The sequence below is a fragment of the Ascidiella aspersa genome, chromosome 3 (genome assembly GCF_963924565.1).
Source record: "Ascidiella aspersa chromosome 3, kaAscAspe10.2, whole genome shotgun sequence".
Lineage (NCBI taxonomy): Eukaryota > Metazoa > Chordata > Ascidiacea > Phlebobranchia > Ascidiidae > Ascidiella > Ascidiella aspersa.
This window is the reverse complement of record NC_139449.1, coordinates 19,194,850-19,305,477: the sequence shown is the minus strand read 5'-3', so window position 1 is coordinate 19,305,477 and position 110,628 is coordinate 19,194,850. Positions and strand designations below refer to the sequence as shown.

Genomic DNA, 110,628 nt, shown 5'->3' with positions numbered 1-110,628 from the left:
TTTAAATAAAACAATTATTCATTCTTATTACTTAAAGTTAATATAATACATTGCTTTCCAATCTGGTTAAAGAATCTAGTAAAATAAATAAGTTAAACAATGGATGAAGTGCTGCTTAGCCAAAAAGACCAAACAATTAAAAAATATTTTTAGAAATAAAACAAAAGCAAATTAAGCACACAATTTAAAAATATGCATGTTTCTTACAAATAATCACATCAGGGTTTTATAAGACAGCGTACTTAAAGTTTGAAAACCCTGTATATAGCCCATCGTCATATTACATTTACAACAAAAATGTTTTCTAGAGACGTCAGATTTTATTGCATATGTAGTGGTGGAAAAAACAATGGAACAAATTGTAATTTGAATTGGCCGTTATTTTGTTGGGGTTGTGTTTAGCGATTAAGATAGTTGCTACGGTTAAGTAGGCTCTGGCTCTTAAGTTAAGAGACAATGGCTACCTAAATCACTTAAACGATCCTTGTGTTGTAGGTATCTGACTTCAAGGAGCAGGCTGTTAAAATACCTGTCCTTACCTTTTTGAACTCTAAATAGAGTCACTTCACTCGGTTGATATTGCTCGTTGAGTATATATAGTCACAAATCTCAGAACCAACGATATAATAGCACAGTGATTCAAGCCGCTGGTTTATAAGGCGTATATAGTAGAATAAATTGCGAAACGCCAATAGCACTCAGATCGACACAAGGTCATGCATCAGTGGACAACTATCATGTGCATCGTGACATCAAATTAAGCAATACAGAGTAATAATGTTTAATAAATGTTACATGTGTTTATATTATAATCGGTAAAAATTAACTGGAAGCATTAAAAAGAAGGTGTACTGAATAGATTCTAAACAATGTGGTTTTGTCAATTTGTGGTTGTATAACTACTAAACTAAACAACTAAAATTTTTGAATGACAACAACATAAAAATTAATAAAGCATTTTGTGGAACTCTGCATTAAAACAGACACGGTAAGAAATGGAAAACACACTAACACAGTTAGATAACAGCTAAAATTCATATTGAACAACAGAAAAAACGCTAGCCAGGTTTTCCAAGCTTTTTCTGCCATGTAAACCAGTAAGCTCCACCACAACTTGACACTCAAGCACATTTGCATTAACCTGTTTGACAAGTTTGGCTGCTGCAAGCATTGTGCCTCCAGTAGCAAGTAAGTCATCAACTATCACAACATTCTCTCCAGCTTTTATGGCATGTTTTTGAATTTCCAAGGTATCCTGACCATACTCCAAAGTGTATGTTATGCTGTGAACCTCTCCAGGAAGTTTGCCTTTCTTTCTAATTGGAACAAATGAAACACCAAGTTTTGCGGCCAACTGTGGTGCAAACAAAAAGCCCCTTGAGTCCAAACCAACAACCGTGTCAACTTTCTGTTTATTACTTGTAAGTTGCTGGAAAAAGAGTTCAACTACATCATTGCAAAGACTTGGATGTTCAAACAAAGGAAATATGTCTTTAAAAATAACTCCTTTTTTGGGAAAATCATAGTACAGTTTGATCCTTTGCTTTATTAAATCAACTTTAACTTCTTTTTCAGTCATACTCTTATACTGTACAAATGGGTCCTTTATTACCTATATGATATTAATGCAGTAAAAGCAAAACAGCTTGTGCTTGTCATGGCAACTATAGTATATAAAGTCCAATGTTAAAAAATTATATGTTTGCTGGTTAATAGCCACTGAACAGATTTTTTGGCCAAAGAATCCTTCACCTGAAGGTGGTTAAGGTAAAGTAGCAAAATTGATCTTGAAAATGAATAGAGATATTTAAAATGTTTAAAACGATACCTACTTTAACATTCTTACTACACCTTGACCTTACTGTACAATCTCTAACCATTATACTCTAAATATTTAAAAATTGAAATAGCAATGTAATAACATCTTGTCTCCATGACCATTTTATTTCTAAAAGTTACATTGGTTAACAATTGACTGTCTGTCTCAGCCGTAAAAAAATAGTCAGCTAAGTATCTGATCTACAACAACACATGCTTTCATCAGAAGGACAATATTTTCACTTTTCAGCACTTGTTAGATAAAGTGGTATATGTGAGACCATGCGTTATGTGACATGTGTTTGCTTAAATAACTCAAAAATGGTTAGAAATATTGGCGCTGGTCTAGAATCCTACCACTTTTTATTGAAGGTTCACGGTCATTTATGTTTGCATTTTGCCCGAATTTAGAATTGTGTAGTTGCCCTTGTGCTGGGTCTACCCTAATGATAAACACACCGTCAGAAAGAGCCAACCCTCTTCTGTACAGCGAGAGCAAAAATAAACCCCTATATGCATGTTGCGACGCCTAGCGGAACTCTTAGCGTACCCTATATTATAAAATACTTGTCACTAGGTGGCAGCACAGAAACTCTGGTCGAGTCTTGGGGTAGCCTTATTCTATTCCTAAAACGTACCTATAAGTGCTTAGTGCATTAGCCTTTCTTTACAGAGTCCATTCTTTGAGGGTAATTTTGCTGGAATATCTATGGCCGCCTAGCATACGAAGTTGCATCGACGCGTGGGCAAGTCTAGAATCCTACCATGGATACCATTCTACGTCATGTCTTAAATATTGAAAGTACGGCGATGTCTACTATTTCTATAAAGCTTCGGACAAAACTCGGTCTGAAACAAGGGATAGCAAGCCAAAAAGGAATAGCGACAAAAACAAGATATGTTCCAAAAATAAATTTTCGGCCTAAATAACAAAGCAAAGTAAAGTTCATAAATTTGCATTACACAGTCGTACGTAGCCTAACGTAATCTTAACGGAAATCCCTAGTCCCAAGTCCAATATTAAATCAGCAGCCTTGGTTTATTGTTTTTATTATGCAGATTTAGAGAATTTGGATATGGAAAGGGACGCCTAAATACAACATATTTTCTATTTTGTGAAGCTTAAACGTCTTTTCAATAAAAGAAATAAAATGTAGTTTTCTTGTAACACCCGTATTACAAACTATGCTAAAACGTGTTGATTAGTAATTCTCCTGCTTATTTTGTCGTTTTACACTTCAATGTTTTAAAAAGGACTGACGAAAAATAAAAATGCCTTCCGCCAGGATTGAACGTTTTTGGTGGAAAACCTACAGAAATACACGGCGATACGTAATCGTGCTAATATTACAACCAGCCGAGAGCACAGCGATGTTTTATAATTCAATGCAAAAAAATATGTTTTGTATTGTACTAAGTTGTTTTGTATTCTTGCGCTTAATGTTCATCTGAAAAAAAAACGCTTAAAGTTAACCCCTCTTGAGGGGTCACTAAACGTTTTTTTTTTATAAAAGGCTGTTTTAGTATAATAATGGAAAACATTGCGTAATATTTAAAATTTGTGTCGTATTTTATTGACTTGATGGCGCATCGGTCAACTTGTCTTCGCCTATTCGGCTAAGAGCGTCTGCATTTTTATATTTGACACCCGGGCGATGCATTAGATTAAAATCGTATTGTGACAGGTGCTCGACACACTGGCCATAGAGGTTCTTAGACTGATATAGCCACTTAAGAGAAGCGTGGTCAGTGCGCAAAGTGAAAGCTTGGCCTAGGACAGAGGTTTTCAACCTATGGGCCATGGCCCAGTAGTGGGCCATGACGCTGTTTTCAGTGGGCCACAGAACTTTGCATACAGCAAAAAAATCATGTAATTATGAACACATAAGAGTCCGACAGACAACCTAATATTATGTTTGTGACATTATTTATTTTTACAATGTGTTAGGTTTTGTTTGCGAGCAGTAATTCTGCTGGTTTAGGACAGTGCTCCGCAACCGGTGTGCCGCGACATTCCCGTAATTGTGTTAGTTGTGTTCCAGGGTACTTTTTAATCAGTCGCATTGTCGCGAAAAATGTATATCTTAGAAAGGTAGGTATTTTGACCTTATGCAATATTCCAGGTGTAAGAGATTAATCATGCGCTCGAAGCCCATAAAGTATCATTGTAAATATACTATTGGCATTTTGTGATAGTACAATTAGTCTTGGGAGTTGTTTCGAAAAATATCTGAAGCTACAAAATACAGTACAAAGCACCAATGTCCGGTTTTATTTAACAAATGCTATTAAAAGCCCTCTATTTACCGTTTTCCGTCAGCTATTGCAAGGGAGTACAATTTTTAGGACTTCGACTGAATTCAGAAATTTTTCAGAAAGTCTGTAAAACCGCAAAATCAGAAGATAAAGGAATGTAATAATTTTCGGCGCCTTCGGCGCATTTTATTATCAACTGCTCCTTTTTCTATTAGCTGCCCATCATATTTGCTGATGCTGTCGATCAACATATATTTCGTAGGTGTGCTGCTTATTGAATGTCGTGTTACGTTGCTATAGAGTGCGCAAATATGGCTTATTTTTGCTGTAGTGATTCTTAACTTATCTGCATCAATTGAACAGCCACATGTTGCTTGGCTTGGACAGATCATAGTTGGTGTGTATATGCGTTACTTGTTATGTGTTGATCTTGCGTTGACACCCCTTCGTTTTCCTAATATAAAACAGAAAGGTGTGCATCTTTCACGCGCCTGTATATATATTGAGCTACCTGCCTGGGCGGTCCCAAGCCACGCCATTAAGTATCGGGCGACATAACACATCTGAAACAATGTACAAGCTTTATTAATTTATTGTCTTGTTGAAACTTAGTGTTTTATATTAAACGTTGATGGGCCACTGCCATTTTTTACTAGGGCCATGAGCAAAAAAAGGTTGAAAATCCCTGGCCTAGGAGGTAACAGCGAAATAACTTGGCGGCATGAACGGCCACTAATAATTCTTTGCGAGTGGTGGAATAATTTCGTTCTGTCTTAGTTAAAGTCCTGCTGCCATAAGCTATAACGTGTTCCTTTCCCTCGTGCCACTGCGCTCGTCCGACCATGCGAATGGCTTCGACTTTTCTGTTAGACGGTGAAGCGGCGCAGCTATTTTGGCATAATCACGTATGAACTTGCGGTAATAAGAAGTTAAACCCACGAATTGTCGTACATGCTTCGTATTCTTCGGGGCCTGCAATGATTTTACTGCAGCGATTTTTTCGGGGTCACACAAAACACTTTCGGCAGAAATAATGTGGCCCAAAAAATGTATACCTCTTTCTTGAAAAGAGCGCACTTGGGCTTGAGTGTCAGGCCCGCGTCGGCAAGTCGTTGTAGCACGCCCTCCAATCGTTCCAGATGCTCCTGAAAGGTGCGCCCATAGCGGTTTGCGCTCCATATTGCTACCGGGTTGAAACTCCGGTCATTTAATTGAAACAGTCTGTTGGATTGTGACTCGTCACACCAGCCTGTGTAAATGCATCAAACTGTCATATTGTTATACTCGTGTTTCGTAAATTGCTTAGAATTTCCTGTTTTTCTTTGCGTGGCAGAACCGCATTTGTTATGAAATTTAATTAACGCCATCTGGTATAAAGTATAAGGGATTTCATTTTATACCAAAAACGAGCAGTCTTACTGTTTAATTGAGGATTCCAGATCGCGTACGTACTGAGGTAAATTGATGTATCGTAAGTTACCTGAAAGTACGGTTTGACCGTTGTCGCAATAAATACTCTTTCATTGTGGTCAAAGCCCACAATACTATGGTTTTATAGATTTTTCTGCTTTAGGTATTGTTGATTTTTAGGTCTTATTGTGTGTTCCCACAGAGAGGTGTACAGTTGTACACTGCCTCCAGATTTCGGATTTAAACTTGCGGCGGTAAAATATGTTTTGTTGTAAGAGCAATAAGCTATTTGACTAAGAGAAGCTATTTTCCAAAAGGCAAGTCGCACGCGCGGCTTATTTCAATAAAACACGCAGCAGGGTGCCAAGTCGCTTCGTCGCTTCGCAAGCTGTACTAAGCAAGCAAATAAGGACGAATTCTGTATTCAAGTTTTTCAACCGCTTGTCAATCAATAGCTACAGCGAACTAAAACGATGACGTCACATTAGAGTTTTTGTCCCCCAATCAAAGGCCCCTAGGGGTGCAGGCGCTCATTATAGTTTTGTTGTCCCCCAATCAAAGGCCCCTAGGGGTGCAGGCGCCGCCTAAAAGATTTAACCCCTTGAACACTTTTGAGCTTCTTCTGACTTATGGTCCAATCTGGCGACACAGTTCACGAACGCCATATAAATGAATTCTACAAAGTATACTTTTTCTATAAAGCTTAATTCGGACAAAGATCGGTCTGAAACATTTAACGGCAAAAACAATATATGCTCCGAAAATAAATTTTCGGCCTATATTATAACTGCAATAACAAGATATGTCCCGAGAATAAATTTTCGACCCATGTAATTCAGTCTACAATCAGGGAATGGAGTACGGCGCAAAGTACAAGCATATATTACCAGGGCCCTTGAAGACTTGAAAAATCAATAATCACATACTTGTCTTTGCACTAACATTAAAATAATGTTGTAGATGACGTCATAAAAAAGTAGTCTTACGTTAAGAACACAACGCAGGGAGTATACGTTGTTAAAGATTAAAATTTGACACACAGTGGCAATGTCCCCCCAAATTGTTAAACGTTTTACCTAATTTTTTTTGTAGCATTTATGATTTATGAGCAGTAACGCAACAGTCGATCACAGATATGCCACACCTTCAATTGTCAAGTACTGTTACGTCACAAACAATTTATTTACTATTATTGTTTGCTATACATTAATAGATTAATCTAGTTTTATTACTTTTAGTCCGTTTTTGCTCTTTGAATGGTTTTGGTATTGCGTTAACAATCAGTCAGTTGCTACTCGAACGGTTTGCTATAGCATTGCTATTTGTGTTCGTTAGTCGTTACGGCAGTTAATACAATGGCATAAGCTAAACAAAAAAGTTCGAATTTTCGGTGCATAGCATGCTCTGTCCTTTAACTGAGAACAAGGTAGTAATGGGCCCTGCTCAATTTACTATTTTTTAACCTATAATTAGATGTTAAAAAGCATTGTAGGGCTCTCATGGAAATACAACCAAGAATATTTGGCATTTATGGCTCCCTTAGCTAAAAAGGTTTCCGATCCCTGATTTAGAATATCATATTCTGTCGTGGATTTTTTATTTATATTTGGTTTATGTCGTTGGTTTTAATACTATGGTAGTATAGATTACTCTGCTAGATTTTGTTCACCAGTATAGACAACATCAACCAAAGAGTAAAATGAGCGAATAATGATCAAACGTACCGTAGTTGCCCAAATTTTTAAGTATTCCATTCCCTAATCTTGTGATTTTTATGATCTTGTGATATGTTCTTTCCAAAAAAAACTAAAATTGCCCCCTGCAATTCGGATCACAGAACAGGGAGAGTATATAGCATATTCAAAAATCGATGACTGATAAATGTGCTATTTATTTTTGGCTTAATTTATTTTTGGTAACAGCAGCCAAGGTTACTTTAAACAATCACAAACTGCCTTTAATACATTTAAACTGATATTTCATGGGTTTAAAGCGCTTAAAAAGTTTTTTTTTACTTTGGTATTGTTTTTGGCAAACACTGCTCTTTTTGATGCTGAACCTTACAATTAGGCAAAAATCTTGAACATCATATAAGGAAGTATGGCAGATCTTGACGTGATCCTGCTGGTGCACGCCAGAAATAAATGGGTTTTCGTTTGTTGAAAAAAACTTAGGAGTTGCACTTTCAATATTTTACACACTGGCATATAAGTTGTTGCTATGTTTGTTTAGCTGTAATTTATATTCACATAAGGGATTTATAAACATTTCTTCCCAATTATTCATATTTACTTATTTTATAGTTAAACCAGCCACTAGAATGAATTTAGGGACGGTTTCTTATACTGTGTGGATTGCCAAAAGACTACTATTGTCGATGTTGTATTTTACTCAATTATTCTTATGCCCTCCAGCTTATATCTTTTGGTACATTATGTTACAGGTTTGAAAAATATGTTTTCTAAAATGAGGCTAGTATTTTCTAATGTCTTTTATATTTTGTTATTGTTTTAGTGTTAAAGTATTATTTTAGTGTTTTCCTAGTTTATGTAGTTTTATTGCTCATTTGTAATAATCATTCAATTACCAGTACAATGTTTGCACGAGGCATAAGGTTTTGTTTCATGATACAATAAATGTTATCATTATTTTGAAATATTTCGGCTTTGTTGTAAACATTTTAATTTATTTAGCCCCTTCGTATTTTGAAGCCACCTTTATTTTGGAAGTTGGAAAGCTTTGTCTATGATAGCTACCTTGGAATTATTGGAACTTGTATTGATTTAAATGAGCACACAGGTAACAACATATTTATGTTGATGTCTAGCAAACTAAACAAGGTAATGAACAAAATTCTACCCTCAATGTTCGATATTTCACATTTTACCCAATATTTTAAACAAATGTATGGTGTTCCAATCTGATCCAATACTAAATAACATCATTACTATGCTCAAACCAGCAAAATAGATAACGTAAGAAAAACCTTTTCTAGCTATCAGGCCAAAATTTGCTTTAGCGCAAAGAAGCTTAGTCTCCAGTCATTAACCTACTATTTTTTAATAAATTTACCCTCCAAAGAAATGAATTACTGCATTGGATTGCAAATCATGGTTGAAAATGCTGAATTAATTCTGTATCAGATCGGCACCCCACACTGGTATCGGACAAGTACCAATTCAAACACTTGGCATCAGGTATTGGATTTGATCCTATATTGTCCGATATTCCTAATTAATAGCCAATGGACCATTTTTTGAGGATGAATTAATTTTGGTATAATTCATTGACAATTAAAATTAGGTTCTAGATCTTTTAAAGCCCAAGTTGTTTATAATTAATATTTAAAAAAATGATCTAAGAACATTCTTTTTTATGAAAAATATAGTGTATGAAACGGGAGCAGATATCGATACCATAAAAGAAGACAAAGTACTACTAATAGCAAATCACCAAAGCCTTTCGGACATTTTTCTGCTGATGAGATGTCTTCATGTAAGTGGTTGCAAGATTTGTTTTACAGATTGATGTGGTTTAAGTTAGATATTTGGTGTAACACTATATTAAACAATATTAAAGTAACATCCACAAAAAAATAAAGACTTGTTAAGCACAGACATTTCCAAATATTTTTATATGCATGAAAAGAAAGTCCTAATCTTAAATTGCACAAAATGTAATCCACATATGGATTTCCTTCTGTAACTCTTATAAAAATGTAGTGGTAATAGGTGGTAGCTGTGCAAGCAGAGTCATCCGTTTGAACTCACAATATTTTTTTTTACATAATATGTTACATTTAAACAAAATATAACATGAATCATACAATACCTTATTGTAGTCTATTAAATAACCGTTTATTCAAACGTGGTAATTTAGACCATGTAGCTGTCAAAGATATATATGTGATAATATAATAAATGTATATACAATTTAGTCACGCAAAGTATTGCATCAATCTATCTGGATTATGGATTGGGTGCTACAATTCTTAAACTTTGGCTGGGTGTCCAAATGCCACGGTGACTTTTTCCTTTTACAGGTAGTTTTCTCTTTTTCTTGGTTTTGTGAACAATGTTTAACTTGCTAAACTGAGAAACTTCTACTATAAGCACACATCTCTATGCAAAACCCTAACAATTCTGAGAAATTCTTATTGTTTATAAATTGTAAAAAGTTGTGTGTCCCACTTGACAAACTTTGCAGAAAGTATCATTTAGCTATTTTATTTAAATCTTATGCAGCCTGTCGATGCCAAACGTCTTAGTTATGTTAAAAGTTTTGACATTGAAAAGTCAAATACACAACAGTTCATTAACTTGGAAGCAAATTTGAAGGAAAATATGTTGGTTAGAGGGCACAAGTGGGTTATTCTTTTTCCAGAGGGTGGTTTGCTATACAAACGGAGGTCAGCGAGCCAGAGGTATATAACACAGAAAGTAGACAAGTCCCCCTTTTGGCATAACTTTTAATATTGGTAACGATTGCTCTGTATCACGTTTTTTTCTGTTTTTATTAAAGTTTGGATTAATTGCTAAATTGATAATAATTTTTTTTATTAAATATGTTTATTTTTATTAAAAATTTTAGTTAGGTGGTTATCCCTATGATAATATGAACTAATTTTTAGAACAATGGACCAAACATTTTTTGACAAATCCAGGTTTTTATGTGCTATGCTATTTAAAGTAAATTTGAATCATAATGTTTTTGATTACAGTACAATCCTATTCACAATGGATGCAACCTATGTTTTCAGTGTAAAATACACTAATTTTTTTAACAAAATTATAAAACCAAAAATGTGTGCATTACACACTCTTGTTACACTGTAATATTTGACATTGTTGAGTAACTTTTATGTCCACTTATCCTCCTAATTTGTATATACAAAACAAAATATCTATAATAAAATATATTTAATATATCAATAGACAGTGAAGAATTTGAAAAACAATTATATTTTAAGAACGATTATAATATCAGTATCCTTAGGTATGCTGAAAAACAAAAGCTCCGCCGTTTGAATCATATCACATATCCAAGAACTGGAGCAATGGAATGCGTTGTAAACACATTAACGTCCTCTGAGCAATTTAAATTCGGGATTCACTCAAAAGGTCAGTTGTGTACAAATTTAGGCATCTTGGTCGGGCTCGGAACTTTTAAGACTACAAAACATTACCAGAGTCCCAAGTTTGTTGTGCACAGTACAAAATTTTGAAATAATAACCTAATTAAGGTGGAATAGCGTATTGTGGAACTTGTCCAACCATCTACTGTGGGTGGATGACTTGCATGACACCCTTCATGGATTTTTGTATATCCACCTAAATTTAATTACGTAAATTGGTACAAGCTTCAGAAGTGCAGCCAGACTTGGAGAATCAACAAAATTGCTCATTGAGTCTGACTCTGGATTCGGCCTGGGTTCATTTCTTTGGCAAGATTCGGACCCGGGGTAGTTTCAACCAAATGTTGTCATTGTTTATCATAATATTAAATACTTTTTATTATGTGCAATCTTTTTTTAAATTTGTTTTTGTAGGCTGTAAGCAATGATGTAAAAAATTGGCTAGTTGTCATGATATATTATTTCAACCTATTAAATAAAATCGTGTTCCCAAAGTATGATTGAATTCGCTTCATGCATTCAAGCCAAATTTAATTTAATACAACACAAATCTTTTAATGTTGGCAGTTGCATTATTGTTCTATTAAAAAAACAGCTTACCTGTCACAATGCAAGACATGTTTATTATGTTTTGGGGTTAAACAAATGTGTTCAGGTTTATCACATAATCATAATGAGATATATTTTTTTAAATAGACAGCCATCCTCTCAAATGGATTTTAGATGTTACAATTGCCTACAAAACACCAATGCAGTCTTTTTTGCAATACTTCCTTGGTTTCAGTGGTAAACAGGAAGCAACATTATTATTTAGGTTAGTCTTTCCACTAACGACTATATTGTTTTTATAAATTTTATTTTTATTAGAATAATTAATAGTAAAATGCTTTTGCTAGTATGGTAAAAAATTAAGTTAATTTGCTGTATTTTTTATATATATAACTTAAAGCTCGTATTACTATGTAAATCAACTGCACAACATAGACTTGTGTGGCCCTGCATTACCTTTTGATGCAACTCACATTTGGCCCACAATGTAAAGATAGTCACTAGGCTAATGTCCACTAAACTATATTTTTGTTAAGTTTTACTCTTTACATACAATTGTTTCATGGATTTTGTTGTTTTTCTGTTTTAAGGAAATGTATTCGGTCCAAAAGTGCTATGCATATGACATGTTGTGCCATGTGACTCATAAATTTAACAAAAAAAAAGTGTCACAAACTCCAACAATTTCTGTTAAATTACACTATGGGTTATTTTTTTATCTTTTCAAGATTAATTGATTTATGACGTCATGTTTTGACATAGCTTTAGGTCTATTTCTAAAAAAACTTCAGTTTGCGGCCTGCTGAGTGTTTTTTGCCTGTTTGCGGCCCTTCTATCATTTTGAGTTGTGCAAATCTGATTTAATTTGTAACTTTAAATTTTTTATTCACTGTAAATAAAATGAAACCGTGTATTCTTGTATTTATTTTAACCAATTTTGTTTTTAGAATTTTTCCAATCAACTCTGCCTGTGGGTCTGCAGGCGATTCTAATGCTTTACAAAAGGTTTCTTCAGAATGGTTATACAAGCGATATCAGGAAAAAGAAGAACTTTTGGAGTATTTCAAAGAACATGGGTCATTTCCAACAAGTTTTACCAGGGCTCCCTGTAAACCTGTAAATCACCTACAAGTTTATGGAATTCAGGTGTTTGTTGGTTTGACAATGTATGGGCTGTATTGCTTAACGTTATTAGTTTTGTAGATTTTTTTTTCAAATTAGGCTACCCAACTTTTTTCAAGGTGGTATTATTTAAAAGAGCGACCTGTAGGAACGCCTTTTCAATACTGACAAAAAACCATAATTGAATGTTGAAATAATGAAATCAACATGATTTGTTGCTATATAGGCATACAACTAGCTGTTAAAGTTGCACTGTTTAGTGTTTATAAACCAAACTATTTTTATGTATTTTTTCAAATATTTTTGTGTGTCTAACAAATTTGTGTTAGATATTACAAAAGTGTTTGCTATTAAATTGTTTCTAATAATATCAGAATTTTGCTTTAGGCTACCTATAACTACAGCCCGCAATCCATTGCTTTGCTCTAAAATTAAAAAAGGCTCCGATTTCAGCTTAGACTCCACAAAAAATTTAAATTGTCTTTGGCTTCACAATAATTATAAAAATGCCTTCGGCTCTGGCTCCAGAGCAAATGCTTGGTTCCGTTTCCTGGTAACAGTTAAGTTCCACTGTGGGTCACAGTTCAGTGACCATCTACTTATATTATTATGCAAAATGTTTTTAAGAACACAATGTTTTAAACTTTAGATTCACATTACAAAACCATACTTCTTAATTTATCTTGTCGACCACTACTTGCATTAACACCAATAGTACACAACAGCTTGGTGCTGTAGTGTTGTCACACTGTTGCCCTTTCCCTAGAATTCTACCCATCCGTTTTCTTGTGTGTTTTGTGCTATTTTAATATTTTGTTTTAGTTGCCTTACATGACCCATGCGTATAAATTATTAAATATCTCAATTTTTATTCTTTACTTTTTAATGTTTTAAGTTATTGACCGTTGTAATCCGCTGTTGAGCCGTTGTTTGTCCACGACCTTGATTATACTTCAGCCTCATTTTTGAATCAACTTTACAACTTTTTTTAATAGTACTCTTTTTTAATGTTATTATCGCCAATCGCAACACTAGTTGGAGAACTAATTTGTTTTATTACGACAAAACGAAAACTCTTCGATCAAGATTTTTGACAAAATTTAGTTTGTTTGTTTTGGAGAATCATGAGTTTGTCCTCTATTATCATTTAGCTACCTTAACCAAATGATTGTGTACTCTATGCATTTAGCTATAATTTAAAACTCAAAAAAACTTCATTTTAAGTAGACGCACTAAATTTTTAGACAGATAAAGTACTAAAAGGTATGCCCGCGAGAGATTGTTTTGGGATTTGACTTGCTGCGCTAGTTCTATACAGCTGCTTTGTCGCCGAGTTTGCTGAAAATAAAAAGCACATTTTTAAACGCTATGAATCAGTGTTTCATAAGTTAAGTGATGTCGATATTTTGTTTGTGGAAGCACAATGATTTAGTATTAGTCAGTGATTTTCGAGGGTCTGACTGAAGAAGCACAAACCTGATATGCAGCAACCGCTCTTTCTAGTTTCAGTAAAACAGAAGGCTATGTCCATTGTGTTAAACCAGTGATTTTTGGCCGGGGTTTCATCGAACATTTAATCAAATAATATACTTTTAGCAAAATATCTGACAATTTTTTACGGAACTATGCCATTGCTTCTGCATTAAGGTAGGCCTACCATGTCCTCTTTTCTCAAGAAAAGGTAATGGTCTTTCGAGGACGCTAAAAATTGCCCCGATATCTTCTTTTTTTCGCATTTCGAGTTAGTTGCTTCTGCTTGCAACAAAACTTTTCGGCAAGACGTTGTATTTCTTTCGGATAAATTACTGTAGCCATTAAACATGCTGAATTGCTGGTTTAAAGGTTTTCCAACAAATTGCCCGCCAGCCTTATCTTCTTGGTTATTGCAAACATTGCGCCAGAAAAATGGCAACTAAACCTCACATGTAAAAAGGCCCATTAATAAAGCAAAGGTTTGAGTTTTGTAGGCCTGGCCTATCATTAGTGTTACGCGATGTTCTTATTTCTTACAGAAGCTTGTATAGTTAGTCTATGGTCTATAGTACTACCTATAGCATTCAGGTATGTCACGGATGCTTTCATTTTTCTTTATCATCTTTAAATTTAGACAACCACAAAACAAATTAAGCTAAAAATTATAATGCCAAAGAGGAAAAATCTGTTTACTGATGGGCTACGCCAGAAGTATCCTTGTTTCAGAAAAGGACGTATTAGCCTAATTTCGTAGCTGAATGCCTTGCTTGTGGACATGGCACGTTTATTTCTGTGGCAAACATAGGCCTCGATGACCATCTAAAAATCACGAAGCATGAGCAGGCTATTAGAGGTGAAAAAGAAGCCTCATCTTCATCCAAAGCAGCGGTTCTTAACCAGGGGCGCTAAGCAATTCTTGGGGGGGGGGGGGGCGCGAGCTCTACTTCAATACCGGCGCGACTGAAAAAAGGGTCAGAACCACTGATCTAAAATGACACACTATTTTTGTAAAGTCAGGAGATGAAGTTGCAGCTGCCGAAGTCATGATGGCATTTCATCAGTGAAGCACCGTTGTCCATTATAGCTATAAATTTAACGACTGCACCTCTTTTACTTGTCGGCAAAAAATGTCCTCCTTTTGCGTGTTGAAAATATGGTAGCCTAAAGTAACCAATTTCATTCCGTAAAGTTGCCTCGGAAAAAAATAGTTAAGGGATGGCCTGCCGCAATTTTTCCCGATGTATTAGCAAAAAGTGCATCAAATAAACGCAATTTTTCAAATAATGATAACTTTTATTCACTCATTCACTGCTTGGCATTTAAATATCATATGTTTTTCTAAGTTAGCATTCTATATTACATGGGTTTTATAATAGGGTAATTCCCTATTGTTAACATTAATCTATTTATGGATAATACCGGTTTGATATTTTGGGAGGTTGTTTTAACGTAGGTGTCATGCATTTGATGCACATATATCAATGTAATTTGATAATTCTATGATTAAAAATTTCAATGTAAATTATTTCTAGATAAAATTTCACAGTAAGATGAAATTAATATATATATATATATATGTATATATATATAATTCCCGCCAAAAGTGAAGCAATGCGAAAAATAATCAAATCGCCCAATATTATGATTGATTAAATAAAATTTGTCTTTGACCACTTTCACAGATTGGAAACTTTGGATTTTGCGCGGGTGAGACGATTTTACAGCTTGAAATTGCGCGACTGTTATAACGGTTTTGTTAAGTTTGCACGGCTAAAAATGGAGTACTATACTTAAAACCGTTTGCGCGACGAAGGTTTGGCGCGTTTGAGAGATTTTTCGCGACTGACCGCATTTTACGCTGATTTTACATGAAATGCGCGGCTATGACCGCGGCCAAGCGGAAAACTGCGCTGGACTTAGTACCTTATTATTGCTTCATTTGGTATGACTTGAATCGAATCAGCTCACACCTATTAACAAATTACAAGGTTGCTGAAAGTCTACCTCGTTTATTCCCTTTTTTTAAATGGTGCTGCTGCTAAACACTGCATTAAAGTTTTGTTCATGACCAAAATTACTTTATGTCTTTGATTGCTGCATAGCTCATGGCACCTTATGCTGAGTTCTTGGGTTTGCAGCTCCAAATTTTGATGTGTGTTATGATTTTTTTGTACACCTTCGGTTGAAAATCCTATTTAGCCTTTTTAATGAAATTTAAATGTCGTGCTAACATGGTAATAAAGTGATGAATTAATAAAAACTCTATTAACAAAAGTAAGCTTTTCATTTTTTGTGTGGTTTTAGAGGCATTTAAGGGTTATAGGGTAGAAATATGTGAAAAGATTACCAAGCTTAAGTAATAAACCACGCTACCTTTTCAATAATCTATAGTTTTTTTCAAACAGCAATAATATAAGAAAGCACAAACAGCAATAATATAATGGGGCTGACAAGTGACCATTGTCATATAGAGAAGAGTTCAATCTCGTGCACTTTTAGTTTTAAACAACTGTAAAAAAAAAGTCGTTATACCCATTTCACTACCTAGGGCTAGGCTATTGCCACACAGCATTTTAAGGTATAACACATAGTGTTGTTAACAAGTCAAGTTATTATTAGAGCAAATCATCCCTAAGTCAAATCACAGAAATAAAACACTAAACTATAAAATTGATAAACTCACCCCATTATCGGTCAACTAAAATATAACAAAAAACAACAGTTGTAATTTAATTTGGCCATTTTATACTCCATGCTAAGTTAATAGAACAGGCGTAAAACCCTTGCAGCAATTCATTTATAAAGGGTTTTTGGATGTAAAGATTTAAATGGTTAGAAACATATGACCAAAAAATGTGTAAACTTTTGAGTTAAGAAACCGGTTACAAATTACAGAACTAATTCCCCTCCCCCCCCAAAAAAAAAAACAGAACAAACGTTGTTTATTGTATTTTTGTTTTATTGACCTCGCAGATATTAAATGTATTAAAAATGTTTGATTTGTTACTGACTTCCATTTGTGCTAAACACAATTGGGAGTTTGGTAAGACATTTATTTAAAATTCTTAAAAGCACATGATAAATATGTTTTAAATTTAAACTATAATAAAATATGTTTAATATATAGACTTGAAACTATTTAGTTAATAGGTATGTGAACAAATTAACCCCCTCGATCATATGCTGAATGGAAATGATGGATGAAGCACCACAAATAGATCTAACAATAGGGGGTGTCAAGGTGAAATTTCCATTCAAACCTTATCCATCGCAATTATCTCTGATGAGCATGATCATTCGAGGACTTCAAAATGAAAAGCATTGCCTGCTAGAAAGTCCAACTGGCAGTGGAAAAAGTCTTGCTCTACTTTGCTCAGCTTTAGCATGGCAAAAGGACTATAGAGAAAAACTAAATGCAACTCTTTCAAGTGAAAGTATATCAAATCTTGAAACTGATTGCTGTGGGAACAGTGGTGAAGAAAATGAGAGTGAGGAAAAGGATACCTACCCGAAAATTTGGTTTGGGACTAGAACACATAAGCAAGTTGCACAAATAACCCATGAACTTGGCCGTACAGCATACAAATCAGTTGAAATGACAATTTTATCTAGCCGCGAACATTCTTGTATTCATCCAGTCAACAAGAATTCAAAAACCAAAAATGATGGGTGTAGAGATTTGTTGAAGGGTACACATCCAGAACTGCCTGGAACACACTGTGGCTTTTATCAAAATGTTCATAGAATGAAGACACATCATAGCCTAAATATGTGTGGTTTGACATCAGCATGGGATTTAGAGGACCTTGTTAAACTAGGAAACCGACTAAATGCATGCCCATATTATTCAACAAGAGAGTTGCTAAGCACAGCATCCATTATATTTTGTCCATACAATTACCTTATAGACCCTGCAATACGGTCACAAATGCAAATTAATCTATCTAATCAAATAGTTATACTAGATGAAGCACACAATGTAGAAGACAGCGCCCGTGAAGCTGCCAGTTTTACTGTTAATGAAATTGAACTTGCTAATACAATTGCTGATCTAGATCATTTAATTGCAGATGATATCAAAGTGGATGATCACAAGTGCTTGCATTTACTATGCACTAAAATGGGACAATGGATTCACAACCACTTGGATGAACTTACTGAATCAGGATTTGAAACATGGTCAAAAATTTGGACTGGGCCAGAATTTTCATCACACTTGGAGCTATGGGGTATAACTGCGGACACATTACCACTTTTAAAAACAAGCTTTGGGAAAGCTATGGACAACAAAGAAAGTGAAGAAGAATCACCACCGATGCTTCACACAGCCAGTCAATCATTGCTTGGTGGTCTATTCCAAGTCTTGGCAAACCTTTTTGTACTTTCTCAAAAGTATGCACCTGATTATAGGATAAGTGTGGTTCGATCAGCAAACTTTGGTGTTCCTCCACCTAAACGAACAAGAGAAGGTTGGATATCAGTTAACAAGCGTAAATCAAAGTTCTTTAGTGTCAATCTTCACTTTTGGTGCCTTAATCCAGCTGTTGCCTTCAGTCATTTAGATTGTACAAGAAGTGTCATTTTAACCTCAGGAACGCTATCTCCGATGTCTTCATTTTCATCTGAACTTGGTCTTAGTTTTCCAATTCAACTAGAAGCACCGCATGTTATCCCGGACTCCCAGGTATGGGTTGGTTCAATTGGTTTTGGACCAGGTGGTCGCCAGTTGCAAGCTACATATCAAAACACAAACAGTTTTGACTTTCAAGATGAGCTAGGATCTTTACTTTTAAATATTTGCTGCATTATTCCAAATGGAGTCCTTTGTTTTTTTTCAAGCTATAAAATGCTTGAAAAGATGGTTGAGAGATGGAAAAACACTGGAATTTGGCATGAAATTGAAAATAAAAAGCACATATTTTCTGAACCACATGGAAAAAACAAGATTGCATTTGATGATGTTTTGCAATCATTTTATGAATCAGTGTCTCCAAATGTGGAATATGCTGTTACAGGGGCATTACTTTTGGCTGTGTGTCGTGGAAAAGTAAGTGAAGGTTTGGATTTTTCTGACAACAATGCAAGAGCTGTTATTACAGTTGGCATTCCATTTCCAAACTTCAAAGACAAACAAGTTGAACTAAAACGTAAATATAATGATACCTATGCCAAACAAAGGGGTTTATTGACAGGTAGTGATTGGTATGAAATTCAAGCCTACAGAGCATTGAATCAAGCATTGGGGCGCTGCATTCGACACAGAAATGACTGGGGTGCACTTATTATTGTTGATAACCGCTTTTGTACTAACCCAAAAAAGTATTGTAAAGGGCTCTCGAAATGGGTGAGGCAAAAAGTGAACAAATATAGCAAGTTTTCTGAAGTAACATCCTCACTGGAAATTTTTTGTCAAGCACAAAATGACAGAATCAACAACAGCAGAAATCCTTCAGTTTTAGATACAACCCCAATTACTGTGACAAAAGCTGAGTCAAGTACCAATGTCAGAAAATCAAAATTTAGTGAAACAAATGATCTGGTTGATTGGTTTTCACCATCCAACAAAGCAAGACAGGCATCTCAAATATTACACAATGGTAAAACAAAACAAAAAAACAGTAATAGCTTTTTAGCGTCAAATGTACCTTTAAAAAATATTACCCCAGAAAAGAAACATATTGTGATTGTTCCCGAATCACCTGAAATAATTATTAGTGATGAGGAAGATTTTCAACCAAAGATAACTAGCACTCTAGTGTCAAGAAATCTGTCCAGAAAGTTTCGAGGAAAGCCTTCAATTCTGGAGCAACAGGCCAAGAAATGCAAAATATCACAGTTTCCAACAACACAACCGGAAGAGGGGAACACTATAACAGACCATAAATCAGATAACGAACAAGACCCAGACTCCTTTGAACTTCTTAATAAAGGAAGAAATATGAGGAAAAAGAGCTTCAGCTATGACAAAAAAATTGTCAAAGATCATTGTTGGCATTGTACAGTGTGTAATGAAAACTTGTTTTCTTTAAATTACACATTAAAGCCTATAGCAAACACCTACAAGTTTGTTTTAAAAAAATTTCCTAAATCAAAACTGATATATTCGTTAAGTATTTCTTTGGACCATGTATTACTAAAACCAGTGGCATCTCGAGTATGTGATATTTCATTAAACACTGCTTGGTGTGAGGATGAAAAGCTGTGCTATATGTTTTACCAATGCCTAGATTGTGATACTGTAGTGGCATTCACTCCTATGTCACAACATAAGCCCAATAATTTGTTTGTATTTACATGCAGTGTTACTGTAGACTAACTTGTACCTTTTCTTGTACACTGTCATGCGGTTAGGCTATAACACCTTTTTTTCAAAGTTCCTGTTTTTCACTTTATAAATAACTTAACTGATCAATGTGATTTTAAATACATTTATTTCTCCATACTGCATTTTTGTTGCTTTTTAAGTACAATAACAAGCAAGAATAAATTATGCAACTAAACACATAGTGACATATGTAGTACAATCAAAAGTATTACGACTTGCGTGTACATAGTAGCAAATTATAAAATCATCGCCATACTTTGTGCAATATATAAATGTTTAATTTAGATTTTGGCATTCAGTTTAGCGTCAGAAAGAACTTGCAAAACAGATACCATGGCATATTCAAAATAATCTGCTAATTTGCGAGCACTTGTTTCTGGACAGGAATTAAAAGCTGTCAAAGTAAAAATGATTTTATTATCATTTATTCTGTAGAAAAATCCATAGCCATCTTCAGTCATTGGTGGTACTCCTCCTTGTGCATGGAAGTATCCAACACAGCTAGTAGACAAAATAAATTTACCATTGCCACCAGTTGCTTCAAATGCTTTGTCTGTATAGATTTCAGGGATTTCATATCCATTTTCTAAACAGGTATATAGGAGACCAAGAAGGTGTCGGTCACAACCTTGGTTAGCAGTACAATCTCCCATTAGTGACAAAAACTTATTTTGTGCAGAGATAAGCAACTTATGTAAATTTAGACACTGAGATGAGTCCTGTGGGGGTTTCAATATCATGTTGTTACAAAATTGTACCACCTCTGGTGTACAGGTTCTGCAAGTTTCTGTGCGACCATGGTAAAATTGTCTAGTCATAGCAGTTTCATAAGTTGGTGCTGGTTTTCCATGCATTTTCATGTAGGCCAGTTGAAGGCACAGTTGCACCATGAAATCTGGATGTATTTTGTGCTGTTTTAAGGCAATTTTGCCAAACTTATCAAAAACCAATTGCAAAACCTCTAAATTTTTTCTTAAAGATTGGTGGAATAGTTCAGCTTCTCTGATGCTTTGTACAACTGTTGTATCTAAGTGAAATTTTAGTTCTTGCGGGCAAACAAAGTCATTGACACCCTTCTCTGCAGGCAGTTTACCTTTGAACTCTTTAATTGCAAAGGTAATGAATTCAACAACGGCAACCATCACCATTGCATCATAAGGAGTATGATCACAGTTACAAAGGGATGCACCATTGTTGGTTACGGCAGAGGTGTAGGACTTGTCATACCATCGACTAGAAGGGTCTTCTGCTGTCATAGCAATGTGGCTAATCTCTGAGTAGTTTTGGGGTGAACAGTCATCAATTGATGAAACAATTAGAGATGTTTCAATATCATGTAGGATTTTTTCATTTTCAGGATCAATTGAGATTAGATGACTTCGTGCCTCTGCCCACTGGTCACGCTCCAAACATGTTAAAGCAGCCACACCCGGCCCTGCTGGCCTTGAACTGCATTTTTCATAGATGTGTTTATACATCAGGTGAAATTCACCTGGGGTGCAGATCTCTCCTGTTGTGGGGTTGGTGCCTGGCATTTTAAAAATGTAACCCTTGAACAAAACAATAATATGGGTTGGTGAATAACCTTCTGCTTCAGTTTTGAAACTGTGATGTAGAACATCAGTGCCTCTTTTTGGGATTCTGCATGTGTTGAAAAGATATCTAAATTGGTGCATGGTGAGAGGCTTGCCATCTGATGTTTTATGGGCAGTGATCATCTCTTTGCGAACCAACTTCCAAAACTGCATAAAAATGTACATCCCTAATGCTGACCGGTGTATTAGCGACCCCTCCTCCAACGGCCAGTAATGTTCCATGTAAGTTCCAGGCCCTGAAAAATTCCCTAAAGGAAGAGCCCATCGTCCATCTAAGTAAACTTTATTTAACCACCATTCCTCAAGCCAGTTCTTTTTCACTTTTGCTCTTTCAGAAAGTTTCTTATGTAATGTTTTACCTTCACCTTCTAGAAACGCAGAGCATATCGCCTCAGTTGTTTTAAGATCCTCTTCTGACAATACTGCCTTGCACGATTCGAGGTATTTTTTAATTGTTTGTTCTAAACTCGGCAAGGGCAAAGACGGCAAAGTCTCATCATGATAAAATGTTTTAGTTTTTGGATTGTTTGGGTCGTGAACAAGTAGAACTGACGCCATTTTTCTTGTTTTTCACAAGCTTGTAGTGGAACTATAACCTAGGTGAAAACAGCTACGGAAGTTATTAAAACGTATTTGCTGCATCATCTCAACACTGATTTTGTGGTCACGCCTTTCTAGTTAATGTTTAACAGACGTAAATATGCGGAACCATGCAAAGTCATAAAACGAAAATCGACCTTTAGACCCAACGTGACGAGCTATTTCGTTGAAACTTGCACCAATTAACTTACAGAACAGCAAAATCTGATTAATACCAATGCAGCAGCATGTGTGTGATAGTTGCCTTTGTCTGATCAAAATAAATCCGGCTTATTGTGCATTCCAACCAGAGGCGCCCGCAGAAAATTTTCCAAGGGGGGGGGGGCAATTAGGGGCGTATCCAGAAAATCAAAAAGGCGGGTCCTGAATTTTTAACTTAGGGAATTCCCCTATTTTCCGTCTGACGTTAATGAATAATGACGTCATAAAACAGCGACGGTATGACGTCATAGAATGGTGATTGCAAGACGTCATAAAAAAATTATAACAGAAACAGCCAAATAACGTCCAGCAAAAGCGAATCTTTAGACGCAAAACGAGCACGTACGTCGTGGACAATCCTGCAAGGCGCCAGCTGCGAAACCACAGTGTGCAATCGTTAAATTCAGGCGAAAAAATTGTGATAGAATGATACATAATTCGACTATCAGCAGCGCAGTTTTCTAAATTCCATGAACGGAACTAGCGCTAAATTACAAGCACGCATTTCAATACTAAACAAAGAACGTTTTTCCCCGGGTGTTATTATGCCACGATTAGCGCAACATCTGCGCCGAGCTGTGTGCCAAGTCAGCTAAATTACAAGCTGCGGTTGAGGAAAAATCAGTTGTATCAATTGCACACTAAACACGTGGTCTTAGATTTAGAATATGCTTAAAGAGCATAGTTTCGCGTTAACTATCATTACATAAAAATGGAGGCTTTGAAACGCGCACGATAGTCATCATTATACCTCCTTTTCAAAATCCGCTTCAGTTAAACAAATGCCGATGTTACACCAACATCGGATATTAGCGAGGAACATTAATTGCGTCTATAGTTCAATCTGCAGTGCTCAGGTCACAAATTAGTTTCTTAACTGTTGTATTTAACATAATTTTTTGTGAGCATGAAACTTGTTGTTCACGACTAACCGTGCCCCAAAAGTGGAGTGATGTTACTGCGTCAAATCAGGGCAATCAACGTTAAAAGTAAGCACGTGTGTTTTTGTGCGACTGAAAAACCAAGCTAAAAGCGAAACTGATAGTTAACACTTCGAAGTATAATCGAAAATAGCGGTCACAGTATTGTGTTTGTGACAGTTCGTTGTAGTTCTAATGATCCCCATTAGTGGATTGCCGAATATTCCTCTTATTTAATTACGTGAATGGGTGAAATACAGGCTGTAGAGTCGGACGCAGATTAGGGACTCGACAAAATCGCACATTTGGCCGAACTCGGGTTGTTTTTAACCGACTCGGCAGTTTTGGTTCCAAGTGCAATACCAAATATAGAAAAAAAAAAACGTTTGGCACGCGAGTTGTCAATATTTGACATTATTCATAAAATGCCACATACGAAAGGTTGCCGACCCCTGACCTAACCGGATAACGAAAACTATCCGGCGTTTACGGCAGACCAAACAAAATACGAAAAACGGCGATTTGCGCTCGATTTTGGTTTCGAATTAGCTTAAGACGCGTAACCCAATTACTTGTCAAGCACGCCGCTTCTAGCAGTTTGTGAAACCGTGACAAAACGAACAAAAAACAATAATATCACTTACGAAAAGGGGGGTAAGACCCCCACCCCCCTGGATACGCCACTGGGGACAATAATTTATAATATTTTTAACCTCCATCATAAGTAATACATATTACACTTACAAATAATACTGATAATGGCATTTTGAAATTCCAGCGAGGGCCCCAATGATTCCAACGGAAATAGTTCGGTCTGACATGAAAGTATATATTTAACTGGGAAGTTTACAACTTATAACAGACGTTCTAATCGGAGATTCAAAGTGTTTTACTGCAAATCAGGCGCGGATTTTCGTTTGGGCGGCATGAATATTATTTTCGACATGAAGTTTCAAGTTGCGTCATAATGTGACGACACAAAGTTACGTCAAAAGGTGACGTTACGAAGTCACATATAAACGTGAAGTCATAAAAAATAATTTTAAGAACACTAAATAGTTCATTTATTTTAAGGGGGTTACTCTTTTTTCAAGAGAGGCGTTACCTTTAATACAAAAGCTATATTACAAATATGTTATCGATTCACACAGAGCGAAACAAACGCCTTTTTATTGTTTAAGTTGCCACAACTCTCATTTTCGATGATGGGATGCAACACACGACGGCTTTGGTCTAAAACAAATTTATCAAAATACGATTAGATAGGCTCACCAATACCATACGTCACAATTTATGGTCAAGGATACGTCCCGTCTTTTTTCCAGCGCGAAGTATTTGATTCGTCAATTCGTCGTAGTCAGCCGGATTACATTTAGTTCTATTTTTTACTAGCACATTCGCGCGAGAATTGACTGCCCACAAATAGTGACAAATGCCCTCTTTAGGTTACATGTTGGGTGACGTCACGTGGTGACGTATATTTGTGACGTCATACTTGAACTTGAAAATGCTATTTCTGGCGATTGTTTAAAAGCGTCCCGATTTTAGGTCAAAAAAATTGGTAACCCTACATAAGACATACTTAAAACGCATTTAGATTAATATTACAAAACCTCTCGCGAGGGAAGGTATTCCCTGGTGTGCCGCTGCTTACAGTTTTCCAAGGTTCGAAATTATAGTGAAGTATGTTTTGTCGTTAATTAATTCAAGTTCTAGCTGTTTTGCAGCTGGCGCCTTACAGGAGTGTCGACGACGCACGTGTTTGCTTGGCGTAATTTCACGATTATGTTACACCATTAACGTGCGACGGAAAATAGGGGAATTACCTAGTTGAAAATTCGGGACATCTCTTTTTTATTTTCTGAATACGCCCCTGCCTTAAACACACTGTTTTTTAAATATAACACACATTTGTGCCAAATTTTGAAACATCAAATTGTTCATGATTGTAATCTAAATTAGATACACCAAAATTAGGGGGTGGCGACCGTGGCGTAAGTTTTCGAAAACTGGAAAAGGTCTCGGCAACTAAAAGGTTGAGAACAACTGCTATACAGTATGACCTGCACGGCTTTAGATCGTTTAAGATGCCAAAACTTTCATTGTTGACTGTAGAGTGTTGGATGAGACACATTGCCACTTTGGCCAAAAACGATTTAGGCCCAATCAAAATTGGCTGAAACATAACACACATTCGTCTGAAAGCACAAAAGGATTACCGTAGTTAAAGTAGACAAAAAAATCAGTGATTAAAGTATAAGAAATAACGGCCCGGAACGGCGTTCGGGGAAAAAACAAAGGAATTTAGGTACGCCGTACCGGTAAAAAATGTTTACAGAAACATTTCAGTTTTTCACCATGCTATCCCACTATATCTTTAAATGTATTTCAACTAAGATTTTAGCTATTTTAAACTGTGTACTACATCGAACGATAGCCTCAGGATCTTAAAACAACTACGGTAGATGTCCTGTTATGAAGTTACTTTGGTCGCCATCTTAAAATTTTCATGCGTTGCGGTAAAATTATTCTAACTTCATCCTCGCAAAAAATACATTTTTGTGGAGAAGGGCACGTAAACTCCTGGATTTGTCACTGCGAGGGGTGTGTGATAATATTAGATCGAGCCGATATCAAGCAAAGTGTTCGTATCGGTACCTGTCCGATGCTATTGTGGTATCGGTGCCGATCCGGTCAGAAATTAATATACGAATTTAGGCCTAGGTTTGTTAAATAACGCAGGGATTTCTACTCTAAAGGGTATTTTTTGAAAACTATATGGGTAGGCCCATGTTCACAACTGTATAACATTAAACTTTTTTTTTTTGCGCTAAATCAAATTTTAGCCTAATAACCTGGAAAAACTTAGCTTTAGACATTTCAATTTCATTAATTGGCTTATTTACGCATAGAAATGACGTATTTTTGTAGCGAATCGCGTTACTTTTTCTCCAAAATATCGGGTAATGTATCGGTTTCGAAATAAAATATTTAGTATCGGACATTTTTTGAATATTACGCAAGTCTAAACAATTCTGTTACAACTTGAAGTTTAACATTTGTTAGTAATTTTGGATCGTTAAGATCGCGGGTTTTCAGCATTACAAATCAAATTAAAGTCATAACATACTGATTGCCTTAATAGAAATAAGTTTTTATGTTTCAAACTTAAGACTTATGTTTAAAAACTTTTTAATGTCTGTTACCGCGCAAAATTTAGGCAGAGTTCGCAAAATTTCGCATTTAATGCGGCGGTTTTAATAGTAACAAATTTTCAGTTTTAAACGAGATTTTACTTACGTTGGACGCAGTATGATACCAGGAGGATTACTTATTTGCTGAATATCACGCAATGTGAACAATGGCTGGTATACCAGTGGTCGGCATCCGCGAGGAGTTTGCTACCGGTCCGTAGCAGGGTTGCCAAAATAAAATTTTGATTTAAACCCGAATTAGTATCAAGCTCTCGTGAGGTTTAAAACAACTGTTGTGCTGTGGCCATATAAGTTACATAAATGCATATACACCCTTGCATATTAATTGAAACAAAACGAGATTTTTTATTAAGTATAAGCTAAATCACATTTCAATTCCAGAAAACAGTACGTATCCATATGGCGTACTTGTCATTTTTATTGAATGTTTTAGTGTTATAGCAGATGTTATTCGCATATAAAAAATTGGTCATGCGCCATGGATCAGGATGATGCAATCATTAGGCTACATCAGCTAATATTGCATCAGGTTTCAGAACGTGGTTATTGTTTTAACTGTGAATAATTTGAGTTCCAACCGTCGTCCCCGATGGACGTGACACCAAGGAAACGTACGAAAATCGTTAAGCTGCCCAAACACACAATTAAAACGTATCCAGAGATAGCACAAGTGCGATGGTTAAGTTCGCATGTAACAGTTACACATGATGTTAATTTTTACAGTTTTAGAAATTTTCCTTTTGTGATTGTTTGTCTGAAATTTGAATTGTTGCGTAATGAGACGACTGCTGTTTATTTTGCTATTGCACTGCCTTCTATTTATCTTCATAAAACGAAGTTCTGTCGTATATATAAAAAAATAATCAGTTTATTTGCATAATAATATGACTTTTTATAACAGAACCAGCTGAAAAATATGACATTTGTAATAGAACCGGATGACAAAATTTGAATCCCACCACTGTATACAAATGTAAAATGGTATATATACGATAAAGCAGTGGTTCTCAACCGGGTGTTACAATGTGATTTTATGGTAAGTGTTAAAATCACATTGTAACATGTTGTAAATCGAATCGAGTGTGACAGACAATTTCCATTGTGATGTAACACAATAGATTGTAAAATGGAAGGCAGAATTACAACAGTACATATGTACTGGATTTTGATTTATGCTATCATTCTCAAAGATGACGTCTAGCAGTGTCAAAAACACCACCACGCATTTTAAGACTTGCTTCGGCGATGCAGCAGCAGAAATCACTTAAACGTGTCATAAAGTAAATTGGTGTTGTGCGTCACTTTACTCAACACAAGGTGCACCAGGCAGACATACCGATTTACTAAAAAGAACTAAACGCAGATATCATGAACCAGAAATATGTTAAGGGTCCGCGACCATTTGAAAGCACCAAAAAGGGGTCACCGGTACAAAAAAGTTGAGAACCACTGCTATAAAGTGTAATTAGGAAAACGCCCGCGGGTTTCATTAAGTTTAATAATTTCCAGACGGAAACATCTCTTTGCGCAAAACAAGCTTAAACTTCGGATTGAAATTTTCTTTACTAAACATTTGTTTTTTTAAGGCCGGCCTGCCACAAAAATTTCAGTTTTAAACCGGTCCGCATTGCAAAAAAGGTTGCCAATCCCTGTGGTATTCAACTTAAGGTTTGACGTTAGTGAATGGTTCCCTATTGATATATGTCACTGGTTTTTGTTGCGTAAAAGATGTTTGACGTGCTTAGCCGTTGGACATTTAGCCTAGTCGTTTCATTTCAAATAAGCATGCGTTATTTGCAATTTTGTTTCAACAAAATGTATAATTTTAGTTTGCGAAGACGAACGATTAGATGTTTCACAGTCACGCAGATAAATGCGTTAATTTATAACACGCCATCCGATTAAATGCTGCTTCCACGCAGTCTAAAGAATGTGACTCCATTGGTGGGAAAGCATTTAGTTAACCCATTTCAGGCACAATAAGAAAAAAAATAGTCAAGGGCGACCAACATATATGCTGTATAACAATTAACGATTAGAGAAATTAAAATGTTTTATTTAGAAAAAAAATAACATGTTTACCACTATTCACACTATTTAGCTTTAAAGCTAGGATATTACGCTATTCGTAACGCTTTTTAGTAACATATGGTAAATTACCTTTTTAAATCATCGGCAATAACACGCGGCTCAAGAAAATGACGCAAAGTACAACCTAATATGTAATAGTTTTAAGATGGCATCTTACATTTTGTTTAATGCTTGAGAATGATTTGGTCCGGGGAATGAGAATTAGTTATGGACACAACAGTGCCTTTGCCAACACGTACGGCCTAATATTGTTGCTGCTTTCACGAGGGCCACATCCTACTTTAATTGTAGAAAGTATTTACCCGACTCAATTTTTTTTTTAATACAAAACATTACTTTCGGTTACAGTTCAAATTACTTAGACAAACCACTCTTAAAAATAGGGCCCTGAAAAATAGCCCCTGACAAAATATAAAACAACCGCAACCCCGTTAGGTTAATTAGTTGCATTAAATTCTTTTGTATGTGGTCTACAGTAAGTATATATGCAGTTTTCAATATGCGTCCCGGATTTACGTTCTTAAAATATGGCAAGCCTAAGTATACCCAGAAAAAAAAAAAACTGTTTTCAAGGTCAACTTATTTAGAGGTTAAAGGTTAAACGAAACTGATTTGGATACGCGCTACGCGTTGGCGTTACTTCAGCAATGGCGGTACAAAATAACCGTTTGTTTGAGTTTTAAGGTTTTTTTTGTCTAAAGCAGTGGTAAAAGTAACCCAAAACGGTGCGGAATGCCATTCCTGTAAAATGCTTTTCTCCGGTTCGCCTTACCCGTACGCCGTGGCCGTACCGGTGATACTAGGCTGTCATCTCCTTCCTTGGATGTATTTGCACGGCGCTGGTCCAGAATCCTACCAAAACGCATATTATTTCGGTTAGGGCGCGGGTTAGTGTTAGGGTGGGTTAAGCATTATTATTAAATAAAAATGCTTGAACCACCTCACCCCAAACGTTAACTTTCACCCTAACGCAAAAATGAACGTTGCTTTAATGGTTGTTTGAACGCTGTGGTAGGATTCTAGACCAGGTCCATTTAAACCAATATTTAAGTTGCATCTTTGTGCACTACATTAAACCCAGTCTTTGCACGCCCATATCTCAGGTGTGCAGTGCCAAATTGTGCAGGTGTGCAATCAAAGTTTTATGCACACCTGATTTTTTCAAATCTAGCACAACCTAGGTTTGTAAATTACTAACTCCAGTCTGCCACACAAGGTTTGCGCCTGCCACAGGATGCAGACTGGCATTTTAGGTATATATCGTGGGATTTTTAGTCTAGCGCCAAGTATTTTTGGTTTGTTTGCTTTGAAGTTTTGTTTTTCCATTAAAAACCACCTTTATGCTAATGAATGCTTAGCCCACTTTAAATGGTATACATTTGTACCCACAAGTTTTTTTCACAGAAGGGACTTTTTCATGGCTTTCCTTTTTTCCAACTTCACAATTTCGTACTACTGAACAGGTCTTTAGCAATAAATCATCTTCCAATTTATCAGATCTATGTACAGTAGTGTGTATTGTGCTGTTCAGTTGTTAGTTAAAAGTAACTTAAAAGCAATGACTCATTTACTGATTTGACGGCTCTCACCTTTAACAGTATTTCTCCGCACCACCGTAAAGTACAACTGTTTCTCTTATTTTTACATTTCACACATCTATACCAACATTCTAAAATAAAATTAAATCTATCATAAAAACAAACAAAAACTGAGATCTGCCCCTGCCTTCAGTAGGTTTCAGTCTGAAATAAAGTTTAACATATGCCAATAATACATTTCGGCTTGATTACAGTTGAATTAAGTTTTAGTCTAAGAACAGAATTGAAAAATGTTGATTACAAGGCTGTTTGCCACAGGAACAAGAAGATTTTCAACTTTAAGAAAACCGGTTTCAAATGGTAATTATATTGAATAATTTTAAGTCTGTTTGAACTTTCATTCTCTGTTATAAGCAGTACTCAACTTATTAAGCATATGTAGCTCAGTTGGTAGGAGATCATCTGCTAAGACTAGGGTCATGCATTTTAACGTTGCTAAATTTCTGGCATTTTATTGCTTGCACGTCACATCCATAGTCAAGAGCCCAGGGATTGACAATAAATTATGATTTGAACTCACCAACAGTTGGCAAGCATTTACCCATAATTGCACTACCCTAGAATGCCTGGACTTTTTACCATGCTTGATGTTTTTGTTTAATTATTGTTTTAGTAGTTGCATAATTGGTATCATCTTTGTTGTTTAACATAACACCAATCAACCAAAAAAAATTCCGCTCAACTTAATACACCAACAATTATTTACTTAGGGCACTCACCAGTTGCACACAATGGCAAGTACAAAATGTCCACTTCCCCCTACTAAATGATTATGGTACATTATTTTTCTCAGCCATTCTCAACCAATATAAACCAACATTGCAGCGGAGAATGATGTCTGGTGGTGTTGACCTGTCCTTAACACAAGCATTGGTTTGGTTTGCAGGATGTTCATTGCCTATCATTACTGTTGTAAGCTTACTTTTATATTTGTTTGTTGGATTGATAGGCTCTGACTTCTGCTGAATATGACATTACAACATAGATAGTGATAAGGTGTTTTATACAGGGATGGATCTAGGATGTTTGTATTTTGAAACTATAAAATAATTTCATATTTGACTTCACAGGTTAAGTTTATAAAGGGATGTCATTGTTTAGTAATTATAAAAGCTAGCTGTTCTTTTCATGCAGTTTTTGTTTCTAAAAGTACGCCTCCCTATATCAAAAAAATAGAGAAAACCCAGTGAAGTTTTAATCAATGCTACTCTTGAACTCATGGATACTAATTCTTTGATTTTGTTGATTATGTCTTCCATTTCTATCAGTATATCTACATTTGCAATCAAATTTCTGAGGATACCCTTAATGCACTACTATTTCCAAAAGTATATATATATATTTATGGAAAAAGTTAACCTTTAAACTACAATCCATATAACTTTGTATAAATTAGGATTATTTACTGCAAATAATGTTAACAAAACCCATTAACTAATGGGTCTTTAAACATGGCAAATATTTTTTATATTATAAATATTGTTTAAACTACATCTGGTGGATAACTATAACTATATGTCAGTTTAAAGAATAGAATTTATTTTAAACAACAATTAATAAAGTAAACGTTGGAAAAAACAAAACAAATGATTACATTGCTCCACAGTTTTACGAATGCCAAATAATCGCGCTGAGCTCACTTACTTTATCTATTGTAAGGCACATAGAAACATCAGCACCAGTGTTCCGTTTAATTTTTTTCCACATGTGCAGGTGCCCAAATTTTTACATGCCAAAAAATCTGCAAATTGCCTAAATGCGCTTCACAGAAGACTTTTTTGGCTGTCACTTTTTTATGTCATGGTCCTCGGCAGTCCTAGCAAGCACTATTGTTTTTTTAGACATCTTTTTTTATAAACCATAATTTATCTGTCTTTCATTTGCTTGACCTCATCAGATTTATGGGAATCCACAGAGCTGCCGATTTTCTTTTAAGTTGGCAGACACATTAAATAACTCCCAAATAAACTAACATATAAATTAAAACACATCTCATCTTTGAGGATGTTGGAGGCCAACTATGCTTTTTTGTGTTTTTTTTTAGCAAACCATTTTGTGTATTTTTTCATCGCATGTAGCTTAAATACAAATTTAAACTATTGCAGGCTATATAACCACATGGCAAGCTATAGGTAAATACATTTTTTTTTACATTATCTCATTGCTATTCATTTTTGTACCTTAAAACTAGTTTTTAGGATTATAGGGTGTAAAATATGTCAACACCTTTTCGGACAAAATTATGTTATAAAGATTTAAACTAGTCTTTTTTTTGGTTGGTTGTTTGATTATCCTGGTCATTTATTGTTTATTTTTAAGTAAACCTTTATATATGTAGGGTTATATTGCTGTTTCCGACATGACAAAACTTTTCGAGAACTATGAAACTGGAAAAGCTATCCCAATTCCTCAAATCAGCAATGATAAATGGTTGGAAATGAAAGAAAAGGTTTATTTTGTTTATTATTTAAACAGAGGCAAAATAAAAGTTTGTTAATGATGTACTGCTATTTTTAGCATAAATCTTATATTGCCTACAATTCTATTGATAATAATTTATGGTTTGTTAGTCTTTATTTCCCCAAATCCTCTTTTTCTAAAACAGTTCTCTGAACAGGTAAAAAGCATGGCTGAAGATGAAGATGGTAAGTTGATGTTTTTTTTTATATTTTATTATTCAAAGTATCATGAGTTGTACAGTTATAAATTGATGAAGGCCCTACCCTTATAGAAAATTCTTTATATAAGTGGAATTACCATATGTAGAAAACAATGTTGGATAAACCTATTTGACAAATGGTGTTATAATTCTATCTGTGATTTTTTTTAAAGTTCATCTAGGATATTTTAAGACTAAAAGTATAAATATGCTGCTTGTTTCTTACAATTTTGTTCTCATAGAAATAAAAAATATTTTTTTAATATAAAAAAACAAGATTGTAAAAGCAAGCCGTCGAAATATAAATGAGTGATTAATCAAGTGGAAAATTTTAATAAGTTACCAAATCATAATAGGGCTAAATCAAAACATAGAATAAAATAATTGAACGGTTTAGTCGCTAAAAACTTCTGTGAGTGACTATTTAGATTCATTTTAAAATCAGTAGTTTAGTGTGGAGTTAACTGCCACAAGCGCTGCCAAAAGCAGCATTGGGCTGGAAGCTTTTAATTTTGTGTTACAATTTTGTATTTTGTGGATTTCTAATAAAATAAATCTGTTTACACGGCAATGGCTGTAATTAGGTCTATTTTTCATGGATCCTATAAATCTTTTTCATGGATCCTAAAATCGCCATACTCACTGTTCAGTATGTATATATCTAGCAAGTCACAGTAACTAAATATAAGCAGGAAAACCAGATTTTAATCACCATTAATAATTTGTTAGTGTTTGACATTCACCAATGTGTTACAAACTTACAGTCTCCTCGCAAAACCAGTTAAAAATGTCTACATAAATAGCAAACATACTACTAAATAAATTTATGTTAAATTTATGTAATGTATTGACCTGTAAGTCGCTAGTCAGTTGTTGTATAAGAGCCCTTCGTCAATTTCATATATTTTTCTTAGTGTTTTAAATTGAACAGTAATCTTTAAAACAAGCATAACATTTCTTTGTTTTCCCCAAATGTGGCTTGTAAAATGGGGGTAATAAAAAACAAGTGTACATTAGGACCATTTATAATAATTTATAGAAGCAGGTTCGACTTTATTTAAAATAAATAGACTAAAAATGCTGTTTCAAAGCCACAACAATACGCAAATTTCATGAATACCTTTAATGGAAAGAGAATTTGAGTAAAAAAAAACATTTTTGATGATTACATTATGGTACCCCGAATTTGCACCTGTTTAAAATATTTTAAGCAACTAATTTCTCCCTGGTAAATTAAAACTGTGCTTTTCAACAGTTAGCACTAGTCATCAGTGGTATTTTCTAAGTAAATTACCTCAACAACATGAGTTTTTAGATTTGTGGGCCAGTCCGAGGACAACCTGGAATTATTAGCTTTTTCTTATTTTTAAATTGCTAAGTTGCCTTTATTTCATCCTCATCATTACAAAAAACATTCATATCTTTCCCCTATGTTATGGGACAAGTCTAAAATAATTGCTCAAGTCTACCTCTGTGATCTGCACTTGTTTAGGTTCTGGGCCACTTGTTATGTTTACTAAAAATAAATTTTCTACTTTTTCTACTAAGGTAAATTTATAGAAGTTTAACATCTCAAGCTAATTACTTACCTACTGTTAAGGCAAATTTTGATCAATTAACCTGAAGAGAATAACCCTAGAAGTTTCAATTTAATCTATTTTGCCTTTTTGAGCATAATATTACCTTCATGTGGTATTGATTTGGATCGCAATACACTTTGTTGAAAATATCGGGTATCGGTATCAGAATAAAAGTCCCTTTTCATGACTGATTAATTTCTTTAAATGTTTCACTTTCTTTTGGCACCAATGTTACCTGGTATTCATTCATTTTGGTGTATAGCTTTAAATTTTCTGAATAAAACGCTTTAAATTTTCTGAATAAAATCTAAAAAACTAAAACAGCCAGGAAAGTAAGGTATTTTTTGTTTAATAGATCAATGTTATGACACAACACAGAATAAAGGCCATTGCCACAAACTTGGTTGTATAGGAATTACACAAACGTTTCTAATGGTCTTACAAACCTTTTTAAGACACAAATTTAACAACTGTTGTTTTACTCAGAGAAAAAAAATTAAAATGGTTGAGGGCTTATTGGTTAGGCCAAGAATGTAATTTTCACCTGAAAAAGAAATTAAAAAAAAATTATATATACTTTAGGTGTGATGACATTGTTTTTGTTTACCCCAACTTTACCAAATTTTTTTTTACCCCAAGTGACTATATTGCTTTTAATACATGTTAGGCTTGCACAATAACTTTTGATTGACGCTTAATGATTAGGCGAACGTTGGTAATTGCTTGCCTGAAAAAAAAAACGATGACACTGCACTACCTAGGCATATTTAAAGCAAGCACAGTAATTGCTTCCCCACCCCCCATGTTTGTGTTATGCACAATTAGGCGCAACCTCCCGTGGAAAAACGAACAATTAGATTGGTTCCAATTACCTGATATAAACAGTAAAATTGTACTTGAATTTAATTTAGATTCAAATCTAATGATCCAATATTCTACTTTGAACATCTCTAACATTGTTGAAATAAAACCTAATTTACAATAATATATAGTATTGAACAAGACCTACATTTGACAAAAAAGTTTTTAAACCCATCAGAATGGGTCATAAATCTCTCAAAACATCTACAAAGTTAGTGGTGGGGTTTCTGGTTTAATATTTGAGAAGTGTCAGAGGTTGTTTAAATCCTAGGCGGTTTATTGTACTCCGGTCTTGGCCATTTGACGACATAGATGTTGTCTAAATTTGGTCTTGTATTGAATTTGGTTTTATATAACTCTTGATATTATTCCAATTTTAAATGTTTTTGCTAAGATTCCGTTTATTTTAATACCAAATAGAAATATGATATCAGTTAAAGATTGACATTTTTTTATGTTAATTGATTACTATTTTACATATTAAAAGTGATGTTTTGTTTAACAAATAGGTTTGCTGGTATATCCTATTTTGCAGTATTTTTTGTAATTTTTTTTTAAGAATATGGTAATGAATATTATCAGGGTTGGATGCATAACATATATTGATGCATTATTTGCTTTATTTGCATGATTAATATTTAATTTGAAGTTTTCAAGATTTAGCTAGATGCACATGACAGAGTAACAAAGAACCTTGTGACAAAGTTGTAATTTTATTTAGTAAGAAATTGTAATTTGTAATCTGGATCAGGCAGGCTCTGTAATTTAAAAAGCCTACGGTTCAAGATGACCAGGCCTCTGCAGTGTTTATAGAATATTGCAGGTGAGGATATTTTTAATTTACAACTAACTGATTAAGTCTTTTAATTTTACAAATATTGCATTTTGCTGTTAATTCTGTCATGTGCATGTAGTGTGTTTTAATTATTATAAACTAAAGTGGTCAGACAATTATTAAGGTGATTGTTAAATCATTTAATGTCCATGTGACATTATTTGTTCGAGATAGTTAATGCAAACCATACGCTGTCAAATTCAGATATACTCTTCTCATTAATCTGTACTTATACAAGTTTGTTCTCAACAATAAGGCACACTTAAGATTTTACATTTTTCAATGTTTATTTTATCATGTTTTCCTGGCAACACAGAAAAGCTTTAAAATAGTTCAATAACAATTGTGTTAACCCTTTTTCTGTGTTTTTTATTGAATTTTCCGTTTTATCCAGAAGATGATGAGGAAGATGGTGCCGAACTAACAGCAGCTGATGCTGATAATGACATCAGTGATCATGAAACTGCGACAGAGGTTAACTTTTTTTTAACTAAAATTTACAATAATATGTGTTTTAAAATGGATTTTGGAAAGCTAGTGTACACATTGCACACTTTTGTAATATAGTTTCCCTAGTTCATGGTTACCATATTTTGTGTACTGCGTATCTGTGGAAGTTTTATGTATATGAATTGTCATATTTTGGAACACTATAAACGGATCTGTTCATAAGTTTAATGGTGAAAATAACGGCCCAAATAGACGTTAAAAGCGACATGCTTTATTTTCAAACGTTTCGGCAATTTCTAATGCCATCATCAGTGATATGAAGGCCACATCGTGATCATAAGAATCATTCTTATCATTTCTTGGTGCGACCAAAGTGTGTATAAACGGGTGCAACCGATGTGGCCTTCATATCACTGATGATGGCATTAGAAATTGCCGAGACGTTTAAAAATAAAGCATGTCGCTTTTAACGTCTATTTGGGCCGTTATTTTCACCATTAAATTGTTATATTGGTGTTTAGATTTCCTATGTGTAGCTAACTTATAGGTTATTGAAGCTTAACCTGACAAATTGATAACAGATGCAGAATTAGCCAACTCTAGAATACTCCCAAAATAGCGTATAGTGCAGGCGGGACAGATCTAGGATGTTTGTTTTGGACAGGAAGGCCTAATCAAATTACAATTTTTGTCATGTTAGTAAAACGATAAAAGGTATCCCGCTTTTCAAAAACTTTTCTTTTTCAACTTTTCAATGAGATATTAAACTAGTGCCCTAAATAAAATATAAACCTAAACCATACAAACGCAATTTTTTATAAAGATTTTTGTTGATATTTTGTTTGCTCACTTGTATGTAATCGGTAAATAGAGAAATAGGCAAATACTATTTTGGTATGATACTCATTAAATACCTAAGGCGGCGCAAGGCACACAACAATTACAAGTGATTTGGCAATAAAGTGATAACGGCCATTCCCTCCACTGGCTGCACAGAAACAGTGTAAAAAGTTCACACGCACTGCAAAATAAAATACATTGCGTTTTCCTTGATTACGAAGGTTACCTCACGGCGCCATGGCCATATTGCAAAAACGATATAGATTCGCGTAAGGTGCTAAAATATTGCATTAACTAGATAACTGTGTCTGGAATTTAAATTCATGTGTAGTGAAAAAGCAACACAGCGCCTAAAACTGCAGTTTTGTTTTTAGATAACCACCGAATCGGATGAGCACATAACTGGTAATTATAGTAATATTAGATATTTCCTGTTTAGAGTTAGTTAACCCAATGTTTTTGATTCAGCTCCTATTTCACAAGAAGTTGAAAAAGACACCATAATTTTTGTTGGTAAGCTAACCCATTATTTTTCAATTCAATGTTTTTAAATCAAACCGAAAATGCTTTGCTATTTAAAAAATATTAAAATAGTTAATGCTTTTTACAGGATTTATCTGTTAGAATTACTCCTGTAACTTGGACCAATATTTATAAAAGTTCGCTGAATGCGTGATATTAATTTGCGTTATTGTTTTGCATGTATCAATTATATACCGTGTATTAACAATACACTTCTAACGTATTTTATCTCTCTCCATATTTGCAGAAGCACCACAAAAAGACTAACATCGCATGGACACTATCGCTAAAGATTATTGTTCCTTCCAGTGACAAAGTTCTCACAGCCAAATTTACTTTTCGTTGTTGCTATCGTATTATTCGTAACCATCGTGCTCCTAATAAAAGTCTATTGGAAACTTGTACTGCCTGTTAATGCTTTTTGAAGTTAACTAAACCAATACGACAGTAGTCTTAAAATTATTTTTTTGTTTTACAGAAGAGTGAGTCCTTGGACATTTTACCAAGATTTTTGTTCCATCTCGCCTCATTCTCTTTTTATTTTTGACCAACTCTCTTCGAATTTTGGACGTTTTGCTCTGTTCTACTTTTGGCAACAATAAACGGATTACTTTTGCCTTGCCACTATGCTGTCGTTCTTTTTTAGGAGAGGAGTCAGAGCTGAGTTAAAGTTCGACAAAGGTGTATATTGCAATAAGTTTGGTACTGCTCCACTCTTTTCCATTAGTCTTTTTATCCGTAAGCAATGGTTTGACGAAGAAACAGCCTTCAGTGGCTTAAATGCTGGTTAGCCTATAAGGACCTGTGAAGCCCTTACTGTTGCTGTAATTAACGAACGTTATAGCCACGATTCGATCGTATACATGTAACACTTAGTACGTTTTTTAGCGGAAACGAAAGAAGAATGGAAGAAATAGAAAATATACACTCAGGGTCAAATATACCCTATCTATGAAGTCTATACGTCCATTTTTTTCGAAAATTCCATAAATACGTCTTCGTAATTTAATTAAATGTCGCGGTGAATAAATAAAGAGCCAAGGTCATTCAATCGAGGATCACCCATAACAGAACGCAGGTAAATTTTAATGTACTGAATGAACGCTCACTTGATGCAGTTGTGACTGAAAAAGTCGCAAATATTTGCAGCAATGATATGGTACTGTGGATCCCCTTAAATGAGGTTGATTGTAGGCTACTAACAGATTGAAGCATTGGCGTATGGTTGTTTCTCGACTCGTTCCCTTCTGAGCCTGCAGAGCGACGGTCCCGGCTTGACCGGAGGTCGTGAGTTCGAACCTCACTGCAGGCTAGTTGTTTTCCTAGTCTGCCCTGCTTGCATCATAGATCAACAGATTCGGTGAGTCTGCGATGGCTTTCGGTGTACATATTTGCAGCAATTTCGAAATTCAGGGAAATGTCTGCAGTTCACTTGCTGCTTTCAATACATCAATCATATTTGTTGGTTTGACTTCTTGGCGCTTCCAGTGGTTTTTCCATCGCAAAAACTCAACTTCTACTACATCTTTCGGTCCTGGAAGGAAGCAGACTTGGACAACTAGATTTATTTTAGTTTTTTAAAATTAGATTAGAATTAAAATTAGAGCATTTTAGTTTTTCCAAATTAGATTAGAATTAGAATTAGATCGTTTTGAGTTTTTTTCAAATTAGATTAGAATTAGAATTACCGAATTCCTAAAAAATCAAATTTGAACTAGAATCACGTTTAGTTTTTACAACCAATTTAATTTAATCACAATTTTTTGTTATAAGAACGTGAATGGTAAATATGTGTGTGCTAATTTGTATGCTTTTTAGCCTGTATAAATTACATCCAAGTCGTTCCAACCAGAAAATTTAAATTTAAATTCTGTGTTTGAACTGAAAGACTAAAAATGCCGTTGGACAAAGTAGCATTTTTGGTAAAATCCAAATTAGATTAGAACTAGAATTAGAGCAAACAAGCAATTCACAAATTAGATTAGAAGTAGAATTAGCCGCATTTTGCTCTAATTCAATGAATTAGAAAACTAGAATTATCTAGTTGTCCAAGTCTGGAAGGAAGCGACCAAACTCTTCAACAACAGCTTTGATCAGCCCGAACGGTTCGTTTATACAGAACTTCGAAAGAAGAGACTGCATGGACAGTGCCTTGGCAGAGTGTTCATTAAACCGTTCACGAAGCTCTCATATGGCAGTATCAATAAAGGGGTAAAAACATTTCGCCGGAGGATAGGCCGGGGCGTTTCCTCTTTGAACTTGGCGTCGAATAATTCGGGGCGGCGTTATAGGCCGACTTAGACAACTAGATAATTCTAGTTTCAATTGAATAAATTACAGCAAAATGCGGCTAATTTTAGTTCTAATCTAATTTGTGAATTGCTTGTGAGCTCTAATTCTAGTTCTAATCCAATTCGGATTTTACAAAAAAAATGCTAAATTTTTTCAACGGCTTTTTTAGTCTCTCAATTAAATCGAAGAATTTCATTTAAAACTCTTTGGCTGGAATGACTTGTATGTCATTTTTACAATCTAAACATCATCAAACGACGAAAAATTAGTACACACACATTTACCATTCAAGTTCTTATTAGAATAATTTTGCGAGTTAAAATTTGATTTTTTAGGAATTCGGTAATTCTAATCTAATTTGAGAAAACTTAACACGGTCTAATTCTAGTTCTAATCTAATTTGGAAAAACTAAAATGCTCAAATTTTAATTTTAATCCAATTTTAAAAAGCTAAAATAAATCTTGTTGTAGGCTACAAGTCTGGTTATAGGACCGCCATGGCGTGCCTTGGCCTTCGAAATAACATTGGAAAGTTGTCATCTTCTCGCATCTGCTTCACTATGCCAACGCAGTTATTTACAGATGCTGCAGCCTTATCCAAATCCAAAGAGACAGTTTGGGGGAGCATTGCTAACGGTTTAGTAACTTCCAATACTCTTGCAGTAACCTCCAGAGCAACTAACAATGATTGCTCACTGATAGCTTTCATTAACATCAGCGCTTTACCTCCGTTGCGAGGACACGAAGTCGAAGAATCTAATGCTGCGACAACAGCAGGGTAAAGGTCTCTGAATGTCAAAACCATAGTCTGCTTTTCGATCCATCGTGTTGCTACAATCTTGTGTGAGCGTTTTTTGGACAACAGATCGTATAAACCAGGGGTTTTCAACCTTTTTTTGCTCATGGCCCACTAAATTAGTAAAAAAATGGCGGTGGCCCATTTAACGTTTAACGAAAAACATAAAGTTTCAACAACACAATAAATTAATAAAGCTTGTACATTATTTCAAATGTGTTACGTCGCCCCATACTTAATGGCGTGGATGGGGACCGCCCAGGCGAGTAGTTCAATATATAAAGCAGTGCAGTAAATATCATGAGCAGCCAATATAAAAATAAGTAGTTTATAATAAAATGCGCGAAATTTTACATATTACATTCCTTTATCTTCTTGCGGTTTTACAGACTTAATTCTGAAACCAGTTAAGAGTCCTAAAAATTGTACTTCCTTGCAACAGCTAACGGAAAACAGAGGGCTTTTGATAGCATTTGGAAAATGAAACCAGACATTGGTGCTTTATATTTTGCAACTCAAGATATTTTTCGAAACAACTCCCAAGACTAACAAGACTAATTATAAAATGCCAATAATATTTTTACAATTTTTTTTTTGTATGATATTTTTTGGGTTTCGAGCGCATGGTTAATCTCCCTTTTCACGTTGGTGTAAAATTTGAAAACAATATAACAACATTAGGTCGAGGCTTTTGTTATTTATCTGTCGGACTCTTATGTGTTCATAATGACACGCTGTTTGACATCACTGTACACAAAACTCTGTGGCCTACTGAAAACAGCGTCATGGTCCACTACTGGGCCATGGCCCATAGGTTGAAAACCTCTGGTATAAACGATTGCAGAGAGGCCATCCTTTTATTAGAATCAGAAAATAATACTGCTGTAGATTGAATAGTGGCTAGTGCCGCAGATATTGGTGGCACATTTAAAGCTTTGGCCAGACAGAGATCCAGGTCGTGTGCCGCACAATGTACGTAAACAGAATTTGGACATTTGTCTCAGACATACTTTTGCACGCCATTATGTTGCCCAGACATAGCTGCTGTGCCGTCATAACCCCGGGCCACCATAAAAGAAATATCCACTCCGGAGTCTAGAAGTATACCAATAATTTGTTTAAATTTGGTGCCACGGCAAAACATAGGAATCTGTCGCAAATGCGGAAGTCGGGAACGTAGCGGAGACACAAGCTCAGTTGTTCCTGCTTCGAGAAGTCGGCGGTTTCGTCCGCTAAAATTGCAAAAAAGTTGGACTCGTAACCTCCCTCACTACAACTTTACGCATTGTGACATCGATGGCTTCAATCAGCTCATTTTGACCAATGGGGGAATATACTGCGCATTACGAAAAGCTTCATTTATATGGCGTTCGAGAACAGTGTCGCCAGATTGGACCATAAGCTGAAGGAGAGATCGAAAGTTTCCTCGAGAGTAAAGGTTTTAGAGCAGACCTGGGCAACATACGGCCCGCGGGCCGGATCCGGCCCGCCAAGCAGTTTAATCCGGCCCGCGGCTTATTTTCCTTAAAATACATAGGCTAAGTCAAGACGGCACGGATCTTTTTTGTTTTTCTCGTTTGTTTCACACGATTTTTGACAATTTTACAGACAAATAGCGACCTTTGCACTGTGGCACTCTCTCCAACGAAAATTTAGTAAACTTAGCCTAATATTTATATATTTTTTGCGCGTCAAAAGTATTTTGTCTTTAAAATATGAACGCTAAACTCTGAAATATACCGATTTACATTTTGTCAACCTATTTTAGTTAATACCATGTTGTGTGTTTCTCCCGATTTATATCGTCTTTGCAATAAGGCCGTTGTACCGCAGGTAACACACCGGTATCTTAAAGCTTTAAAAACAAGAAAAAAACATTGTAGTTTTTTTTGTACGTAATTTTTATGTATTTTAATCCTAACTTTTGGGTCAACGCACCCTATATCTTGATAAACGCCAATACATCAAGCAATGTACTGTACATTTTTTTGTCTGTGCTAAATATAAAGTAAAGTTTGCATTTTAAAACATATATATATATAGTCGCAATTTTTTCGCGCTTCGCGCGTATTGCATGTATTTTATATCATATTTTTGATCCGGCCCGCTATAACATTTTAGAATTCTCATCCGGCCCGCGGCTAAAAATAATTGCCCACCCCTGTTTTAGAGTCAAGTGCCAATTTGCCGCTGTCTGTCGCTGCGTTTCAAAAGCCGAATTCGCTTGTTGCCCATTTTTTATGCGCAGGCCTAGTTCTGTTGCTTGTCGTAGACATTCACTGTGAAAGCCATGCACAAGATGAGACGTCAAATGACCATTTTTTTCTGTTAAATGTGTATATTTTCGCACAAGAGTTTTGACTAATCGATTTAATTTGACTTCGCGAATCTCCTAAGAAGCAAATATAACGCAATACTTGCAGAAAAATCCTTTCTTTAAGAAAATGCAAAGCCAACAGATGTACATTAGCATGGAAAAAACTTCACAGATTAATCCACTCTAGGCGACTATTTAATAAAGTAGTGAATTGGAAATGTGACTCGCGACTTGAAAAGTTTTCTCGCCCCTGAATCGGTCTATTGCTAACTGATCGAGCCCCTGAGGGGTTAGATGGCCGTAGAAAAAATCTTCATGAATGGCACTAAAGTATAATCTCTTTTGTTCGTGGAACAAAGTATAGGCCTGTGGCAGGGGCGCCCGCAGAAAATTTTCCAGGGGGGGAAATCAGGGGAGTAACCAGAAAATCAAAAAGGGGGGTCCTGAATTTTCAACTTAAGGAATTCCCCTATTTTCGTCTGACGTTTATGAATAATGAAGTCATAAAACAGTGACAGCATGACGTCATAGAATGGTGATCGCAAGACGTGATGAAAAAACTAATCAGAAACAGCCAAATACGTCCAGCAAAAGCGACCACGTGCGTCGTCGAGAATCCTGTCAGGCGCCAGCTGCAAAATCACGGTGAACCAAGACCGTGAAGATTCACATATTTCGACTATCAGCAGCGCAGTTTTTCAAGTGCCATGAACGGAACAAGCGCAATTACAAGCACGTCTTTCACCACCTGCAATACTAAAACAAAGATCGTTTTTTCCGGGTGTTATTATGCCACGATTAGCGCAACATCTGCGCCGTCAGCTAAATTACAAGCTGCGGTTGAGGGGAAATAAGTTGTGTCCATTGCACACTTAGCACGTGGTCTTAGGGTACGGTATGCAATAAAGAGCATAATTTTGCGTTAACCATCATTACTTAAAAATGGAGACTTTGTAACGCGCACGACAGTCACCATTATACCTCCTTTTAAGAATCTGCTTCAGTTAAACAAATGTCGATGTTACACCCACATAGACCGAACAGCGACTCAGCGACGAACATACTGCGTATAACTCTACGTTTTTTAGCGACAAAAAAAGGAAGAAGGTTTGACTTAGCGTTGTCAATTGTCTAATACACACTTGCTAATCAGATCAGTCAAGCTAAACAAATAACGAAAGAGAAAAACTTCCATCGTTTACGGTCGACCAAACAAAAGACGAAAAACGGCGTTTTGCGCTCGATTTTGGTTTCGCATCAGATTAAGACGCGTGGCCCAATTACTTAAAAAGCACGCCGCTTCGAACAGTTTGTTAAACCATGACAAAAACGAACAAAAAACGACAATATCACTTACAAAAAGGGGGTAAGAACTCCCGCTCCCCTGGATACACCAATAGGGGCAATCGCATTTTGAAATTCCAGGGGGGGGAGGGGCAAGTGCCCCCCTTGCCTCCCCGTGCGGGCGCTCATCGCCTGTGGTTAATCATTCACACCCTACAATTTTATTTTTTCACTGTTGTTAATGAAATATATTTCTGTAGCGGTTTTTGGACTTAGCCGCATTGGACGCATAATGTTCGCAGTGTTATACTCTGGGTCGTAAATAAAAACTGCGAGGGCTTTGCAAACGACCTATAAAAGCCTATAGGGCTAAGGCGCTTGCCTGGAAATGTGTAGAGAAAGTTTATTTAATATGACTTGAACAATGTCTAAAACGTAGGAGTTTTTCAGTAGTCTGTCTGGCAAAACTAAGCATTTCTCCCGATATGAAGCAATATATAAAAACAAATCGTAAAAATAGATGTTCTGTGATCTATTTACTTCTAATGTTAGCTTATACATTTTTTGGCTTTTCGATATTTCTAGTCAAGATTCACATGTAACCTACGCGATTAACCGAAACACAATAATCTTTATGCGAAATTCAGAGTGTTTTTATTGTCTAGTAACAGGTGGATTGTTTAGAATTGTCCAACGTTCCCTTGGAGCCTATTGTTTACCCTGTTCGCGGCCACACGAACTGGTGTTTAATTTACAGGGATAACATAGGAAAATTTAAAGCCTCGTGAATAATTTAAAACAATATGGCGTAAAGTTTCACTTCGATAATGGATTACCTGTATGCTGGTGTTATGTAGATATTAATCCAATGGCACTGCAAACAAACCAAATAAGCTTTCTAGATAAGTTGTACGTTGCGCGTTAACAAAACAACGGCAAGTGTTTTTTATTACTTTTTTCATTAAACTGGCATTCTGCTTTAGCCGTGTACGGATGAAAACAACAGCGAAATTAAATTGCAACCGCAATAATTGAGCGGTCGGTTTTAAATAATTCAAATGGTTGGCGAGAAGAGAGTTGAGACGACAGGTTCGCGGCGCAATGTTTGGAAACAGACAGACTAAGAGGTGCAATAACCGAAGCTGGACAAAGAAGGTCGGTCAGGGCCAGGAAAGCTTCCTAGTAATCGGCGTTGCCCTGGACACCAAACAAACATTCAAGGCAAAAAAAGAAACAAAAATTACAAGAAAAAATCGGCATCGTTTTGAACAACTGGGCAAGTACGACTCAGCCCAGAACGAGGAATGTGTCAAGAGTGGGGAGGACCAACCTCCGACATCTAATGAACAGAACTGTCGCGCACTATCGAGGCAAACGAGCAATTTTAACGCAGGCATTTTCGCAAAGCCGTTTTCGGAAAAAGAAAATATAAGCTGGCAGGAGAGAATTGCTCTTTTGGGAAGCTATGCGGGCCTAGGTTCTGTCGATCATTTGGCCCGCGCTACCCGCGAAGTGACAGCTGTTGATCGAGCAAAAGTTAACGCAATAAGTTGTTCAGTTGACAAAAAATCACGCGAATGGACAAAGGTTTGCAAACCGCTGACAATCCAGCCTCGCTATCCTATTGCGAGTTCCAGTAAATCCAGTGACACTGCGTTTTCTAGGAGAGTGAGTTCATTAGGAGAACGCTTTACAAAAAATAAATTAGCGCGAGAAGATGAACATCTGCTGATTAGAGTTAGAATTACATCTGCATCCAAGTGTCTCGTTACCGAAAGCTCTGAGAAATCCTCCGAAATGAGCGCCAATATCCAAGACATCCGCTTGCAAGTCGTAAGCCCGGAAATAAACAAGACCTTTAATGTGAAAAATATCCGAAGCGCGTCAAACCCTTCGTTGCTGGCGCCTCGCACACTGAACAGCGTTTCGCCGCAGAACAGAGGTCGTGCTTCCATGCAAAACAACCGCTTGTCACCGTATCTACTTGCCCCTCAAGAGGACGACCATTTTCACTTGCCCGTGATAGGGACCACCGCGTCGCCCACTTTAGGGAAGGGTGGACCAGCGGCTGGTAAGTTCAACGATATTAAGACACGACAGAAGAAATCCAAGGGCGCGATGCCCAGGGTCGGGCGAAAGATTGGCCAACAGACCCGCCTTCTCAATTCCGCCTCGCGAAAGCAACTTGTTGGAGTTATGCCCGATGACCGAACCAGGCTTGCCAACAGGGACGAGAAAACAAAAGCACCATTGTTTCCGCCAACAAAAAGCAACCAGAATTTCAAAGCAGAAGTTTATAGGTTTGTTTGGTTTTGTAATTTAGCAGGTATGTCTTATAGATGACGTAAAACTAAAATTTAGATATGCCATAAAATCAATGTCATGAGTTACGTACAACATGTACAGGCCGAGAGTCATAGCCTGTTTTCTTTTGCAAGTTTGCAATCGTGAATAAGTTCTGATAATATTCTGGACTGTATATAATTTTCATAAGCCATTGATAAGTGTAGACCTATCAACCTTTTGTAGGGCATACTTGAAAAAATCATAGAACATTGGATGTTTATAACGTTTATTACGTTTTTACCATTTAGGTTTTATTGTCTTTTTATGGCAAGTTATCGTAATTATGTCACAGGAGATCAATGTACTCCATGTCGAATGGTTGGCGTCACAAAATTAGGCTGTCTTAAAACAATTATTCGTAAAAACACCTGCTGTTCTCAAGTGAACTTGTTCGAAAATATATAGATAAATCCAATCTAGTAGCGCCAAGCGCGAAAAACCTATTTTGTTTGATTTGGCAAACCTTCTAATTTAGGTGAAGGTGATTGGACCTATAATTTAGAAGAAGGTGCAGTTTGTAGAGCTTATCAGTTTACACATGCTATAATATACATCGCAACTTTGGGCAGAGCAGGTTTATTCAGCCTTTAAGCTGGGCAGTAAATAGCTGTAGATCAACTGGCATGCTCATATAGATTGTTTGCGCCACACATTTAAGCGCATAGATCGCAAAAATGCAAAACTTGGATAATTTTATCGAATAATAAATAACCCAAAAACTCAATGTCAATTGACTAAGTTCTTGGATAAATGGCTTGAGTTGGACTTAAGTCATTGTGTCAAACAACTTGGTTTGCATAAGTCTTTATATCTGTGTTATGTACCTCAATTTTTGCACGTAAAACAATTTGCTTGCAATGACCTACGGCTTGACTTAAAGTTGACTTGCTTTAATAATGATTTGACTGGGACTTGATCCGTTCCTGTTGTTGTAGTGGTTCTACGTAGTGGTTTTTAGTTGCTCTTGAACTTGAAAGAGTATTTGAGAAGAAAAATGTCAACCACTGGTTTAGAGGTTATCTATTTCGCTCAAGGTTTCTTAACTTTAGGCCCTGTTGTGATATTGTAAAAACAAAGGGTAAAAATACAATACCTACCATAGAATTGTTGTACACGTGTATGTGTATGCTTTTGTTATATTACAAAAAATACCAAAATTTAGAAACCAGTTGTAGGCCTAATATTCTATGTTTAAAGATTGGAAAGAGCTCGGGACGACCTTATCCGTCGCAATCAGTTTCTGCAAAAGGAAATCCTTTACGAACAGGAAGACTGTAAAGCTGTAGAGACGACGATTAAGATAGAGGAACTGGTAGCAAGGAACAGCGAGTTGTTGAAAGTTCATGACGCGGCACATGCTAAGGTTCCACACAGTTTTACGTCGTACAACATCAAGCCGTTGTTAAATTTAAGTTATTTTATACAATTTTTATGGCTTATGCCTCAAGAATGAAATTTCATTACTAATAGGGGGGACGAAAATGGTGCTTCTTCAAAGCAGCTGCGTGCCACACTGCGAATTGTACAGTTTATTTGTTTTTAATGCAATTTGCGACTAACATCTTGATAAAGGAGCGTTATTTATTATAGGAACTCGTCGCCAAGAAGCACCTAATGTTGTCTGAAAATATTCAACAGCAAGCGATGTCTAACAATTCAGAAGCAACGAAACACCTTAAAGCATCGCAAAAGACGCTAAATGACGCAACGAAAGATTTAGAAAGGTTTTCTAGAATTATACACTAGTATAGAGTTAAAGGTTCAGATAGGTTGTCTGACCGTGGTCAAAGCAGTAACAACAGGTTTTCACATAAAATTAAAAAGAAATTTCGTGTTTAGAATAAATTCTATCACAAAACATTTACGCGATTAAAATAAATAACGAAATCAAGATAAATGTTTATGAACATTTAGCAATATTCTAACTTAAATAAAGCGTTTTATTGTAGTGAACAACGTTATGAGTTATGACTGTTTCGATAGCTTTACAACTTATCAATACCGAATACAGGTTCAGTACATTTCAGAGACGTGTTAAAAAGCCGCATAACATTTATTTATAAGTTTTGTTGATACCTTATACGTTGAACTGTTGTGGACTTTGCTTAACCCGCAGAGAAGCGGGGACTTCGCCAGTCAGGGCTCTGATGTAACGTGTAACTCGAAATGAAGTAATTAGAAGTTTATTTTAGTTTTTAACATACATATTTTAAAATGAAATATATTCTGTTCTGGGGTCCCGGCGATGTGCCGGCGGCTGCACCTGTGTTTTTTTACAGTGTAGTTACATTTATTAAGATGTTTAAATGGTGTTTAGGGTGTTCGGCGAACGAAAACGAATGGACGAGAACGTTCAGACGACGGATGATAAGATTACCGAGCACGAGAAGGATTTAAAAGATATTAATAACGAAATCCAGGAGCACACTTTGCAGCGTACACACAAGGAAGAAGAGCATGAGGTGACAAAACAGTTTTTAGGATATCGCCACAATTTCTATTTGTGTAAAAATTGTGTTTTTTGAAGTAAAATGACTATACGTCTGATTTGCAGAAAGCGATGAAGCATTTAAATGCCAACAAGCAATATCTAGTGGAAGACGAATTCGAAATTCGTGGCAAGGCGTCAAGAAACAGTAAGGCCAAGGACGCCCTAGCGGCGATAAGAAACACCCGATCGGACATCCAATTGGCGCTAGAGAAGGTAAAGCGTCATGCTGACGTTCAGGCAAAAGAAGAGAATAATTTAAGGTCTGAACTGAACGGAATAAGTGAGCAGAGTGAGCACACGACTTTGATATTGGCGGAAGCCCAGCGGAGATTTCGCAAGCGAGAAGAACTTCGCATTAACTCGAAGAGCAAGGGATGTCAGGTGGTTTACAATTTTATAGTAAAAACACATTTCTCATGCAAACTGTCGTTTGAGTTTGTAAGTATGGCTTTAGGTTTAAATCACTTCTCTTACAATAAAGTGTGCAGTGTATTGGTTTACAACTGTTAAAGATTCCACTAGTTAATAACCAATTTTGTGATTAACAGACCGACGGGAGACTTGTTTTACTGCGGGATATTGCTTGGATACGAGTGGCTAATGAAGAAGTCATCCTTTCTCCACATACCGGAACTGCTAAGCACAAATGTATGATTGAGAAATACCATATCTATCAAATACGAAAGTACGACGTCTGGCTCTTTATAAAAAAATCGCTGGCGAATTTAATTTCTAGTAATAAGTCGTATTTAAATAAAAATATTTTCAAGTCTTATGCGTAAGTCACGTTATTTTCATAACCGTAGCAAAGATTGTAAACAAAATGATTTGCAAATTGTCCTCATAAAAAATACATTTTACTTTTTCCATTCGCAAGAAAAATAAACAATATTAATTTTTCTTAAAAAAAAACACTATTTTACCATCCGCTTGTTTTAAAAGATGGCATTTTTCTTATGTTCAGCGTTTAAAGGCGACTCGGCATCAACAACTAACGACTTTCCCCTCGGCTTCTGCACGCCTGTCTTCGAGGTCTATGACGTTGGCATTCCTAGCGAAAACGACTCGATGATGTCACAGGGTTCGTCGTCGACCTCAAGGCGTACCCTACCGACTAACAAATGTTTGATAGATGACTGTGTGGGAAACGAATTCGTGTGGACAAGTGACAACAATTGACAAAATCATTATTTGCGCAAAACATGTTTTGGGAATTCAAAAAAGTATAACTTATTTTCCCATTTGCATTGAAGCGACCTTAATATCGATTTTCATACCGGTGAAGAGATATCGTTGAAATTGTGCACGCGGTTTTAATCACGCCAATTAGTCTTAGTATAATTAGAGAACAACCGTAATATACACCTCTGCGAAATATCACCATGGCTGAATATTACGACTTACGACGTCTTCTTGATTTCTGCCAATTATATGCCTTAGATTTTAGGCAGATCAAAATTTGTTTTTAGTTTAGGTTTTTCAACAATATATGAAATAAGAGTTTCTTTTGTTATTTTATACCACATCGTAAAAAAACAACGCGGTAAATGACAAAACGTCAATAACGGAATTGCATTACTAAAAACACTACTAATTCAGTGAAGTATCTGATATTATGAAAAACTTCCAAAAAAATCATGACTCTACTCCGACAATATCGGGTCATCAAGAAACAATACACTTTGTTGCAAAAAGGGGCCCTAATATCAACGTTAACAGTTTAGTGATTGGTATTTTCATATTATAGTATATAGCTACGAACTTTATTACATTATTTAGCCAGGAGAGAAATGTTTGTAGATCAACTCATGATGTTTTGTTTAACAAATTCACTGCTATAGTAATCATCTAAAATGATCCCCCCCCCCCCACCCCCCCGACTTTAGGTACTCAACACACAACAACCAAATTTTGTTGAAACAACTTCGGGATACCACTTTAGTAAACAAAGCGGTAACTTTATTAAACTATTCTCGCAAAACTTCGAAAGATAAAATGAAGGTTTTGTTTTGTTTATTTTTTCTGTTCCCGCGTGAAGCGAGAACACAAAGAGGATAGGGAGCGAATCGACCACGAAAGGTCGGATCGACAGACAAAAAAAAAACAAGTAAAGAAACAATGGCGCAACACGTCAACAATGCTCAGTGCTCACGCAAGAAAAACAAAACAAGAATCTCTGCGTTGACGAGGGGAGGGCAATAATTCAGACAACGGAAAAAATAGAAAGAGCAGAACGGTGGAAGATATGTGCGACTTTATGAGATGACCACACGTAACCTGGTGATGCTGACTGAGACGGGCGGCAGTGTAGGATCATGCTACTTGAGGTTTTGGGTTGGGCGGCTTTTCCTTGTTTTAGCGCTTTGTGACGCGATAGATACGTTGGCGAGATGTGGAACAGGTGCGAGCTGGTTACGGGCTATTCGGCCTCTTAATTTGCCGCATATAAATATATATAGAAATGTATATAGAACGAAAACGCAAGAAAAACAAAAGTGTGAAGAGCAAAAATTCGCACGTTGCCGTGTCAGTGGAGGCTCGAAAAACGCTAAAAGGTGATGCAGACAACAACAGAATATAAACACTCGCAGCATTCGAAAACAAACAACAAAAATAACCGGTGTTGAACTTCGTGTGTGTCCGCGGGTGTCTGAAGGCGCATCCAGTGAGCACCATCATGTCCGAGACGTAGGTTAGGATTCGGACTTATGCAGAGGTGGGGCAAGGGGAAGATTTAGGTGGCATCTCGTGGATTGAGTCCCGAAGTCGCAGGAGCAGCTGGCAGGCGACGTGACCGTAGGCCTTGTTATACCATTCCGGGTTGCGACCCTTGGTGTCCACACGACAGACGTGGGTTAGCAAGCACTTGGTGGGAACCTCGGTCGGTTCAATGACGTAACGCGACGTTAGCACCACACCTCTGACGTCACCGAGGAGGTTTGGTTGACTCGTAGATGCTTCGACGATTACCGCAGCACCGCGTGAGTTAACGTCGGTTCTCCAAGACCTGGTAAGAAATACGCAACGGTTAAAGAAATATATAGCAGGCAATTAAAAACCGTAAACAAAAATGCTAAAATATAGGCAAAAACAGAATGCGTGTTACATGAAACCAACCTCAATACGCAGTAATCGCGGCTCGGGTGTGGGCTCATTTCGGCGCGGACGGTTTGGAAGAGCTGAGTCCGCTCGTCCGGCTGCTGGAGGACTTTCCATTGAACCAGGTCCTCGTCCCACAGGTGACGCTCGTGGAGGACGCGATCCATGACTTGGCGCACATCAGCACCGTCCACTTCCACCTGACAGCGCCACAAGCGAAGAGGATTTCCGTCGCTCATCTATGAAAAACACAGGCAGTTAGAAAAAGTTTTGAGGTATTGACTATATGCAGCTGAAAATAGACAAAATCGCAGTTTTTAAAATATTGGGAGATATTACGAAGTTATGCAACGAAATTGTAATAGAATCGCTGCAACTCAACTCTTACCTTTCGGAACATGAGGTCGCTGCCCTGGGTGGTTGGAACGTTCTGCCAACCGCCCTTATTCTGCGAGATACGCTGTTCCTCGCGCATCGTCTGAGCCGCCACCCGGTCAACGTAGGCGTGGAAATCGGCGTAGTAGTCGGTGCCGTCGTCGCCAACCTCGGCCGGCGTCAGGCCTATCTCGTCTGCCAGTACATCCTCGCTTTGCTGCATAACCGACATGCGACACTGCGTCATCGCGTCTTCCGAGATCTGTTGGTCATAAAATAAAGGATGTGAGACATCGGGGCGGGTAAAGTCGACGCAGCGAAGGACGTTGGTGATTCAGTGTAGGTATTATTTTTCGAGATAAAATTACTGTGAAAGTCAAGGGGAGGGTGTCTGACTCAAATTCGTTTATGGGTCGTCATTCAAAACTAGACATACCGAAGGAAGTTTATTTAAAGGTGTATTACGATTAACATAGTGCATTTGTTTTTGTCCAAAGCAAACACATTCGCCAAGAACTAGCAACAACAGTCGGCGTAATTAAATTCCAACAAACCAAGCTTGGCTTATTTCGTGTTTCGTAACCAAACAGCGCAGCGCTCGACTGCCAAGCCGCAACAAATAGAAGCAAACTGTAGAAGAAGGATCTGTCAGTCAACGGAACAGAAAAGACAGAAAAGCGAGTTGACCCCCAGTTTGTCCTTGAATGCGCTTGACTGGTCTTTAACGCACAGGCGACAAACTAAATCCGACTACAATTTTGTTGTTGGTTGGTTTGAGATGTAATATTAACCGAAATAGGGCCAAGTCAAAATCGTGAGCGGCGACAAAGTGCAAACGGATGTATCAAGTTCGCATGCAAATCCGTGACACGCGTGACTCAGGGCAAAAGTTCGCCGCATTTTGTTTCGCGAGGCTCACCTTGAAGAGATTCTTGACGTGCCGGATCATAAATGCAAGGCAGTTGTTGGCCGCTGCGTTCTCGTTCATTTCTTTCATGTCGGGTCGCCCCAGCGCCATACCAGTCGAGCCCTTTCCGCCTTGCTGCTTTCGTACTCTGGAAAAACAAGTGGTTGGTAAGTTTGTGCCCATGTCACGGCCAGACAGACAATTATATCTATAGAAACATGGTCGCCGTGCCTGTCAGCGACAAGTTCAAGAAAGTCACAGGATTAACCCAGCGTTGAACCCTGGCCATTTCGCGAAACGTTGTATGCTTTCGAAAACTCTTGCGTGTGTTTTGACTGCACGGTCGATTACATTAGCGGCTAACGCGCTCTGGCGAAAATGCAACTCCCAATACCAGACCGGTTAATGTTTGTTACAAAATTCGAAGTACATTTCAGTATGTGCCATGAGAAACTCGACCACATTGTTTCCAAATAAAGCTTGTTTTCGGCGCTATTTTCTGCGTCCTACACCGCAAACTTTCGTACTATTCCAACAATGGTTGAGGACTTACTTTGGAGAGGAAGAAGAGACGCTTTTAACGCTCCCAAACTGCTGATAGAAAAGCGAAGGTGCGAAGCAGGTTGCTAGATTGGTTTCGTTCATGTGGTTTTCACTCGACCGGGCGGCCACATCGCTAAGAAAGCAGATTAGGGTTTTGAGCGTTTCCCGGGTCTCGTCCGGTAGCAGCATGACAGCGGCCTGCAGGGTTTGAAGCCACAGCTCTTTGGGTACGTCTGCAGCAAATAAATTAATTGATTAGGACGTAACAATAAAGAATCCGATAACGTTTTTTAGGTTTTATAAAAAATAAAAACGGGGGAAGCAAGCAAAATTAGGAAAAAGACCAACAAAAGTACACTTACATAAAAATACGCCGATGAATGTCTCCGACAACTTCATAGTCATGAGCGGATCGGGAAGCTCGCGGAAGAACTGTTTCACCATGTCGGCCACGTCGTAGGCGCTGCACTCATCGAAGTTGCTCAACAGCGGGTTCTCTTCGCAGCTGGCGCGCAACTTGTGGATTCTCGAGCGGACTCCGGGCTTTCGGAAAAGCCCGACTTGGTCCAGGGCGGTCCGGCGCATGTAGGCCAGGGCGTGCTGGATGCATTGGGGTAAGGGCTGGCCGAACCGCTTCACGTTCTGCAGGAGTGGGACGCCGAAGACGGCCTTGTCCTTGTAGTCAGGAACTTTGATGCGGCGAATAAAGCGCGGCACAGACCTTAAAACAATTGAATCACGGTTGTAAGTTTGGTCGAGCTAAATGCAGCGCTTTGTGAAATATACATTTTTTTAATCTAACGGAGACACACAAACACGTCTAGATAGCGTCCTGGCTTGCGTTAACAAGCGTCGAAAAACAAGCCTGCCAGCAGAACTCACCAACTCAATGAGCCTTTGCTGGTGTTAAGTGCGTAGCTCTCGAGCAGAGCGGTGAGCTTGAGCATGGATAGGCGTCTGAGGATCATCAGCTGACCCACCGACAGGTTGTGCAGTTGGAGGGGCTGTGAGGCACCGCCGGGCGCGTGGTCCCGGTGAAAGCTCTCCCATCTCAAGCGGGCTTGTCGGAGCCTGAGTAGAACATAAAAAAGACACTTGTCAAACAAGGCCAAAGGCTTGTATTCTTCCAAATGTAGAAGCGCTGGTCCGATGTAAGGCTACTCTCTGACAAGAATGTCAGACACGGCGCTACGAAGCAAAAACACCGTTTACTGTGTCGAGCATTTTGCCAATATAGACGAATCGGGCGACTCCAGGTTGCTGTTTTAGGATTACTTGTGACATCGTGCTCTTGATGCACAGTAAGCATGCAGTAGAAAAAATCGGCACGTAAGAGGCATGTCGGGGCGGCGACCCAAATGGCAATCCGATTTCACGGTTTTATTCACCGGCTAACAACGAAATGGGAGCGTTTTCATTGAACCCCAACAGCGAACGCGCGGTACAATTAACTCGGCTTAGATAACATGCGAAAACAGCGCGTATCGGATCACCGTGCATTTTTAGACGAAATTTAGGCCACGGCAAATTGGTAAGACATTTGCGGCCGATCTTAATGGCTGACAAGGCGCTGCAAAGTTTTTTACTGCAGATATGTGTATATGCTGCACTTCCCCGTAATGTCGTGTCATGTTGCACAAAGCGAGCACGATTATATTCACGACAGCAGCGGCATACGTTATTCAATTCGACGAAGCTAGCGATGTGACCTTTGTGAAGCGCAACAAGCCGCAGACTTATGCTGACCAAAAATGGCAGTGCTGATGAGATAACGGCTGCACTTTATATGCACTGTTGCAAAACGAGTAGTGCCGTTTCGCCAATTCAACCATGACGCGATCCAATGATAAGATATACAGCCAGTTTAAAAGACACTTGTGGCTTCTTTTAAAACGTTGCCAATCACGCTTAGCTTCAAACGGCTTGGGATAATACGTTAACAAAATAAAACACTTACATTGTTCTTTGATCTCCGTTCGACGCCGCTGATTCATCTTCGGTCTGCGGAATGGTCTATGCAAACAATACTTCGAGTTAAAGACACGTAACACAAAAACTAAACACTGTTAATTGCATTCTCGGATCAATTACAAAGTCTAAATTACCAATCACAGAATAGGTAATCCAAAAGCGACAAACTAACCTCGGACGAGTAAGATGGTAACACGTCATTGGAGGTTGGTAGATCAACTGAATTTGAATCCGGCTGTTGTTCCTGCTTTGCTTTATCATTTTGCTCGTGGTCCCATGTGCTTACAATCTGTTGAAGCGATTGAGTTTGCTCAACGATGTCATCCACGCTCCAAAATGCGGCGTCCGGAACCGTGGCCCCAACATCGAGGGATTCCTGGCTCCCGCCAATAAAGACCCCTGAGTCGTCCACCGATGGAGCGGTGGGATCGAGGATGTTTATAAGATCCTGGGCCGAGGCGGATCCATGGAGCGCACTTTGGGGAAGGTTGTCATAGACACTTACGGGCCTTTGGTTTTTGCGTTCGATCGTGGTTTGTTGGGGCTCTGCAGATTCGCTGTCGCCAAAAGGAAAAGGGGGGGTGGACTGATCCTCCGATGAATCCAACTCACGAATCGCTGTCGGAAACTTGCCGCGGACGTGATCTTTCGGCATTACGAAAAATGTGTTTTCGGCGTCGGGGAAAGTTTGTGCTCTCGCCTTTGCCACCGAGTCCAGCGACACGCGACTGCGGTCGAAGAGACGGGGAGAAATCGAATCAAGGTCGCCGGAATGCGATCTGGATACGGGATCCTGTAAACCAACATTTGTTATTGTGCTGTCAATATTTAACAAAAACAAAACTATGCCTTTTGAATATATCAACCTAAAAATAAGTTTCGACCTGATGAAGCACGGTTGTGCGAAAGCTTGTCAAAATTTGAATACAAGTTTGTTTGTTAAACAGTGCCACCTGAATTCCTTTAGATTTACACAAATACATCTATGAACAAAGATTTATTAAAATACGGCGGCAAACCTCTGTGAAAGAGCGAAATCTTCCGGCCGGCGTGGATGCTGTGCTTGTTGCGCCACCGCTTCCAGAAGACGAGGACGAGCTGATCAGTGAATGAGACGAGTTCTTTCTTCCCCGTAAGTGCTGGCTTTGTAGCTCCCTAATGTCCCCGGCTGGCGGCTCAATGGGCACGCAACGCAGCCTGTCGATCTTATCGTGACCGCTCTGCAGAGTCGGTTCACTGATGACAATCTTGCCGTTCTTTCGGAGTCCCTTCGAGCGGTGGTCGGCGGGAAGACGGGGCTTGTTGGTGCGCGAATCGCTGCCGTCCGTCGAGTGTGTGCGCTGCATACGACGAAATGAACCGAATTTCTTAAGGTCACCGCCGACCCGCTTCAGAAAGCTGTTGCTTTTCGATTTGACGGGATTCTTGCTGCCGAAGTGTCGCATGGCGCCGTCGATGATCGGCTTCTGCTGGACCGACTGTATTTCCGAGTCGTTCCCTTCAGTGGAGGTAAATACATCTCCCGGTTCCTGCCGCACAAATCATAGGGAAAAACGTTAGACAACACGTTCTTCTAACAGCTGGCGCTAAAAGCGTAAGGCGCGTCAAAGCGCAATATCGATCACCGTTTTTTATCGCCATTTAGCGGGCGCAAATATAGGGTGACATGAAAAGCGCGACCCTCTGTTTAAATAGCGTCACGATCTATCGGCTGTTGTTCCAAATGCAAATTACCTCGCCTTGCCTTGCAATGAATAACACGCCGAGTATGTAAACCGAATTCAAAACAGCAACGCAGAGCGACGGAGCTTATCCTAATCGATTTTCTTATTGAGACGGTGAAATTTTGTTTAAAATATTTTGGTCAAAGCGTACCCGACCCGTGTCACTAAGTTTTGCCAAAGCTGTGAGTTTTGTCGAATAACGAGTATTTTCTCACCTCGTGTGTCTCTTCCAGATGCGGAAGCTGTCGCGAAGGTGAAGAGGGAAGTCGGTTGAGGTGGGATCCCTTGCTGTCCAGGCGCGACCACCTCCTTCCGTCATCATCCAGGTGCCAGAACTCGCTGATGGCGCAAGGTTCATCTTCTTCGTCCTCTTCGTCGGTCTGAGACTCTTTTGACTGAAAGATGATATAATAAAATTATTAAAACATGATAAAATTATGTCGAATTAGTTCCTGTGGTACATTTACGTAAGCTGTTTAATGCTGTACAATGTATATTAAGATAGACATAAAGATATGTACGTATGTTGTTCTTGGACGCTACATTATGTTTTGACTCGGACGGCCAACTACAACGGTGACAGGAAACCGTTCTTGTAACAACAATCGGCAACCTTACGAACACCAGCAACAAGGTATACTAATATTTTCCAACTCCCACGTCATTCGCGACCGGCAACAATAACGCACAGTGACGCAGTAACGTTGTTTTCTCATAACCGGTCATATCGCCGAACTACTTAAGCAAGGGGCGAACGCCGAACGTGGACGTCGCGTCGATACAGTGAAGATGCGCGGCGGCAGTGTATTTGCGCGGTCTATTTTCGAAACAATGGCACTCGAAACGTATCAAGCTGCGAACGATGGGCGCCCGATTTCGCCCTACATTCGCGACCAACCACTTGTGCCATGTTCATCCCGGAAAAATCGATTGGCCCGAAAAACAAGTTTTTAGGGAGAAGAGACAATGCGCCTTTTTTCCACTTCGCATTGGGGTGCAGAAGCGGGTCGCATTCATTAGCGCGGATGTTTTTAGAAAGCAAATGGAAATGACTTTTGAGCGATGCGACAGCTTTTATTGAATGCAAACGCGGGGCGCATTATGCCGCCCTCAATTTGGTTCGACACGCTTTTCGCTTTTCTGTTTCGGTCATAAACTGGTAGTGTTTCAAATGAACACCCTTACAAGATTTCTGCCACCAATTGTTCGGGTCGTAAACGTGTCGCGAAAACGCCCAACTTTGATGTGTCGGAAAGGGCAAGTAACGCCGTCGGACACTTGGGTGTACATTGTTAAAATACTTTACAAATGGCGATGCGATACACAACCAACCCTAACGACACAGGTTGTTACTGAATTGAAGGTCGAATGTCTTGGTATTTCTAGAATGTAGAATCGGCTTTATTATCCATTTGGGCGCATATTGCCACAGTAAAAACAAGCGCTGGCGTCGACGGTCGAATGTTATCCGCGTCCGAAAACTTCTTCTATTGCAGCTGACGCAGACCTGTCATCGCCGCTGTGTCGACAATGCGTGGCACGAAGGTGGCGTTTTCGCTAAGAGCTATTTGTACGCGAGGATTTGTCGCGTTGGAGCGGCTAAGAAGCGCGCTTATCACAACAAACGCACGGGCGACGAGATGCGTTCCGTAAGGTGTATTTACACAAAAATTGGCTCGACGGGTCGCCAGCGGCAAAGGGCGCAAATAAAAACAAAAGGAAGCAAACAAATAACATTGGCATGGGCGGTCCACGCATCCAGACACTCTCCTGCTCTATCGTCAGTCACGTAAAGACCGGCTACTAAGCAAGATGGACTGCGGATTACGAGATCTGCCTTGAAGAATCGAGTAAGCCGCGGAAAAGTTAAGATGGATAACGCCGCACGCCCATCCTGGTTAATATGGCCACACACGCGCAACTCACAGCAAACGCGCTCGATCTGGCCTAGAACTTAAAAATTATCGTTGCGAGCGAGGAACACGTCCCCGTGCCCCGCAATAAACTCGACAATAGTTTAGTTTACGGAACTGGGTCGTTTTCGGTTCAGCTTCGTTCTGGCCGTAATGCGCTCACTCGCTCATAAAACGCTCTCGACACAGGGTGAAAGTCTAATAATTCTTTAGTTTTACGACCTCGGCCGCCCTTTGATGCCATTCAAAGCAGGCGGACTTGAAAATGGACTGCAAAGAGTGGCTGTTGGTCTACCGGAGCAAGACGCAAGCAAAAATGCCAAACGGCGACGAACAGTGCCCAGAAAAATCGAATAGCGCCGTAATTAGCGCGATTAACGGTCTGCGCTGGTGCTTACAGGGAACCGAACAATTACGCGCAGGTTACCCGCCGTTCTCGACCATGTTTGGCGATCGGCCTACAGCGGCTACACGCGTTACCATAGAAAGGACTAAGAAAAATCAATTTGTGCCGAAACGGCGCTCAGTCCCAGAAATGCTCGCTAGACACAAGCGTCTAGCCGACAAATCAGTATTCGATTAGTTACGGATTTCGCGGAAGGCGGCAGTGGCTCGGTGTGTGTGCTCAGCGTCTTTTCTGTCTTGTTTTTTACCGAAATATACGAGACACGAGCAGCTTGTTTAACATGCGACGAAGATCCGGCCCACTATGAATCGCATATACACATGGCTGTCCTGTGCCTCAGAATAAATATATGTTGAAGCCATGTGTAGATGTGACGCACACGGTCGGCGTTTTCCCACAAACCGATCGAAAGAACAAAGGGGAAATGGTAAATTATATCGGGAAATCACAACAAAACCGGCTGCGTATGACATCTGCGTGTTTACATTTATAGGAAATCGGACAACCGAACGTGGAACAGTACATCTCCCACGCGGACGGTGCTAGCGCGTAATTAATGGTAGCCCCATGTATCTGAAAGCCTAATGGCTGCCTGTCAAGAAGGGGGGGACGCGAACCTATGAATAATGCACACAATAAACACCCACCGTGACGACAATCGGACACTGTTCGGGGACAACGCGCAATGGGTTTGCGTCCCGCTTGGCATCTGGTACCGGGTCGCTTAGGGACCGCTGGCACGGCACTCCGGAACAACCACAGCTCCCACGCGTTTCTTTAAATTCGCGAAGGTTGACAAGCAGTAGGTCGCCCTCAATCTTCACTATTCCTTCTTCTTGTTTATTGGCGTTGTTGTTGTTTTGTGGCACAATGTCCTCCTCTTCTAAGAGGCTGAATGAGTTTCTCCGAGACCCCGATACCACAGACGGACAATCTGACGCGCAAGAGGGAACTGGAGATGAGCTGGCGGAAGACCTGTACGTATCCTCTTCGGAGTATATGCTGGTTGCAGATGAGGAAAGAGAAGTGCTCTTTACCCGCGATTTTGCGCAGTGGCGATACTCCAACAGCTTTGAGTCCATAACGCAAACGCGTCGATTGTTTTTGTTTCTTCTGTTTTCCATCGAAGACTGAATGGCGATATCCGCTAAGTCAGAAGTGCGTCGGAAACCAGAAGCCAAAAGGCTTTGGTGGCGGATATCGGTTCCTGCAAAGTCGGCAGTTGCTCCCAAACGAAACTGGTTCGCGGCTTCGCCATTCTTTTGTCGCATGACGACGTCGGCCAGTTGTTTCAGCACTTGGTCGCTAATCAGGCCGCTCGATTGGTTCTGAAGCGCGGCGTAGCACAATCCCGGATCGCTGTGTATGCTTCTGTGGTTCATGTGTCGCTCTATCATCGTGAAGGCCGACTTTCTGATGGCCCCCTCGCAACTTCGACGATTGACTTCGGCATAAGGCAACTTGGCAACAGGCATTTGGCTTCGTACATCCATAGCCCGGTCGAGTAAAGTTAGATCCAACGGCATTCACAAGCCTTAGGCTACAGTGACACACAAGGCAATTAGGGCTTTTAATTCGTTTGCTATCATAAATAACTAAATAAATACAAACAACAATAAATAACTGGTACCACTTTCATAAGACCTGAAACTAACCGCTTTTTCCGTGGTGTTGTAGTTGCAATATTAGTTGGTCACCTTACAAGTACAGCTCATCTTCTACTATTTTGTCTGTTAGAAACAAGCTCAAAATAACTGATATCGTAAGCTATCGCGGCAATTAATGTCGACTTCGGCCGCAAAACTGCAAAATTACTATTCACAAAGCACTATCGTGTTGTGAGTTCTGACTTAACGCATTGTCTGAACGCTGTTGCTGGACGATACTGAGAGCAGTTTGGCTAGCGCGTTTGTGAAAACTAATCGAGCAATTTCCTTTTTTTCCTTTTCGCACCGCAGAAAAAGAAAGCGTCGGTCGTCCAAGAGAGCCGCGTTTGGCGTTTGCCTTTTTCGCTGTTTTCGGAGAGAATTCAAAGCGAAAAGATAACAAACCCGAGGTTATTGAAGGAATGGAAAACTTTCTTAGCGTACGCTGTGCGTTTTAGGCGAATGAAACAAGGCAGTATTTGCACTTAGCCTCCGGCATAACTTTTGCGTATGCCGTTGTTAAACCGCGACTGACATTCGTTTGACATGGTATGTGCTTATGGATAGTTATACAGTCGCACACAAATCACAGAAAACATCTTTCCACGTCCCAATAAACTTAACAACCACGTGAATGTGCCAGTTTGCAAAGTTTAACGACAGGCACCTGTTCGATCGCAGATCGCGCAATTAAAACATCGCACACACACACAGTATATAATAGTCGCAGTAATCAACTTTAAAACCGGATCACATGATGCAAATTTGCCCCTGGCGCTACCAAAGCGAATCGACAATGAAATGTTGTCACCAAACGCGAGCCGCCTTTGCAAGGCGGGCGACGTCACGACGCCGCAGGAAGTCATGTTGGACGCCGATAACAAGCTAAGGCACAAAGGGTCCACCCGTCGCTCAACAACAACAGCCAGTCAACTCTAACTAGACTGATTGTAGACCGAATAAACAGCGGCACGTGTGACGTACTCGTCGTCGACAGGTGCACGTAAACGTGTTTGGTAAGTGTTTTAGCTGAGGTTTAATCGTGCAATTGCTTATCAGCATATTTGCAAAATAATTTATGCGAGCTTTGGCAATCGCTCTAGAGTCTAGATATTGCAATTTAGACGACAACTGGTTGCAAAATTACTTTCTCCCTGCTCTTTCGTGCGAGATTGCGGAAAAACAGCTGTTGATGCCGGGCTAGAACTTCTAAAGTGCAATAAATTAGCACAAGAAAACGCAGCAACATATTAAGACGTAATTTATTTGCCCAAATAGCAAAATCTCACCAATCTTGAGGTAGGTAAGTACGTTTAATAGAGAAGATAAAAACAAAACAAATGAAGACCGCGTTTTTCCTAACTGTAGAGCAACCCCAAGAGCACTTAAAGTGAAAAAGCTAGCCAACAACAAGTATTAAGAAGAAACCCTGTTGTTCAAACACAAATTGGTTTCTTCTGACCAAACATTCGTCAAGTTATCTTGCGAAGTTTCTGTTTAGCGGCTCAACTAAATCGAGCACAAGTCTGAGCGGCAGTTGAACCCGCGTTCCAACTGGAAGGTGGTAGCCTAGGCAGCTGGATACTGGGAACGGAGCGCCAGACCTAGGGACCCGGCGCCGTTCGCAGCTTGACCACTTTCGATAAGCTGACAGGAAAAAATATGCGCACACGGGCGACTCATTAGACTTTGCTTATGACTCAACACAGAGCGAGCTGCGGAGACATTTAAGACCATTTAGACACAATAAAGTTCGGCCAAAAGTAAAACTGCGGGTGGGCCCATATAATTGTTCCTCTTTTGTGGTTGTCAGAACGAGGTTTAACGCAATTCCCTGTGGGAATCTAAATCACTGCCGCCAGCCTCAAATAACCTATGATATTTTGGCTGGCGCCACGGCGTCAATACACAAACCGGGTGATATTATACAGGCGATAATTAGGGACCCTAATCGCACCTTTGCAATATTTTACAATCGTCATAAAACCAAACCATGTGCATATGTTGCGTAATTTGGGTTGGCGCCCCTGCTCCTACAAAGCCCTCTCCAGACAGACGAACGAGGGTCGTTAAAACGCTGACGCTGGGCATAAGACTGTCCCGTCAATCAAACGGTGGTTTGGGTTTGAAGAAAGTTCTTTGCGACGGTACAACCGAACACAACTAGTTGGACCTACACGCGGGAAAAATTCATCGCATCGAATTCAGAGAGTCTGAGCAAAACAAGCACTTATGGTCATCACAGGCGGTCTACTAGTAACGGTCGCTGAAACTATTTTGCAAACAACGACTTGTCTTTTAGGTTGAGTACCGCTCACAACACACATGATGTCATATCAGGACACGGTTGTTATGTGTACAAACGACCACGATATCAGTGCCGCAGTTTGAATTGTTGCCTAGGATAAAGCGTTCAGATAGAAATCGTTTGGTAAACATCTTCAGGTTAAGATCCCTTTTCTCAAATGACCCTATAATGTCATCACTTCAGTTCACAATAGGATACGCATAACATAACAAATATTCGATTTGGAATAATGTCGATTCCAGTCACAATAAAAAATGTCGATTCCAGTCACAAAAAAATACATACATATATGGGCCACGATTGAACTGTAACAGATTTAGAGTAAGTAAGGCGTAGGCGTCGCTATATGTAGCCCCGAATTTAACGCAGAAAATGTGCGTCATGTTATTTCAAAGGTCTTGGCGAGATTCGGTGCATAACTTAACGTTTACAAATTTTGTGAAACGTAATCGACACCACCATCCTCACGAGTCATTCGGCCACCAAACACCTGCAGAAGTTTACACCTCGTCGGGATGGAAAGTCTATATGCGTTGAAAGGCCTGGCCTAACAAGTTAGCAGAGCGCAATTATTTAGTGCGACCACACGTCGCAGGAAACAGATACTGTGGTAGCGCAAACAGGAAGCAGGACATAGATCGAAGGCGCGAAGAGCTTATTGAGGGCGAAAAAGGCGATGTAAATACAGGCGTAAATACGCAGCGCGCAGAAATGCTGCCAGGCGCGTTACTTCAGGCACAAGTTTGGCTCGAATGGCATTAAATGGAATGGTTCGAGTGGGATGCGACACGTTCCATCGAACTCATCGCAGATAAAATATCGCGTTGCTCGTGAAATGACAAATCGGCCTTGTCACCAATCGGCGGGAAACAGTACAACTCTGACAGACCGAGACCGAAGTACCCCATTTCGCCATTCGACTGAAAGGATGGTGCGACATGAGTACACCAAGTTTAATGCGTTTGAAGATCTTCAATGTTGCTGAACAAGAAATAACAAAAACTCGTCGACTGCCTTCTGTCTGCTGCGATAAATTGGATAACAGTAAAACAATATTATACCGCTAATGTGGTCGTTATCAATTAAAACCGCGACAGAATAAATCGAAAATTTGAAAAACAAAAATGTCCTGTAAAACAATCGATAAATGCTATCTGTCTGCAACACAGGCAAAAGCCATTAACGCCCTCGGACTAGTACACGACTTTCAAGGCGCCCTTCATCCAGGCGCAGACCGGACGGATGGACTACTTTGCACCCCACAAGCGTTTCGTGTCGTAATGCCAAGGTGCAAGAAAATTAGGCGCCATCGCGCGCCTCTTTCGGTACGCAGTTTCGTTAGTTGTAACCCTGATGCCATAAATCATTCGAGCTACGTTTACGAGTCACTCACTCATGCATTAATCGGTTTTCGTTGAAAACCTTGTAATCATTGGACGTAAGATACATAGTCTGAACAAGAGACAATGGGTTGCGTTTTTTATACCTTAGCATTTTATTAGTATAACATAGTTGTTACTTATACTGGCTTGGTACTAATACCGATCAGTGACTTAATCAAGCCAAACCTTGCGGTAGGTTGGACGGTGCTTTCAATTGAAACTGGTATGAGGTAAAAATAAAATTCTGACTAACCACTTGATTGTTCTTACGACGGCGGAAATGACCTTCAACGAGGCGAAAACGCAGGTCCACGTAGTGGGCTGTTATGGGGTAAAAGTTCCCACCAGTAAAGTCAGCGCAACGAAGTCTCTCGCTAATTTATTACGGTTTCGTCGGCAACGTGACCGACAACAAAACTGATTTATTTGGCAAAGTTTTCATGTTCACTCTGATTTTACCACAATTACTTTCCTTGGTAAATAGGATTACGAATTTTTATAGTACACGCCCGAGAAAATAATACGACCTAGTCACTTCTGCACTCAAATGACAATTTCGAATACGAGTTTTATGCTAAAAAAATAGAAATGATAAAATTTTATATTTTAAACATACAATTTCGAAAAATGTAGTGTAGTGATTTACCCTCGAAACACCAAGGGAAGCACACAACTATTGTGTTTTTCAATCGTCAGGCACCGAACAAACACAGCTTCGTGCCCGATAAGCAACTCAAAACGTCAGTCACTGCGAGCGATATCAGCAAAGGCTGTGCAGCAGTTTCAAGAAGGTTTGTTTTGTGACAGACCGGCGAAAGTGATGCTTACGAACGATAGCACCGCTGCGTCAACAATTCGGTTTTGCGCGTGGCGAGAGTGGAATATATGGGTCAAAAGGTTTGTACGATCAGGTGTGGCGGCACCTGGATCTCCATTGATTCGTATAACACCGTCGACTGTGAACTGAAACGGCGAATCTCCATTCTTATGTTGGGAGCGAATATAACAAAGATTGCTACGAACGTGTAGGAAAGTCACTAATTTTTTGTGCTTAGTGCCATATTTATTTATTCAGACACTGTGTGTGTATTAAAATAAATTATTTTATGGTTCGTTAAAATCGTAGATACCTTATCCCCAAAAAACAACATTTGAGTGAAACCTCCGTGTTTTTAATTGGACATAAAGGCTGCTAACGTACTCAATAAACCCAAAATCTTTTTTTTTTGATGACTTAATCGATTTCTATAAAATCCCATTGCCTTAAATTACAACAAGCACTACCTTAGAGGAATTAAAACTGGGACCGCGCATTTAGTTTCGTGCGCAGCGAAGCAAAAGCAGCCCACGTGCGTCGTTCTTAATCGCCGTTACACATTTTCCCGTCGTCAGCGCGCTGGCCACAAGACGTGTCGATTCCCGGCAGATGCGTCACGACTGTTTGGGCTCGCGTCCCGTAAAAGCGTGTTCCGCGGGCCGGTGAGCGAAATAGCTGAGCAGCTAGTCAGGCTGAAAGACGATGAAAACACCGTCGAGACCCTGGAGCGCTTATGTTTCATAATGGACCTACTTTCCGTTTGGCGGCGTGCAAGCAGGCGGGACGCGAAACGACAGGAGCCAAAACAAATCCGAGGTCGACTCGTGACCGCTCTCGCGCGAAGTTGCCGGCAAGTCGTGACGTCACGCCGGGAGAAAATCCTCGTCATATTTTAAGCGGGGGGCGAAAGAAGCGGGAATTTATACGGTTTTAGTCTCGGCCTGGAAAATCAGCTTTTACATATTAGCGCTATAAGGTTACAATGATCGCTTGAAAGGATTAAGCGCGTAAGCGTCGCGTGTCTTACTCGTACAACGATTGCTATGCGTCGACTCCAAACCCTACAAGATTTATATTTCATAAATGTGGCGCTGATGGAATTTATGTTCTTTCTAATTTGTAACGAAGACTACATAAGTAGACTGCAAGCGCAGATTTTAACAAAGGGAGTCATTTGCGTAGTGTGAGGAAGTCAACGCAATCGAGTAAAGCCAACTTCTATGAATGGAAAACGCCGTACCAACCACATAAGGAAATCTGTGAAAAATGAGCTAGTGACAGATCTTCAACCGCTGCATCTAGTATTTATCATTGTCAGGCAAAGCCACTGCGGCGCACCTTCACCTTACAGTTCTCGGGTGATTCAACATACGATAAACCTAACCTTTATATGGCACACAGCTGAAACAGCCTTCACTAATCCTTGCGCATTCATCACAATACACGTACTTTACTGAACCTACAGTCAAAGACACTAAAGTTTGACAAGCGAGGCTGGTGAAGGTGCACAAAGCGACTCTCGTAAATATATATAGCTGTGCTGACGCAAGGGTGCCTACAAGTAGCTACAGCACCTGCTTATCGCGCCTTTAAAGGTCCCGGCAACAGGGCATGAATGAAGCCGACAAAGCAATAAAACCGCAAAGGGATAACAACCGACTTACACCCTTGCTTTCGCTAAGAGGATGTTATTCTAGTAGCTGCATCAGAGCCCAGACTCTTTTTTGTATTTCTTGTTCGTGCGTTTGATGCGGGATTTAGATGTGAGTGCCGCTTTCAAGTGCACGATTGGCGCGTCGGCAAACAGAAGAACCGCTTACGCGTTACAAGTCGAACACATTGGCTGGCAAAGTCCTTTGACAGACCTGGGTAAACAAACACGAGTGATTGATAGGCCGAAGACTGTCAAACGTATGCGTTTCTGGTCGTATATGGATTTTATGTTGCTCTTCATGCAAAGTAACGAACTCCAACTTGACTGTGTGACGCGTTTCCAACAACATCGGTTTAAACGATTACGCGCTCGGTTCATTTAGGAAACAGGTTTGATCGGATTCCAAAGCCGAATCGGAATTTATCTATCGGCTTAAAACATGCCTAAATGCGTCAGCAGCATCAGTTCTTGCCTCATATGGAGAGAACACCTTCACACGTTTATAACTATTTTAGCATAGCTGTTTGAGGTATTTTACCATCATTTTCGTTATAATCGTACGGCTTTTGTACAGTCACGTGATTAAATCGATTTTGCGATTGGATTTTTTTTGTCAGTATTTGGTAAACATACTTTAAGTGCAGTTTGACTGTCACAAGAAAAACGTGCTCGCTGTGACAACGCAATGCGTAGGCCGAGCAACAGTGTTGGAGTGCGAGTAATTGCGATGAGTTGAACACTTCATACCGGCCAACGTCGACTCTCGGCACTCACGAGCATGTTTCCGCGCGTTGGTTACTGTTGTGCAAGGCTCTTCACATAAGCTTACGTTCGAATCATGCAAGTGCTATCAAAACATGCATCATCTACAGTAGTGGTTCTCAACCTTTTTTCTCTCGTGCCCATTTTTCGTTGCACAAAAATTCAGCGGCCCAATAATTTTGATGAAAGAACAAACATGAAAAAGGTTTAGAACAAAAACTAGTGGAGCATATATCAAAACAGATTATTTATTCAACCGTGTATTAGTGAGGCACTTGCTTCTAAACAATAAATTTACGTTTCATTTACATTCCTTCTCAACTCCTCCCCAAGCCATTAGTCCTGTAAAATTAAGTATAGTGACACAGAGGAAACTAAATTCTTCAATAAATCTAACTTTTTTAAATTGTTGTGTGGCCCACCTCAAAAGTTTTCATGGCCCACCAGTAAGCCATGGCCCAATGGTTGAAAACCGCTGACCTACAGTAACTTACTTAGCGATACCCTAAACTAGCTGTAATAACTATGCATATGTCACACATGGTTGCTATAAAAAACGTGGATCCAAACTACAAATTAACAACAAAGGGTTACACCAGAAGGCCGCATGAGAGTCGATTTTAACAGGTAAAGTGCCCTCAGGACAAGTGCGATTAGAATAGCAAGAATTTTGCATTTATTTCTACCGATAACAGGTAAGTCGACCAGAATATTTGCGTCATTGCGCCAACAGCGCGGAACTTCCCACAAGTGGGAGTTCACTTCACTTTCCCCTGTATGCGTGACGATGCAACCCAAGCCGGGGGCGCACCCTTTGTTCTGCTTTGCTTGCTGGGTATTCAGTTCCTTCTGGGTTCGTCACAAATGGCAGTGGTTGTAAATGTAGATGTCTGTAAATTCGTCATGGTGTTCCGCCTCGTATCACAATGCGTACATTTCTATTGTTTGCTAGGGCAATACAAAAAGATGCAACTGGGGTACGGCAATCGAATGGAGAACAGAACGAGCAGTGAAATTTTCTGATCCAGTTTCACTACTTCAAATCTTGAATGGACAAATTAACTAATATATATTATGGGATTTATGGCGTAATGGATACATGGTTTCGATCTGCTATACGGATTGTGGGGAAGGGTAAATGTCAATCCTACAAAATCATTTATTTAATTTGTCTTTAAGCAGTTCGTCCAATTTAAATTTGAACCACGATAGCCTTCTCAATAATAGTGAATGCGACATCGACACGGAATTTTACATCTGCTCGATCGCCCAAAATAGCATGGATGTTTTGACATTGCGCGGTGCTCGGGATCGCAGGCAATCTAAGTAATTCGTTTATACGTCTCGAAGCGGAAGGAAATCGTACTCGGTTTCAGGTAAATATAGACGTGGCCGACTGTCCGTGCATGTCGTCATTCACCAAGAGCGCCGGGTTGCAGCAGGCGTCAGGACCGACGACCGAGCAAATTGCTCTAATAGGCGGAGATAAGCGAATCGCGCGGCGTCAGCATTACGGGTGTCTCGTTCCATTAGCTGCCATGCAGTTTGATGCAAAGCGAAAAGCGGATGCAATACCAGTTTGCTTGAACGTTGAAAAGTGCTCATCCAAGGTGTGTCCGTGCGAGTTAGTGGACAGCGACGTGTAGTCGCAGAAAACAATTTCGCATCATGTCGGGCGTATTCGCGATGCTTGCTGCTTGATGTAAGCGTTTTGTGTTTACAAAGGACATGCGGGAAGTTTGTGCTACTAATTTGCCGACAGGCGTTGGCCAATTACGATAACGCTGCGTCTATACATCACACACATTTTACCGGGATAAAAAACAGCGTCAACACTTGTTACGTTTCGACCAAATTCGTAAATTACACACACCGTAAGTTCAACATGCCCAATACTACATTTGGTACTTGTCATTCACAGCGACGCACTTGGGGACTTTTAGGCCATTGACAGTGTGTTTAAAAACATGTTTTGAGCATTGGTAGTGTATAAATTGCCTGTAATTTTTATTTTAAAGCTACAAGTAGCTTTATAGGTGTACGTGATACTTCTTGGGCTTAAAAATAAACTTTGAATTACTGCACTATGGCGTCAAATACCTCGATCACAGTGGTTTTATTTTTGGATGTTGGCCAATATGACTCAATTTAGGACAATAATAAAAAACTATATTTTTTAATATGGCAAAATTTATTCGATGAGGTATTTTTTTTCTAAAAGGAAAAACACATCAAGATTTCGTTTCCTGAATCCCTGTTGGTGAATATCAATTTCAACGTTACACGATATTGTTGGGACGGCTTATTTGTTTCCTGCTGGATAAGTCTGTAGTATATGGCATCTTATCAGCAAACAACGTATCAGAACAAACAAGCTGCATTGATCGTTTTGACCACGGCCTGATAGTAGGTATAGCAACTTGACAAACGAACGGTAAACTGTTTTCCGCGAAACATACTTTAACCTTACAATGTTACTCCGGCAATGATCGAATTACGCTAAGAACCAAAGGTGTGCCTATATTGGTATGCATTCAAAATGAGGCGATGACCATTGTGAGGGTAAGTATGGGTCTATATCCTTCATGCGACCAAGACTCACAAAGGCCATACAAAATTGGCAAAGTTATACGTGTTGTAATATCAAGGTTCCGTGATCTGTTAATGGTATTGTATGGATTATCTTACGCACAACGTCACAGTTTTCGTCGGATTGTGGCAAAATAATTTACAGATTGTATCAGAAACAAATTTAAAGTGTTTAAGACCAAGGTTAAAAATGGGTCAATCAGTGTATTTTCAACGATGACACAATTTTGGTCGAGTCAGATATTAAACTTAATTTCCATTAGCAGAACGAGAATAAAAGGACACGGCCACGACTGAACGCCAAAGTCAACAACTGTCGCGCTTTAGGGGAACAAAGCGACAGAAGCTTCGCGGTAGTTTCTTGGCTGCTGTTTCTGCTGCTGCAAAAGCCCTGTTAATCAAACGACGGCAATTAATTAAAGCGCGTTCGTCTGCCGCTGTTGTCCGCACGACAAACAATACGGATGTCTATAAGGGATAAAGGTCCCGCGAGGGGCGGGCCTAATCGGGTCGACCAGGCGCTTTACGCTCGCTGCAGCCTTGCCTCGCGCGGACACTAAATGCATTAAAGTCTTGCACCCAGGACTGCCGCCGTCTGATGTTTTGGACTAAGTCGCGCGATCATCGCTCGCTAAACAAGCGACGCTGCTAACTTGCTCTGTACACACATCAGCAGAGAGGCAGCACGCTCGGAAGAGGCAAATATTTGCGATCAAAGTTGATACGCGGTTGCTGGTTTAAACAAACGTAGGCGCCGCCTGTCCAGCTGGGCGTGAACGCAGGAGATATGAGACATGTTTGCCGGCTTCAAGGGCTTTGGCATTTACCTGCCTCCGCGTGGCGGTTTGACGTTTGGTTTGTAGCTTATATGTAGTTTGCGCTTATCGCACCGCAAACCGCAATAGCTTCTGTTTATAGGTTTGTTTGAGGTATTAAAGAATATGCGTCCAGGAATGTGCTAACGTCGGCGTACGTTGTTCGTACGTTTGTGGGCGTATTCGAAATAACCCGCCTAAAACAAACCGCGACAGGCCGAATAAAGCTACAGCGAACACAACTCGCACGAAAACACACACTCTTCCCGACATAGAATTCAGTTGAAGGGACCTTTACCTGGAGTCGTATTTGATGAATTAATCGTCTGTCGTGGAAAGAAATTCAGTATGGCGCCGTTGCGTAAAACGTTAAACAGGTGTTGAGCGTTACTCACAACTGACTTATAAATTAACAATCTCAGAATATTGCATGGAAGCTGAATCAAAGTCAAATGGAATACGTTTACAAAAACGGCGATTAAGAGTTAACAAAAATGTTGTTGATTCACACAACATAAAACAATGTTGACTAACGCTTTAATCTTTGGACCTTAACTTTCACGGTGCCCAGCAATAAATGGTATTTGTGTAAATAAAACAACCCAATAAACGTACGAAACCGCAAACAATTTTTTTTGCAGGGGTCCTTTGCATAAACAGCAAACATCAACGACCTGGATTTATCATTCCGTATTAGTTTGGACAGCGTTAAAGTTGAACACCATGGGAATAACATCAGTGCATTACGGTGTTAAACTGGTTGACAATCGAAATAGGTTGGAATGCGATTTTACGGTCGACTGAACGTCGTAAAAGCATTGTTTATACTGTATGCCTCAAATATCTGCCAACGTGACTCGAGACACGGATTCCTGATGCAGGGCATTTTAAGCCAGGAAACAACTTAAAACATCTTCTACAGTGCACCTAACGTACGAAATGATACCCCGAAATATGAATCACGAACGCAAATTGGCGTGACGGTCTTGCCACAATGCCTCGAATCAGTGCAACTGAAACATTTTCTTTTCACAAATATCAACACATTTATGTCACTGTGACGCTTGTTTTTGTCAAGAATACGTCGTCCCAAGAGACCCTGAAAGTACGGATTGTCCCCCATTTTAGTTCGAAAAACGGTTATCTGAAAGGTTGTCACCCGGATTGTACTGCGAAGAGGAAACAGTGTAAAAGCCGCACACTCGCTAAAATTACCTTATTTTTCCAGCGCCCGCCTGTTTTCGGCTCGGTATTTCGACCAGACTCGGTTCACTGGGGTTCGGGTCGCTTTAGCGGGAGTGGCAACTACTTGAGGCGCGATCGATATATGGGCGACAGCCATCGCCACGAGCAGGTGCGGAAAGAAAAGCGCACGGGAAAAGCACGAAGCACTGCTAAACGGATTGCGGACCTACCACGCTGCTAGATGTAGCTTTGGCTGAGTAGAACTCATTGCACTCGCTTGACACAACAACATATCGGGCGCAAAACATACGTTTGATATATATTAATTAGTCCCAGGTACATGTATGGCCAAATTTATACATGAAATCTGTATCGAGATATATATAGGATATAAAAGATGATAATTCGTGACAAAGTACAATAAAGAACGTTGGATTGGATGTCCGATCGTCTACTTTTTTTTCGTGATCGCCGCCTTTCATTTGGTGTCACGTTCTTTAAAGATGATCCATGAAGGAGAAAATAAAAATCCCGATTTAGTACGACCGACTGTCATCCAAAAATCACCTATTAACCCCCAAAATCCCCAATTGATCAAAAGAATAAAGTTTTCAGGGCTTGCAATCAAAACTGTGTGGAAAGAAGGAAACCAAATCGATCACGATGACGCTGACGTAAACATGTAAGGCGTAAGCAATTGAGAGACACAAGAATCAAAGGGAACATGTCAACAACATGGGGTTCTACGTCATTAGGGTCATGCTTTGTTGCGCACAGGTGTCGATCCTGGCTTGAATTAGCGCGGCAGAGAGATGGCCGAACGACAACCGTTAATCGTCCTTAAGCTGCGCTGATCCACTGTAGTTTCCCACAGGATGATGTTAATGCAGGCCACCCAGAAACACACCTCGGCTTGATTGCGAAATTCGTGAAAACAACTTTACAGTTTTATTGAATTTTACTTTTGGTATTGTTACCAGATTTTGCGTTTTACAAACGGATGACATACTAAGTGTATTCTTAGGTATTTTGAGCGGAAGCGGTCTCTAAAATTTATCCAACGGATTTTAAGATACATCCCACTTCTTTAACCATAACAGAGATTTATCAGTTGGTCTTATAGGTGCTGTAACTTAAAATTTCATAGCGGTCAACAAAGCCAAAATAAAAAACGGGTCATACATTCTTTAATAAATAGACAAACCCCTACATAAAGGATTTTAAGCCATATGACACAGGATTTACGCATGTACTGGACGAAAATGGCAATCAAATAATATTTTCCAAAAGTTTCGAACGACCAACGCATATTGGTCGATTGCAATAAATTCAATAGCAATTTATTGCAATCAGTTCTGGTGTAATATTCCTTGTGTTAAGAGCCCTAATGATACGAAATATAGCAGAATGGAATGTCATGGGGCAACGAAATAATCGTTTAACAACTTCGTTCAGTGGGCCCGATGTACGCCTGTGGGATTATGCACTGCAGAACTGCGCTGGGCGAAAACAAAAATTACAGGGCGGAACACGGCAATTTTTGGTCGACTTGCAATTTGCAAAATTGTCGCCCTTCGATGTGTGCGAAGCGATCTAGCGGGATTTCGCGATCTAGCGGGATTTTATCAGTCAGGCATAACCACATCCTGCCGATGTTGTGGTGCCGCGATGCACCAAATATCGAAGTGAAAAGTTGCTCTCGCCCCATGCATATAATTTGCTAATTTGCTACTGTATTCCCAGTGGCGTACCCAGCCGAAAATTTTTTGGGGGGGCCAAAATGTTTGGACTTTTTTCTTTAACTTTTGTCATTGTATAACTCCTGTAACGAACACAAAAACAATGCTAGCAAACCTTTTCGAGCAGCAACTAAATGAGTGTTAAACGCAATACCTAAAAACAGTCAAAGAGCAAAAACTGTCTAAAAGTAGCAAAACTACATTAATGTATAGCAAACGTAATATTAACTATATCGTTTGTGACGTAACAATGCATGACAATTAAAGGTGTTGTATGATGTGACCGAGTGTTATGGTACTGCTCGTAAATGCTAAAAAAACAAATTATTAAGAATAAATTTTTATAAATCAGGGGGACCTGCATGGTCCCTCAGCCCCCCCCCCCCGCTTATCTGTATTCCTAATTATTTCTTAAACATTACCTTGGTTAACTAGTGAAACCTTCTCCACGATATGAAGGGTTACTTGGGTTGTTGGTTGCACAAAAATCTATCACGTCAAAAACATTCAACAAAATGGTATGGTTTCACATAGTATGCAAACAACACAAGAACAAGTATTGTTTTTTTTTACAATTTCTGTAAAATTTGTTTGTTGTTTAAACTCTGTATGTGATTTCATCCAACTGTATTGGGAGTATTCGACACCTTGAAATTGAGCAGGGATGTAAAAGTGTTTAGGTTAATTCTTGCTAATCGGTATGTTCGGTAACGCCTAATCCAGAAGAGAATCAAACATTGCACCAATTTATGCTGTGGTAGGCTTAACAAAAGCCTAAAAGGATTTTCGTCGTAAAGTATATGAGAATTGCACCCTTTACTCGAAAACAAGCTGCAAAACATGGGGCATACAATAAAAACTTCACTCGTAAAATACCTGGCTACCGTGTTGTCATGGGGTACAGGAATGTTATTACACAAAGTAGTGCACCTAATACATTCCGAGGGAAGAAGTTTACCGGTAACAAAATAACTTTCCATAAATAGCATTTTACAACAGGTCGCATTAATCATTATTCTAACATTTGCAGTACCGTTTAATGGATAGGAAATCCCAAATTTTTTATCGAATTTCAGTCTTTATTAAGTTAAGTTATGCGATTAAGGAATCTATTAGGTTTTACAATGCGCATAACTGTTTTATATGGTCATAAATGTTTAAGCGCAACAAATGGCCTCGCGTATAGGCAATCTGTGTACAATCCATTAGAATTAGAGTGTCAAACAAAAAACGATTAAACAAAATAATCATCCGCAAATCATTGTCGTTACATATTTAGACAGTGAACAACTAACTAAATATTATCAACATGTATAAAATCGCATTCAAAGCTGGGTATAGTCTTTTAGTTTTCTAATATCATCTTTGTCATCATGGTGTTGTTACGAACTACAAGAAGTCGGCACAGGCGCAAATATAAACATACAACCAGTGAAATGTAAGCAATCCAGAACAAGCCGGCTCCGTCAGCGCGGAATTTCGATAAATCAGCGCTATAATCCCATAGCAGGAATGCAATAAAACGTCAAGGAATTGGCGAATATTTGCCTGAGGCCGATTTTCTCCGGTCCGCGTGGGAGCTTGTTTACGATGCCAACACGCTTATATGTGTTCACTTATGCTCGACGCCCGTGTAGGGCGGATGCGAGATAAGGCTTGACGCCGTAATCCTTCCATCCGGAAAAGGGCATTAGTGCTGCGAGACGCGTGTAAGCAGTACGGAGTTGACAAAAGCTATAACTGGATTTGCTTCGGCCTATACGACAAACTACACGGAGGGTATAAGGGTGAGGGAGGATGATAACGCTAAAACGTTTAATGTCTGTTTATATCAATCAGAATTTAAAAGAAAAGAACTGGACGCTAACCAGCTATATACAAACACTACCATGGCAGACAACACAAATCAATACATTACACAGTTAAAATGTTATTGTCAATTCACCCAAATATCTTAGTTATGGCCTGCTTTACTGCGATGAACTCTACAGTTGCTACTACGTTTGTGCGACACCTAACGGCATATGGCAGATAATATGCGATAACAAGACTCCCGATATAAACCCAAAAGCTCATAAAACAGTTCTCCGAGACAAATCTAGTGTTTATTCCTTAAGTACAAGGCGAAGTGGCCAACGCGTGGCATGTCACCCCTCGTAAACAAGTCATTGGCCTGCGTCAAACAAGTTCGAAGCAATGTTCGGAAGGAGCCAACAAGCCACAAGCAAACGTCTTTTTTTAGCGACAAGCGCCCGATCATGAAAGATTAGGACCGCTCTTTCCAAATGCCACCTTATTTTAAGGCGATTTGGCTTTCGTTTAGGAATTAATCAAACGCCTGGTGTCCGTATGCAGTTATGCATCTTATAGACGCAAATACAAAAATATTTTCTTCCTAATCAACAAATATTAAATTTAAATTTTAAAAAGCATTTTCTTGCGAATGGATAAGCAGCACGGCACTGGGATGACCCATTCCAGCACGTGCCAATCGGAAAAGGCTCGGTGTAAATCCCTTCTTATCGTTTCGATTGATCGGACTTTGACGAAGCCGTTTTTCCAAAAAAACGCGAGCAATTGTAACGAAATGCCAATGCAGGAAGTTGTGTTGGAAAGCGTTTTCCTTCGGTGACCTTTTCCCACGTCCGCGCGACAGAATTCCAGCGATAAAATCGCACGAATACGCAGGCTGCGCCACAATAACAGTTTTTGCGGCACACAACGACCTCTACAGTAAAGCCGTACTTTGACGGGTTTGATTTGGCGCTGGCAAGCTGCCTAAAGGAGTTGTTGCGGTCGCGAACGAACAATCCCTGGTAATGATCGGTTGTCGCGCGCGCCTACTGCTTGGGTGGCGCTTCGTCTGTGGGTTAGCGGGTGGCAGCAGCGGATGCACAACGACCGAAATAACCGCTAACCCCTTAATTACGACATGATTGCCGCCCTAGCTGCTCGCCACTAATCAACACAGGACTTGAGACAAATCTGCCGAGCATCGTTCGTCGAGATATTATCAGATTTAAAATGTTCCAAAAAAACGGAAAATCGATAAATATAAGTGGTAAATGAGAGAATTTTAATTATTGCAAAGAACACGTGGAATGTTGTTTTGGTATTAGCTAAATTTGCCCAATGGTGTGTTATTTACCAAGATTAAAGGTAACTTTTCACAACACATTATTATTATGCACGATTTTTTCGTTTTGGCAAAATTAACCCTGAAACAATCGATATTTAATAGACATTTACAGAAAGGTAACTATTATGACAAACTTTTAAACTAGCTAGTCTAGTCTTCGGAAAGAATAAATCCAATGTTTTCGTACACCTGGAAAGCACATTACGCAGTCACAGTTGTTAGCTGGCTTTAATTGTTTTCTGTTAAATCTAAATAGTTGGGAAAATTTTGGGCCGCTTTATATATATAAGTGCTTAAGCGGGTAATAGTCAGAGTTGAAGGTTTGGTGATCGATGAACGAAACAGCCGCGCTGGTTCGATCCCATGTCGCTTAGGTGACCCGTAATTGGAATCAATTTGATGGATACCAGCTCGGCAAATTGATGTTCCGTAACTTACAGTTGACATCAGGCAGCATTAGATTCGAAAAGCAAAGAATGAATAATTACAAAAAACGTTTAAAATTAGGCTGTTATCGAACAGTGCATACAAACAAATGTGTAAACTTTTAACCAACAGTTTTGCATTAGGCACGGTTTACAAAATAAAGTTAGCCATTTTAGGGTGATAGATTTTGGTTTGCTATGGAAAAAAAACAAGCTCTCTTAGCACTGTGGACTAAAAGTACTTAAATGTATTCCTAGTGCTGTTCGCAAAACCGCAAGCTGTCGAGAAAACGTAATTTCGAAGCCAGACACCGGTTTGCGAGCTGCTGCTTAAACACGGGCAACGTCAGCCAGATAAAAGTGACAAAGGCCAGGCGATTAACAGCCGGTCGGGAAGGAAGAGCGAGAGTGGGACTCGTCGCTATCGGCATCCCATCTGACAAGGGCCAATTGGAACATACGAGCAAGCAAATGCCTGTTCACCGAGCCCGAGATAAGAGATCTGGAATGCAAAGGCCGATGCTGATAAGCACAATGGCCAAGGCGATTCGCGCTGTTGAGAGCCGATGTAAGGCAGCGAACGTGACGACCGGCAGATTGGTTTCTGAGAATGACGTCGCAAAGTATCCAAGAATATCGCCACACCAACTTGTAGATGTTCGTTGATGATTAGTGACGAGCGTAGCTCAAATTATTAGACTGTAACTTTGTTGAAATGAAAGATTTAGTCTAGTTCAGGAATTTTTTCTGAACAAACCTTGTTTCTCAATCAATCGTTTTCATGTACAACTTCGAAATGCTATTACATAGTATCACTAGCGCCTAATAAAACAGCGTCTTAAAAGTGAGTTGAAGAATATATGTTAGAAACAGCTATGCGAAACATGCCAAAAAAATGTTCCACTGTATATTCAGTTCGGAGCCCACAGAAGGCTTTATTACAAACCACCAGGTATAATATAAAAAGAATGGGCAAAGCACAACATAAAGTAAACCATTCAACAACGTATAATTCATAAACTATTTTCCCCTATATATATATATATGTAACTAAAATAAACACTTCACTCACCGAAGGTTTGTCGAGCTTCATTGTGGCGCACTTGTTCAGCACATCGAGCCGTCTGGTAAATAAAATATACATTGATTCGAACGAAACAAATAAATGCAATTAATGTGAACATGACCTTGTGAGCGTAACAGATTACAAATTTTAATATATAGAATATGAATATGTGCGATTAGCAAAGTCTGGCCCAAAACCTACTATCTACTTTTAGATTGAACCGTTCACTACCACTAATTACAAGCATAACCCTATATTACGTTTCACTATTAAAATAGCATGCCATGACGTTTAAAACGTTAAATACATAAAATATACTACAACATCAATCACATTTTATCATTTGTAAAACTATTCGAAATTGCGTAAGTACTTAAAACACAAAAATGAGGTAAGCTATAAATTCTTGAATGCACTCTGTAGTTTAAAGGCAAGACTAAGCTTTAAATTTATACGTTATTATTCGTATGGATTTTCGAAAATTTATGTAGACTTGAGAACAAAGAATGCGTTGTAATCCAACTATTCTAGTTTAAATAGCGTTCCTAAAATCATATGTTAGTTATCGTAATAAATGTAAATTTCGTTTTGCTAGTGTGCATGCACCTATCTGCACTGCGCCAGCCTTTAGCGCCCCTAGTGTTACAAGTAAAAGTATGCAGTAAAGGTTACATTCCAGACGAAGTTCGTCTCAGTTAATACGATTGTTGGCCAACGGTTTTGTACACACATCACGACGATAACACATTGCTTGCTGACGTCACCGAAATTTCTTTGCTTTTTTGCGCAGAAATCGGATGAGTGACGTCATTCCGAATTCGGACTTGAAGGTTAAGGATTGTTTTTCGAACGTTTTACGGGCGGCTCACAGGTAATCCAATAAAGCGCGTTCCACTATACCTAATCGCTTCCGATCTGGATTGTAAATAATCTGCAGTTGGGTTACGCATTTCATGAATTGTGTCGTGTTAAAAAAATCAAAGTAAACAATAAAAAAATATCACAACCCACGAACTTGGCCTTTGGTATTTATATGCAGTGCGTTAGGTCGTATTTATTGATTTATTGAAAAAAGGGCTTTACTAAAATTTAATTTTGGACTTTTAGAAATTCCATAACTTTTAATTCAAAGTTCTTTTGAATTCAAGAATGAGTAGTGTACAAATATTATGAACAGCTTTAACGCAAAAACACCTAAGTCCTACTGAAAGGCTTTGTACAAGATGAGTCAATCCAAAAACTGATTTGTACATCTAAAAACTTTTTACAAACCACATTTAAGCCCTTTACTGTTTTTCACTTCAAACTTTTTAACTGTCTTGAACAATTTAAAAAAACGCAGGCTTATCCTGTTTAAACGAACGTACACTCGACTGCATGAAAACATTTCAGAAATGCACTTGCTACGTAGACCCTGATTCTGACTGCATGCATATGGAAATCGATCACGCCCAGTGCAGAGGAATAACGTTTAAACAAAAGCTGAGGCAAGGGGCCGGTAGTCGACCCATCGATTGTTTATTAGGTAAACCGATAACGTGCCGACCTATTATGTAGAACAACTCTAAGCGCAATATGCCAACTGCACGGGAATGTGCGCCGGTTTCTATATGCCGAATATAGGGTTTGAGAATCGATTGGTTTAGGAAAGCCCAGAAATTGCATGACGTCATACGGTTTTAGGTCTTTTAGTGAAGCATTTACCGTCATGATAATCCAATGCAATTGGGCGCACTATACTATCATCTGTAAAGGTTTTGGTCTTAACTTGCTGGCGACACATTGAAAACACACTATTAGAACACTCTTCTTTTGCCGCTATCCCTATTATTTGTTTTACCAAGTGTTGGTTTTGTTCAAAGAAGATAGATTTTTCAATATGCCGATTCGGTTTGTTATCCGTTTTTATAACAGCAAGGCGTTTCAACTTTTAAAATGACTTTGTAAATCGTCTTTTGTTTGAATCCTAAGCAATTTAAAGTCCTTAGAGGACCGAATGGTGCATTAACGAAACCATAATATCAGTGTTTTGAATTGTAAATGCCTGACCCAAATCAAAATGAAAAGCCAAATGCGTCACATCAGCCGAAATCAACAGTAGCAAAAATATTAGTAATGTTAGGCACGTGAAGTCAAATAACGAAGGCTCCACTTTCACTGTCAAACCGACGGCATTTGTGCAATGCCACGCTTGGTTGCCGACTTAGGGCTTAAAAATTGTCGAATTATCACGTACGTTTGGTGAACAGACGCACGCGTTTTGTGGCATGCCAAACAACCTATTTTACACAAACGCGTTAGGGCAAACAAATGGTCAAATATGACGTCAGAAACATGGCGGAACAAACTCAACCCGGGTCGTAGCCCGCCTACTGTTTCGCCGTTGTTGCATTATTGATGCTCATATAGGCTTGTGCTGTAATCCCTCAGCAGCCGTCTTTCTATAATTTGGTCAATAGAGACTGGAAAGCAAGCGGCAGCGGATGACGTCACTCATGTTTTGTCCGACACAAAACTCTGATGACGTCAACTAAATTCTCTGCCCAAACTGATCACCGATCATTCAACCACACACAATGGTTGTCAACTTCTCGTCTTGGAACAGGCGTTTTAGCAAACCAAAGATTTTTGACAGTTTTGGAAAATTTTACCGGTTTCTGTAAATAGGTCTCTTCAAAGTGGCTATGTCAGACCTGGCTAACAAAACTGATATTTTGAAGTGCAAAAAAGATATATTTCAGTTTAAATTTGACACCTAAATTAATTTTTCGTTTATGTTTAGTTGAACTACCTATAGGCGTCAATTAATGTTTCACAAAGCCTAAATTAATTATCTTCAAACTCGAGTCGTTATACAATAAAACAAATTGAAATTTTTATGTAGCATAAAAAGCACTTAGTGAAATCCGTACATAAATTCGATTACTTCGCGTTTGTGCTACTTGTTATCTATACATAATTCATACACATATCCCCCCTTTTAAAATAATTTTTCATTTAGGTTAAATATGATATTTTTTTACAGGATTAGGATATTTTTTACAGGATTTTTTTATGCCTTTGGCATTCGTCCTGTGTCAGCAGCGCGCGCAATTTTTAAGGCCTTTGACGAGCGCATGGTGCATTAACAAAACCACGATGCCGATACTTGACTCTAAATATAACAGAGTCGCTTGCATTTTTAATGCAAGGCAGAATTTTATCCAATTTGATGACGCTTATTTTTAAAGTCGTTTTCAATTTAGGTTGACAATCTAAAAGACGGACTCCTAACTGTTTTCTTTAAAACGTTCTTTGATGTGAAAATTTACCTCATTTGTAGATTAGCTTTTTTGTGTGTTAAAGGTTCAATTTACTTTGGTTTTCAGACACTTTACGTTTTGAATAGACCAAATAAATGTTGGTGTTTACGTTATAAAATTATTTTGGTGTATATTTCAAAGCTTTTAATAGTTGGCAAACAACGTATCGCTGTAATATATCCAAGGGACGGTGCAACAAAGCGACCTGTAAACTGTAGATTTGAACAGCAAATAATTATAAATAGGTAGAAGGCATCGGCGTTCGACTAATCTTGATACCTCTATCAAACAATTTCCCTTCGCTGCCTAAAAAATAACTGATTCTTAAATTTTGGGAATGTAAAACATATTAACAATTCAATAAAACGCGTAATTTCAAATACTTTGCTGTTATTCAATGTCGTACAGCCCTTAGATACGAAACGCAGACCCAAAAGTCATTGTAAATGTTAAGTATTTACCTGACAAGAGGCGCAATATGTTCTTGGGCGAGAAAATCATGGTCGGTCGTGACACTTGATATGTCCACAGGAAAATTCCCCTCTGTAAAATAGGCAGTGGACGGTGGTGTACATATATTTAGCCAAAAGGTTTGCACAGTAGGGTTATAGACAGTAAAAGTAAAGTTCAACGTAATAAAGCATCAGTTTATATTTTTCTGGCGTAAATGAAGTCAGCCATTTTATAAAGATAAATACATTTCTCCAAAATAATATTATCTTATTTGCTTTTTTATAAGGTATTATCGGTATTTACTTGCAAGAGAGAGGAAATACTTTTTATATGCATTTAATTTGATTTCGTTATATTCGTATCTTATTCTTTATTTTATTTATTAAGTTTCGATAAAGATTAGCTTTTGTGATATATACAGTTTAGTCAACTTCGTTGGGCATGGTAATATTCTAAATATAAGTTAGGAAAAAAATTAAATGTAGTTTAAAAATTAAAAAAATTGGTCGCCTGCGAAAAAGTACGACAAACCAACTCTCCTGTTGACACGCAACTTGCCCCAGTTTTAGATTGTTTACAACATACAAATGTTCACCGATGTATTGCGATATAGCCTATAACTATACTTTATCAGGGTCGGTAACGGTTATGTGAGCAAGTAACGCTTATAAAAGTTTCAATAAAAATGGAAACAAACAATTACTCACCTTCGTACAGATGTGCGTACTGAGGAAATCCGGCCGCTCTTAGCCACGCACATGCTTCTGAGGCTTGACGCTCTGAAAATTTAAACATGCTGTAAATAAATAGCGATATGTAGTATAGACATCGAGGAATATTTGAACTAAAGAAGTAGAGACGAGTATAAAGAAAATTGTCACGTCGATAATAAATTACTTTTGTGTGAACACTTTTTATCTCCCCTATGCATTCTGCTGAAGGGCACGCACATAATTTACGAAATCGTTTGTAAACCACCCATAGCTTTAAAATAAATGCGTTCATTAATCATGTCCTGTCGACCCGACTAAAGCCTAAACTAAAGTATTATGTATAAAATTAGGGCTACTATCACCTCAATATGATTGATTGCGGGTATTAAAAGGACGACAAGATGCCCAAACCCAGCGAAATAAATAGATGGACGAGAATAAAAGACGAACCGGTTGAACGCACTCCGTTCGACGAGATGGAATTTTAAGAGAAATTCTTTCTTATTGACGCGGCAGCAGAGCGGCTAGAGCAGGTTGGACACCCGCCGGGGCAAAAAGGTTTTTTAAAGATTCCACATGGATTAAAACCACTGAGAATAGTTTTTAAAAAGTGTACAAACTACAAGAGCTTCTTGAAGCACAAGTCATGACTGTATAAGAAAAACAATTCAAACGACAGTGTTTTGCGATGAATACAGAAAAGGAAACATCCCTATTTTACAAACTTTTCCGAACATTTTCTTTATGCATACAATATAAATTGTTTTTAAGCTAAATGGTGGCCTTTCTCTGACAGACGTTCGTAAACCTTTACAGCGACCAAGTGGGGCACGGCCCCATAAATGCAGTAAAACGCTGAACCGCTATCAATCGACGGGGGCGTTTAAAGGGCTCGAGATAACAAATAGACTGTTGTGGATTCCCAAGCCACACAAATGCTTTTAGCCCACCATGACTTCCAGCCATCTGGCAACCTATAACCGTCGACGATCAGACTGTGGTATCAAACAGGGACTTAAGATAAGGTTCAAGTCTGCCCTAAAATTAAAAGTTGGAAATTCGCATGACAAGATTACCACAAAGATTAAATTTTGTGTCCTAAAAATGTTTAAAAAACGTTTTGCGGTGATTTTCGCCCTAAAAACTTCCACGGGTAATCAATGTATCGACACCAGTACACTTTACAGTTTTCCTAAAATAATAAGCCAATTTTACGAACCTGTCAAAGATAGCATCGCGGCGTTTCAAAGTTAGAAACTAAACCAGCGGCCTACAACAACACGAAAGATGAGCGCCCAAGATGAAACGGCCAAATCAACAAACTAACAACCGGTAAATGCCTAATACGGGCACGCTATTGAAAAATATGCATCCGTGAACGTGAATCACTGAAAGTGGACTAAACAAGGACTTGATCTTCTGTCATGCGAGTAACATCGTCATACGACTCTTTGCACCACAATTAAAGCCCAACCCTCAAAAGGAGGTGGGGCAACCAAAGTCAGTACAAGTTGATCGCCCCATATGTTGTTATGACAATATCATCCATGCGAGTCGCAACTAAAATTCCCCCAGTTTAGACTTGCGAAGCGCATGAAAGATTGGTGTTAATTTAATCCTCGCTAAATTTAAAGAGGGGTACCTCAGATGATTTGCATTTTTTGCGTTTGGCTAATCACCTGTAGCCTAAGTGGAGCTAACTTTTTTATTCACAGCAAGCTTTTATTAATATCTTAGCATTCAACATACGTGGCCTTAAAGTCCTATTAAAATTAAACCAATGAAAAGTGGCTTAGCTCGAGATTGAACAGAAGGTGGGAAAAATTCCGTCAAAACGCTGTCAACTTTAAAACGTTTAGATATAGCTTATAAATAAATCCAAGGTGCTACAAGCAGATAAGTATCTAATAGTTGTTGTTAATATTTGCTTATACATAAGGCATGTATTTTTCACTTAAGTGCCAATTTTGAATTGTCTCGTAGCACAAATGCACCTTGGTTTTCAAAGCCATAAAAGTGTCACAAAGTTTACAAACAATCATATTTTCTATAAACAGGGCCGTGAGTGCCAAGCAAGATAAATTATGGCGTACAGACAAATCACCGATGTAAGAAGCGATAACGTTGTCTACATCGAAACAGATCGGCAGTAGTTTAAAAAGATTTTGACGCGATATTGCTTGAAGACACAGCCAACTTGCGCTTGCCGCCAAAATAAAACAAACAAACACGAAACTCCGCAACGTGCTTGCCATTAGCTAAAAGGGCATATTTTCCGCTTATTATTTTTGCAAACGCCTCTACACAAATGGCTCATTTGATACCTTTACGTAGATGTCATAACGCCGATAAGACACGTTATGTAACTTTGAATCGGACAGTTTAAAGATGGTACGAACACATAAGTGCTACTTCATATCAAAACAGATAACTTGTAAAATTATGTTTTCATATTTCTCTAAATTTGTTAACCAAACTAGCCTTTATTCAGTTTATAACATGTCTATCGAGAACTACTATGACATACAACAAACTGCCCAGTGCAGCATTATTCGTATAAATTTATTTATCAAAAGCTAAAAATAATACATATTTTGCTAATCTGTGTTGACGTACAGCTGCTCTTTATGTCGGCTTTGTCAAACAAAAACATTTACGCACAGGAAAGGGTACCCGTTTAAGTGACTCCGCCCAAACTCATAGAAAAGGTCAATGACAAGCATTTGCCATAGACAAGCTTCAAATTTGTTGACCTTACTTGGGTAAAGAAGCAATCTGCTGTATTTTTGTGCATAAGAGCAGAGCGCGGTTGTGACTGTGACCGTCTTACCTTCACAGACCGAACGATTGCAGGTTTCGATATGAAGCAGCTCAGGAATGCTTCGGTGTCCGGCCAACAAAGGACAGGGAAAGTGTCCCTTGATGACCAAAACTTGCTGGTCGAGCGTCATGTTTTACGAGGGCTTGGCGGTAATCGGAACGTTAAATAAAATCTTTCGACCATAAAACACACAAACCGCCTGGCGACGAGCACGGCGTGGTGCTCTAAGAAGAAAAAAGTCAAGATTGAAGTAGATGTATGACCACAAACTAGAAAGCTGGTGACAGGCCGCAAACAAGTCATAAGGAATTTGACAAAACCATTTTGCTTTTTGGAAGTACATTTCTCCTGGGACAATCGTAAACGCTGCGCCGCCTTGACTTTCCACTCAGATTAATCAAGCTTAATTCGACCGCGTACCAAAAACAACGGCTTACTTACAAGGGAGTAGGTTGATAAACACGCCACAGTAATGCCCGTGCGACACGTTTTTGCATTGTGTAGCCATCTTTCCGCGTTCCCTTGACACGACCGACGAGAAAATTGAGTGAACTGCATCGAAACAAAGCTTTGGCGACCCGCTAATGCATTTTTGATCCCGCAAAATCCCGTGATCTTCCCCGTGATAGCGGCCCGTTTCTTTTCAACGCAAAGCGCTCGAAAAGTATTTTTGCATTGGAGTTCCTTTCTCAATGCCGCTCAGTGGCAAGAGGCGCGTTAAAATAAGTTTGACTCTTATCTACGTGAAGTAGATATCACGACTTTGAGAGTGAATTTTTAAAGTGAGCAACATGAACTCGCAACGTGACGTAATGCCCACGATTGTAAATACAAATCGTTGACTTCGACACACTTTGGTGCGTCTGGCGTCATTACGCGACAACTTAAAGGTCGATGGCCGCCCCGTTTGAGAAACCCAGTCACACAGGTTCACAACAATAAATGGCAAAACATTCTTTTATCAAAACAAATAGCGTGACATCATGGGATTTACATTTGCAACCAGTTCGTAAAGCAATCATTTTCGAATAACTTATTTTTGTTTAAATTTACGATTTAGTTTTATCTATGACATGTACCAAATATGCCTTTTCAGCGAGATACATAACAATTGTAACTAAGTTAAATTAAAATGAAGAGGATGAATAACATATTGCTTTGCTACGATTGCGGCGTCTAACTATTGTTTATTTATTGGAAGATAATGTCATCACATGAACCACACATCATGAAAATGTATAGGGAGTTTTGAAGCAAATAATTCAGCCCAGCCCTAATAAAATTCGTCGATTACGTGACTATTTGCAGGAGCAATTAGAAGCATTTAAACTTGTAACCAACAATCAGTTGAAATTTACCTCCCACACCTGAAAAGTGGCATATTAAGTCGTGCGAACCTGCCTAGTAAGTACTTAAAAGGCAAACATGTATTATCGTCTCCAATTAAGACCACCTGTAACACCTTAGCTCATCTTGAAGAATAAGGATTTGCCAACAGAGTTGTAATTGCAAGTCTAGCCTCAGAAAAGAGTAATAAGGAGCTGTGATTCCATATAAGGTATTTTCCCTCAAAACGCTTAACCTAAATTATTTCGCAAAGCCAAATTCATGTGCGACAGCTCGATGGGCGCCATTAGCGACTTAGTTATAGATCGGCGACGGAGCGGTCGATAAACGTCCTAAACGGATCTCTAGCGATACTAGTGACACACTGCCGAAATGGAAAAATTTAAAGATTTGCAGACATTAGTTTGCAAGAAGCTCTGAAAACTTCGGGTTTCCCGCTGACAAAAATTGAAATTGCAGAGAAAAGTGTCAATGTTATTTAAACGTAAAAGGTCAATAATTGTATTTTAAAATTTAGATGTGGAAGTAGATTCTAGTTATTTATCAATAACAACCTAATAAAACTCTCTCTATATAATAAGCAATTCTAGTAGTAAAGAATACTTAAAAATATATTACTATATTCTTGGATCCAATATGTTGTGCGATTTCCTAATTTTTTTTTATGTGATTGTAGTCATGTAACAGCATGATTGCACTGTTGTGTGTCACCAATGCAACGTCGTAAGTATGTATTTTTAGTTACTGGTGAAACATAGAGAGGGTCAATGCGGCACAGAGCCAAACTAAAGCAAAGCAGCAGACTCGTTGCCACACACGCCGTCAACAACTTTATCACGTGAAAACTCCGGAAGGGGAAGACACTGCACGCGGGTTATTCCCCCAATTACATCATCGACAGCAGGCGAATCAGAATCGCCAGGGTATATAGCAGTGGTCTACAACCTTTTTAAAAAAACGACCCTAATTTAAATAAAGTGAAATCAGAATTTACATTGCGACTCCATTTTTTTTTAACAAGTTAGAGCTTAAAAGAGCAATTTTATGTAGAAGATGCACTCAGGCACGTTTATTAGTGTGTCGACATTGCAAAAAACACATAAATCGTACTAAAACGGCGGGAATATGATGAGTTTATGGCGACCGCACAAAAATGTTAGGCGACCCTACATTGGGGGCGCAACCCACAGGTTGGAAACCGCACTGGATATAGAATCTTCGGACGAGCCCAGACGAATAAGGTTGGGCTGTCGCGATTTGCAAAGAACAACACATAATTTGAAATTAAAAACAGTGCCGTATTAAACAAAACAGCCTGCATGGCTTCATTTTTTCAAGCATTTACTGCAAAAGGCAAAACCAGTTTTTGTCACTAAGTAAATGATTTGAAACCCTCCCCCATAGGTACACGTATATCTTGCAGTTAACAATAACTACCAGTTAAAAACGGTCAGTGTGTTTTACGGACACCCTTGATATTTTTAGGATGGTGAATCATTTAACCATACGCATGTCATTTGCTAGGGTTTCAGCGCTTTGGCGCTTCTTTTCTTTTCCGTTTACCACAATTCGTGACACTACGACGAACTCAATAAACGCCCTCGTATGACCCTAAAACAAACGCAGTATGCAGCAAAAATAATGAAATACCAATACATAGCCACGCGAAAATCGCGAAGGTCGCCGCGAAGACTGATTTTAATTCAAATAGAAAAATATGTGTAAAAAGGAGTTTAAATCTCGCAAACAGGCGTTTGGTCTTGAAATTTGTTTTTTGGTCTCTCATCACATACATTTTTTGCAACAACATTTTACAACTTTTTTGTGATATGTGGTATATCTTAAACACAAGCTGAAATCGCACGAAAAACATAAAATATTGAAGGTGGCCTTCTAAAGATGTAATTCGTACTATTAAACACGTATAGGTTACTCTGTTAGGGCCATTACCGTAGCACAAAGTAACATGCCCTGGATCAGGGTTTCTTAATCGTGGCTTTACTAATTATCTGTCAGTTAAGCCTAAAAATGTCGATTTCATTGTGACCTTAGCGACCACCCTTGTGACAACTCGTGACTTCCTTTTGTTAAACGAGCGCAGGGACCACAAACTATTGAGAATCTATGGATGAGGGACACAATATATAAAAAAGTTGAGGACCACTGCACTAAAAAGTTGGACAAAATGTTCTAGTTGAACAAAATAGCTGCTGTTACACCGACTACAAAGGCAATAACCAGTCTTTGGCGTCCTTTGGTAACTTGAAGACCTTATTATTTTACTTACATGTTATGAAAAGAGAATGGGCTTGTTCTCACAAGTAGTCTTTTACCTTAAACTTTTACGTAAGTAGATTACGAAGTTGCACATTAAGGGTTAACTAAATATCACGGTACATTCACGCACAACTTATTTAACCAAAATTCAAAATAGATTCATCTTTATATTATCATCAAAAACATTTTAAATCTTTTTCACGCCAACGACCTACAAAACCATCAGGAAAAGCTGGATGGACAAAAGTATTGCATTTTGAAAGGAAGTTGTATTTACGCTAGGAAAACTTTTTCGCTTTAACTTACGGAGGTCGGACCGGCTTTCCATGATTTTCTTCAAAAATGCATCCCAAAGATTGGATCGCTGATGATGGGGATGCTCACCAAGAAGAACAGCACTCCTAACCTGTCTCCTCCTGCGTTTTTTAAAGCTTCCTTTATACTTGTGTTTTAAATCCGATACGTCAGTCGGACCAAAAAGCGGTACAAGGTCCTCGACAGACGGCAGCATCTTCTGTTCGTTGTTGCTGCGCAAATTCTGCAAGTCCACCTCGCTTGAGCTGTACGGAAGTCTTTTAAACTGGTCTTCCCATATGGGAGCGTCGCTGTTTTTTAACGCGGCAACGTCACAAGACATGGGTCTTCTAGATATCTTGGCTGGCAAAAGCACGTTTCGCATTTTAACCTGCTGGTCGGAAGGGACGAACACGTTGCCAGTCGAATTCGAAATCGGTCGCTCGGGCAGCAAAGCAGGCTTGAAGTCATATTCGCTATCGCTGCGCGGTGCGTTGAACGAATTGGCGCGAAGGGGCTTAGATCTTCGCCTCACACTAGAGGGCGAGAGACTGGCGCTTTTGGCTAACTTGTGCCTCGACGGCATGCTAGAGTTTGTAGCAGACGATGGAGGCGACGAAGATGGTTGTCGCTCGTCTAGATCATTTGGAAGCTTCATTCAGTTTGGTTGGGAATGTAGCTCACAAACCCAATAGTTTATATACTTTTTGTGTGGCAATATTATTTAAAAAACTAGCGCTTTGATATAACCTTTTTAGTTGAATAAGTATAGAGCTTTAGATAAAAGGATACTAAAACAGTTTTCGACACAGTTTTATTCGTTTGTAAAACACATCATTAACTATTTTCCAATTTTTCAAAGTAGTTTCCTGAACCATCGTTGGCGTCTATATAGAGTTGCTCCAAATGTCAACAATTAGTCATTTCCTAGAAAAGACGGGTCTTGCAGGATAGTAGGCTTGTTACATTAGTTCGGCGTATTGATCGGATAAACAACAACAAGATACGACCACCCGCCCACTGTTTAACTAGTACCTGATAGCGCAAAATAGACAAGCGAAGCGATATAGCGAAGTATGACGGTAATTTAATACTCAAAGAAAATCCTTGATAAGCGCGAAAGTACGTCTAAAATCAATGTCACGCTAAGTTTTGTGAAACAAACAAGATAATGAGCCAGTGTTATTTTATAAATGTTTTAACAAGCTTCACTGCAATTTTCGAGTTGCGGATCATAATTTTTTTTCTCTGAATTATTGTATTTTTTTTCCTCTGAATTATTTGTGTTTTCTCTGAATTATTGTGTTTTTTCGTGTGTTTTAAATATCTTTTATTTTGCTTAATATATCTGCGACCATTTTCAAAGCGATATTCAATAGATTTACATTATCTGTGCACTGGAAAACTAAGCTTATTACTGTTTATTGTAACTAATATTTGTTACACCTGTGTTTTCATATTTACGCCATATAATTTTCGGGTGGGAGATTTTTACATTGCAATAAAACAATCGACAATGCAAATAGGATTTTATAGTTAGTAAAACAAAAAAAGAATGCAGTACTGTTGTTAACACATGTAATCGAGATTTACCACGTGGTATAACACTTTGACCTGATTGTAAATACTATATGTGCTAAATGATAATATTGTCGCTCAACTGCAGTGACTGCCGTAGACGATTGTAACTATCCTGTCTAGCTGCGGAAGTGATCGCGTTTCACCAGAGCAGAAAAACTAAAATTAATAATAGGGGAAACAAAGCAGGATATTACAATCCGTGGTGTGTTTTAATTATATTTTCGTTTATCTTAACTAAAGTACATAGGACCTTCTTTTTTATTTTCCAGATTTCGACAAATCACCCGACATGTTTTTTTAGAAAATTTAGTCGCTGCGATCGATGTGTGAATCATGCCCTTTAAACTATATGTGCAACTAGATTGGTGAGATATTAATTTAGTAACCTTTTCACAGCAATATCTAAGTGTGTGGTTTCTATGTTTGTGCTAGGGGACCTGTGGTAAATTGACGACACAATGTTATCACTCAATATAACATTAACATGGGTTGCGTCTTCGACTAACATGATTTTCTTTCTGACCACTCACGAAAATAATAAAAACAGCAGTCACGTATTACTAAACCATCCCGTAAGAGGAACCTACTGTTAACTGGTATTACGCTGCACCAATAGCTCTTCGATTCGTTACTTAGACATGCATCTCCTCGCAGCGCCGCTATGTGACGAGCCTTCCTGAATGAGACTAAGCATCGCCAATACAGCAGTAGCTGTGCGCTTAACTTCACAGGCAGCCTGCTGCTACTGCCACTGCAGCAGTTTCCTTTGAATAACTGATGGCGGAAATTATAAATCAAGCGCGAGCGACTGCCTCACAATAGACCTGATGCCTTACGTTGCTTCGATAAGGCATAATCTTATGTAGTATGAGCAAACTTTGCCATCAAACGCAAGGTGAAAATCGTTTAAATCCTTACATCTTAGTCACACTTTGGCGATTGAAGTTGCCAGATGGTGAATATGGATATGATCTGTTAATAGTCCAATCCCTGATGATTACTTCGGAAATGTTGTCAAAAGGAGAGATTAAAATCACTATATTGTTTGGTATAGCCAGGCCAATAGTTGATTATTTTCGTGCCTTAAAGCCTGATTCATTGAAAGCGCTAAAGCACGCTGAGTAGATGCAAGCCAAGGTCCGTCTAACACATCACGTCGCGCACATTGCACTAGGGTCTTTTAAGCACATGACCCATGGTGACACCGAATGTCTGAGGCTACTATGAAAGTTCAATTCATTATGCTTAACTTTATTTTTAACGTTTGCCAAATAGTGTCACCAATACAGTAACTCTCGGTGGGAACCTATTCATCCCTAGGGTTCCATTTTTGGAAAGCACACAGACGGACACAGTAATTATTAGTTCAAAGTAAATGTGGAAAAAGTAATTGTTTTTATGCACAGCCACAAGAGCGGCGACCTCAGTGGAAATCGAAAGTTAGATAACTACGTTTTTAATAAGAAGTTTATGCAAAATCATTAACGACAACATGGTTCTCAAACAGTAAACAAGCTGTTGGGTTAAAAGAGACTGAACAAGGGTGGGTTGCATTATTAGCCTGCTCACGATATCACTTCCGATCCTATAGTAATGAAAACAAAAACCGAACAACAACATTCAACTCTGCAATAACTGCTGTTTTAAAGGTCTTGGTTGCGAATTTTTTTACTTGTTTTTGTTTAACTTGCTTAAATTATATATTAAAAATGTCAAACCAGTTTACGAGCGACAGAATAAAAATGCAGCCATCGGCTTGACCTGGTCCAGTTAGTACAAACATTTCACGACACAGGGTGCGGCTATGTTTGTGTTTTTTAAAGAAAAAAATCGAACCTTTGACCTCATTGCGTGAAACTGTCCTTGTATTAATACACATTGGTAAGACAATTAAAGTTTGTTCCTTGAGACAACTCTATACAACAATCAATCAAATGATTACCTAAATGCTGACATCTAGCGGTGGAGTTATAAACCTAATTAATCCGCACCTTGGATCTGCTATTAGGAATTTACAAACGTAATAAAAGCGTAAGGAACGTTCGAAATGGTGTAAAAGGTGTACTGAAGGTAATATTTGAAGTGTAGCACCAATTTTTATTAAGCATGTAACATTTTTAACAAACTTACCCGCGATTTTTGTTTCCTTGTCCCTGAGGCCCTGTAAAACATGCAAATTTTGAGGAATAACGTAAAGTTTTTGTCATATCGTGACGTTATAAAACAAATATTCCTATAAAACCTGTTATTTTCGTGCAAAAAATTCAGCTCAAACCCAGTATTATCGCGCCAAGCGTAAAAAAAATTGCGTTTATTTTGTTGAAATTTGCATTTTTTTTCAATTTAAGAGGAGAAGTGACGCCTTAGGCACAAATTCGAATTGTGACAAAATACCAGCACTTGTAGAGTTACACGGCGCAATATGCCATACTCTATGCATAATGCATAGCGCCTTTGAGCCGAATTGTGTCTTAAAACGGACAAAAAACAGCCCAATTTTTTTTTGTATTAATAAAAATGAATATAGTTTGAGGAGGGGGATATGGCCCGGCTCCCCTGAATCCGATGATAACGGAGTAGTTTATCATCCCGTATTTCTTTAATGCAAGTTTTTGCACAATTCCTCTTAGAAAATTATTGGGTTTAAAAATTCCGAACAGCCAACTTTTTAAATAATAATGTCTTATATTGGGTTTATTTATGCTTAACACCAATAAAAGTGGTTGCTCTGACGAAAACAAAAACTTAAAAAACAAAAACACGATAGCTCAAATTTTGATTTTATATTAGCGATTAATTCTTATCATCACAAAAAAGCGTTAGCAATTCTCTAAATTATATAACGTCTGTAAAAACTCTGGCATGTCTAAATCTACAACCAGCCTTGATATAAATGCCTATATAGGGCCGTAGGCGTACTTCTTACTAAGTTTATTTAAACACAAGGTATACAAACAATCAACCCATATTGCTATTACGTGAAGAATACATTTCCATCGGTATCTGGTCAAAAAAACACAGTAATATAATAATTGAATGAGCGTTGAATGGAGTTTTTCGCTTCTTATTTTAAGTGTCCGAGTTGGTGAAAAACATTCTTAGTTACTAAAGACAAACTGAGAACACATTTCAAAAAAAGCACGTTTCTTAGAAATGCGCGTAAGTATTTCCTACGACACTGTACACCAAAAAAGCACAAATCTTGGAAATAAGCATATTTGGTAACCTTTAATCGTTTTAATTTTTATGTTTAAAATACAAGCCCAAAATCGACATTGATAAAGGAATAAATTGAGTGTTTTATCATAAACTAACATTTCAGCTTACTTAAATATAAATAGATTAGAATCAGTACTGTACACCGTGTTTTGCAATCTTACATACCGATCGCAGAAAAGTCATTTAGACATAACAATCAGTCGCTGGATAGATAAAGTCAAAGGTCTATTCCGGGATTATGCCAAGAAGAGAAAGGCACTAGTAAAAATGCGTTTATCCCAGTTGAAACGTTTCACTCGTTTGTTGCCAAGGCTCTACTTAAAAGCGTTAAACCGGTGAAGGCATGGTGATGCTATCTCGCCGAACGGGTATCGCTGCAATAATCTTCGACCGACAAGTTGTTGGCCAAACATACTTTCACACAGAAGTGAGCGTTGGATTTTGCACAACAGGCGACAGGCTGTACACAACCTATTTGCAACTGGCAATGCGCGTGACTGGCAATTGCCCCCTACTACTTTTAGTCAGTTTTTGCTATTTGATTGTTTTTTTACTACTTTTAGTCAGTTTTTGCTATTTGATTGTTTTTTTTAGCATTGCGTTAAAACCAGGGCTGGGGATCCACCGTAAAATAGCATTAGCTCCGGCTCCAGCTCCGGAGCCATCAGGCAATTATTAAATGGCTCCGGCTCCAGCTCCGGAGTCGTAAAACTCAATCCGTTGGCTCCGGCTCCAGCTCCGGAGTAGAAAAACTCATATCCTTTGGCTCCGGCTCCAGCTCCGGAGCCATCAAACACACACCCAATGACTCCGGCTCCAGCTCCGGTGCCACCAGTCACTTTTTCAATACCAAGTTTTAAAAATTGCTTTTGGCTAACTAACGTTGGAGATGGAACAAAATATAATTTGTTAGCTTTAGCACCATAAATTGAAAAATGGCTCCAGCTCCAAAAAAATAATAAAAAGGGCTCCGGCTCCGGCTCCAGCTCCACAAAAATAATAAAAATGGCTCCGGCTCCGGCTCCAGCTCCACAAAAATAATAAAAATGGCTCCGGCTCCGGCTCCAGCTCCACAAAAATAATAATAATGGCTCCGGCTCCGGCTCTGGCTCCAGAGAAAATGCTTAGCTCCGGGCTCCGGGCTCCAGCTCCGGCTCCGGCTCCCTAGCCCTGGTTAAAACTCAGTCAGTTGCTGCTCAAAATGGTTTGCTAGAATTGTTATTTGTGTTCGTTACGGCAGTTAATACGATGGCAAAAGCTAAACAAAAAAGTTCAAACTCTTTGCCCCCCAAACAATTTTCGGCTGGCTACGCCACTGGCTGCGTCGATGCACGGCCATTTTCACAGGGATGTCCCATCCATTGTTTACCGAGAAACTATTTAAGATTTCGGCGTGTGTTCGCGAGCTTACGTTTAAAACTGTGTAAAAATTTGAATTGTTGGTTTAGAATACGCGGCCGACGAGATAACGATTTATTTGTTGGCAAATGTTCTACCCTGGACATTTTTGTGCGCAAGGTGACTTCATATTTACACTGGACATCGATCGATTTCATGTTGAGGTGAGCAAATTGTTTGTATATTTTGATTTTAAGCACATGAAAATAATTCATGTGCACCTGCTATCCAAAAAAATCATTTAACATATATTTTTTTCAGCATGTGCTGAGACAGTGATTCTCACAACTCTACAATGTTTTGCCAATTTTTTCCGGAGCTACACACAGTTGATCAGTGTTCCTCAACCGGTGTGCCGCGGCACACTATGGTGTATCGTGAGACCATGTTAAGTGTGCCGCGGTGTTCCCGAAAGTTTTACTTTTTTCCAAATAACATTTTAATAATTAGTAGGATTGGCACAAAAAATATACACCAATACGGGCATTTTCATCTATCTTACGTTCAATCGCCCAACAGTGTTTCAAAAATAGATTTATTTCAAAATGTATACTACCGGTGATTAAGCGCCATCCACCCCGTTTTACAAGTCCTGGGCGTTGCACATTAAAAAAAAATAAGTAAAAGTTTCTCAACTGGACATAAAAGGACCATGGATCGGATTCCTGTTTTGTGGGGGCATAACACTTTTTAGAGGTAATGCCATAAAGTTGCGTCATAACGTGAAGTCACAAAAGAAATAATCTTTAAAAAAAACTCGGGCCTGACTAGTTATTAAATATGCAACAAAATTGCATTTTTTTATTATGTAAGTTCTTACGGCGAAACATACTACACATATGACCTTCACGGCGCGTTCAGGCTGAAAAAGTTTTTTCAAACCGGGAAAAACTGTAAAATCTCAAAATGAATTTGCAAAGCGCGAAAAATGTTCAAAAGTTTGCGTTTATATGGCAAAAACTGGCAAAAACATAATTTGTGGGACATGGCCTATAGTGCCGAAAAGTAGTAGTTATGAAAACTATAAAAGTGGTTTTGAAAAATATATTCGTTCAAAGTTTTGAAAAAATATATTTGGCGTCCAAATTTTATATTGAATATATATATTAAAAGTTCTATTTACTAATTTTTGTTACTTTTTATGAACAGTTGTACATTGCTTTATGTGGGGTACTGTGGTCATTTTATTATAAAAAGGCATAGATTGGTGTGGTGTCGCCTTAATGCTGTCCCACCACTGTATTTAATTCTAGACGTCAATCAGAACGAAAATGAGTTTAAACAAAAACATTAGGCGTTTATGTCTTGTAGCTTTAAAAGTGTTTTGGGTATTCTATTGAAAAGGTAGGGTAACTTTATACTCACAACTCAACTATGAATGTAGAGAATGTGTTCTTACATTTGTTAATATTAAGACGGCGCGAAACTAATTTATCTAGCTTTTTTTCTATGCGTTTTGATTTATCCTAAGCCCGAAATGCGCGCTGGTTGCGACGTATCATGTGTTACAACAATACGAGATGCGACTGTCGATAGGATGAGAAAAGCAAGCGTTCGTGATGCAACGCAGAGGCGACATACGAGCGGAGACCAGCTATATTTTCTATTTTGCCTTGTGGGGGCAAGCTGCCTTAAACGTGCCTGTAAAGGAGAAATATGGTGTAAATTTTCGGCTGGAGTGTAATCGCTGCTTTTGTTAAGAGCAAAGAATGAGCAAACGTTCCCCTCGTGCGAAAAACGTAGCCTAACGAGTAAGATTTTTCTATTCCCAAGGTTTACAAAAACATAAAAAAAATTGTTTTACCTTGTATTTGAACTTGCTGCTTCTCAGTCGTGGTGAACTGGTCGGAGAAGAGGGAACGGAAGAACTGCTATAAACATCAGAGTCCTCAGTCTACAGATGCAAGAAATAAAATAAAATTTAGTTATGTTGCGCAAACGTTCGTCTACTTTAAAACGTTGTTAATTTGTATAACAAATAAATCTAAATTACTTTAATTTGGAAACAAATATCAACGAGAACAATTTAATGCTTTAATAATATTTTATAACTATTTTTTTTTATAATAGTTTTAAATCGCTCTTCTGGTGTAAACCAAGTATAAACCGAGGTTCAGGGAGCAGTTGCTAACTGAAATCATCAGGGGTTTTAATGGCATCTGCTGCCGAAACGCGGGTTTATACGTTTACATCAGAAGAGCGATTTCAATCTATTGATATGTTGCCTCGTGGAGTTAACTCTATACTATAGTTGTAGTTTGTTTCCTATAACAAACCCACATAGCACGAGGAGTTTTTAGATAGGAGCGACGTGTTTGAAGCAAAGGGTCGCGTTGATGGAGAGAGGAAGTCCGGATCCTGCTGCAAACGGTAAATATCGTTGTTGCTGTTGCCCCCGTGAGCTGTCCCTATGGCGATAGCGGGGGCGCTGAGAGCTACACTGAAGCAGTTCCTCATCATTCCGTTGGAAAGATGTCGGGAGGGCGAGTCATCTGACAGCTAAAATGTTTAAATATATATATATTTAAAACGTTGAAGTAAACAGTAAAGACTTTTGATTCGGGATGTTCGATAATATCGGAGTCGGTGTCCGATGTCAAGTTATAGTATCAGTACTCGTCTGATAATACGGTGCGATATCAGTGGCGATCTGATACTGAACTATTAGCAGAATTTTTTTGGCTATAAATTGCAATCTAACGCAGCTATGGTCTACAGGTAGATTTATAAAAAAATGTGTAATACTTAAATGAGTAATAGGTTACTCAGCTTTTTAATGAGCTGGGCATTTCAATTTTCTTTGGGCATTTCAATTTCATTTATTTTGCTTCTTTAAACATATTAATGGCGTCATATGGTAACAGGTCGGGTCGCGATATATTTTCTAAATTATCGGGTATCGGGTGTCAGTACCCCTATATTTGAAATAATAAATTAAAAATGGATGAAACACAGCGGACACGTTATATTCTAGGTAAACAAAATATGGGAATAATGAGGGCATATTGTGATTATTAACAGAAATATAGGTTTGGTTCTGAAAAACAAGGTCTATTTTCCTATTTTCGTTGCTTGGGAACATATGTCAATTTGAGTACATATAAAGCATGCAAAATATACCTACTCGTTTACTTCGCAAATATGAAAAAATGGATTGCATTAAAATGTTGCCTTTTTGTACAATCTAGGTTTGTTACCTGATACTGTGAATATGCTCTTGGCCTGGGCATTTAATATCATCAAGATAAAAACTCTATAGGGTTTACAGCCGACAAAATGATGTGTTATGCAACCAACGCATTCTACTCACACCTGAAACAAATCAGTTTAATGTGGGCAGGTAAGAGGAACTTTTTTACACGAAAAACATTTAACAAATTGGCGTACGGTAACGTTTGGGGATGAGGTAAGCCACACGACCAGGGCTGCGGAGTCGGTTAAAAATAACCCGATTCTGACTCCTGAGCCCGACTCCGGGTAAAAAGTAAACCCGAGTCCGACTCCCGAGTCCCGAGCCCGGCCCTGACTCTACAGCCTGTATTTTGCCAATTCACATAACGAAATAAGGTGGATATTTAGCAATCCACTTATAGGGGTGTCGTATATTTCATTCATTCACAATACATGGTTAGAAAGTATTCAACATATGCCTTCAAAATTTACAGTTGGCGGCCACATCAGTTTCAAAATTTGGTACTGCGCATGCGCACGTCGGATTCGGGACTCGGGTAGTTTTAGGTGGTCTTACTCGAGTCCGGAGTCCCGAGTCTGACTCTGGCAAAACAAACCGACTCCGTCGAGTCCCGAGTCCCGAGTCCCGAGTCCCGAGTCCGACTCCGACTCCGCAGTCCTACACACGACTAGAGTGTAAACAATGCAAAACCGCGAAAAGTAAATTCTATATAAGTTTACGCCGAAGACGCCGATAATGCTGTCTTGGTTTGAGAAAAATAATGGAGTTAATGGACTTCATTGTACGTCATAATGCTACAATTGTTTTGGCCAACTATTTAAAACTAGGCAGCAATTCGTTTAAGTCTTAAACTTTAAGACCAGTTGTATGTGAAATCTAAGAAGCGTTTTAGTTACATACTGTTGCGTTATTAAATTTTGGGTTGATTTTGATATTTGAAGGTCCACCGGTCTCCGCAAAACATGTTTTGAAATTTTACCGGTCCGTATGCTAAAAAGATTGAGAACCACTGGTTTAGAGCATCACTCATTTAGTTTTACACGCCAAACTTCCAATTATATCACCCACGGTCTAAAAATGTTCAGTGTTCTATTGCGTCTGCGTATGTCGAAAAATGTAACAACAACAGGCTTCGTTTGTTTACGTTTTGGATAAGCAGAATTGTTTTACAGTTTTGGACGCTTTCATGAGAGAGAAAACTTCATCACTAGGGCTAACTATTGTCAACTTGTCAACGAGAATAAAATAAGCAATTCGTGATACAAAAGTTTAAAATTTCGCGTAAAGATTTACATTGTGGTTTAATTGTATTTGACAACATTTTTACTCTTGTAACAATTTTACCTCACTTTCACGCTTGTTGTATATTCCATTGTAAGTTTCTAGCGATAAACTTGTACAGGTTTATTTTATTTTTTACTTTGTGGGCGCTCACTAAGACATGAAAATAGTTTTCCGACCACAAGATAAAAAAATTAAAACCATAATCATACAGTCGCAATTCTACTTCTCTACTTGGTGTAAATTACGTACTGTCAAAACGTATAACATAGCAAAAATGTTTACAATAAGCTGTCGTTCAATGAAATAGATTTGAAAAAATCGCAAAAAGTTAACTACTGCGTAACCCATATAACAACTACTAAAAAAGTATTTCTGCTTTTAAAATAAAACACAAATCAAAGTGGCCACTGTGGCAAGTTTCTCCACAAAATGTCCAACAGGCGACAGTTATGCCTGGTGTGACGCCTGTGACATAACTCACTAGTGACAAAATCATTAAAAACATCTGAGAAAATTCATGATTGCTCTGACTTATTGAATATATTCTACAACACAACAACCGAATAAGGATAAAAAATGTTTCAACAGCATCAGTTAATTACCAGTTTGTGCACAACCATATTGTTTTACTAACAACAACTAGTTTCGTCGTACATAGTTAACTTTTGAAAAATATTTAAGGACAAGTTTTGACGCAGAACAATAGCACTGCAATGTGAACTTTTTATAAGCCTTAAGAGTAAAGCTAGTAACTGTTGCTGTTGAAACTAAGTTCAAGTATTGTTATCATACTTAACTTAGGCTACTGCGCTAAGGCCTCTAATTGTCTAAATGAGTGTGTTTTTGCAAAATTACATACAATAGCTTCGTATAAACGATCTAAAGATTTGGATTCCATACAAATACGCCTTTTTATATAACGCTTCAAAGATGTACATCTTACAAACCTCTCTATCTAAATAATTAATCAAGTGGGCTACGCAAAACATCGGTCAAGATCGTTTGTCGATTTTTAACTAAATATATCGCAAATTTTCATTCCTTGCTAAACGATAAATGATGGATAAAGCGAAAATGGTTGAAATTCCTTACGTTACGGAAATAATTTAATCGATTAAATAGACCATTTTGACGACACTTTTTCTAGCACCGTAGCCTTGTTGACCTAAAATCAATATCGACAGCTAGAGGAGGTTTAGAAATATTTTAAGTGAGTTACAGTACCGACATATATCATTTTGTAAAGTGCGAAATGTGATGGTAAAATGGTAATCCGTATTTTTGCTGTATAACATAGAAACTAATCTCAGTTTCCTACAATGGTTTAGTCTCAACTCTTTGCACCAAGTGAACTATTGTAATAAGGGAAAACTATCTTCATTATTCTTCCACTTTATTAAATACGTCGACCAAATTACAACTATAGTAGCCTACCCTATAGTATACCTACTTACATTGCTATTCATAGGCTTGCTCATAAACTAACATCACCTATAACCTACCCGAATGACAACACACTTGACTAGATAGTAATTCAAACTTGGTAAATTAAGTGCAATTGAAACCTGCTATTTACAAACTTTAATGCTCATCCAATGTCCAATATCTCGGCGGCGTGCTTACGTTAAATACACTCTTCCGAAGATTATACGAACGCGTAATTTGAAATTGATAGCTCTCCATAGAGAAACTGGATTAGAGTGCTATTAAAACAGTTGGTGCAGGAAGGTTTTCGCGAGCAATCGCGATCGGCAGTTTGCACAACAAAGAGACAAGCGGTGCCGGGGACCGAGCTGCGGTGCGAATCACTTTGCGCAATCTGATTAAACAAAGTGTTCTCATCAAAGGACCGGAGCTGTACTGTTGCATCCGGAACAGTATATATACTTCGAAAACCGACTTTTATTTTATAACTGTATACAAATAAAATAATGTAAACAGCCCTACGACGGTGACTTGCTTCGTAATAGAAATAAATAGCCTTAGTTTGTAGCGCAACTAAATAAGTTTCAAACAATTTTGCAAAACTGTAAAAATACTCCTAAAAACGCACGCTGTCGTCCAGTCTGAGTACTTTCAATAACACTAAATCTTAAAATAAGTACCTGGCCTAACAAACAAGTAAAGTTCCGCTTGCATTACATTTATATCAAAGATGGCGCGGCTACAATATCCCTATCGGCTGCGTAAAACACTGATGCGATTTCAATGAATAATTGGGATATGTTTGTCTTGTATAACAGCCACAGCACTACATTTTAGAACATGAAGCTCACTTTGTCCTTAATCAAGCGGATACAGCGATGACATGCTACACAGCAATGTTATGTGATAGCCGCAACTTATTTACAGTGGCATTGTCGAACGCTGATGGATAAATCGATTGTCAGATACGGAAAAATTACTTACTCACTTAGATCTGTCGTTTTTTTGCTCACAGCCTTAACTATGAACGATCGATTTATCACAACTAGTAGAGGAACTACGACAACGGCTTCTGAATGTAAGATTTAGTGCCACGGTAATATTCATACCAAGACATAAAATACCCTGATATTTAGCTCTAATGTAGTTGGAACGCGCGGGTTTTAAATGTTATATAAAAACACATAGAACAGGAACACCATTTTTTGAAGCCCTATATAATTGAACTGTCTTTACTTTTCGCAAATAATTATAAGTACACATTCTTGGTCTATTACTGCCCCAAAGCACCGTTGCTGTGTGACGGTGGCAAACATTCTTTATTTTCATCCTTACATCATTGCTCAGTAAATTCCGTGCTTTGCCTGCGCTTGTTAAGCAGAAACTGCCACAATCAAGAGCGCTGGGTATAAAATATTCATCATTCACTACTGTCTACGCTCCGCAGATACACCTTAGCCTGAAAGATGTATTTCGCATATACTATTGACTGGACAGTGATACTAAAAGGAAAATCACAATCCTCTTTTTGAGGTCAGGCTTTAGGTATACAAAGTAACTTTACCGAACTTTAATGCACCGTCCTAAAATAAAAGCAACAACAACAATGTTAGTGATATTTAGACATGTCCTTTCTCAAATTTAACACAAACATGAGTAACGGTGTCTAATTTTCGATTGTGCAGTAGCAATTTAAACTACCTTGACTAAACACACAGTGCCCTCCTCGTTAGAAACTACTGTATAACACAGGCTCAAGATTTAGGACGTAAGACGTGGTACACAGCGAAAGGTATTTAAGGTGTAACACGACAATCGATTACGTCTTGCGATGACTTACTTCCATAAGCAGTAGACTCTCCACCACAGCGGAAGTATTATGGAATTTAATTGTTCTAGCGAACAGTTCGTCATAGTTTACACTACATAAAACATTATCCAGTTTAAATTTGACAAAAAATGTTTGACTGCAACATAAATCAGAAGTATAAAACTACTCATTAGTACAAAAATCAGTAGAACGCACAAAAATAAATTTATAATTTGGCCAACCATCTGATAACAATTCGCAAAAACCAAACCCTTTAGTCGGACTATTTAAGTCAAAACCTCGAGTCAAATCGAGTTGTGACTTGTGACCCTACGTCATTCACCTCCCCTCACTACTACGCAAATAGACAATAGGTGTCATGCACGGGAAACACACACTAAGACCTATAGCAATACTATGTAAATTATAAAAATATACAGTACCATGGTATTCAACGACATAATAAAGCCGAATAGGCCGTAATATTCACGAAAGAATAAGATATAAATCGTCTGAATAAGCCCTGTAGGAATTGACCTGTCGGAATAAGTTCTAAATTCATCGAAAGAAGGTCTAAATGGCCAATTGAACCTCTGAAACTGTAGAGGGAGGGCTTGGGACGAACGGAGGTCATGGGTCTGACATTGGCCGTTTTGGTGTCGACGTTTGGGCGGCCTAGTTTGAAAAGCGCCGTGAGGGCGCCGCAGTTTTGGCACCGAATTGTTTGCCCCTGTTTGGGGTTAGTGATGGGTAATTGGTGGGTTTACAAATGGGTTGTATTGGCCTAATTCTGATTTTTATGTATTATTTTGACGGGTTTAGGACTTCTTTCGATTTATATCTTTATAAGATTAGTAGGTATTAGTCCTCTTTTAGTCTTATTCCGATGTTGATATTTTTCTTATTTTGGTCTTATGGATGGAGTCCCATGCACGTCAGACCGTATCAAAAGAATAAGGAAATAATAGAGAAGGCCCCCTTTCACAGCGAAATTAATTATCGAAAAATCAAACAAATACCAAACAACTAAAATTCTTAAGAAAAGTAAATAATTTTGTTCAATCCAATATTATCTGGGAATATTCTCACAGAACAGAACAGAAATTTTATATTTAGATATTATTTCAAGGCCAAATAAGATACATAGAAAAATTGCTTTCTAGTATCGTTTTATTATTTAAGTTAAACAAGTAATTACAGTTTGCCCGACGTTAAAGTGTGCCATAGATATGGCCAGTTGGCCACGTACGTCATGATTGCCGAAGGTTGTTACGTAATAATGTACAAATAAATAAATATAAACGTTAAATACCTTTGTACACGAAAGTGAGCCTTCCCTGTCCAGTGACTTTGACCGGACAATCTGAGCTTTTACAGTTTTCTCATATTCTTCCAGTTTCCTGGCATCTGATCCTAGGTTTTCGTCGGACGCGGCGTTAGAGAAATTAGCGTTTACCACCATGAGATTTCGGTGAGTTTCCTCTTCGTCGCTAGCCACTACCGTACCACTAGAGGCCGCACTTTCGTGCGAGATAGTGGAGTCCCTTTTCGTCGCTGCTTTCGGGTTGTCACCTTCGCACTCAAAACCGGTGTAATCCGGTTTTAACTTGGCCGGCAGTGACTGGCATTTGAGCCAGGCGGAGTGGAAGCTGTCGTCGGGCAACACGAACGAATTGGTCGGCGTGGCCTGAAAAGTATCTGCCGGCAATTCGAAAAAGCACGGGTCGGCGCGGTCTTGCGCAGACGACGCGTCTCGATCGCAAACCGCGCTTGAGGTGAACTCCAACTGCTGATTCTCACGGCGCGCTTTTCCCAGCAAAGGTTTGCGTCGGTTGCGCACAATAAACGAGTCCTGGCGCTGAAGGGGCGACGCTCCTTCAAGGGCGAGTTCTGTTTCCTCAGAAAACACGTCCGCCGAGTACGTGTCGAACGTAGGTGTACTCAACTCTTCCGTCGAGTAACTTTTAAGGATATCCAGCGTTGAAGTGGACTTTACGATTAGCGGCCACTGCTCCGCATAAAACAGCGAGGTTGGTCTCTGAAACAAAAAGACAACTTGACTAAATACATTGCAGTCAAGTGTAATTTTAGTAACGCATCATCATCTTAAAACCCTATTAAAAAACGATTTATTCTTTTGATGAGGTTATCAAAACCCTGCACAAAGTATGACAGAACTACAAGCAAATACCCTTCGCTGCACCGCTATTTGACAAAACAAAAGAAGGAATGCCTCTCTGTTACAAAGCGTGTCACGCAGCGGGACTTTATGAATTGAAAGCGGGCAGTCAATTATTAACGACAGTTTAAGTTCCGTTGGTATATTTATGACCAGCTGATCCGGCCGAGTGGCCGTGCGTTTTAGTCTTGTGAAACCATCGTTAAAGAAGACAAACATTGGTTTGGTTAGATATACGAGAGAACTTTTTCTGTGGACTTAGGCCTTGGAACGACAGTTTTCTTTGCAAACGATTTCGATAAACATCACGAAACACATACTTATTTTTTAGTTTGTGTCTCGAGCCGACGCAAAACTAGGCCCCAAGGCAACTTACAGCACATTCCTCGCCTAAATACAAGACGGATAGCCTAACCGAGCGTAACTAATGCTCACGGAATGTTACTCGTTGGGTACATGGGTCTTTAACCTGACCTATATTCGTTGGCTGGCGTCCAATAAGACAAAGAGTAACTTCAGCAAACAACAATCGATACTCACGAATGAAAAGTTTCCAATTAGTTTTCCATTGAGAACTACTTACTTTCGGATTATCGACTTTCGAATGAGCAATTGCGTCCCCTGGCACAGAAAGATCGGGCAACGGCTCAGCTAAACTATCCGATAATGTGTTTTCGTCGACGTCAGGTTGTGTTGTTTTTGTTGTACTGTAGTTAACATCGAAATAGCTCCGCGTCTCTGCGTCCGAGTCTTCTCTCAACTGTGGGTCGGGATCAGGTTTCACTGTAGTCAATAAAGCGTCAACAATGGCACAATCGAAAGTTTCACTCCCACTTTCATTTCCACTACAGCGTTTTACGGCAGCGCACTCTTTCCCACACAATGCTGATTCCTCAGTGCCGTCTGGTAACTCCTGCTGTACAACAGCACACGGTAGATCATCTTCACCTGTCTGAATAACATCACACGTTGAGACATGGGGCACCTCTTTCATGACGTCGCATTCGCAAGCTTTATTTGGTTTAAATGTTGTATACAGACTGTCCTTTGATGCTGATTGAACGTCCGACTTACATTCAATCAAGTCAACAGGATCTTCTCCCAAGCTTACTTTAGTGCTGCCATAGTCGGCTTCCTTGTCACTGGCTTTGTACTCGTTTACATTCAACTTGCTTTCTTCCCTCTTAGCAGCTTCCGTCCAGTCGTAAAATGGACCGACGTGCTCTTCTTGTAGTTCAATAGACATAACAATGTATTCCAAGCACTCTTTGACGTCGTTTTTATTGATGACAATAGGTATTTTATTCTCGGCACAATCGTCAGGATCTTGCACCTTAACTTTGTATGAGAGAATTTTCAAACTAGCTTCAACGGAGGTCAATGCAACACTTTTTTTGTCAATTATATTTTCGTTACATTCTTCAATGGTTGTTGTAATATTAATAGGCCGATCTTGATCAATTGAAACACCTACTAACGTCTGATGATGGTCAGGTTTCGTTGTGGGGAGAGTAGGACAAGGAATTGTTTCCGCGACATTTTGGGATTGTGTTGGTTGTACTTCAACGGGACCTAAGGAATTCGGTAAGTCGCCTGTAAGGACGGATTTCGGGGCCGACCTGTAAATTTCCTTGATGCTTATTGCTGGACACAGGTGCTTATTGTTGCTCCTTTCTTTGTTTTCTTGACTTACGACATTGTCGACAAGCTGTCGCAGTATATCGGAAACTAGATTTAAATCCACCTCGTTTTCCATGGTTGGTGCTGTAGTGTGATACAATTCAACGTCATTGCATAAATGAGTTTCTCTTATTAAATTACCGCCATTCATTTCGTTAGGCGGCGTGCATTCTTGTTTTTCAGTAATGTCACATGTCACGTTGGAATTGTGATCTAGATGCAAATCTTCCATCGGCGCGTCAGTTTGGTTATTTTCGGATGAAATTCCTTCTGCTGGAGAGTCACTTATTTTCGCGGCATTTGGTATTTCGGATTGGTCCAAAACGATAACATCGCTATCGGTTTTACTTCGCCTCGATTTGGTCAGCAGGGTGTTATCTAGCAAGTCCCAAAACTCGGCGAACTTCGCTCCGTTCGGGCCCCAAGTTTGCGGCCGGACAATCAAGTCAGTAACGCGGCCATTGCTGTGCTTCGTCCGCTTGCGCTTGTGCGATCGCCTGCTCTTCTTAATGCGGTGAACGACCAGGGCGAGCTGCTTTTCCGCCACCTCGCCTGGATGCTTCTGGAAGGCAGAGAGAATCAGGGACTCGTTACTCGTGACGGACGTGCTGTTCTTGAAGACTTCGAGCGAGCGCGGCCGTCGCGTCTCCATAGCCAGATATCTCGACTTAGATCCCCAGGACAACGACAGAACTCTCAGGAAGTCCTCGTCCGGCAAGCGATCTGCTTGCATGTTAGATTCGCCAACAGAGAGTAAAGCCTAAATAAGCGATGCATAGATGCCAGCGAAATCTAAATATATTAATTTTATGGTAATAACAAATCGAACGGCATTGACAACGATCTAAATTTAGAATTAAAAGAATCCGTAACTGTATTACGGTATAACTAGTAAAATTTTGCAAATTCAAAGCCAGAATATCATAAAAGTTAATGCGCCATTTGCTACATTTCTACAATTAGCATCAAATATGCCTCTTGTTTCTAAATCTTGTTATGTTTCTTTCTAGCGAATTAACAATGCATAATACTAAAAAAATATGTTAAACATTACTTAAAGCTGACTTTAAAGAGCTTCTTCTCCTTTCGTGAATCTGACGCCCATTAGAGCCGATTTCACGTTATAACCTTTCAAGAATACACAGCAACCGAAGCCCGACCACGATGAGACTGGTCGGCTAAAAGTTTCGCGTAACCTCTTGTTTACTGTTTATCTGGCCTGAGGCTACGCCACAGAGTGGCAAAAGCGACAGGAAAATATCGTTAATGTCAAGCGGAAGCATAAGAATGTGGCATGGCTCATCGTTACTAGCAAATCGAAATCTCAGTCTCACTGCAACGATGATATAGCAACAATACAAAGCTACCAATGCGACACGCGGCGGGCGCTTTCCGCTTCACCTAACTGCATACAGTGAAATCCCCCTATAATACAATGCCGGACAAACCTAAATCGCTTCAGCACTTTACTGACCTTAACCTAAAGCCGTTTCCTTAATTTTACTGGGTGTTAGGTTACATTCAGCGCCAACGCATGCTCTGGTGACCTAACAACCAGATCAGAGCTATAAATATGTTTTGAAAATTGACACTGAATAATTGCGTGA

The 110,628-nt window shown here is 38.8% G+C and overlaps 6 protein-coding genes and 1 pseudogene across 10 annotated transcripts; 3 read left to right on the top strand and 4 right to left on the bottom strand.

The window, feature by feature from the left end:
- Window positions 1–779: 779 nt before the first annotated feature.
- Window positions 780–1,793, bottom strand: LOC146160604 (adenine phosphoribosyltransferase-like). The gene has a single exon (XM_083385442.1). The coding sequence runs from the start codon at window positions 1,577–1,579 to the stop codon at window positions 1,028–1,030; it is 552 nt and encodes a 183-aa protein (XP_083241568.1). The 5' UTR covers window positions 1,580–1,793; the 3' UTR covers window positions 780–1,027.
- Window positions 1,794–6,786: 4,993 nt separating this feature from the next.
- Window positions 6,787–13,638, top strand: LOC146160603 (acyl-CoA:lysophosphatidylglycerol acyltransferase 1-like). 4 transcript variants are annotated; one of them, XM_083384078.1, is made up of 9 exons: window positions 6,787–7,911; window positions 8,178–8,283; window positions 8,628–8,681; window positions 8,873–8,979; window positions 9,422–9,526; window positions 9,729–9,907; window positions 10,480–10,604; window positions 11,315–11,432; window positions 12,115–13,638. In XM_083384078.1, the coding sequence occupies exons 1-9, from the start codon at window positions 7,888–7,890 to the stop codon at window positions 12,368–12,370; spliced, it is 1,074 nt and encodes a 357-aa protein (XP_083240204.1). In that variant the 5' UTR covers window positions 6,787–7,887; the 3' UTR covers window positions 12,371–13,638. The 4 variants fall into 4 exon arrangements, with proteins under 4 accessions (XP_083240204.1, XP_083240201.1, XP_083240205.1 ...); XM_083384075.1 differs by having other exon boundaries at window positions 6,787–7,927; XM_083384079.1 differs by lacking the exon at window positions 8,628–8,681.
- A 3,258-nt stretch (window positions 13,639–16,896) lies between these two features.
- LOC146160602 (Fanconi anemia group J protein-like) lies at window positions 16,897–20,195 on the top strand. The gene has a single exon (XM_083384000.1). It carries the CDS (start codon window positions 16,950–16,952, stop codon window positions 20,076–20,078), a length of 3,129 nt encoding a protein of 1,042 aa, XP_083240126.1. The 5' UTR covers window positions 16,897–16,949; the 3' UTR covers window positions 20,079–20,195.
- Window positions 20,196–20,293: 98 nt separating this feature from the next.
- Window positions 20,294–22,522, bottom strand: LOC146160601 (peroxisomal carnitine O-octanoyltransferase-like). The gene has a single exon (XM_083384614.1). It carries the CDS (start codon window positions 22,238–22,240, stop codon window positions 20,369–20,371), a length of 1,872 nt encoding a protein of 623 aa, XP_083240740.1. The 5' UTR covers window positions 22,241–22,522; the 3' UTR covers window positions 20,294–20,368.
- A 7,977-nt stretch (window positions 22,523–30,499) lies between these two features.
- LOC146160600 (uncharacterized) lies at window positions 30,500–38,525 on the top strand. 2 transcript variants are annotated; one of them, XM_083384780.1, is made up of 8 exons: window positions 30,500–30,607; window positions 31,101–31,219; window positions 32,646–32,756; window positions 32,925–32,952; window positions 36,640–36,716; window positions 37,907–37,937; window positions 38,001–38,045; window positions 38,302–38,525. In XM_083384780.1, exons 1-8 carry the CDS (start codon window positions 30,538–30,540, stop codon window positions 38,319–38,321), a joined length of 501 nt encoding a protein of 166 aa, XP_083240906.1. In that variant the 5' UTR covers window positions 30,500–30,537; the 3' UTR covers window positions 38,322–38,525. The 2 variants fall into 2 exon arrangements, with proteins under 2 accessions (XP_083240906.1, XP_083240905.1); XM_083384779.1 differs by having other exon boundaries at window positions 36,637–36,716.
- A 487-nt stretch (window positions 38,526–39,012) lies between these two features.
- Window positions 39,013–41,061, bottom strand: LOC146160599 (uncharacterized; annotated as a pseudogene).
- Window positions 41,062–51,725: 10,664 nt separating this feature from the next.
- On the bottom strand, window positions 51,726–109,754 carry LOC146160598 (uncharacterized). The gene is made up of 19 exons (XM_083384971.1): window positions 107,925–109,754; window positions 106,475–107,200; window positions 99,731–99,949; window positions 99,255–99,344; window positions 94,964–94,994; window positions 84,508–84,579; window positions 83,809–83,890; window positions 80,052–80,103; window positions 58,415–58,594; window positions 57,495–58,004; window positions 56,648–57,268; window positions 56,462–56,517; window positions 55,387–55,575; window positions 54,867–55,225; window positions 54,515–54,737; window positions 53,974–54,109; window positions 53,068–53,316; window positions 52,698–52,918; window positions 51,726–52,587 (listed from the first exon to the last, which is right to left on the bottom strand). Exons 1-19 carry the CDS (start codon window positions 109,752–109,754, stop codon window positions 52,287–52,289), a joined length of 6,147 nt encoding a protein of 2,048 aa, XP_083241097.1. The 3' UTR covers window positions 51,726–52,286.
- Window positions 109,755–110,628: the final 874 nt, after the last annotated feature.

Coding starts and splice junctions, on each gene's coding strand:
- LOC146160604 (XM_083385442.1), bottom strand. CDS start 1,579: ATGACTGAAAAAGAAGTTAAAGTTGATTTAATAAAGCAAAGGATCAAA.
- LOC146160603 (XM_083384075.1), top strand. CDS start 7,805: ATGAATTTAGGGACGGTTTCTTATACTGTGTGGATTGCCAAAAGACTA. Junction 8,980..9,421: donor TGCTGATGAGATGTCTTCAT/GTAAGTGGTTGC, acceptor TATACAATTTAG/TCACGCAAAGTATTGCATCA. Junction 9,908..10,479: donor CGGAGGTCAGCGAGCCAGAG/GTATATAACACA, acceptor CAGTATCCTTAG/GTATGCTGAAAAACAAAAGC.
- LOC146160602 (XM_083384000.1), top strand. CDS start 16,950: ATGGAAATGATGGATGAAGCACCACAAATAGATCTAACAATAGGGGGT.
- LOC146160601 (XM_083384614.1), bottom strand. CDS start 22,240: ATGGCGTCAGTTCTACTTGTTCACGACCCAAACAATCCAAAAACTAAA.
- LOC146160600 (XM_083384779.1), top strand. CDS start 30,538: ATGTTGATTACAAGGCTGTTTGCCACAGGAACAAGAAGATTTTCAACT. Junction 31,220..32,645: donor CATTGCCTATCATTACTGTT/GTAAGCTTACTT, acceptor TTATATATGTAG/GGTTATATTGCTGTTTCCGA. Junction 37,938..38,000: donor ATCGGATGAGCACATAACTG/GTAATTATAGTA, acceptor TTTTTGATTCAG/CTCCTATTTCACAAGAAGTT.
- LOC146160598 (XM_083384971.1), bottom strand. CDS start 109,754: ATGCAAGCAGATCGCTTGCCGGACGAGGACTTCCTGAGAGTTCTGTCG. Junction 107,201..107,924: donor CGAAAGTCGATAATCCGAAA/GTAAGTAGTTCT, acceptor TTTTTGTTTCAG/AGACCAACCTCGCTGTTTTA. Junction 80,104..83,808: donor CATATTGCGCCTCTTGTCAG/GTAAATACTTAA, acceptor TTTATTTACCAG/ACGGCTCGATGTGCTGAACA.